The 144,179-nt window shown below is 41.6% G+C and overlaps 4 protein-coding genes across 4 annotated transcripts; 2 read left to right on the top strand and 2 right to left on the bottom strand.

The window, feature by feature from the left end:
• The first annotated feature begins 45,227 nt into the window (after nucleotides 1-45,227).
• Nucleotides 45,228-59,564, top strand: pop5 (POP5 homolog, ribonuclease P/MRP subunit). Its single transcript, XM_063034419.1, has 5 exons — nucleotides 45,228-45,317; nucleotides 48,476-48,618; nucleotides 52,828-52,977; nucleotides 53,899-53,982; nucleotides 55,463-59,564. The coding sequence occupies exons 1-5, from the start codon at nucleotides 45,298-45,300 to the stop codon at nucleotides 55,570-55,572; spliced, it is 507 nt and encodes a 168-aa protein (XP_062890489.1). The 5' UTR covers nucleotides 45,228-45,297; the 3' UTR covers nucleotides 55,573-59,564.
• Nucleotides 59,565-59,735: 171 nt separating this feature from the next.
• Nucleotides 59,736-99,891, bottom strand: rnf10 (ring finger protein 10). Its single transcript, XM_063034418.1, has 17 exons — nucleotides 99,434-99,891; nucleotides 92,931-93,121; nucleotides 92,154-92,362; nucleotides 87,797-87,887; nucleotides 85,046-85,230; nucleotides 80,535-80,668; nucleotides 78,711-78,874; nucleotides 75,207-75,341; nucleotides 74,172-74,406; nucleotides 70,499-70,632; nucleotides 68,942-69,059; nucleotides 68,752-68,853; nucleotides 68,512-68,679; nucleotides 65,760-65,860; nucleotides 61,015-61,072; nucleotides 60,751-60,903; nucleotides 59,736-59,989 (listed from the first exon to the last, which is right to left on the bottom strand). Exons 1-17 carry the CDS (start codon nucleotides 99,525-99,527, stop codon nucleotides 59,916-59,918), a joined length of 2,346 nt encoding a protein of 781 aa, XP_062890488.1. The 5' UTR covers nucleotides 99,528-99,891; the 3' UTR covers nucleotides 59,736-59,915.
• Nucleotides 99,892-107,672: 7,781 nt separating this feature from the next.
• On the top strand, nucleotides 107,673-125,012 carry coq5 (coenzyme Q5, methyltransferase). The gene is made up of 7 exons (XM_063034125.1): nucleotides 107,673-107,888; nucleotides 110,402-110,551; nucleotides 115,680-115,907; nucleotides 118,097-118,203; nucleotides 118,493-118,581; nucleotides 120,286-120,397; nucleotides 121,638-125,012. Exons 1-7 carry the CDS (start codon nucleotides 107,708-107,710, stop codon nucleotides 121,737-121,739), a joined length of 969 nt encoding a protein of 322 aa, XP_062890195.1. The 5' UTR covers nucleotides 107,673-107,707; the 3' UTR covers nucleotides 121,740-125,012.
• Nucleotides 125,013-130,892: 5,880 nt separating this feature from the next.
• LOC134338481 (dynein light chain LC6, flagellar outer arm) lies at nucleotides 130,893-137,638 on the bottom strand. The gene is made up of 3 exons (XM_063034321.1): nucleotides 137,501-137,638; nucleotides 134,668-134,807; nucleotides 130,893-131,295 (listed from the first exon to the last, which is right to left on the bottom strand). Exons 2-3 carry the CDS (start codon nucleotides 134,797-134,799, stop codon nucleotides 131,158-131,160), a joined length of 270 nt encoding a protein of 89 aa, XP_062890391.1. The 5' UTR covers nucleotides 134,800-134,807; nucleotides 137,501-137,638; the 3' UTR covers nucleotides 130,893-131,157.
• Between the last annotated feature and the right edge of the window lie 6,541 nt (nucleotides 137,639-144,179).

Raw genomic sequence — 144,179 nt, 5'->3', positions numbered from 1 at the left:
CTGCCTCCAGCGTGTCCAATCCCTTAATAATCTTATATGTTTCAATAAGATCCCCTCTCAGCCTTCTAAATTCCAGAGTATACAAGCCCAGTCGCTCCAATCTTTTGACATATGACAGTCCCGCCATCCCGAGAATTAACCTTGTGAACCTATGCTGCACTCCCTTCATAGCAAGAATGTCCTTCCTCAAATTTGGAAACCAAAACTGCACACAGTACTCCAGGTGTGGTCTCACCAGGGCTCTGTATAGCTGCAGAAGGATCTCTTTGCCCTTATACCCAATTCCCCTTGTTATGAAGGCCAGCGTGCCATTAGCTTTCTTCACTGCCTGCTGTATTTGCATGCTTGCTTTCAGTGACTGATGTACAAGAACACCTAGATCTCATTGTGCTTCCCCTTTTCCAAACTTCACTCCGTTTAGATACTAATCTGCCTTCCTGTTCTTCCCACCAAAGTGGATAACCTCACATTTATCCACATTAAACTGCATCTGCCCACTCACCCAGCCTGTCCAAGTCACCCTGCATTCTTATAACATCCTCCTCACATTTCACACTGCCACCCAGCTTTGTGTCATCAGCAGATTTGCTAATGTTACTTTTAATTCCCTCATCTAAATCATTAATATATATAATATATTCCACCTACCACCTCCTCACTTCATCCTATTCCCCGACTCACCCATCTACCTTCCCCCTCACCTGGCTTCACCTATCACCTGCCAACCTACACTCCATCCCCTCCTTCCTATCCTGGCTTCTTCCACCTTCCTTTCCAGACCTGAAGGATCTCAGCCTGTTTATTCCCCTCCATAGATGCTGCCTGACCTGCTGAGTTCCTCCAGAATTTGGTCTGGATTTGCAGTATCTGCAGAATATCTTGTGGGCACTGTCTCCATTTACCTTTCCTTCTCTATTCTGCTGCCCTCCTCTTTCCCAAAAGTGGAATTTTCCACACATCGGGAACCAGCCTTTCAGCCATCAACTGTGTTAGCATTCCTCTCCCTCTCTTCTGCTCCCAACATTACCTCTTTGTGTGTCAGCTACCTCACCCTCAGCTCTACTTTGCAACTCTCTGCCTGTTTAATTACGCCCCTCATTTCCACAATTGTATTTCCAGAGAAGAAATGTCAGCCAAAAAGTTCATTGCTATAATTACTGCAGAGTACTCTTGAAGATAATGATTCGTTTGTTGGATATACTTATTTACAGGGCTCCTCAGAAATGCATTTGGATGTGGAGAGAACATCAATCGAATCACCATCACTCCTCAAAATTCACCAACCTATTTCAGTGCAAACCGCTAGATTGTTGTTCTATGTTTACTGCCATTCCCAGAACAAGCATAAAGGAGAACAAAATAATTGTTACTCTGCATTCAATGCAGCACAAAAATAACAACAAGATAAAGATCGTAAGCTATAGGAGCAGAATGAGGTCATTAGGCTGACCTGCTGAGTTCCTCCAGCATTTGGTCTGGATTTCATCACAGCTGATCCAATTCCCCTCTCGGCCCCAATCTCCTTCCTTCCCCCCCATATCCCTTCATGCCCTGACTAATCAAGAACCTAACAACCTCTACCTGAAATATACCCAATCACTTGGCTCTACGGCTGCCCGTGGCAACAAATTCCACAGATTCACCTCTCCACCGAAAGAAATTCCTCATCTCCATTCTAAAAGGAAGCCCATCTATCCAAGACCAGAAGAAGCCACAGAAGATAGTGTACACGGCCCAGCACATCACACAAACCAATCTCCCATCCGTGGACTCACTTTACACGGCACGCTGTCGGAGCAGTGCTGCCAGGATAATCAAGAACACGAACCACCCAGCCAACACACTTTTCGTCCCTTTTCCCTCCGGGAGAAGGCTCAGGAGCTTGAAGACTCATAGGGCCAGATTTGGGAACAGCTTCTTTCCAACTGTGTTAAGACTGCTGAACGGATCCTGACCTGGATCTGGGCCGTACCCTCCAAATATCCGGACCTGTCTCTCAGTTTTTTTTGCACTACCTTACTTTCCCTTTTCTATTTTATATTTATGATTTATAATTTAAATTTTTACTATATTTACTATCGATTTGTACTCCAGGGAGCATGAAGTGCAGAATCAAATATCGCTGTGATGATTGTACACTCTAGTATCAATTGTTTGGTGACAATAAAGTATTAATAATAATATTCTGAGCCTGTGTCCTCTGATCTTAGACTCCCCATTATAGAGAACATCCTCTCCACATCCACTCCATTGATGCCTTTCAAATTGTCATAGATTTCAATTAGGTCCGCCCCCCCCCCCCCATTCTTCTGTATTCCAGTGAGTAAAGGCCTAGAGCCATCAGATGCTCCACATATTACAAGCCCTTCAATCCTGGAATCTTTTTTGTAAACCTCCTTTGAACCTTCTCCAATATCAGCACATCCTTTCTTAGATAAGGGGTCTAAAGCTGCTCACATCACACCAAGTGAGGCCTCGCTAGTGATTTATTAAACCTCATTCCATTTTTCCTTTTATATTCTTGAATTCTTGAAATGAATGCTAACATCGCATTTGCTTTCCTTACCAACTCAACCTGCAAATTAACCTTTAGGGAATCCTGCATGAGTACCTCAGATTTTTGAATTTTTTTCTCAATTTAGAAAATAGTCCATCCTTTTATTTCTCCTACCGAAGAGCATGACTGTACATTTCCCAACACTCTATTCCAGCTGTCACTTCTTTGCCTATTCTTCTAATCTGTGTAAGTCCTTCTGTAGCCTCTCTACATCCTCAAAACTACCTGCTCCTCCACTGATCTTTGTTCGTCCACAAACTTGACCACAAAGCCATCAATTCCATCATCCAAAGCATTGATATATAACACAAAAAGAAATGTTCCCAACTCACACCACTAGTCACTGGCAGCCAACCAAAAAAATGCTCCCTTTATTCCCACTCTTTGCCTCCTGCCAATCAGCCAATGCTCTATCTGTGCTGGTATCTTTCCTGTAATACCATGTGATCTTAACTTATTAAGCAGCTTCATGTGTGGCACCTTGTCAAAGACCTTCTGAAAATCCAAGTAAACAACATTCACCGATTTCCTTTTGTCTGTCCTGCTTGTTATTTCTTCAAAGAATTCCGAAAGATTTGTCAGTCAAGATTTTCCTGTAAGGAAGCCATGCTGACTACGGCCGATTTTATCATGTGCCTCCAAGTACCCCAAAACCACATCCTTAACAAATGATTCCAATATCTAATCTAATCTAGCCTGTACTTTCCTTTCTTCTGCCTCTCTCTCTCTCTCTCTCTCTCTCCTTGAAGAGTGGAGTGACATTTGTAATTTTCCATTCCTTTGAAACAATGCCAGAATCAATTGATTCTTGAAAGATCATTACTCATGCCTCCACAATCTCTTTAGCCACCTCCTTCAGAACCCTGGCGTGTAGACCATCTGGTCCAGGTGAGTTATCTACCTTCAGACCTTTTGATTTCTCAAGCACCTTCTCCCTAGTAATGGCAACTTCACTCACTTCTGTCCCCCCGACACCCTTGAACCTCCGGTACACTGCTAGTATCTTCAACAGTCAAGGCAGATGCAAAATACTTATTCAGTTCATCCGCTATTTCCTTGTCCCTCATTACTACCTTTCCAGCATCATTTTCCAGTGGTCCAATATCTATCCTTGCCTCTCTTTTACTCTTTATATACCTGAAGAAACTTTTGATATCCTGTTTGATACTTTTTCATCTTTACTCTCATATTTTTAGTTGCCTTCTGTTGGTTTTTAAAAGCTTCCCAATCCTGTAATTTCCCACTTTTTTGCTGTATTATATGCCCTCTCTTTGGCCTTTATGTTGGCTTTTGACTCCTCTTGTCAGCCACGGTTGTGTCATCCTTTCTTTAAAATACTTCTTCCTCTTTGGGATGTAGGTGTCATGCACATTCCAAATTGCTCCCAGAAATTCCAGCCATTGCTGCTCTACCATCATCCCTGCCAGTGTTCCTTTCCAATCAGCTTTGTCCATAAAGAACTATAATAATAATAAAAATCAGATATAAATATGTAAAATAGCTCATATACTGAACGTAGATTGAATTGATGTCCATAAAGTGACGCTAGGCACAGGAGCATCTACACATAAGGGTGACTGACAGAAAATGATAAAGTCGTGGTTGTTGGGGGTGTGGAGTGGTGGGTTAGCAAAGTTGTTGATCAGCCTTACTGTTTGGGGAAAGTAACTGGTTTTGAGTCTGGTGGTTCTGACGTGGATGCTACATAGCCTCCACCCTGATGGGAGTGGGACAAACGGTCCATGAAATGGGTGGGTGGGATCCTTCATGATACTGGATCTTTTCTGGCAGTTTTGGCAAATGGTTTTTAGGCAATTGCAGCTTTAAATTTTTCAGATACTACTCCTCCCCCCCCCCTTCCCTCCCCCGCCGATGCAGGATTTTGGCTCGAGATGTTGGCAAAGATTGGAAGAGAAGTCTTGATCTGGAAATCTGGCTGAGAAGCAGTTTTTAATTTCTCTCACTAACCGATTAACATTGGTGGGACAGTTTCCATAGGGATGTTACTTACTGCCTGTGGGCTGCTTAATTGTACCAATAAGTGGAAGGTTTACCACTGAGATCTTGTTTCCTTGCAGCTGAAATTCCATGTAAGACAAAACTTCAGAGTGTAACCGTAGTGACAACAGTCCAAGGTGAAAACTTTATCTACCACAGTTTCAGAGATAAGAATAGCTTTCCATTGGCCTTATCTTCACCACCAGACAGGCCATTCATAATTGATAAAAAGACACAGATAAACAAAATAGTTTTCAAAATCTATTGGTAATTGTTAACCTACAGAAAGGTGTTGTGATGGAGAGGTCTACGGACTTATTCAGGATACTCTTTCCGTGTGTCAAGTGTAGAGACATTTAATTCCAAAGTTCAAAAGGACATTTATTATCAAATTTATAATAGAGGTCACCCTGAGATTTATTTTCTTGTGGGCGTGCGCTGTAAATACCATGAAGCACAATAGGCTCAGGGAAGGCCGTGTGCAGACAGTTCTGAGAAATATCCTTATATAAGTTGTTGGCGTGTGGCCAAGTGGTTAAGGCGTTCATCTAGCGATCTGAAGGTCGCTAGTTCGAGCCTCAGCTGAGGCAGCATGTGTGTCCTTGAGCAAGGCACTTAATCACACATTGCTCTGCGACGACACCAGTGCCAAGCTGTATGGGTCCCTTGGACAACATCGGTGTCGTGGAGAGGGGAGACTTGCAGCATGGGCAACTGCTGGTCTTCCATACAACCTTGCCCAGGCCTACGCCCTGGAAACCTTCCAAGGCACAAATCCATGGTCTCATGAAACTAACAGATGCCTATTAAGTTATGAACAGAAATAATGGAAAAACACTGCATGAAGTGAAAAATGAAGATCTCGATCAGGTATTGAAAGAAAGTCAGCGTCAGAGTGAACATATTCCACTTAACGGTACGCTGATCATGAAACAAGCAAAGGTCTATCACGATGAACTGAAAATTGAAGGCAATTGTGCATACGTATTCAGCAGGCTGGTTGCAGAAGTTTAAGAAAAGGCAAGGCATTAATTTTTTTAAAGATTTGTGGTGATAAAGCGTCTGCTGATCAGGAAACAGCAGAGAAACTCATTGATGAGTTTGCCATGATCGTTGCGGATGAAAATCTAACACGCTGAATGGCTGCATCGGTACAAGTTTGTGATGAGCAAGACTGCTTATCAGTAGCACATAAATTCAGAGTTGGAAATGATGACAATCCTGAGCTATCTCATTATATATTCCAAAATCCAAAATTAAATTGAAATCTGAAACATTCCCGGCCCCAAGCATTTCAGATAAGGAGTACCCAACTTCTACTACCCTGAGATTCATTTTCTTGCAGTCTTTATAAAAAAAAATACAACAGAATTTCTTTGGTATGGAAGTCATCCTGTCCAAGAAAGAAACTGCAGAAGATCGTGAACACAGCCCAGCACATCACACAAACCAATCTTCCGTCCTTGGACTCACTTTACACCGCACGCTGTCAGAGCAGTGCTGCCAGGATAATCAAGGGCATGACCCACCCAGCCAACAGACTTTTCATCCCTCTTCCCTCCGGGAGAAGGCTCAGGAGCTTGAAGACTCGTACGGCCAGATTTGGGAACAGCTTCTTTCCAACTGTGATAAGACTGCTGAATGGATCCTGACCCGGATCTGGGCCGTACCCTCCAAATATCCGGACCTGCCTCTCGGTTTTTTTGGCACTACCTTACTGTCCCTTTTTTTATTTTCTATTTATGATTTATAATTTAAATTTTTAATATTTAATATCGATTTGTAATCCAGGGAGCGGGAAGCACAGAATCAAATATCGCTGTGATGATTGTACGTTCTAGCATCAATTGTTTGGCGACAATAAACTATAAGTATAATTTTATGAAAAACTGTACTTAAACAAAGACTGACAAGCACCAATGTGCTAAAAAAGACAAACAGTGCAGGTAAAAATAATACTGAGAGCATGCGTTGTGAAGGATCCTTTAGACTGCATTCGGACTCTGTGCGGAGTAGTGGTGTATGATGTTACCCACAGCAGCCTCATGGTTATAGAGTGATAGCTTTTCCCGAGTCTGAGTGGGACCTATCTCCTGCTGGATGGGAGTAGCAAGAAGATCGCGTGGCCATGGCCTGGGTGGATACTGCTTTCCTGTCGAGGCCCTCCATGTGATTAAGCTCAGTGGAGGAAGGGCTTTGTCTGTGATTAACTGGGCTGTACCCAGCACCACCTGTAGTCCTTTCTGTTCCCGGGCATTGTTGTTTCCATACCAGGCCACACACCGTCATGGCACAGAAATAATTCTCTGCTCCTTCCTTATTGTTGGATCTAAATACTGGAAGTCCTTCCTTAACAGCATACGCTGCAACTCAAGAAGAAAGCTGACAGCTGCCTTCACAAGGGCTTTACCAGTGATAACCACAGCCTGATCATGGGTGTTTATAAAGAACTCTTAAACCTCCATCGATAATTTACATTCTTGTCCAAACCAGATATTTTCCAAGTTCAAGTAGTGGCTCACGAGGATTGGTTGTGGAGGGTGGGGGGGAGGGGGTTATGGAAAGAGTGAAGAGGAAGACCTAGAATTTATATGAAGAAAATAGAAAATGGGGGCCGACATAAGAGGACAAGAGAGAGGAGAGCATTCGAAGATAGTGATGATGATTAGAGGAGTGAAGAGCCATCCCTGCACAGTGGATGCTGCAAACCAGAAGCATCTTCTTTTATATGTCTCCCTGGTGAGGCCTCACCTGGAGTATTGTGAGCAGTTTTGGGCTCCTTATTTAAGAAACGATTTCTGACATTGGAAGCTCATGAGAATGATTCCAGGAATGAAAGACTTATTGTATGAGCAGTGATTGATGGCTCTGGAACTGTACTCACAGAAATATAGAAGAATGAGGGGGGAATCTTATTGAAACCTATCAAATGTTGAAAGGCCTAGATAGAGTGGATGTGGAGAGGATGCTTCCTCTTGTGGAGAAGTCCAGGACCAGAGGACACGGTATCAAAATAGAGAGATATCCATTGAGAACGGTGATGAGGAGGAATTTTTTTAGCCAGTGAGTAGTGAATCTGTGGAATTCATTGTCAGAGGCGGCTGTGGAGGCCAAGTCATTGGGCATATTGAAGGTGAAGCTTGATCAATTCTTGATTTGCAGTATGGGGAGAAGGCAGGAGAATGGGGTTGATCAGTCATGATAAAAAGGTGCAGCAGATTCAATGGGCCAAATGGCCTAATTCTGCTGCTAGATCTTATGGTCTTGTGGTGAAGCAGAGCTTTGTTCAAACAACTCATTTCTTCCTGGGGCTGCTGGAAGATAAAATTTCCTGTGAGCTCATCTTCCTCCAGTTGCTTCTGTCCCCCCAGCCGACTGTTGGAAAGATGCTTGTTACAATTGCTGACCTTGGCAACTCATTAAATATTTCATTCATCTAATAGGGACACCTGCCATTGGAAAGGACAGGAAACAGGATTTGTGTGGAAGATCTTTGTTTTTTCTAAATTGAGTGAACCTGGCCGTTGCTGTGAACGAGCATTGTTTTCGCCGTGCGTCACGACAGGAAGCCAGCTAAAGGTTAGCCAATGGAAGAGGAGGGGCTTTGTGTGTTAATGATCAGTGGGCTTCAATCTCAAGGTTCCCAGCCACCAGCCAAGCTCGTGGCCAGGCTGCAGTCACATGAGTCACCTGTCTATTTTTCCATAACCTGCAGAGTGGAAAAGGACAAAATCTGGGCTAAAGCCTGAGGATAAATATTCATTCAATTTTCAGAAAAGGAATTGCTGTTTATTAACCAAACTTTAAATAGCATTCTATTCTTAAGGCAGGTTTATAAATAGATAGACGGATGGATATGGATGGATGGACAGATGGATATAGATGGATGGATAGATGGATGGATAGTTGGATGGACGGACGGATGGATGGATAGATATTCCCACTGTGGATCACAAACTGTCAATAAAACTTCCACCAGGAAGACTCTGAATCTGAAGAATCAGGGGAGACCTCACTGAAACCTATCTAGTGCTGAAAGGCCTCGCTAGAGAGGATGTGGGAGCAGGAGTTTCCTCTGGTGGGGAGTTTTGGACCAGAGGACACAGTCTCAGAATAGAGGGGCTTCCTTTTAGAAAGATGAGGAATTTCTTTAGCCAGAGCGTGGTGAATCTGTGGAATTTGTTGCCATAGACATCTGTGGAGGCCGTCATGGGTATACTTAAGGCATTCTTGATTAGTCAGGGCCTGAAGGGATACAGGGAGCAAGCAGGAGATTGGGACTCAGAGGAATAATGGATCCGGCATGATGAAATGGTGGAGCAGAATCAATGGGCCGGATTGCCTAATCCTGCTCCCACATCTTATGGTCTTATGGAATCATATTTCCACTCATTCAACAGCTGTTGTGGTCAGCTGTTTCAGAATCAGAATCGGGTTTAACATCACCAGGTTTAATATTGTCTAGGTGATCTATAGCCATGTTTCCCTGTGGTTTTGCTGATTGAGAATCATGTTAAGACCAACCCAGATTCGCATGGCCATTTTCTATTGCCAGACACCAAATTTCTGAACCCACAATAGAACTTGAATTGACCAGGCCGGTATTCCAGCAGATCCTTTCACCTGAAGCTGTTTGTCATTGCTGCGGGCAGCTCCCTCCACTTTCCAGTGCTCTCTGTACGACGGCTTCGTTTTCACCCATGTCCAGTAAGGGTCACCAGACATAGAATCCCTGTCCAATTTCTCCCTAACCATCCCGCCGCCATCATCTCCTCCGGCCTACTGAACTGCAGTTCTGTTGATGAAGCCGTCTTTTTAATGAGAGAGGCCAGAGGAGAATGGCCAGGCAGCTTCAAGCAGACAGGGAGGCGACAGTAACTCAAATAACCCCACATTTCAACAGCGGTGTGCAGCAGAGCATCTCTGAACACACAATGCGTCGAACCGTGACGTGGGCAGAAGACCACGCCAGGTTCCACTCCTGTACCTAATAAAGTGGCTACTGAGTGCATTTCAACACCGGCTCGGAACAGGAGCGTTAACGTGCTGAAGTGATGAAATTATTTACTAGCCAGTGGCACGCAAATGAAGCATGGGAAGATGAACAGTGCTGAAGCAACAAGTCAGCACAGTTTATAATCGTGACCTAAACTGGCAAGTTATCCAATTCCATTATGATTTAGGTTAATCTTTTGAAAGCTATGGCCTCTGCAGCGTCCTTCAGTTTCAAATAATATGCCTCATAATCGAGCCTCTCTGCTATCTGGCATAATGCTTTGTCGATTAGTGCTTGCTCTAAAATGCAGCAGTTCAGTCCATAAGCTGCCAATATATTTAATAACATCGAAAATTGCAAATGTCAAACCAGGCCAGGGCTTTGGGCCAGGATCAATAATTTTCTCTTGTTTAGCATCAACAATTACTTGCATTTTTATTTCACCTTTAACGCTGTGACATGCCTTCTCAAACAAAAATCACATAAGAAGATAAATTGGCAGGTGACCAAAAGCTTAATCAAAAAAAAAACAGACTGCACTCAAGGAGCTAAATAGTCTAACATGTTTGCTGTTTCATTAGTCGACAATCTGACACTGAAGGTAAGTATAGTGTTACAATACCCAGATGCAGAGACATCAGGTACTGGCAGTTGTTGCTTTAACACAATTAACACAATTTAGTTTTATAATTCAAGTCTATTCTGCTATAATACAATTCCACGGCTCCTTATGGTCAGGTGTCTCGAAGCTTATCATGGAGTGGGTGACCAGAGTAGTTAATTACAATTAAGAGGGTTGCCATCAGCAGAAGTCGATCCCAGAGGACCGTGGGTTTGTGCCTCTGGTGGACTGTGGCCTCTCCAGGATGCAAGCCTGGGCAGGAAGATTTGAAGAACCGGCTGTTGCCCGTGCAGTGGGCTCCCCCTCTCCACGTCACTGATGTAGTCCAAGGGAAGGGCAAGCGCCGATACAGTTTGGCACCAGTGTCGTCACAGAGGTTGCCAGAGTGAAGTTGTAAACATCAAACTGCCTTAGGGACCCCAGCTCTAGATTTCTTCCTCAAGGTTTACTCCCGAAGCCTTTCCCATGGGTGGGTATGGCCGCAAGGCAGCGGAGGTGTAAAATCAGAGTTTTTCTTCCCCTTGGTGGGCTGCCGTCCAAGGCTGACGAGCCCCACCCGCCCGAAAGAAGGTGGTACTCCAAAATTAAGCATTTCCTAATCTGTGCAATAGGAAAGGTGTGATAAGTTTGTTTCAGAGACCCTGCTCCCCAAACAAGGGAAGAGCATGAATACTGACACTTTGAGGATGTTAATGCAGACCAGAGAAGATTTACTAGACTAATTTGTGGAATGACAATTGACCAATGAAGAGAAGTTGAATAGTTGAGGCTTGTATCTACAGAAGTCAGATGACTGGGAGACAATATAATTGGAAAATACAAGATCCTGAAGAAGTCTCAACAGGGTAGAGGTGAAGAGGATGTTTTCTCTTGTTTTTCCACACGCAAACCCATTGTGGTTTGTTGGCTGTCGTATCTCACTGTTACGAATGCCATTCCAACAGGAGTTATCTTATTTCTCCACTATGCTCTCAGTTGGATTCAGTTAGGTATCTTTGAAATGCTGTTCAAACTCATTTTGTGGAATGACAGAAACAGCCGAGCCTGTGTCCAATTCCATTTTAATTAATCTGCCATTCACCTCTAGTGTAAGCCGTATTGCTTGGCTATTGTTAATTTTCACATTGTAAATCTTAAGGCTACCTAGTCCTGTGTCACTCTTGATCAGATTTTACATCAACAGCAATGCAGATTGGAGCTCTTTTTGAAACTGCTGCTCGACTCTTTTTTATCTTTCTTTCTTCTCTGTACAGTCCGTTTAGTTTTGTCTGCCTGATATGCTGTTAGTGTGTGTACTACTTTATTGTACTTTCTGCAAGTTTTGCCTTTAAATCTGCACTGGTCTGGTGTATGTGAGCCCCTGCCACAAAGACAACACAATTTGTTTGGCCAGGCTGGTTTCTGTTTAGACATTGCAGTTTTGTTCCAAGTTCATTCTCATTTCTGACTGCATCTGTGACAATTGTTTCCATTGATTTAGCGATTAAATGCCAATTGTCTTCAGTTACAAGCCATTTTTGAATGCTTTCTTATAAGATTCTACAAACTAAATGATCTCTCAGTGCATCATTAAGCCCATTACCGAAATGACAATGCTCAGAGAATCTCCTCAATGCAACCATGTACACTGAAATGGACTCTCCTTCCATTTGATTCCACTTAGGAAACCTAAAGCATTCTGCAGTCAACAACGATTCCAGTTTAAATATTCCTGCATTGCTTTCACAATACCAGCAGAGCTCATTTCAGCTGATTTGGTTGGAGCAGTCAAACTTCTAAGTGAACTGCATCCCTTTTCAAAAGGTCTCGGGTTCGCTTAAAACTTCCTCGTCACCACTCTTATGTTTTGTAACTCCAAAACATAAAATTAATCGAAAGAAAAAGCACGGAGCTGGGAATATTGTATACATTTTTACTTTCAATGAGGCACGCATTTCTGACATTGTGGTGTAATGATGTATTCCATTCACATACTTCACACACATAACACATAATGAATTATGTAAGCTACAAAGAATGCTTAATCAAACAATCTATTTACAATATTACTGAAATATTAAATACACAACAGGGACCCTTGATGATGGACGCTGCTTTCCTGTGACAATGCTCCTTGGAAATGTGCTCAGTGGTGATGGGAGCTTCACCTGCGATGGACTGGTTTACCAGTACATTTTGTAGGGCTTTCTGTTCAAAGGCATTGGTGTTCCCATAACGGGCCATGATACAACCAGTCAGGATACTCTCCACTGTGCATCTATAGAAGGCCGTCAAAGTTGTAGGTGACCTGCTGAATCAACACAAACTTCTAAGAAAGTATTAACCTATGATAGTAAGATAGGAAGTGAGGTAACCACTGTGTGTGTGTAGCAAGATCCTGCAAACATCAAATAGGATGAATGCTTAAATAATCTGTTTCTGATTAAGTTGGTTTAGAGAAAATATTAGTGAGTATACCAGGGAAAACTTCTATCAACCTCTTCAAGTTCCACCAGGGCAGCTTATGGTGTAATGTCTGATCTGAGACATGCCCCCTGCAATGCAACGCAGTTATTCGGGAACTACAGCACCACAGTCCTGAAGAGGCCTTCGAACCCACCACCTTCAGATTCATATGACCCATGACCTAACGAAGTGAGCCACATCTCAACAAAACAAAACATCCGTAGGAGAGGTGAGTAAGTTGAAAGAAGAGTAGCAGTTGCTGTTCCTGAAGGGGAGGTTTATAACAGGCAGTCAAGAATGACATTAAGGCTGCATTAGTTAATTAACATTGTTCACCATCAGCAGCCAATTACAATGTGAATATTTCTAATTGCATGGCATATAACTTCCCCTGTTAATTACAAAATTAAATTGCTTTTTGCACTAAGGCAAACAAGAGGGAAATACTATCATAATTACCAACCATTTCAGCGCCATCATTGCAATATCCTCCTGTTATTACCTATAAATTTCAAAAATAAAGCAGCACAATTATGATGGCGTGGGTTTTACTGCAATGATCGCAGAGAGGCCGTCAGTATTCTCTATTATTACAGAGTTAATCGGCTGGTCACTTCTGGTGTCCACGTGCCAAGGGCTAAATGCCGGAATCGGGACATTTCTGTCGGTGGCAGCCAGCTCTGCGGAAGGTCTCCAGTGCAGTCCTTCCAGTGGAATCATCACCCAAATGAGTTAGTCAGGTCAGATCTGTTACTCTCTCACTGGGGGTGAATGTATCTGGACACAATGGATCTTTTTTTTTCATCTTTGGGAGACAGATTTCATCAGTGATGATCATTCACAAGCTTTAAGGAGCATTTATCGGGTATGTCATCCCTGTGAATGATAGACCACAGTTCACAATGAGCAACTTTGTGAGGTTCTCAGAGGACTGGCAGTCTGATTAGTGGACATCATCACATCACTTTGCACAGAGCAGTGGGTGGGTGGAGAACACCATGGAGCTGGCGAAGGATTTGCTGAAGATGCATAACTTATCACAGTCTGAGCGTCCTATCTTTCTGCCATACTCCAAATCAAGGAAAAGCCAGCAGCCTCGTACACAGACCAAGTGTAACTAGAACATTAAGGTGCGTAATTCCCCAGGGGATTGATGGGATATTGAGAGAGGAAAAAGATGAGATGCTGTGTGCTTAGTCCCCTGCTCTACTCACTTTAAACCCACGATTGTGTGGCTAAGTACAGCTCAATGCCATAATTAAATTTGCTGATGACACCACCGTCGTTGGCCAAATCAAAGATGATGATGAGTCAGCATGTAGGAGGGAGATTGAAAATCTGGCTGAGTGGTGTCACAACGACAACCTCCAACCACCTCTGACTCAGCTTCAGAGCAGCCAAAGGACTGCAGGACGAAGAACCTGGAGGGCCATGAGCCAGTCCTCATCGGGCGAACAGAGGTGAAGAGGGTCCGCAGCTTTAAATTCCTTGGTGTCAATATATCAAAGGGTCTATCCTGGGACCAACACTTTAGTGTCATCCCACAGAAGGCACGACAGTGTATCTAATTTAAGTATCTGTTAAATAGGGGCTGTGGACAATTCTGATTTGATGAAGACAGACGTGAGAAGCACAGAGGAACATCTGGAGAAATTTCTGAAATGCCCGGTTCACTGCCGCTGCTACTGTGCAATCGAGAATCTCCGAAGGGAAGGCGCCAAAATCCCCGGCTTTGCCTGCTGCTGGCGACTGAGGCTGAGGTCGAAGCGTCCGGATAGAGATGGTGCTTGGTACTCAGTGTTGGAGGGCTGATCGGAGCTCGAAGTTTTCGGACGACTCAGAGTTGGACTGTGGTCGGGCATGGCAGGGAGAGTTTTCTTCCTTCTCCTTTCTGCGTGAGATGTGGGACTTACGAGAGACTTTGAACTTTTTTACTGTGACCATGGCCTGTTCTTCATCAAGTTATGGTATTGTTGCAAAGTTGTAACTATATGTTATAATTATGCGGTTTTTGTCAGTTTTAGTCTTGGTCTGTCCTGTGTTTCTGTGATATCACACCAGAGGAATATTGTATCATTTCTTAATGCATGCATTACTAAATGACAATGAAAGAGGACTGCGTGTCCTCATAATCTAATCTAATAATCTAAACTTTAACAAACTTCTATAGATGCACAGTGGTGAGTATCCTGACTGGTTGCATCACAGCCTGGTGTGGAAGCACTAATGCCCAGGAATGGAAAACCACAGAACGTAGTGGATGCAGCCCAGTCCAATGTAGCAAACACCTGCCCACCACCCCACCCCCACCACCATTGAGCACATTTACATGGAACGCTACCACAAGAACAGGCATCCATCATCTAAGTCCCAATCACCTAGGCCATGTCCTCTTCTCACCACTGCTATCAGGCAGGAGGTCCAGGAGCCTTAGGTCCCACACCACCAGCTTCAGGAATACTCACTTTCAGGGACTCGTGCTCTCAATATTAGTTTTATTTGCACAGTTTGTCGTCTCTCGCAATTGTTGTGTATTAGTCTTTGTCTGTTTGTGTATAGTTGTTGATTAAATTCTACTATGTTCCTTTTTTGCTGTAAATGCCTGCAAGAAAATGAATCTCTAGGTAGTATAAGGTAACTTCAATACAAACTTGTTTTCATCTTTGAACATGGAGATTGCTGGGGTCATGACCAATATCTCTGTGTCCTCTTTAGTCTGGGAGAACAGAAAGCTGACGACACACACCAAAGTTGCAGTCTACAGGGCCTGCGTCCTCAGTACACTGCCTTACCGCAGCGAGACCTGGAGCCTCTACTACAGACAAGAGTGGCGTCTCAACGCCTTCCACTTCCGTAGCCTGAGACGCATCCTGGGCATCACGTGGACTGACCAAGTCACCAACAATGAGGTCCTGGCCCGTGCCCAGATACCCAGCCTCTTCACCCTGCTCCAACAACGCCGTCTCCGCTGGCTGGGCCACGTACACCGCATGTCAGATGGGAGGATCCCAAAAGACCTGCTGTACGGGGAACAGGCCTTCGGCAAGAGAGCACAAGGGCGGCCCCATCTTCGTTTCAAAGACGATTGCAAGAGAGACATAAGGTCACTGAAAACGAACGTCGAGAGGTGGGAGGACATTGCAAGCGATCGCTCTCACTGGAGGCTGGAACTACGCAGAGGTCTAAAAAGAGGAGAAGAGAAGCTGAGGCTTGCTGCTGAGGAAAAGCGCACTCGTCGGGAAAACAGCACCAAGACAACACTGGAGGACAGCGCCTTCAAGTGCAGTCGCTGCAGCCGAGACTGTCACTCCCATGTGGGACTCTACAGCCACAACAGATGCTGCTCTAACACAGACTGAAGCAAGACTTTCCAGGCGCAGATCCATGGTCTCGCGAGACTAACGGATGCCACCACCATCTTTAGCCACAGGTGACGTCCCAGAGGGCTGGCGAGTATGTTGTTCCATTACTCAAGGTGGGAAATCCTGGAAACTATAGACTAGTAAATCTCATGTCAGTGGTAGGAAAGGTACCGGAAAGGACTTGGAAAATCATGTCCTAATTAGGGACAGCCAGCATGGCAGGTTGTGTTTTACAAACTTGATTGAGTTTTTCAAGGAAGAGACTAGAAGTGATTGATAAATGTAAAGTTATGGATAAAATCTACATGGAATTCAGAAAGGCCTTTGTCAAGATCCCTCATGTAAGGCTCATTCAGAAGATTAAGATACATGGGACCCACTGTGAATTGGCCATTTGAATTCAGAACTGACTTGTTCATAGAAGACAGAGAATAGTGGTCAATGGCGCGTGTTCTGGCTGAGGTCTCTGACTTACACTGTTCCACAGGAGTCTGTACTGGGGCCTCTGCTGTTTATTATATATATAAATGTCCTGGATGAAAACATAGATGAGTGAGTTAATAGGATTACAGATGATAGGAAGAATGGTGGTGTTGTGGATAGAGCAGATGACTGACAAAGGATACAGCATAAAAGTGACATTTTCCGGTCAAGGTGGCGCTGTATATCGCTCCCACATTTGACATCTTCTGGATAGGTCATGAAACTATTTTTTCACTTCTTTTATGTTATTTATGTCTTTTTTTTTGTCTTGAATGTGGTTCTGGGACTGTTGGAGCCTGTGATTTTGGAGATCGTCTGGGTAATCCAACGCTTCGCTATCTCCGAGAGAATCCGGGAGGCAGAGGCAGAGTGCGCAAACCTCGTGGTGAGGAGGCTGTGGGATGATGTTCGACTCCATTTCACTGATTAAAGCGACGAGGGAGATTGCGGTGAATGCAGAAGGTAAGCACCAGCTGCCTGACTTTTCACTGCTGGTGAGATGGCTCTGCTGCCAGAGAGGGGAGACTGTGTGGTCTGCCGCTGTGCCCAGAGAGATTTACCCAGGTTTTCAGCATTTTGGATATAGATATTTTTTCAGACATTTTTTTAATATTCTATGTGTTTTGCCGGATCTTTCTCATTTACGCGGCGGAGGGATGATTTGGGGGTTGATGAACATGCTGCCGTTCTTTTCTTTCTTGGTTTCATGGATATCTGGAAAAGAAGAATTTCAGAGTTGTATACCTTGAGAATGAATGAACCGTTGATACAGATCTGTTCCAGATATGGGCAGAGAAATGGCAGATGGAGTTTAACCCAGCCAAGTGTGAAGTGTTGTACCTTGGGAGTTATTTTGTAAATAACACTATTCCTTGCAGTTCTGGTCAGATGCTAACTGCATTTCATTGGTTTCGTATCTGTACTCGGCACAATGACAATACAGTTGAATCTAATCTAAAATCTAATCTAAAATATAAATGAGGAATTGCTTGAGAGAAAAGAATACGAGTGCAATAAAATATTACTCAGCGAGCATGAGGCAAAACAACAAAGAAAAAATGTGTGATTATGCATGCTGTATCTCAATGTTAAAGACTACAAAGGGTTAAAATTACCCTATAAAAGTTCACCTCTCACCTCAGACGTTTCCTGTCTGCTGGCTATTACCACATTGGATGTGGTCATATGAAAGACTGGTCTTTGGAAAGTCAGTGTTATTATATAGACAGGTATTAAGGCAGGTGGGGCTAAGTTTTACGGGTAGGAGGAGAGTGTCTGAGACGCAAAGACAGAGATAGGTTTAAGCAGGAAAATTAAAACCTCAGGACAACAAATGGCACGATTATTAGCGGTGAAACAATTAAACTCAGAGGTATCTTAAGGAATCGTATCGGTTGGATATCTCTGTTTAGAGATGAAGCACAGTAACAGCCCTTCCTGCCCAATGAGGTCACGCCACTCAATTATACCCACGTGACCAACTAACCTACTAGCCTGTACATCTGTGGAATGCAGGAGGAAACCAGAGCACCAGGAGGAAACCCACATGGTTACGGGAAGAACAGACAAAGGCAGGATTTGAACCAATGTCACTGTATTGCTGACCACTCTGCTACCATGTCACCCCATCTTCTTAAAATTTTCATAAATTTGTGGAATTAGTTCCATATCCCCAGCAGTTTGCACATACAGCAGGCCACCCAAGAGATCTGGACATTTTAATTTACCAAACTGTAAGCAAAATTTTCAAACAGAACAAACCAGTGATTAAAAAGAATTCTGAAGAATTAACTAGAATTTCAGGCATAGTTTGAAAATACTTGTTTTAATTCATCAAACATTCAGTTATCGGAAGAGTAAGCATTAAATGAGTATGTCTAATATATTTTAACATGGGGTATATAGGTAGTCGGTTGGTAAACAATGAAAAGTTTGCATCTTTTTATTGAAATATTAATTATATCAGCATTCCTATTTTTACCAAATTGATACTTGTAATATATTGCCTATGCACATTTTTATGAGTTGCTCTAAATAGAACTCAGTGCTGCAATCTGCATATGTATGCTTTGTAAATTGAAACAAAAGTTAATTTTAATGATACCCTTTGGCTAAGCTGAATGCTTCATATATATCCCAGCATTATTAAAGCCTTCAGCGCTATCATCTACAGAAGTATGCTTGCAAAGACCTTGCATTAACATGAATCTTTATAAAATAGAACATGTATTCTAGACAAAAATACATAAAGTGTAAGACTGAAGGTAAAAGAAATCCCTTAAATATTCCAATACAAGTTAAGTGAAAGATATATATGACAAAATCAAAAATTCTGAAACAGGTTTGGGGAAAGCAGATAAAGAAATGGAAAAGTTCAGAGTGAAATTATGAAGAATATTGAATCGCTAAATTTATTTAAAACTGAGATATAACTGACTTCTGGTCTCTGTGAATTATGCATTCTAAGGAACCTGCTGAAAAATTTTAAGGATCAACTATATTCACCATATGCATTTACATATATTAGGAATTTGCTGTGATGTGTTGGCACAGCATGCAACAGAAAACAACAATATTTAACAGTTATCGAGAATAAATAACAAGATAAAAATAAATTAGAAGTACAGATAGGGAATCAAATGTGCATAAATAATAAATACCAATATGTATTGACAATGTAAGCAGCTTTATAAAAAGTGGTTTAAAGTGTTTACAGTGCAGTGACTGGAGTAATAGATAGAGGGGATGGGGGAGGCTAACAAGAATCATTGATCAGATTAACTTTGAAGAAGGCATGAAGTTTACTTGCTATCTTATCTGCTCGTGTGCTTGTGCTGTGTGTGACTGTTGGTATTGTGTTTTGTAGCTTGGCCCTGGAGGAATGCTGTTGTGTTTGGCTGTATTCATGGGTATACATGTATGGTGGAATGAGAATTGACCATTAACTGGAAACTTAATAATCCTGTGTGTGGGCACATGGCCAAGTGGTTAAGGCATTGGACTAGCGATCTGAAGGTCGTGAGTTCGAGCCCCAGCCAAGGCAGCGTGTTGTGTCCTTGAGCAAGGCACTTAGTCACACAGTGCTCTGCAACGACACTGGTGCCAAGCTGTATGGGTCCTAATGCCCTTCCCTTGGACAACATTGGTGTCGTGGAGATGGGAGACTTGCAGCATGGGCAACTGCTGGTCTTCCATACAACCTTGCCCAGGCCTGCGCCCTGGAGAGTGAAGACTTTCCAGGCACAGATCCATGGTCTCACAAGACTAACAGATGCCTTATTAATAATCCTGTAGCACTTTTCAAAAGGGAGCTTTTGGAAAAAGGTGTTTTATGGGTGGGTAGTGTCCGCAATGATTTTCCCTGTCTGTCTCTTTGTCCTGGACACATGCAACTCCAGCAATGATGGTAGACTGCAGCCAATGGCGTTTCCAACAAGCTGCATAAACTGGAGATTTGAAATAAAAACACAAACAAAAAATTCTGGAGAAACTCACTGGGTATGTGTTGTGTCAAAAGTTAAGGACTGTTTGCAGATCCGATCGGAATAAGTCTTGCACATGCAATGCTGCACACAACACACTTTATTGCAAAGTTACAACAAGTGGTACTTATCCTGGAAGTGCAGCTGAACCCGTTTAACTGCAGCACCCCGTTCCAATCCGTCTACAGCATCAGTCATGACCTAACGTGTGATGAGCCCAAATCCAAGAGGCCTCACCACCGGTGTACTGATTCCTTTAAACCCTGGTCACTTCTCTCCACCCCTACCTGGGTCAACCCTTTGTCCAGTTTGACCCATCATGTGACCATTACCCCGGGCACATAGGCTCAGGCCTGCAGAGACAAAACCTTGGTCACTTAGCACCCTTCACCCCGCACATCACACATCTGAGCCCTGCAATTGTTCCTTGCGCTCTCTGGCCGACATTTTAGGATTCTTACGACAATGTGGGCAGAGAGAAATGGCTAACATTTCAGGTTGAAGGCCCTTCATGCAGGAAGGTGACAGTGATGCCAAAGTGATGTCAGCTTGTCAAACGGCAGTGCAGGCTTAAGGAACCTCATCTTCTATTTCCACACTCTTCTCTTAGAAATCCGGATAGATGATTATACCCTAAAGAGGCCATCATGACTCTGTAAGGGCCTCAAGTCCAACATGTCACCTAATTCCCAGACCTCGGATTCTTTAATGCCCAGGTAGAAATACAAAGCAAGAATAAAGGTCAGTGAGATATGAAAGAGGAATCGGGAAGAAAAAGAAGAGGAACAAAAGTATGAAACAATTCAGTGCAACTTGCAAGCAAATAATATCTGTCATTCTCTCCTGGATGTGGTAGTTGTTGCAGAAGCACAAGAGCCGATGTTCAGCAAACTCGTTAATACGAGTCTGCTCAAAATTGACTTCTCTCACTCCTCTCTGAAACTGCTGGAGGAACTCCACAGGCTGGGCAGCGTCTATGGAAAAGAGTAAACACTCGGCGTTTGGGGCCGAAACCCTTCAGCAGGACTTCCATCCTGGAACATCGACTATACTCTTTTCCATCGATGCTGCCCGGCCTGCTGAGTTCCTCCAGCACTTTGTCTTGCTTGGATTTCTCTCGTCTCAAACTACTCTATTACATCACTAATCAGCTGACGGCTGAAAACCATTAGACAGCCCCTGCCACCTCACGGCGAATCATCCCACAAACCTAATGGGTGGTTTCTTGTCAAGAACCTCCCAACTTCAAGTAACTCAATCGTAATCACTCATGCTCACCAGGGTCATGGCCAGAAAGTAAGATTGCCAGGAAACGCTACTGTACCTTTGATTAGTACATTATGAAATAGATCAAGACAGCTAATTCCTCTGAAATTGCTCTGGAGACGGAAATGTGGGTAGAAATGCAATATTAAAGTTACCAGAATAGTAATCCACAGCAGCGAGTGAGGATACTTAAAATCAAGTGATTATATAAATCCTGCAATAAAAGTTAGCGTCAGTAATAATGTTCATGAGTCTTATGGGTCCTCGTAAAGACTCCTCCAGCTCACTCTTCTATTTGGTGAAGCAATTCTTCTGTCCGTGTGTGGTTCTTGACTACAATGTGATTAACTCATAATATAGCTAACCACTCAGAGCAATCATTAACTGTGGACTGTAGTCTATTGTGGATTCTCCTGAGCATTCCCTTCACCTATTGACACCGAGCAGTAAGTAAACCACAAATTTCCTGTTATAGAACTGGAACTGGAAGCGGACATCTGCTTCAGCATGTTTCAGTAATTAACTGCAAACAAGAGAAAATCTACAGGTGCTGGAAATCAAAGTAACGCACACAAAATGCTGGAGGAACTCAGCAGGCCAGACAGCATCTATGGAGAATAGTAAGCAGTCGATGTTTCGGGCCGAGACCCTTCATCAGGCTGGGAAAATGAGATGAGAAGTCAGAATAAGAAGGTGGGGGGAGGGGAGGAAGAAGTACAAGGTGGTAGGTGACAGGTGACCGGTGACACCGGGAGAGGTGGGGGTGGTGAAGTAAAGGGCTGGGAAAAAGAGATGAAGGGCTGGAGAAGGGAGAAACTGATAGGAGAGGACAGAAGGTCATGGAAGGAAGGGGAGGGGGAGGAGAACCAGAGGGAGGTGTTGGGCAGGCAAGGAGATGAGGTGAGAGAGGGGAATGGGAATGAGGAATGGTGAAAGAGAGTGCCAATTACCAGCAGTTCGAGAAATCGATGTTCATGCCATCAGGTTGGAGGCTACCCAGATGGAATATAAGGTGTTGTTCCTCCAACCTGAGTGTGGTCTCTTCATGACAGTAGAGGAGGCCGTGGATAGACATGTCAGAATGGGAACGGGAAGTAGTATTGAAATAGGTGACCACCAGGAGATCCTGCATTTTCTGGTGGACAGAGCACAGGTACTAGGCAAAATGGTCTCCCAATCTACGTCAGTTCTCACCAAAATACAGCAGTTCACATCGGGAGCACTGGACACAGCATATGACCCCAACAGACTCACAGGTGAAGTGTGGCCTCACCTGCAAGGACTATTTGGGGCCCTGAATGGTAGTGAGGGAGGAGGTGTAGGGGCAGGTGTGACACTTGTTCCACTTGCAAGGAGAAGTATCAGGAGGGAGATCAGTGGGGAGGGACAGATGGACAAGAGAGCTGTGCAGAGAGCAGTCCCTGTGGAATGAGGGGGAGGGAACGATATGCTTGATGGTGGGATCCTGCTGGAGATAGCAGAAGTTACGGAGAATTACGTGCTAGACACGGAGGCTGGCAGGTGATAGGTGAGGACGAGAGGAACCCTATCCCTGGTGGGGTGGCGGTTGGAGGGATTGAGGGCAAACCTATGCGAAATGGAAGAGATGCGGTTGAGGGTCGCATTGGCGGATAATTGACTGTTGCTATAACTCTTAAAATAATCGCAGCCTCAGCGACCTTAAAGCAACCATTCCACTTGCCATTAGCACAGTAACTTCATCGATGATGCCCGCATCCTGCGAAGAAATAAACCACAGCTAAATTCTGCAAAAGAAATACTTCCTAAATACTTTCTGAAGTTATCTTCCTGTTTCTCAAAGGGTCAGGATCTGCTTTCAGCTGTAGGAACCACTCTGTAATGTGCAGTTCCGAGATGACCAAGCTCACGCCCACAAATCAATATGCCAGATGCTCACTGAGACTTGGGGCAGTTTTCAATCCCATCTTTCCATCTGGTCTGGCCAGGAACAGAGGATGGATAAGGATAATGTAATTCACCTCATCATTTACCTAGTACCCAATTCTCATACGCAAATGAGTATTTAGGTGGTGCATTTTCAGAAACTTGATTAAGACTCCGTGTGTATAATGACGGTGCGCATGGACATCACTAGGCCTGCAGAGAAACGTTGCATCACATGCGGTGCATGTTTTGATGGCAACCGTGATTTATTTTTCACATTGGAAGCCTGTGAAGAGCATGGCTATGCATACCCAAGCTGGTCCTAATTGGACAGTTGAGACCTGTTGTTATGGAGGTTAATGTTTACCCAGAGTTCAAGATTTCCTCTAACCTACAGGTGGAATCTCGTTCAGTTAGTTTTCTTGGTGTTCAGGTATTCTTCGGGATAACATGGTATGGAGCCTAATTCACGGAATGAGCACCTTGGGTCGGAGACCTGAGCTCAAATCCTCACATGGCAACGGAGAAGTTCACATTTACATAGTTAGGCAACTTTTGAATGAAACATGCAAGTCTCAAAAATGAGATTTTACTGGATCACCAATGGGAGTTGAAAAACTAAAAATCCCTCATAAAAATCTACCTGGATCACACTGGGGGGGTGGGGGGAATCCAGCATCCTTACCTGGTCATAAAAATACACCTGGATCACATTAGGGAAGGAAATCTGCCATTGTTACCTGGTCTAGCATTTAGAAACCCATGGCCTAATTCGGGGAGTCAGCATGGCTTTCTGCAGGGCAGGTCGTGTCTCACCAACTTGATTGAGTTTTTTGACAAGGTGTTGAGAGAGATTGATGAGGGTAGGGCAGCGGATGTTGTCTATATGGATTTTAGCAAGGCTTTAGTAAGGCAAGCGTGCATGCGCCAGTCGTGCATGCAGCCTGTTACAGCCATTCCGATCAGTATTCTTACTTTTTAACTTATGTTATTTGTTGTATTTTTTTTCACGGTAACACGTCAAAGCTGCACCCTCTCTAGCATGCTGGTAGAGAGAGTTTTATTTGGGTTTTTAGCGCTGGAAATAGTTACATTCCGACACGTCTCATTAGCGAGGCAGCAGTATGGTCGCATTGTTTATTCCAGGGACCAGCTGCTTGCGCTTTTGCCGGCCGGTTTAGCGAGCAGAGCGGCGGACACCCCTGCTGAAATCTGGAGGAAAACACACAGAGGATGCAGAGGGGGATCACAAAGTCGAGGAAAGAGGACCAGGTCGAGACAACAGAGACTTATGGAGAAGAGGAGTTCGGTGGGTAATAAAATGGATGAGTTGACGGTGCTAGCCAGGCGTCAGAGAACATTTCGGGAGTGCAGTGTTATGTGTTTCACTGGAACGGGGCTGCATGAGGACATACCCGACCAAAACTTTTCCATGGAGGGCTTCCAGACCATTCAGGCTGACCGGAAGTGCACTGAGAGCAGTAAGCGTAAAGGAGTTGGGTGCTTACTGTTCTGGTTAACAACGGATGGTGCGATCCTGGTCATATTACCATTGAGGAACGTGTTTGTAGACCAGATATTGAACTTTTACTGTTGGACTTCAGCCATATTCCACCGAGATACAACACTGGGCGGCACGGGAGGTCGTTCCTGCCTGTGGCCATCGAACTTGCAGCTCCTCCCGTGGAGGGTCAGACACCCTGAGCCAATAGACTGGTCCTGGACTCATTTTCCATCTGGCATAGTTTGCATTTTGTTGTTTGATTGTTTGTGGTTTTTGTATTGCTATATTTATGCTCTATTCTTGGTTGGTGCGGCTGTAACGGAACCCAATTTCCCTCGGGATCAATAAAGTATATCTATCTATCTATCTTTCGACAAAAGTGCCTCATAGGAGGCTAATCTAGGAGATTAAGATAGTGAACTGGCTGTTTGGATTCCCATAGAAGACAGAGGATAGAGATCAAAAGGACTTATTCGAGCTGGGGGTCTGTAATTAGTGGTGTTCAGCAGGGATCTGTGCTGGGTCCTATGGTGTTTGTGATATATATAAATGGATGGAATTGTAGACCGGTAGGTTAGTAAGTTTGTGGATGATACAAAGATAGGTGGACTTGTGGATGGTACGGAAGACTGGCAAAGAATACAGCACAATGTAGATCAGTTGCAGTTATGGGCAGAGAAATGGCAGGTGGAGTTTAACCCAGATAAATGTGAGGTGTTGCACCTTGGAAGGGCAAATACAAGGAGACAGTACACTGCTGAAATTAGAATCCTTAACGGTGTCGCTGAACGGAGAGATCTTAGGATCCAACTTCGTAGCTCCTTAAGAGTGGCTACACAGGTCGATAAGGTGGTTAAGAAAGCTTGTGGAATGCTTGCTTTTATTAGCCGAGGCACTGAGTTCAAAGGTCATGAGGTTATGTTGCAACTTTATAAACCTCTGGTTAGGCCACATCTGGAGTATTACATACAGTTCTGGTCACCCCACTATAGGACGGATGTTGAGGCTTTGGAGAGGGTGCAGAAGAGGTTTACTAGGATGCTGCCTGGTTTAGAGAGCATGTGCTATCACAAAAGGCTGGATAAACTTGGGTTGTTTCCTCTGGAGCATTGGGGGCTGAGTGTAGATCTGATAGAGGTTTACAAGATTATGAGAGGCATAGAGAGAGTAGACAGAGAATGTCTGTTTCCCAGGGTTCAAATATCTAATACCAGAGGGCATGCTTTGAAGGTGAGAGGGGATAGGTTCAAAGGGGACGTGAGGGGTAAGTTTTTTTTTAACTCAGAGAGTGGTGGATGCCTGGAATGTGCTGCCTGGTGTGGTGGTAGAGGGAAATATTTTGGAGACTTTTAAGAGATGTTTAGATAGGCAGATGGATGTAAGGAAGATGGAGGGATATGGACATGGTGTAGATAAGACGGATTAGTGTTTGGGTGTTTTTGATTTGCTTTTCAGCTGGTTCAGCACAACATTGTGGGCCGAATGGCCTGTTCTGAGCTGTACTCTTCTATGTTCTATTTTCTATGTTCAGGAGGTAGTCACACTGCAGGTTCATCTAAAGGTGGGTGGCCACCAGGGGAGCCAGCAGGCAGCGCAGGAGTGACCTGTGGCTACTCGTCTCTCTCTGGATGCTGTTCGGGAAGTCGACCTCTCAAGGGAAAGCGGCAGCAGTGAAATTGCAACATTACGACTGATTCTACATTCCCTCCCACATTGTAAAGATGTGTGCATTAGTAGCTTAATTGGTGTAACGCCCTGGGAAAGGTCTCACTGCTAACATAATGGTCTTTCTGTAGGAGCAGTGTTTGGATTATGGTTCGAGATAACGGGTGATTTGGAATGTGGGCCATCCAACCCGGGGAGTGGTGTGAGCTGGGGTCATTGTTCGGTGGGAGAGGAAGGGAAAAGACATTGGAGAGAAACGGTCATAGGATTAAACCTGGTGAGGGACCGTGATTCGATGGAGCGAGGTGCTGGGGGCTACTGAGGATCAGAGAATATGTATTTTGGAAGAGTTAGGCACCAAGTTGTGCACATTTGACTGTTTAATTATAATGGGCCCTGTTTTTTTTCTTTCTTTACTAACCCGTTAGTTAAGTTAATATTCATACAGTATATATAATTCCTTTAATCGTATGTAGTGTGCTATCTGTTGTTTCTTGGCACTGAGTTATAACAGAGTTGCAAATTACACAGCATCCACACAAACCAGGGTTTGAGGTGGGAGAATCGTCTCAACTCACGGGTTCGGCAGGACCGGAGTGTGTATTCCCGAGACTTACGCAGCAAAGGAAGCCAGCGGGGGTTTCATTGGTCACGTGGTGTAATTGGGCAATGCAGATTTGTTGGGCTGGAAGATCCTGTTATCAGACTGTATCTTAAACAAAAACATTCGATTTCACTTGCCCCATCATTGAAATGTTCCCACCAGATATGGAGTCAAACTTATGGGCAACAATCACTGCAAAGACTGGAGAGGGAGTGAAGGTAAGGCTGAGTCAAGGTCAAGGTGAATGGGTACGAGGCGAAGTTCAGGCAAAATTGAGGCATATTCGAGGCAAAGATGGGGCAAACGGAGCAGAGGAGAGGCAGATTTGAGGCCGGTCCATCAGTGAAGTTTGATCAATCCTAGTGACAGGCTAATTTGGAAAGGTTGGGCTTGGGCCGAAACATGGTGGGGTCCAGGCCCAGAGCGTGTCGAAGTGACAGGGCCCAGGGCCCTGGTGCAAGGAATGACCCAGTGTTTGAATGTTTTAAACACTGGGCCAGATGGATTGGAAAGGCAGGACGCCGAGACCAGAAGCAAGGGTCGGGCTGGGCCGGTTCTGCTCGCTATTTTGCCACGTTTACTCGGCTCTGCGCTGAACTCAGGCTGTTCTGGAACTGTGGTATGCTCCAGCTGTTCCAGGCTCCACATCCGAGGACTCTCTCTTGTTCTCAATGCTACTTTCTTACTTCTACTGTTTGCACAATTTAATTTTTTTTCTGCACATTGGATGTTTGGTCTTTTTATGGGTTCGATTGCGTTGTTTTTGTTTAGCTGCCTGTAAGGAGACGAATCTCAAGGTTGTATAATGTTTACGTACTTTGACCATAAATGTACTTTGAACTTTGAACTTTTAAGGATTCTTCATCCAATTTTCTAGATACTTATTTATTTTTATTCTTTCTTTTTGTATTTGCACAGTTTCTTGTGTTTTGCATCAGAATCAGAATCAGGTTTATCATCATCGGCATGTGACATGAAATTTGTTAACTTAGCAGCAGCAGTTTAATGCAATACATAATCTAGCCGAGAGAGAAAAAAATAATAATAAATAAAATAAAACATAATAAATAAACAAGAAATCAATTACATATATTAAATAGATTTTTAAAAACATATAAAAACAGAAATATTGTATATTTTAAAAAAAGTGAGGTAGTGTCCAAAGCTTCAATGTCCATTTAGGAATCAGATGGCAGAAGGGAAGAAGCTGTTCCTGAATCGCTAAGTGTGTGCCTTCAGGCTTCTGTATCTCCTACCTGATGGTAACAGTGAGAAAAGGACATGCCCTGGGTGCTGGAGGTCCTTAATAATGAACACTGCCTTTCTGAGACACCACTACCTGAAGATGTCCTGGCTACTTTGTAGGCTGGTGCCCAAGATGGAGCTGATTAGATTTACAACCTTCTGCATACTGGTTGAATGCCCAGTTGGTGCAGTCTTTCATTGATTCTATTAATGTTATTATTTTACTATAGATTTATTGAATATGCCCACAAGAATCTCAGGGTTGTATATGGTGGCATATATATACTTCAATAATAAATTTACTTTGAACTTTGAAATAAGATACTGTACAGCAGAGATGGATGAAGTCTAGATGTGCAGTAGTGATTGGGGACTTGATGGGGGATAGGTGGGCATCTTTTGTGACTGTGAGTAAGAATTCTGGGTGTTTCAGAGTCTTTGGAAAGAGCAGGGTGAGCAACCAGAGGTGCTAGTCCATATTGGGACTAATAAGATGGTCAAGAACAGAGATGGGGTCCCGCAAAGGGAAGTTAGGTGGAAGTTTAAAAAGCAGCACGTCTAGGGATGTAATCTTCAAATAACTTCCTTTGTCACATGCTAGTGACTGTAGCAATAGGAAATTAAAACTGCTGAATGCACATCCAAAGTGCTGGTGCAGGGGTGAAGGCTTTTGGCTTTTAGATCATTGGGATCTCTTCTAGGGTAAGAGTGAGCTGTACAAGAAGGCAGATTGCATTTCAGCAGGGTCCAATATCTCTGCAGAGAGGGTTGTTAGTGCTGCTCGGGAGGATTTAAATCAGTGAGGAAGTCGGGCTGGACCCAGACAAGCAGTGCAGCAGATGGAGAGACTGACTCATACGTAAAAAAAAAATTAGAAGAGGTGAGTCCTTTGAGAAAATAGACCGAAACAGGAAGGGAATCAGGAGAAAGTCTGTCTGCTTACCTGCATTTACTTTAATGCAAAGAGCTTCACAGGTAAAACCGAGGAGCTGAGAGTGTGGATTCGCGCTGGGATTATGATACTGTCGCAATCACTGAAACATGGTTGAAGAAGAGGGAAGGACTGATTGCTCAGTACTTCAGGATATAAAAGTATCAGGTGTGAGAGAAGATGATGCAAGAGAAGAAGGGGTGTTACCAAACAATTCATTTGAGGTTCATAGGGGATATATAGGAGAAAACTTGAGAAAGAAATTAGGAGCGCAAAAAGGAGGCGTGAAGTAGGATTAAGGAGATTACTAAACTCTATAATCAGTATGTTTAAGTTCGAAATTCAAAGTGAAATTTATTATCAGAGCACATACATGTCACTACATACAACCCCGAGATTCTTTCTCTGCGGGAATACTTAGCAAGTCTGTGGAACAGTAACTGTAAGCTGTAAACATCAGGATCTGTTAACTGTAAATGAACTGTGCAAAAGCAGATATAAATAAATAGCAATAAATAATGAGCATGAAATAGCAATATAAAAGAGTCCTTAACAGAGTGTAGCTATTCCCTTTTGTTCAAGAGCCTGACGGTTGAGGGGTAGTAACTGTTCTTAAACCGGGTGGTGTGAGTCCTGAGGCTCCTGTACCTTCTACCTGATGGCAGCAGTGAGAAAAGAGCATGGCCTGGGTGAGGATCTTTGATAATGAATGCTGCTTTTCTACGGCAATGTTTCATGTAGATGTGCTCAATGGTTGGGAGGGGTTTTACTCATGATGTACTGGGCCAAATCCACTACCTTTAGTAGGATTTTCTGCTCAAAGGCATTGGTGTTTCCATACCAGGCCTTAATGCAGCCAGTCAGCTCACTTTCCACCACAATTTTATTGAAGTTTGCCAAGGTTTTCAATGACATGCCAAACTTAGCAGACTCCTGGGCAAGTAGAGTCTCTGTCGAGCTTTCTTCACAATAACATTTATATGATGGGTCCAGGACAGGGCCTCTGAGATAGTGCCACTCAGGAATTTAAAGTTACTGACCCTCTCCACCTTCAATCCTCTGATGATTACAGGCTCATGGACTCTGGTTTCTCTCTCCTGAAGTCTACAATCAGTTCCTTGGTCTTATCGACCTTGGGTGAGAGATTGTTGTTGTCACACCACTCAGCCAAGTTTTCAACCTCCGTTCTGTATGCTGATTCATAACCCCCTTTGATACAGCCCACACGGTGGTGTCGTCAGCAAACTTGTATAAGGTGTTGGAGCTGTACTTAGCCACACAATCATAGGTGTAGAGCAGGGGACTTAGCACACATCCCTGTGGTGCTCCTGTGCTGATGGAGACTGCAGGGGAGATGTTTTTGCCAATCTGAATTGACTGGGGTCTACAAGTGAGGAAATCCAGGATCCAATTGCACAAGGGGGTATTGAAGCCCAGGTCTTGGAGTTTACTGATTAGTTTTGAGGGGATGATGGTATTAAATGCTGAGCCGTAATTGATAAAGAGCACCTTGATGTATGCATCTTTGCTGTCCACATGTTCCAGGATTGTGTGAAGAGCCAATGAGATGGCCTCCGCTGTAGACCTGTTCCTTCAGTAAGCTAATTGGAGTGGATCCAAGTCACCATTCAGACAGGAGCTGATATGCTTCAACACCAGCCTCTCAAAACACTTCATCACTGTGGATGTAAGTGCCACTGGGTGATGGTAATTTAGACAGGTTACCATGCTCTTCTTGGGCACCAGTATGATTGAAGCCTGCTTTAGGCGGTGGGTACCACACACTGCTGGAGTGAGAGTGAGAGGCTGAAGATATCCGTGAATACACCAGCCAGTTGGTTGGCACAGGTCTTCAGCACTCGGCCAGGTACTCCATCCGGACCGGATGCTTTCCTTGGACTCACTCTCTGGAAGACATCTTCAGATACTGAGACCAAAGGATCACTGGGGGACATGGGGGTATGCGATGGTTCCTCACTGTTCTCATGGTCAAAGCGAGCAGAGAAGGCATTGAGTTCATCTGGATGCAAAGCTCTGCTGTCCCCTTTGTCACAAGACTTAGTTTTGTAGGAAGTTATGGCATTCAAATCCTGCCACAGCTGTCGAGTATCCCTTGTTGATTTCAGTCAAGTCTGGAATCTCCACTTCACCCGTGAGATGGCTTTCCAGAGATCATACCTGCACCTCTTGTAGCATTCTTCATCTCCAAACTTGAATGCCTCTGATCTGACTCTCAGCAGGTTCCAGATTTCTTTGTCCATCCAGGGCTTCTGATTGGGGAAAACCCTGAATTATTTTCTGGGGACACACTCGTCCACAGCTAGTTTAATAAAATCTGTAACCACCCTGGTGTAGTCACTCAGGTCCTCTGACGAGTTCTTAAACACGGCCCAGCTCACTGACTCAAGGCAATCCTGTAACCGTTCCTCTGCCTACTGCGTCCATCTCTTGATTGCCTGATCTCTGGAGCCTTGCTCTTTAGGGTCTGTCTCTATGCAGGTAGCAGGAGTACAGCCAAATAGTCCAACTTCCCAAAACATAGTCTCAGGAAGGAACGATAGGCATTCCTTGTCATAGCGTAGCAGTGGTCTGGTGTGTTGGGACCTCTGATGCAACAAGTTACATGCTGGTGATAAATGGGCAGGGTTTTCTTCAAACAGGCCTGGTTAAAGTCTCTGACTATAATTTTGAAATGCGTCGGGATGGGCCGTTTCTTGTTTACAGACAGCATCGTGCAGTTTTGCGAGTGCTCGCTTATAATCGGCCGCTGGGGGTATGTAAACCACGGTTAGGATCACGGATGAGAACCCCAAGGAAAATAGAATGGCCTACATTTAATCATTAGTTGTTCTAAGTCAGGGGAACAAGAGGTCGACGTAACCCCAAAGTCCTTGCACCAATGAGAATTGGCCAAAAAGCATACGCCACCCCTTCTTTCCTCACCAGAATTCGAGGTTTGATGCATTCTGAAAATCGTAAAACCTTCTGGTTGGATCGCTGCATCCGGCGTGTTTGCTGTTAACCAAGTCTCAATGCACAACCATCTGCCCCTCTCTGATACAGCAGCCTTGCCCTAAGATCGTCAATCTTATTTTCAAGCGACTGTACATTCGCTAACGAGATGCGGGGCAGAGGAGGCCTCGGCCCGGTTTGAATCCCACCTGTCCTGCCACATGTTCGGCCTTGGTCAGAGTGCATCCAGCAGATTGTTTGTCGCTCTAATCCCTTTTCTGTCTTCCCCAGCCCCAGATATAAATACCAGCTTTTCCTCAACTGAGTTCAGAAAGGCAGAAAAACAGGAAGTAGTTCTTAAAAATCTTCTTTGAATATCATAATGTTTCTATTCCATGGACCTTCAAGAGTTATTTGACTTAATAGCACATAATCAATATGTCAGCAAAATTGGAGCTTCTGGGATTAAATGAACAGCAGAGTCATGATGAGTGGCTGCTTTTCAGAAGTAATACTTTTGTGTCATTATAGTAAATTTTGAGACATCCTACTTAGATCTGGAGCATAGATCCTGACCCTTGCCATTGCACCAGATGAAAAGTGGATCTGGCACTACGGTGCAGACTTTAAATGCTCCAGAAGGGAAAGGTAATAACTGGCACCTCAGGGGAGTGTCTTTGATCAGCGGGATATGAAGCAGGGTAGCACAGCCATATACAGTATGTTGTATGTTGGCACATATACTGACCAGCACACGTACGCAGGTAAAGTGAATGCGTGTGCCAATCAGTACATGAGTGCCTTTGCCCATGTATGTGTGGCCTGTGTATGCTTTTGCCTGTGTAAATCTGCCCTTCGATACGAGCATGTGTTTTTGCCCGTGCGTGCTTGCCTCTTAGATCTGCACAGGAGAAAGGCTTCCTTGTACTGCACTGCCATCTTTTGGTTGTCACCATCTCATGCAAGTTTAAACAGGCTACTGACTAACATTGCTGGATATAAAGTGAGGAAATATTTGTTATTCAGACACACCCACAAGCTCACCCTCTATATTTTCTGCTTGAAAAGAAATTTCCTAGTTCCTGATACAATCTGTTATTATAAACTATTAGGGTATTTCAATTTAGGAATCCTTTGTCAGAAATCACAACACAGGAGATCCTCTCTGCCTGTCTTGTCCAGTCAGCCAAAATAGGGCTAATTCCATACAATTTCTCAGTAGAGGAGTAGTAAGTGGTCATCCAACTACTTCTTAAACTGATAAACGATACCCCTGTTATGTTTTGTAACTTCAAAACATAAAACTAATTGAAAGAAAAACAAGGGATCTTGAGAGATGCATGTCCTAGTTCCATTTTTTTTTACTTTTAGCAAGGCACGTGCACGTGACATGGTGGTGTGATGACGCATGCTATTTACGTACCTTTACATTTAACCAATCATGAATTATTTAAGCAAACTATGAATGCTTTATGAAACAATATATTTACATATTACTCAAATATTAAAGACACAGCTCTGCTCAGCTAGAAACTCAAATTCAAAAGTCATAGATTCAAAGTGCATTTATTATCAATGAATGTATAAATTATACAGCCTGAGATTTGTTTGCTTACCAACAGTCACAAAGCAAGGAACCTGAAAGAACCCAATTTTAAAAAGGGCCAACCCTCAGTGCCAACAGCAAAAGAGAAAAAAAAACAAAACAAATCACGCAAGCAATAGTTGCGATTAACAACAACAGCATTCCGAACCAAATTGAGGCCTTAGATCCATATCACTGGAGCAGCCCAAAGCCTCAGTACTCAGTTCATCATATTAGCGGGGCAAATCACCACAAAGTTTGCAGACACGAAACACAGCAGCCGTCACATCCTTAACGTCATGGAGAGAGGAGCCCCCAGACCACCTGGGCCTGCGTTTAAATTGTCCGAACCTCGCACTAGGAACCGGCTCCCGCCGTGGCGAATCACTCCAGGCCTAGATTTTGCTGCCAGAGAAGTTGTTCTCGACCTCTCCAAATCAGCTCGGCGCCTCACCTGGCACTCGAAACCCTGCCTTTCCAGTCTGTCTGGGCTGGCATTTAGAGTGGCCAAACAGCAGATCGTGCCTCGCATTAGGAGCCGGGCCTTGCTCCAGGCCTAGAACATGCCACCCAGCAATTCGCTTCAGACCTGGAATTCATTGCTGAAGAAGCTGTTCTCAACCTTATCAAATCGGTTTGGCACTTAGAGTGATCCACCCTTGCATGCAGGTAAGTTGGACAGGTGTCAAAACTCCTCCATCCCATCTTTTCCTCTTCCAGTTGTTCACTCCAACCAGCAGGGCTCCAACTCAATACAGAATGCAACTGAACTCAAATATGTATTGTATTGCTTATATAGTCATCTATATCTAGTGTATACTATATAATACAACTACTATATAGACATGCACAGAATAGTCAATTTTAAATTGTTCCGTTCAAGCTGAAAGATTTGATCACTGTGGAGGATTTCTTACTCTTGTGGGACAATGTCCTTGCTGACATTGGAGATCACTGTGCTTGGCAGGTGAGACTTGTGGCTGTGAAACGATCTCGGGTTCGGGGGTTTCCTCTGTGGTGGTTGCAGCAGTTGACTCTGAGACTGCAGGAGGTGGTTCCAGCAGGTCTGGACATCTTTCTTCTCCAAGATGCTCTTGGTGTCTTCTGGATGTGTTGGCATCCTGAACAGTGCATGGCAAGCTGCTATTGATCTGTTCATCTCTCTCAGGCCACCAGACAAAGCTTCAAGCCAACGGTTTCATTTTGACCGTGCCTTGATGACTGGCATGTAGCCCCGCCAACACTCTAGCCCTTAGCTTGGATGATACAACAACTCTCTACCTCCACGTAAGGGAACCTCCATCAAGGGTAGGTCACCCCGGCGCTGGGAAAAATGAGGGAGCTGGAGTGTGTGCTGAACATTCCAGCCATTTTGGATGGTCATGTAGAACTTAGACAGCGTGAGGTCCTTTCTGATTTCCTTTTGGACTATCCTTGCCATAACAGGGAGATTTTTGATTTGTGTCAGGGGGAATACACCAAGAGAAGAGTCATTTTATGGTAAATTTTTGGGTACTTCCTTTGCTGAGAGTAAACCTGATAATCCACCAGCATTTCCGCGAGTGGTTGTCCCCTTGAATTCGATTTTGTAATTGTTCCTTCCAAGAAACAGAGCTCATCTCTGCGTTCCTGTCGCTGTTGTTAGTTTAACACTCTTCTGTGGATTGAAAATGGACACCAGTGGTTAATGGTCAGTAATGAGGGTAAACGCCCTCCCGTACTAGTACTGGTTGAAATGTTTTACACCCCAAACCAGACTCGGAGCCTCTCTGTCAATCTGTGTATGGTTTTTCTCTGCAGCGGTAAGGGAGTGTGATGCAAAGCCTATGGGGTGTTCACTTTCATCATTCATAACATGTGACATGACTGCACCTAAACCATAAGGCGAGGCTTCACTGGATGATGTGGATCATAATGTGGGAGTACAGTGCCTGACATCACCATTTCCTTTCACACTACTTTGAACATTGCCATTTCTTCCTGATCTGTGGTGATGAGTTCCAAGGGTGGAGTCCACTAGCCAGGTTTGGTAGGAACCTGTTATAGCAATTGATAAATCCTAAAAAGGACCTCAACTGTGACAAGTCCTTTGGCCTTGGGGAGGGATGGTGAGGTGGGGGGGACATCCGGCACTGCATGGATTTTCTCAGCACGCTTGTGTAATTCTTGTGCGTCAATGGGGTGACCACAGTAGGTGATGCTTGGTTTGAAGAATTCGTAATCTTCTAATCTTTTTAACACGGTCTTGAGATGTTTGAGATGTTGTCACCCATATCAGTAACAATGATGTCATCCAGGTAACACAGGGCCTGGACAGCCTCACAGCACCTGGTCCATAGCTTTCTGCCCCAGTGCAGGTGCAGATGATACTCTGAAAATAAGCCTATTATAACATAAAGCTCTTTGTGAGTGTTTATAGTCAGAAACACTTTGGACCCCTTTTCCATCTCCATCTGTAGGTAGGTGTCAGTTAATTCCACTTTGATGAAGTGTTTCCCTCCAGACAGGTTTGCAAAGATATCCTCTATCCTGGACACAGGGTATTGATCTACTTTCAGTACAGAGTTGATGGTAACCTTAAAATCTCCACAGACATTGACAGACCCATCCTTCTTGACTACTGGGACAACTGGTGTTTCCCATGGGCTCCACTCAGCCTTGGAAAGAACTCCTTCAGCCTCCATGCGATCGAGCTCATGGGCTACTTTGTCATGGATGGTATAAGGAACCACAAGAATTATCTTTTTTCTAGTATAAGTTCTTAGCTGGATAGCTGCAGTCTTCAGTTCAATATCTTTGAAATGATGTTCAAATTCATTTGTGGAATGACAGAAATGGCTGAACCAGTGTCTAATTCCATTTTAATTAATTTGCCATTCACTTCTCGTGTAAGCCATGTTGCTTGTCTATTGTTAGCTTTCACACATAAATCTCAAGGCTACACAGCCCTGCGTCATCATTATCAGATATTTCATCAACAGTGCACAGATTTTTGAAACTGCAACTTGACTTTTTATCTTTTTTCCCTTCCCCGTGCTGTCCATTTATTTTTGTCTGCCCATATTTTTGTGTGTCCTACTTTGTTGCATTCTCTGCAAGTTTCACCTTTATACCTGTATTGGCCTGGTGTATGTGAGCCCCTGCCACAACGGTAACAAAATTTGTTTGGCCAGGCTGATTTCAGTTGAGACATTGCAATTTTGTTCACGCTCACTTTCATTCCCAATTGCAACTCAATTGTTATTCCAAAACATAAAGCTAATTGAAGGAGAAACAAGGAAGCCTGAAAGATATTTGTCTTCGTTTCATTTTTTTCACTTTAAGCATATGCTGTGGAGGTGTGATGACGTATGCCATTCACATACCTTTATACTTAACCCCTTAATGAATTATTTAAACAAAGAATGCTTAATCAAGCAATATATTTACAATATTTCTCAACTATTACTGAAATATTAAATACACAACAAGCCCCACAACATTTCAATGTAACAATTCCCACTCAGCTCCCCTTTAATCTTTTTACCATTACTTTCAGTTAAAAGATGCATGGATTCTGGACAAAAAGGAAATGAAGGGATGGTGAAAAGAACCAAAGCTGAGGTAAATATTTATCATAAACTTATTGGAGGCGGAAGACTCATGAGGGGCTAAATGATCTATCTCTTATGTTATCTCCCATAATTACCATCTGAACTCAATTCCGAAAACAACAGTAAAGTAAAAATAAATAACTTTGACTAACTTAAATCTGCAAAAATGTCATATGCACAAGTGCAATAAGAACCTTATTTGCAGGTATCACAAGCACATAACATCATATACGCAGCATTCACAAGAAAAATATCAATTAAACATAATTAAAACAAAGTCCATTTTGGTGCAAAGTGATCAAGAGTTCATCATTTGCTGTGTTCCCTATCTGTACTTTTAACATAATAACATTGATATATAATGTAACTAAATTGCCACCTCTTACATTATAATTAGTTGTCAAGTGATATAAAGATAATCAAAATCAGTTGTGCTATTTATGTTGATTATGGCACCAGTATGTTTAAACAGTGCAAAAGGAATATTTTGTGTGTGTGTGTGTGTGTGTGTGTGTGTGAGAGAGAGAGAGAGAGAGAGAGAGACAGACAGAGAGAGAGACAGAGAGAGAGACAGAGACAGAGAGAGAGACAGAGACATGAGCCAATAAGCAGAGCTGCAACAAATCAAACTAAACAATCGCATTAAATCAAAGGAGCCAAGTCCAGACTCCAGAGGTATGTGACATTGGTTTTGCTCTGTGTCTCCCTCTGTGCCTTTCCCTCCCTTTCTATCTTTTATCCACCACCCTGCCAAGCCATCTCCTGATACATACACACACATGCATGCATGAACCCCCATCTCTCTCACTCCTCCATTAATGGGTAGGTTATACAGGAATCCTCCAGTTTCTTCACAGATCCTGTATAAACTTTCTGCCGACTGTCCCCACAGCCAAAGACTCTCAGACTGCTCACTAGAACTGTCAGGCCCTGGGAGCATCCTTGTGTAAATTTCTTTTGCACCCTCTCCAGTTCTCTCACATCGTTCCTGGAGTCACAGAGCATGAAGCAAGCTCTTCAGCTGAACTCAAACGTAATACAGTGACCAGAACTGGCTTGGTTGGTTGCTTGTGATAGCTAATGAAGAGAGGAAACCTGTGCGGGGCAGTTTTTAAAGTGGAAAAGCCATTTCACTGGGACAGTTCCATATTCTTGACCTTGGAAGTCTGGGTCCAGTGGTACGAGTAGTTATCACAAACTGGGGTCTTCCTTGGTTGTAGTGGATGACCATGACTGCATCTGTACCTTGACATGCCCTTCACTCCCCACAAAGCATTGCAGAGTCTGGCTATTGGACTCACCTTTCATCTCATCTGCTCAGTCTGCCTGAGCTGACTTCCCATGCTAGGACAGGCATGTGCCTACCTCACTGGGACCGGCTACCCTCACCTGGTTGAGCCTGCCTGTCGAAGCGATGTAGCAGGGTGTGGCTGCCGTCGCACACAAACAGCTACTTGAGTGTCTGGTGGGGCCCAAAGGTGAGGGAGCTGCCCCGAAATAGACAAAACAAGCATTAAAGTAATGCAGATAAGCCTACAGAGTTACTCCTGATTCTCTTTCTGTGTCTGTCTCACCTGTTCTAATTTTTTTTTTTTTACATATGAGTCAGCCTTTCCATAAGAGATTGTTTAGTTTGTGGAATCTTAGAAGAAAGCATTCAAAAATGGCTCCTAACTGAAGCACAACTTACATTCAATAGAGCAATTGAAATTGCTTTTTCAATGGAAACCGCGGATAGAAATGCAATTGAGTTGCAGTCAGGAATGAAAGTGAGCGTAAATAAAATTACAGCTTCTCAACAGAAAGCAGCCTGGCCAAACACATTGTGTTTGCACCTGTCCTACTGTGGAAGTGGTATGCTGGACATTCGAGAGTGTCAGGGGGCAGAAGTGAGTGCAATTGCTATTACTTTGGGTAGCTGAAAGGATTGAAGGTAGATATGTCACCTGGATTGGAAGGAGATACTAGCAGTGGATTAGGAAGGCAACTAAAAACCCATGAGGAAGGAAAAGATTAAATATGAAGGTAAACTAACCAATTATCAAAGAGGAAATCAAAAGTTTTTTTCAGATATATAAAGGGTAAAAGGGAAGTGAGAGTAGGTATTGGTTCACTGGAAAATGATGCTGGAGAGGTAGTAATGGCGGGGGGGGGGGGCAAGGAAATGGTAGATGAACTAAATAGCTAGTTCGCATCTGTCCTACTGTGGAAGTGGTATGCTGGACATTCAAGAGTGTCAGGGGGCAGAAGTGAGTGCAATTGCTATTACTTTGGGAAACTGAAAGGATTGAAGGTAGATATGTCACCTGGACCAGATGGACTATACATCAGGGTTCTGAAAGAGGTAGCTGAATAGATTGTGGAGGAATTAGTAATGATCTTTCAAGGATCACTAGATTCTGACATGATTCCAGACGACTGGAATGTTGCAAATGTCACTGCATTTTTCAAGGGAGGGGGCAAAAGAATGTAAACGATAGGCCAGTTAGCCTGACCTCAGTGGTTGGGAAGATGTTGGAGCTGATTGTTAAGGATGAGGTCTCAGGCTGCTTGGAGGCCCATGATAAAATAGGCCAAAGTCAGTGTGGTTTCCTTAGAGGAAAATCTTGCCTCACAAATCTGTTGGAACTCTGAGGAAATAACAAGCAGGACAGAGAAAGGAGAATCAGTGGATGTTGTGTACTTAGATTTTCAGAAGGACTTTGACAAGGTGCCACACATGAGGCTTCTTAATAAGAAAAGGTCCCATGGTACTAGCATGGATAGAACACTAGCTGACTGGCAGGAGGCAAACTGTGGGAATAAAGGGGTCCTTTTCTGGTTAGCTGCTAGTGACTAGTGTTGTTCCACAGGGGTCTGTGTTGGGAACACTCTTTTCACGTTATGTGTTAATGATTTGGATGATGGAATTGATGGCTTTGTGGCCAAGTTTGCAGACGATACAAAGATAAGTGGAGGGACAGGTATTTTTGAGGAAGCCGCAGAAGGAAAAAGATTGATTGGGAGAATGGGAAAAAAATGGAATACAGTGTCAGGAAGTGTATGGTCATGAACTTCGGCAGAAGAAATAAAAGAGTAGACTATTTTCTAAACAGGCAGAAAATTCAGATAACTGGGATACAAAGGCACTGGGGAACCCTGGTGCAGGATTCCCTGAAGGTTAACTTGCAGATTGAGTCAGTGGTGAGGAAGGCAAATGCAATGTTAGCATTCATTTCAGGAGGACTAGAATATAAAAGTAAGGATGTAATGTTGAGGCTTTATAAGGCACTGGTGAAGCCTCACGGAGTATTGTGAGCACTTTTGTGCCCCTTATCTAGGAAAGGCTGTGCTGACATTGAAGAGGGTTCAGAGGAGGTTCATAAGAACATAAGAACATAAAAAATAGGAGCAGGAGTAGGCCACCTGGCCCATCGAGCCTGCTCCATCATTCAATAAGATCTTGGCTGATCTGACCATGGACTCATCTCCACCTACCTGCCTTTTCCCCATAACCCTTAATTCCCCTACTATCCAAATTCTATTCATGAGATTGATTCTGCAAATGAAAGGAGTATTGTAAGATGGCTCTGGGCCTGCACTTGCTGGAATTTAGAAAAATGAGGGAACATCTCGTTGAAACCTATCTAATGTTGAATGGCGTAGATAGAGTGAATACAGAGAGGATGCGTGCTATAGTGAGGAGTCTAGGACCAGAGAACACAGCCTCAGAATAGAGGGATGTCCATTTAGAATAGAGATGGAAAGGAACTTCTTTAGCCAGAGCATGGTGAACCTGTGGAATTTGTTGCTTCAGGCAGCTGTAGAGGCCAGGTTATTGAGTGTACTTAAGGTAGGGATTAATTGGTTCATGATTAGTCAGAGAGTGAAGGATTACAGGCCATAGGCAGGAAAATGGGGTTGAGAGGGAAATGGATCAGCCATGATGAAATGGCAGAGCAAACTCGATGGGCTGAATGACCTAATTCTACTATCTCTTATGGTCCTATGGTTATTGTCTTATCTTATTCAATTTCAACGCATTGTGTAATGATTTGATATGTTCGAGCAGTACACAAGACAAGCTTTTGCTGTATCTTGGTACCTGTGACAATAATAATAATCCAATCTCCAGCATCATTAACAATTGGGATACTCATGCAATCTCGCCTCCCATTAATGTTCATAACTCAGTGTAGTACAACTGCAGAGCTTTGGGCTGTAGCATTGCCCAGCTCTGTTTTTCGCAATCTGCATACGTGCAATCTTTTGAGGGAACATTGCCAGGTTTGCACTTCATGTTAAGGCACACCTGGTGCTGCCCTGCATTGACCCCCCCCCCCACTAATTTAATGGTAAATTGTGGGATTGGCCAAGCTGTGAGATCACAGATTGTGGTATTTTTGAGGTTGCCCACAATGTTCACGGATGCTCATTTCTGAGCTGTGAATTCTGTTCTGAATCTACTTCACGGAGTGTGAGACATGTGCCACACACATTACAGAACACAGAACACCACAGTACAATATAGTACAGTACAGGCCCTTCGGTCCACGGTGTTGCCCCGACCTCTCAACCTGCTCTAAGATCAGTCCAACCCTAACCTCCCACACAGCCCTCCATTTTTCTATCATCCATGTGGCTATCTAAGTGTTTCTTAAATACCCCTAATGTACCTGCCTCTCCCACCACCCCTGGAAGGGCGTTCCACGCTCCGGCCCAAGAATGCACCTCTGTCATTCCCCTATACCTTCCTCCAATCGCCTGAAAATTATGCCCCCTCATCTTAGCCATTTCCTCCCAGGGAAAAAAATCACTAGTTTTCCACTCAATCTATGCTCCTTATTCTCCACAGACCTGGGCACTGTCACTCCTGCAGATAACTAATGGAGAGATGAACCTGACATGGATAGATTGGTAAGGATGTTGGTTCTTTCGTTACCTGCCACTGGCCCTCTTCAAGACTCTTTAGCTCAGTCAGGTAGGGATGTTTCTGGATCAATTTTTGTGATGTATATTGCCGTGACTGAAAGGGAAGAGATGTCGGGCCAAAGGAACAGAATGGGAGAGTAGCATTAGCTGGATTGGTTTTTCCAGAGTTGACTGGCCAAGTGCCTTCCTTCCTGCCGTAAACATTCTGTGACATTCCCTCTGTTTGGTGCACTACATAATGTCCTTGCTGCTTCTTTGTTCAATGTGTGGGAGCACTAATTCGTCAGTTAAATAAAAATAGTAGCCTGTGATCCGTGGGAGGTTTCCTTCCCTGTTGTGATCAGACTTCATAATAGTCCAGAATCATTATTCAGGACTCCCAGGACATTTATCTTGATGGGTATCATCGCATATCACAAGTGTCAATCCTGTCCTGAAATGGGACAGGGTGTACGCAGGAAATGGGATGGAATAGGCTGAGATATTGACTGAAAAGTTTAATTCTATGAAAACGTAATAAGCTACTGCTTGATTAGTCTGTGGGATAGCTCTCCAAATGCATGCTTGGCCTAATTGCTCATCTGAATTCCTCAGAGCTTCGATTAATCCTGGGTTGTCTAGGGACTTATATTCATATTCATTTCATATAAATATTAAAACAACTATAAAGCATATTATTTCATTTGAAAGTTAATTGCTGTGTTGAGAAAGAAGGTAGGGATTTGAGTACCAAACTCCTCAGCAACAACACTGACTCTTGCTCAGTTGGTTGCTGTTAGAAGAGGGTGTTAGTTCAAGTGCTAGTGACCAGAATTCTGTACAGCCTCTTAGAAAATGCAACCTTTACAAAATTCACAGTCTGTGACAAACAAAGGCTGAATTGGCACTAATCCCTCTGCCTCCCTAGATACAATGTAACACAAGAAATATTAACATCTAGAGCAGGGATCCTCACCTTTAACCAGGGGGTCTGTGGACCCCAGATTGGGAACCCCTGATCTACATCATCATTGGCAAAAGCCTTCAGCTATTGCGATGGCATTTTCAATAGCAGCCTGCTTTCCCATTGTAGAGTTTTCATCAGGTATAAAATTCACCTGGCAAACATACAGTATCTGCAAGAAAGTCACATGCCAATGATAATAAACCTGATTCGGATTATGGCAGATCCTCTTTTCTTTCAAAGAAAACAAAATGGTTCGTTTTGATGGCATCTTTTGGTAGAACTGTAATTTTACACAGTTTAACATACTGTTGTAAAGATTATTCTGCCTTAACTGGATCATCAGCTAGAAACTCAAATGAACTTGAAAGTAATCTACTATTTATGAAAAAGAGGGGTTGGCCATTTGCCCCTCCATATCCTCTGCCTTTCAATACATTGGCTGATCTTTTAACGCATCATCACTTTTACTTATTTTTATGTAGACAGAGCGTGTGGAATAGACCCCTCCCGCCCGCTGTGCTGTGCTGCTTAACCACCCAACCAATGTAACCCTAGCCTAACCATAGGCCAATTTACAATGACCAATTAACCTACTATCTATCTTTGGGCCGTGGAAAGAAACCAGAGCACCCGGAGGAAACCAGCAGAGTCACGGGGAGAACGTACAACTCCTTACAGACAGCACCGAGACTGAACTTTGATGCCCTACGCTTATAGTCACTTCACTGAACCTATAGTCCTTTGTGGGCACGTGGCCAAGTGGTTAAGGCATTGGACCAGCAACCTGAAGGTCGTGAGTTCGAGCCCCAGCCGAGGGAATGTGTTGTGTCCTTGAGCAAGGCACTTAACCACACATTGCTCTGCGACGACACCGGTGCCAAGCTGTATGGGTCTTAATGCCCTTCCCTTGGACAACATCGGTGTCGTGGAGAGGGGATGCTTGCAGCATGGGCAACTGCCAGTCTTCCATACAACCTTGCCCAGGCCTGCACACTCTCCAGGGGAAGATTTTCCAGGCGCAGATCCATGCTCTTGCAAGACTAACGATGCCTTATCATGGAGATATCCTAGAATCTTTTGATTTTTCCTTGCATCTACTCAGTGACTGAGCTTCCATAGCCTTCTTCCAGAAATGCAAAAACATTTAATCACAATTTCTTCTCTGTTCATCCTAGATGCCCTTGCCTGAGGAAACCTCACACTTAGAATTGGCTGCCACACACAAAATGCTGGAGAAACTCAGCAGGTCAGGCAGCATCTATGGAAGGAAATGACAGTCGACATTTCGGCTGAGACCCTTCATCAGTTCCTCCAGTATTGTGTGTGTGTGTGTGTGTGTGTGTGTTTGCTCAACATCTCAATCTCTTCTTGTGCCTCTGGAATTGGCTTTGGAGAACTCCCACTCCTGTGCATGGCCAGGAATACACCAGCGTGGTTTTAAAAAAAACAATTAGCCACACTAGGAGAACTCTGTTCCCGTGTCTGAACATTTCTAAGTAACCTTTGACTGAACTTATGCCCACCCAACAGTAACAAGGCACTCACCACAGTGCGCTCTCTCTCTCTCTATCTATCTATCTATCTTGTTTTACGGCAGTTGGCACCCAGCTTAATGGTGCATTACCACCACCTTCTGCTCCGGAGTGTGCAATAGACTTATATTTTAAATCCCTTCACCCAATATCTCACACACACACACACACACACACACACACACGCGCGCGCTAATCTACACTTTACCCTTCCCTCTTTGGCCATCCTAGTATCCTATTCCTGTTTATCCATCATATCCTATAAACAACCCCTGTACCCCTTAAGAAAGCTAAAAATACCCTGACCTGTGCTCTCTTACCCATGCCCAGCAACCCTTTTAATGTGAATTCCTGCATCCCCAACTCCCTTAGATTAATTCTCATCATCTCTCCCTGTATCCCATACTTCCTGCAGCTCAGAACTACATGTTGTACTGACTCCTCTTCCTGACATTCCTCACACAGTCCTGTCTGGCGTTTCCCTGTCATTTTCAATGTTTTGTTTAATGCACAGTGTCCCAGCCTTAACCTAGTCCACACCACAAGCGCACTGAACTCAATGTCCCATCACACCCGGAAAGACGTCACAAACCCCGCCTGTACATTATACCCATTGGCGCAGATATCGGAGCGCCCATCACCTTCGCGGTCGTGATTCGTCCGCTGCGTTGTCACTCGGCGAGGCCGCCCTCGTTTCCTGTGCGCGGGCAGTGATGGTGCGCTTCAAGTCCAGGTAAGGGAGGTTCGGGTGCCTCAGCTTGGAGACGGGCGGAATGTCTTCATTACCGTTAAATTAACTCCTTCTTCCGCCCCGGGTTAAATTCTCCCAAAACGGACGGAAACTTCCAGTGAACTTGGAGTCGCGGTCATAGTTACACGGCAGAGAAACAGGCCCTTCGGCTCGTCCCATCCATGCCGACTAAGATTCCCACCTGAACTAGTTCCATGTGCCCGTGTTTGGCTCTAATCTTTTTATTTAATTAATGTACCTACATCAACCATTCCCTCTGGCAGCCGGTTCCAAACACTGACCAGAGACCAGTCCGAGGGTGAAAAAAATGCCCCTCAGGTTCTTAATAAATCTATCACCTTAAACCTAAAGTCTCTGTCTTGACTTCCCCAACATGGGGTGAAAAAGACTCTGGTTTCACCCTGTCTGTCTCCCTCATGATGTTACACATCTCTGTCATATCACCCCATACTCGTTCTGCTCACCAGTAAAGTCCCAGGCTGCTCACTCTCTCCCCATAACTCTGTTCCTGGTGTCTCAGCAATCATGAACCTTCGCTGTCACCATCACTGTAAAGTCCTGGACATTTTAGTTGTCCAGCAGTATGGTAAATACGTAGTTTTCATTTAGTCCCTTTAATTATTTCCACCTCTCTGCCCAAAATTTTAGAAAAAGTCATAAACAAAACCTGCAGATGTTGGAAATCTGGGAGAAGAATACAGGAGCTCGGAGAACCAGACTCAAGAACAGCTCCTTCCCCGTGGTTATTAGACTTCCGAAGCAATCACCTCTTTCACATCCCCTTCCCAGGAGTGCTGTCATGTTCTTGGATCTTAATACTACCTTTTGCATGATCTCTTTTTTTGTGCTATTTCATTTTGCACTGCTTGTCACTATTGTATTTATTATTGCTGTGTATACTATTTATTCTATGATGGAGGTTCCCCACCTGGGATCTATGGATCCCTCAATTATGGCAGGGGTCACTGGTATTAAAAAAAAAGGGTTGCAAACCCCTAATCTGGAAGTTTCATGCAAATAAGGAATTTCATTGCACCCTGGGTGTATATGACTACGTTAATCTGAATTTCCGTGGACGCTATCTGACCTGACTGTTTCCAGCATGCTCCTTTTGTGTGTGTGTTGCATTTCCAACACCCATCACTGTTTCCGTTTTCACCTTGTGTGAAATCCCACCCCATCAGGATGACATCCTCCTGCATTGAGTTTTAAATGGTTCCTCTCCATCTAGTATATACTTGTCCTTTAATTAAAAATTTTCTCTTTGATATTGTTTACTTCCTAAAAGGAGCATTCACATTCAATATTTTAATCTTTCTTTCTAATACATTGTATAGATGCCTATTCCTGTTTTTGCCCCAAATTAGAAAATTTCTTGATCAATTCCACCCTACTTTTGCCTCCACATGGTCTATCCCTTCAGTGAAGCCTCTATCTCAATTTCAGAGGCTAGGCTGGTCACCAGTATTCATGATTAAGTTGCTACTCATGATTCCCACAACCACATTGATGACTCTTTTTCCCATTTGTCCCAGATGATTTCCAGTGCCTCCTCAGTCAGCGAACTCCAGGTTGTAACCGCCCTCTGGATTAAAACAAAAATGCAGAAGTCTACAGATACAGGAGTTATGGGGGGTGGGGGGGAGGAATGAAACTGCTGAAGGAAGACAGCGGCTAAGGCAGTATCTGTTGGAGCAAGAGGATAGTGTTTCGGGCCATAGGTCAAAATATTCTTCAAATCTCATTTTGCTCATGTTAAACGTGCCTCTGGCTTCTGGTTGTGGACAGATTCTCTAAGGGGAAAAAGTTTCTCATCGTGCAAGGTGAATGCCCTCAAAATAACGTATAATAAGAGGTTTAAAATTTAAAGAGAAATTCAAGTTATTCCAAAATTGAGCTGGAATTGAAAATCATCCTCAAAATTGGGAAATTTGAAACTTGCTTCTGGTCATTTTGAAATAACAAAATTAATTTGCTACTCTGTCCACAGTGTTGTAAAGTTTTCTTGAACAGATTGCTGAGCTGGTAGTAATTGCCTCTTAAACCTTTAGATAAATTTAAATAGTTTCAGCATCTGCAAAATCTCCTGTGTTTAGATAAAGCTATTGTCTTTGCTGCTGTGCTGGATGCCTTCCTCTGTGCAAATGAACAATGGCTGTCATACCACAGTCAGAGAGTTGTGCATTAAATTTACTTTGAACTTTGTTCATTTCCCTCTGTAAATGCTGCCTGACCTGCTGAGTTTTTCCAGCACTTTGTATGTTACTCCAAATTTCAGTATCTGCAGTCACTTGCATCTCTTTGATTGTCTTCCTTATCTTTCATAAATCAGTCATGTATTTCTTATTAATAGTTGGGAGTTCCATTAAAGGATTTCTCCGACCATCTACAAGTTCCAGGCCTAAGTTGTAACACAGCACTGTAGCCTACATTTTAATGACTTGCTGCAGCAGGTTAAATCTGCCCCAAGCCATCAGACATATTTGAGCACCTGGATGAAGCGGTTATTTTCTGGAAAGTCTGATATATGTTTTTCAAGTCAGAGTGTTCATTTCAATGAAAATGTTAAGCAATTTTTAACATCTTGCTTACTTACAATTCAGGGGATAAGACTTGTTCTTGATTAACAAATTATTGTAAGTAATTATGATTACATGGGTTCAACATCTCAAAATATTTGTAGTTGGACAGTCAATGATTAGCTTAATTTGTCACATCTACATCAAAACATAGTGTGAATTGCTTCTTTTACGTCAAATCAAATCAGTGAGGATTGTGCTGGGGGCAGCTACCAAGAATCATCACACTTTCATCACCAACATGGCGTGCCTTCAATTCACTAATTCTAACCCGTACATCGTTGAGATGTGGGAGGAAACCGGGGCACCCAGGCAAAACCCACAAGGCCACTGGGAGAACATATAAACTCCTTTTGGGCAGCAGCGGGAATCGAACTCCCCATCTTACAGATTGGCATTTGCATTAACCACAACGCTATAGTGCCAACCCTATATGAACATGACCTTTCAGTAGCAGTGGTGAGGTGAAGGCACAGTTTGAACTGGTTTACCTGCCATGGAAAGTTTTCTCATTATGGTACAGAGAAAATACTAATCAATTCTGTTGCATTTCTCATTCAGGTACCTTCTGTGTGAGATAGTGTTTGAGAAACCACACTATCGCCAGCAATTAGATATCCGAAGCATCATTCGAAATGTAAGAAACACCATCAATCAAATACATGGTGACTTTGGCATTGGCTGTTGTAGCTTACGTCTGGAAGGTTGGTAACAAAAGGTCCACATTAATTAAAGCGGTTAAATGCAATCCGTTGGTCTAATTTGTTAATGTTAAATTTACTGAACAAGTCGTATCTCTCTCTGCTCACAAATGATTTTGTCACCATAATCGTGGCTTAGCCTTGCTGTTTTTATTCCTGATGCAGTATTTGGCTTGTGTTTTGATCCTGTGTGGAATACTGGGATACTTTCCCTTAACTGGTTTTACAGCAGTACCATTGCAGTTTGCCTCTGCTCTTGGGGAAAAGAGAAAAATTTAGCCAGTTCTCAGTCCTGATCACTCCAAGACAAGGATATTACAGATCAAAGGTATTGGGTTTCACTATAGATTTCAATGCGACTAGTGTCCTGAGCTGTGTATACTGTATTTCAATGCAAGAAGTATTGTAGATGATAGTACTGAAGATGACGTAGCTGGATTACAAACAGAGGCAATGTGTAGTGAGGAGAGGCTATTGATAGGGCAAAATTGCAGTCAACAGGATGTGTTGCAACTTAAAAGCGAGAGGATTCGAGTACAGGAGCAGGGAGGTACTACTGCAGTTGTACAAGGCCTTGGTGAGACCACACCTGGAGTATTGTGTGCAGTTTTGATCCCCTAATCTGAGGAAAGACATCTTTGCCATAGAGGGAGTACAAAGAAGGTTCACCAGATTGATTCCTGGGATGGCAGGACTTGCATATGAAGAAAGACTGGATGAACTGGGCTTGTACTCGTTGGAATTTAGAAGATTGAGGGGGGATCTGATTGAAACGTATAAGATCCTAAAGGGATTGGACAGGCTAGATGCAGGAAGATTGTTCCCGATGTTGGGGAAGTCCAGAACGAGGGGTCACAGTTTGAGGATAGAGGGGAAGCCTTTTAGGACAGAGATTAGGAAAAACTTCTTCACACAGAGAGTGGTGAATCTGTGGAATTCTCTGCCACAGGAAACTGTTGAGGCCAGTTCATTGGCTATGTTTAAGAGGGAATTAGATATGGCCCTTGTGGCTACGGGGATCAGGGGGTATGGAGGGAAGGCTGGGGCGGGGTTCTGAGTTGGATGATCAGCCATGATCATAATAAATGGCGGTGCAGGCTCGAAGGGCCGAATGGCCTACTCCTGCACCTATTTTCTATGTTTCTAAAACCCAGACAAAATCGAAAAGGGTGAATACTGTATGGGACTGAATGTGTTATATTTGAATGTACGCAGTATACAGAATAAGGTAGAAAAAATATGCAGCACAGTTGCAGATTGGCATGTATGATGTTGTAGGCATTGCTGAATTATGGCTGAAAGAAGATTTTAGCTGGGAGCTTAGTGTCCAAGGATCGAAAGGACAGGCAGGAAGGCTGAGGGGGTGGCGTTGCACTATTGGTTAAAAAGTGAAATCAAATCATTAGAAAGAGGTGACAGGTTTGGAAGGTGTTGAGTCATTGTGGATAGAACTAAGGAACTGCAAGGGTGAAAAGACCCTTGTATACAGTAGTAAGGATGCGGTCTACAAATTACAATGGGAGATGGAAAATGCATGCCAAAAGGGCAATGTTACAATGGTCATGGGGGATTTCATTATGTGGATAGGTTGGGAAAATCGGTTGGTGCTGGATTCCGGGAGGGAGAATTTCTAGAATGCCTACAAGATGGCTTTTTAGAGCAGCTCATGGTTAAGCCCACTAGGGGATCAGCTATTCTGAGTGTTGTGCAATGAATCAGAACTGATGAGAGAACTTAACGTAAAAGAACCCTTAGGGGTAAGTGATCATATGATCGAATTCACCCTGAAATATGAGGAGAATCTAAAGTCTGATGTATCAGTATTACAGTGGAGTAAAGGGAATTACAGAGGCATGAGAGAGGAGTTGGCCAGAACTGATTGGAAAAGAACTCTGGCAGGGATGACGGCAGAGCAGCAATGGCTGGAATTTCTGGAAACAATTCGGAAGGCACAGGATATATACATCTCAAAGAGGAGGAAATATTCTAAAGGAAAGGTGGCACAACAGTGGCTAACGATTGAAGTCAAAGCCAACATAAAAGCCAAAAAGAGGGCATATAATTGAGCAAAAATTAGTGGGAAGTTGGAGGATTAGGAAGCTTTTAAAAATCAACAGAGGCAACTAAAAAAGTTATTACGATAGACTATGAAGGTAAGCTAGCCAATAACATGAAAGAGGATACCAAAAGTTTCTTCAGATACATAAAGTGCAAAAGAGAGGAGAGAGTGGATATCGAACTGCTGGAAAATGATGTTGGAGAGGTAGTAATGGGGGATGAGAAAATGGCACATGAACTAAATAAGTATTCTGCATCAGTCTTCTTTATTAGAAGACACTAGCAGTATGGTGAAGTTCTAGGTGTCAGGGTTCATGAAGTGTGTGAAGTTACCATTACTAGAGAAAAGATTCTTGGGGAAACTGAAAGGTCTGAAGGTAGTTAAGTCATCTGGACCAGTTGGTGTACACCCCAGGGTTCTGAAAGAGGTGGCTGAGGAGATTGTGGAGGCATTAGTAATGATCTTTCAAGAATCACTAGATTCTAGAATGGTTCTGGAAGACTGAAAAACTGCAAAATTTATTCCACTCTTCAAGAGGAAGAGATGCAGAAGCAAGAAAACTATGGGCCAGCTAGTATGACCTCAGTGGTTGGGAAGATGCTGGAGTCAATTATTAAGGACGAGGTCTCGGGGTACTTGGAGGGACATGATAAAATAGGCTACAGGCAGCAACACACATAAAAATCACTGGTGAACGCAGCAGGCCAGGCAGCATCTCTAGGAAGAGGTACAGTTGACGTTTTGGGTCGAGACCCTTCATCAGGGAGTTGTGAGGTAATGATGCAGCTATATAAAACTCTGGTTAGGCCACACTTGGAGTACTGTGTCCAGTTCTGGTCGCCTCACTATAGGAAGGATGTGGAAGCATTGGAAAGGGTACAGTGGAGATTTACCAGTATGCATTATGATCAGAGATTAAGGGAGCTAGGGCTTTACTCTTTGGAGAGGAGGAGGTTAAGGGGAGACATGATAGAGGTGTACAAGATAATAAGAGGAATAGACAGAGTGGATAGCCAGCGCCTCTTCCCCAGGGCACCACTGCTCAATACAAGAGGACATGGCTTTAAGGTAAGGGGTGGGAAGTTCAAGGGGGATATTAGAGGAAGGTTTTTTACTCAGAGAGTGGTTGGTGCGTGGAATGCACTGCCTGAGTCAGTGGTGGAGGAGATACACTAGTGAAGTTTAAGAGACTACTAGACAGGTATATGGAGGAATTTAAGGTGGGGGGGTTATATGGGAGGCAGGGCTTAAGGGTCAGCACAACATTGTGGGCCGAAGAGCCTGTACTGTGCTGTACTATTCTATGTTCTGTGTTAAAAAGCAAGGAGTTAATCAAAGAGTTAACAGATTGATGAATGTGTTTACAGTTATTCAGTTTTGTACTTAACTCTTGTCAAATGCAGGCTGGTGAAACGGGAGTGGAGCTCATTCTTGGTTATTATGTCATTGCCATTAGTTTCAGGTTGTCGTTTGGCCAAGTTCCATCCTCATACTTTTGCAAACTTATTCTTAATGTGTCCAGTTGGACATTTTGTTTTTCTAGGGGTAGATATTTCACTCATATGGAGAGACTAATAGAGCTGAGATTGTTTTCTTGGAGCAAAGGTTGAGCCGAAGATTAATTGGGAGGCTCTAAATTTTGAAGTATTAAGACAAAAATCAATGATGAGTAAGTTTCCACCAGTCAGAAGGCTGTAATTGAAGGACACTTAAAGGAGGTGATAACATTTTATCACAGCAAATTATTGTAATCTCAAATGCATTTTTCAATGTAAAGCAATTTTCAAAATGGGAATTCTATATATTTTGAAAGTAGAATAAAAATTGCAAGGCTATAAAGACAGGGCAAGGCTGTGGGACAAATAAGCTTTTTCCAGAGTGCCATCTGGGCTAAATAGCTTCCTCCATGAGCTCTAATACTATTTACCAATTAAAAATCACAACCTTATAGATTTGTTTTTCAGCCTTTTTGAGAACAATGTTCCAGCTAGATTTTCACATGCAAATTTAATGTGTAATTAGTTGTATATATTTTGCAGATTATTCCTTCTAATTGTTCTTCCTTGAACCTTGGAGGGAGAAAATATCTAAAAGATAAACTTACATCATTGCTGTACTTTGACAATTTAATTTTTTTGTTTCACTTCTCCCAGTCACATACCTAAATGCCTACACAGGGATAGTCTTACTAAGGTGTCAAAAAGACTTCTACAGAATGCTGTCGACAGCGCTGATGTTTATCACCTTTCTGGAGAACAAGAACCAAAAGTTCCATTGTTTTTTTAACACGTTACACGTGGCAGGTAAAACGTTGTAAATTCTGATGTCGATTTTGTCATTGAAGCCTGTGGAGATATACACGTTGCCAACTTCTCCAACTTGTTTACCTACTCTAATCCCGATTTACTCTCAATTGTCAGTTAGTTTCAACAGCCTTTTGTGACCAGGTGCTTGTGTATCCTAACATGCAATTTGTTTTGGGGAAAAATGAAGAAAACAGTCTTTTCGACTCCACTTTAGTCTTGGTTACACCTACCTCCCTGCATGAGAAAGTTGTCGGTTTAAACTCGTGATCTGAATAGGCCCCATCACTCAGGAAGAACTAGACTGTTTGAACTTTGAAGGGAGGTGAGGGGAAAGAAGAATGCAGAGTTAAAACAAGTTAATACGTCCCTTTGGGTAGAAAATGAAATTGTGTTTTCATGGTTTTTTTTCTTAAAAGGGAGACTAAGAGTTCGGATTCTGGCTAATATTTATCCTTCCACCAATACTTAAAATAGATGGTCTATTTATTTATTTAATTCCCATTTTTAGTTGTTGCTGGTCTGAGTTCTGACGGAGTTATTGTTGTAATTATAGTTGTATATATTTGATTTTAAGATATTTAAGGGATCCATAACTCTTGTGCTCCATAATTGCGGGTGTTTCTGGCTGCATCATGGAAATTTAAGCCCCCATCACTTTCATGCCGACTATCTGAATATAAAGCAGGCATATTTAGAACCCAGCTTCAACCCCTTGAGATTATAATCATTTATAGATTCCATGCATTGAATACAATATTGTGCCCTAACCAACCTAGAAAGTTTATCAAACATTGAACTTTCAACAATTAATCAAAGACAAATGTACTTGTATATATGTATGTAATCAATTCCACCCTTGAGTTTCACACATTAACTTTTACACAACAGTAATAACAATGATTTTTTTTTAAATTCAAGGTACAATTCGAAGCTGCCAGAAGTTCCTGATCCAGTATAATCGCAGGCAGTTGCTGCTGCTCCTCAGAGACTGTAAAACCAAAAGTAAGTAAAAATTTGAGATGTCTGGAATGTTCTTTGTAGGTTATATTCTAGCATCAGTTATACTAGACCAGCACAAAGAGAAAGCAAATCTCCAATAATTTGAATATGAGCATCAGTGTTAAGAAATTGGTCAGGGTTCCTGAAGCATTGAGGGTAAGGTTAGACTTTCCTCTAATTAAACAGATCAAAATCATAGTCATAGTCATACTTTATTGATCCTGGGGGAAATTGGTTTTCGTTACAGTTGCACCATAAATAATTAAATAATAATAAAACCATAAAGAGTTAAATAGTAATATGTAAATTATGCCAGGAAATAAGTCCAGGACCAGCCTATTGGCTCAGGGTGTCTGACCCTCCAAGGGAGGAGTTGTAAAGTTTGATGGCCACAGGCAGGAATGACTTCCTATGACGCTCCGTGTTGTATCTAGGTGGAATGAGTCTCTGGCTGAATGTACTCCTGTGCCCAACCAGTACATTCTGGGAGACATTGTCCAAGATGGCATGCAACTTGGACAGCATCCTCTTTTCAGACACCACCGTCAGAGAGTCCAGTTCCATCCCCACATCACTGACCTTACGAATGAGTTTGTTTATTCTGTTGGTGTCTGCTACCCTCAGCCTGCTGCCCCAGCACACAACAGCAAACATGATCGCACTGGCCACCACAGACTCGTAGAACATCCTCAGCATCGTCTGGCAGATGTTAAAGGATCTCAGTCTCCTCAGGAAATAGAGACGGCTCTGTCCCTTCTTGTAGACAGCCTCAGTGTTCTTTGACCAGTCCAGTTTATTGTCAATTCGTATCCCTAGGTATTTGTAATTCTCCACCATGTCCACACTGACCCCCTGGATGGAAACAGGAGTCACCGGTACCTTAGCTCTCCTCAGGTCTACCACCAGCTCCTTAGTCACATTAAGCTGCAGATAATTCTGCTCACACCATGTGACAAAGTTTCCTACCGTAGCTCTGTACTCAGCCTCATCTCCCTTGCTGATGCATCCAACTATGGCAGAGTCATCAGAAAACTTCTGAAGATGACAAGACTCTGTGCAGTAGTTGAAGTCTGAGGTGTAAATGGTGAAGAGAAAGGGAGACAAGACAGTCCCCTGTGGAGCCCCAGTGCTGCTGATCACTCTGTCAGACACACAGTGTTGCAAGCACACGTACTGTGGTCTGCCAGTCAGGTAATCAATAATCCATGACACCAGGAGAGCATCCACCTGCATCACTGTCAGCTTCTCCCCCAGCAGAGCACTACCTGGATTCAGTTTTTGTGCTTCTAGACTCAATTGTACTGCCCTGGGCACGTTAGGGAAACCTGTACTCCAGTACAGGAATATCTTTAGGTGGAAACATACAAGACTAGGCTGTAAGATTTTATCATACTTTTGGAACAAATGGATGATGATACAAAGGTTTAAGCTAATGTATTTTTGGGCCTTTCAGACAGGCACTAATTATTTTTCTTCATTTTAGAGGAGAGAGAATCTGTTCGAAGATCTCTTCTGCATTGTTCACTAAAAGTATCGGATGAAGATCAGTCATACGATGTAGGTGAGGAAGTGGAAGAAACAGATACTGATTAAGTTATTTTCAAATCTGAATAATAGTGAAGACCTGCATTGTGGACCGCTTCCCTACAGATGTCTGGCAGTATCAAGGTTTTTAGCATCTTGCAAACCAAACCCATGAAGATTACATCTGTACAGCTAGTACACGGATACTTTGTGAACAGACTGAAAGACAGCTTACCAACTTTACTACCATGCATTGTCAAAGTACATCTAATCACTTAAAATTGTACTGGCTGATGTTTAAAAAGGGCAAATTCAAAATTCTCAAGCCAGTTCAGCAGTTACTAGCATTTAATGGGTGATGCAAGGTGACATAAAGTATTCAAATTTTTATATTAGCCTTTGGTTGCTATGGCTATGGCTAATGCATTGCCTTACTGTTGTCACACATTACTTAGCCCACCTCCACTCAGGAACATGAAAACCTAGTTGTGGTCAACTGTTGCTGATGGAATGAATGCAGATCATTGGCTTCTTGAACTTCCTGATGATGACAAAACAGAAATGGAAAGTTTTACCGTGGTATGTCAAAGTTATTTATTTGCTGGGGTTATAGCAAGAAACCCACGTTGTGGGATTCTGTGGAGCAGAGAATGAGTTTACTATCATTGATTCTTAAAGTTGATATTGCTGCTAATGGAATGCACCTAGAGTATACTGGCTTTTCCTGAATTTGCTAATCCCTTAGTTACTAGTAACTAGTGGGATTTAAATTATTGTGCAATTAAAGTCTTGGTGATATACTACTTTCTTCCTTTGTCTCTTCAATCCCTTACTTAACCACTCTTAATCTGTGTTTTAGTTCTGAGTCATTTTCTTCCTGTACAGTAGTGAATCTTATTTTCCCCCCAGTGTTGCAGAACAACATGTAGTATCTGGTGATTCTTATTAGGAATTGTGGTAGAGTCTTGGGATGGTACTGAAAGGTATGAAATCAGTACAGCTTAGCCTGTTGCACAACTCCACTGTGAGACTGCTCCTTTAACAGAAGCGCCAGCTGTATAAAATAATGAGTGGACAAAATGGGCAGGATTACAAGTTTTGCTGCATCAGACTGCATCCGCTTTTTGTTCCTTAATCAAGTTCTTCAGGTCTCCTGTAGCAGCTTGATTGAACTGGAAGGATGATTGAGCAATTTAATCAGTTGGTTAAGAATCAACTGTGTTGCTATTGAACTGTAGACATAGTTCAACTAAAGATTTTAAGTTTTCTTTCCTTAAAGTGAACTAGATGGGTTTTATAACAGGCCCATAATATTATTATCACTTAGACTAAATATTTAATTCCCCAGCTGCCAAGATAAGATTTCAACTCTTATCTTTGCATTTAGTTCAGAAACTTTAATCATTAAGCCACCATCCCCATTTTCTTTAATCTTTCGACCTCAGACCAGGAATGGAATCATGCTCCTGTTTATCACCTTAAAAACCCTTTCAGGGTAACAAGCTTCCTTCTCTAATTGCATCACCTTCAGCTTGACATCATTTTAGGGCTACAGCTTCTCCACAACTCTTCAGTCTCAATGCCATCGTTTGCTACTTAAAGCCAAACTTTTCCTTTTACTTCCCATGTACTCCTCCCAGTATCAGCTGTGGAATAACAGTCTACTTGTGTATTTTCCTCTAATGTAATTTTATTTGTGAACAGGGAATTGGCATCCATATGCTGTAGGAAAGATTGTTTATATAATGACATTACCCCTTTAAGGTCTTCTCACCTCCTCTGGTATCTTTGCCTAACTATTTCACCAGTGTCAAAAGTGCTAGAACAACCTCAATGTCCATATATACTGCGGGGTGGGGTGGCAGTTAGCACAATTGTTTTACAGTGCCGGCAGTAAGATCTGTTAAATACCTGCTAGTCTAAGGAGTTTGCATGTTCACCCTATGACTGCATGGCTCGCCTCCGGGTGCTGTGGTTTCCTCCCACATTCTAAAGCTGTACAGTAAAATTAGTGAATTGAAGGCATCAGCAAAAATTGCATCGAAAATAATCTGGTGGATGCTACATAAATGAGTGTTCGTACAAAATAATAACAGGCAGAAATAGCTAATACAAGGGAGCATAATTTTAAAGTGATTGGAGGAAAGTATAGAGGGTATCAGAGGTAATATTCCAACCCCCCTCGGGAGGTGTGTGGAGCATCCTGGCAGGGATGGTGGTAAAGACAGATACATCAGGGGCATTTAAGAAGCTCTTAGATGAGCTGATGGATGACAGAAAAATAGAGGGCTATGTAAGAGAGGTCAGATTGATCTTAAGGTAGGTCAAAAGATCAGCACAACATCGGGCACTGAAGGGCCTTCACTGTGCTGTAATATTCTATGTTCTAAAATGTAATGCTTGTGTTTACTGAACCGTAATGTGCAAATTTCTGTTTGCATACACTTCTGCACTGTGCTGTAAATGGGGGAGGGGTGAGAAAATAAATCTCTTCACGCCCAGTGCCAAGAAGCAGATCTAATGACACCAAAATGCAGTACTACCTTTAGAATGCCCCATTGAGTCTCTGCCAGTTCAGAGTACCACTATTCTCCACCAATTTTCCCCTGCAATGCCATCAATGCCACCCACCCCATCAACCACATTCTAATACTCAACTAAACATTAGAAGCAATTTATAGTGCCCAGTTAAATCATCTACATGCATGTCTCACATGGTGGGAGGGTACTGGGAATAAACCCACATGGCCACATACAGTATAAACTCTACACAAGTCAGGATTAAACCCAGATCACCGTAACTGTGAGGCAGCAGCTTTACTGAGCCACTCTTTAGGGTATTTTTCAATCCATTTTTTCTATTTGCATTGTATAAGCTCACTGTACACAATATTCAGGCAACTGGACTTGGACTTATATCAGCTGCAACCGTTCTGTTTTTAAAAACACACTCCCAATAATCTGGCGCACTCAGGGTTTTGTTGCTGCTTGGCAGATTTCCTGAATTATTTGACATCACTTCTACTAGCACACCGACAAACGTGGTACAATTTTCCTGTGAAAAGGAAGCATGGAATCAGCCCCAATGTCTCACAGTCAGGTGCTAACAGGATTTCCAAACAATTAAGATCGCAGTTTTTACTATATTCATCTTTGGTAGTAACACTGTATATATCTATTTAAACCTGGAAGTTCTTAATTCATGGGATAATTTTCACTAAACCTGAGTTGGTTGTTCATGGACAAGATGAAGTGTAGAGAAATTTTGTTGATGTATTAAACAAGTCTAAGATTGACCTACTGTTGCAATTTTGCATAGCTTACCAATGATCCACTATGGTAGAAGCACATCTAGTTTAAAAAGTCAAAGCAAACATTTGGCCTTAATTTACTAGTGATGTTGTTGGTCTTACTGCTCAGGTGTTGAAGAATAGCACTAAATCCAAGTAATTTTCATTTCTATTGCACAGTACATTAGAATTCCATTACCCAATCATGCTGGGGAGAAACTTTCTGACAATTGGTGGTAGTAAATTTTAATCCCATCTCCTTGTAGGAGCACCATGTACAGCCATTTAACCAAAGTTTCCCTTTTATAGTTTAAGACAAATCAACAACATTGTGAACAATATTTTTTTATTGTTTCAGTTACTTTGCTGTTGCATTAAAGGAAAGTGAAAGTAGTAATAAATCCAACCACAACACTTCATTAGACGCCTTGCATCCACTTTCTTAAAACAATACACCGCTTTTCAAATTAAAATCTTCAAAAGCAAAAGGGAAATTCCAGCCTTTACATTTTACCACCGCAACAGAATAAGGTGGGATGAGGAATTCATTACTCCTAATTCAATACCTGAATACTAATGAGTAGGTGTACTTTGAAAAGAATGGAGGAATACTTTATAAAACTGCAGTACTGTCGCTTATGGGCAAAAGGGGCTTCAACACCACTGACTAATTTTGTAAAATGTTAAAAGAGCACATGCCAAATATTTATAGAATGGCTACTTCTTGGAAAGGGTAACAATGCCATGAAATAGTTTCATTCTCTAGTGAAACTTCACACATTATAGAAGATTAAAGTTGGGTTTTAATTTTCTTAAGTTTACAAAACTTTCCCCAGACAATTTGACTGTATGAATTGGAAATGGCATTCATTCCACAACTGTAATAAATTTGTGTACATTATAAACAGGATAATTTTTCATTTTACAAACCACTCAAACAAATGCTTTCACTAATCTGTTACAGATTTGAAGTACAACCAAAAAAAAAACAACCAAGGTTGGGTGTCTGAAACTACAGCAGCAAATTAAAAACAAAAACTCTCACCCAGGCAGTGGCTGATGTAAATATAGGTAGTGGCTGTCTGTGGCACTGGGATGGGTAAAATGGGGCAGGTGTCTACATTACTTTGTATGAACTACTGAAGTGCTGAAAAGAAGCTTCTGCTTTTTCTTCTTCTTCTTCCCATTCTTCTCATCTGCAAAAATAGAGAGCACAAATTTAGAAAAAAATTAAAATTAAAATTTTCATTGAATCAGTGGCACCACTGTTTCTACTGCATTTTGCAAAATACTAGATTTGTAGATGAAACACTCAAAGTGCTATTCAGGATGTTGACTATTAGAAACAGAAATTACAAGTTGTTTCAGTACCTCACCAAAAAAAATTGACAAAGTACACAGAGGTCAGAATCCTGTGAAACTACACGATCACAGAAGAGTTACAGCAGGAAAGGAGGTCATTGACAGTGCCATGTCCAAAATCAGTTCCTAGACCAACGCAACTGGTCTTACTCCCGTCCTTTCTCCGCAACTCTGACAACTCTTTTCAACTATTCATCCTATTGCTACTTGAATTTTACAACTCAATTTACCACCATGGCAGGGTGTTCTACACCCTAACCTCTTGGTTGTGTAGTAAAATTCTTTCACATCATTGATCTTTGTGTTGTCACTAACATTTGATGTTGCCTTGTTCTGCAAACCTCTCCACCAATAAGAATGACTGTGTTAGACATAATGCAACACTTGTGGCAGCTTAAGGCATAGAAAACCCGCTTGAATCAAATGCGCAGAACACAACTAGGGGAAAAACTATTCCACCGAAAGCTTTAGCACAATCTTAACGTTAGCATTAAATAGCATGTGTAACAATCAAATTAGACTCAATATTATGTTTAGCGTCAGACTTCCATTTTCCTTTCCTTTCAAATGATGGTTTTGCAATTTACTCCCCTACCTGCACAAGCCTCTAGAACTGGAACTTTATCAAGCTTGAGGAAGGCTGCCTCCATGGCCTGGCTGAAAGTATTCTGAAAACTGGGTACAGGTACACGGTCAGAGATATCACTTTCTCCATCACTATCTGCTGGGGGCATCAAACTTGTTTCTGCTGTCAGACAAAAGAAAAATCCACATTCACTGTTAACATCCACACTAAGATGAAGCAGAAACTAATAACCACAAATTAATTGGAAAATTTTGTTAAATGTTAAAAAGAAACCTTTTCTTGGAGTTACTTTGGGCCACACTTCAGCTTTTGCCTTCCCATCCTTCAGCATCTACAATAAGAAATACAACTAGCATTTAAGATCTTTAATATATCGAAATCAACAAAATCAAAGCAAGTCAACAGTAGAGATGCTAATCCAGAGCACGTGGAAGAGACAATGGGAAAATACAGTTTTAGAGAAAAAAATTATAGCTGCAAATGGAAATTTCTAAAGAGCACATATACAGCAGGTCAAGGGAAATTTTAAGAGTAAGGTACAAGTGAAGACATGAAGGACTTTAGAAAGGATTGGAACATCACAAGCCAAATGCAGTTTGGCCAAAGTTTACATGGAAATGGGTAGCAGGCTAGTAGAGCAAGAAGTCTGGAGGTGATAAGGGCATAAAAATTTGATAACAAACAACCAAAGTAGAGCTGAACTGCTAAAATGGCAGAATTCCCTAAGTCTAAGTCACGAAGGTGACTAATGAAGGAAATGAAATCTGGGAGAGTAGTATTCTGTGCCAGAGACCTTCTGAAGAGAGAGCATTGTGGTTCAGCAAAGGGTGGGTGATGGACAAACCCAAGAGCAGATACCAAATAACATAAGAAAGCATACTCCATGTATTTTGAAGGATCCTCTGTCAATAGTCAAATAAAAGGGCCAGAAAACTAGAACTACTCTAGCTGCAAAGAAATATCACCGCGATGAATAATGGAGGTAAAAGGAAGAGGTTAATAACTTGCAATTATATAGCACCTATTAAAATGTTCCAAGTTCTTCATAGATGCAAAAACTGAACATGATTTAACATTGTGCTATACAAGTAATAAAATAAGTTTCCCAGGGGTTAGATTTAAAAATCGTCTGAACGTGCTGAAGGGGTTTGAGGAAATTCCAAACCTTAGGCCAATGATGCTGAAAGAAGGGTCTTCATAAGCGGAAGAAAGAAAACTTGGCACAAGCAAAAGAGCAGAAATGGAGTACACAGACAAGCTGAAAGAAGTTACAGAGAGAGAGAGGCCAGGCCATGGAAGCAGAATACCAAAATTCAGAAATTATCCAGTGGGAGCCAACAGTCAGGAAGTTAGTTAAACTATACAAAATGTGCGCTGCACACACTTGAATTAAATTAAATTAGCTTTAGGTCAATGAAAGATTAACCAGGAAAAGACAACTCTGAAGTAACAAAGATATGGATGGGGTTTGCAGAGATCAAAGGATAAGAAATTGGCAAGGATCTTAACACAGACAAAGACCATGACAGAGACTACCAGAATATCTTAGACCCAACAATGCATTTGTAATTGAGGGAAGCATGAATGAAACAGTTTTAGTAAAATGTGGTTAACAGTGGCAATTTCTAAAGGGGAAAGAGATTGCAGAGGAAATTTCAAGACAGCTAACAAAGGGTGTTGGGTGGAGGAATTGGTCACGGGACTATGGAGGTTGGGTTCATGACCAAAAGCAACTTAAAGAGAAAACATAGGTACGTGTGGTGGGGGGGAGGAGGGAGGAGAGAGAGTGGGTGAAAAGGAAGAGCTAAAATAGATTTATTTTACTGAATCTATCCACAAGAACCTCACATCTGAAAGCTGAAGGTAACAGAGGGTAACAAAGGTTTATTAAAATATGGTAATGTACTAAAATATGTATGATGTTTTAAGCTGCATGAAGGTAGATAAAATCTCCATGGCCTGATCAGGTATATCATTAGCGACAGCTGAAGGGTCAGAAGGCAGGAACGTGGCTAATGTTATGCCTTTAAGGGCGGCAAAGAAAAACCTGGGAACTATAACTAGCAATCCTAACAGTGGTAAGTTTTAGAGGGGGTTCCAAGTGATAAGGTATATGAGCACTTGGAAGGACATGAGTTGATTAGGGATAGTCAGTGTGGCTTTTTGCATGGGAGATAATGTCTCACAAATTTAATTTTTTTTTAAAGTAACCAGGGTAGTTGCTGATGAGGGAAGGACAGTAGGCACAAACTATATGGACTTAACTAAGGTTAAGCCTTTGCTAAGGTTCCACACAGAAACTGAATCACCATTTCTACCAAATGGAATCCAGAGAGAGCTAGCTCATTGGATACAAAATTGGCTGATGATTAGAAGTTGCTGGTGAAAGCTGGTTTACAGCCTGGAGGCCTGTGACAATGGTGTCCCACCATTTGTCATCTATATTTTTAAAGATTTGGTAGCAATGTACAAGGCAGGATGGTAAGTTTGCAGATGACACTAAAATTGGTAGGTTCATTGACAGTAAAGACACTTATCAGGATTTAATGAGGAATGTTAATTAGCTGGGTAAATGAGCTGAGGAATGAAAAACAGTTTTAATTTTAATAGATGCAAGAGGTTGCACGTGGGAAGACAAATGAAGGTAGCACTTTCATAGCAAACCACGGTGCCCTGGGAAATGGTAACCATATATGGTACATGAGGGCGAGTCAGCACACTAGCCTTCAACCAGGACATTGAGTACAAGAATTGGGATGTTAAATACAAGACGTTGGTGAGACTGCATTTGGAATACTGCCATCAGGTTTGGTCATCCTGCTAAAGGAAAGATGCTATTAAGCTGGAGTGGGAAGAGATAAGATTTGAGGATGTTACTGGGACTCAAAGGACTGAGTTATACAAAGATCGAACAGTTTGCAACTGCTTGTTACACTGTTGCACAAGAGAATAAGGGGTAATCTCACAGCAGTGTATGACCCTATCTTTGTGCCTCAGTCTTTTTCCCAGGTTGGAGAATCAAAAACGAATGGATGGGAGTTATAGAGAAGATTTAATAGGAGTTTGAGGGGAAACCTTTTTACCAGAGAGTGGTCAGTATATGGAATGAGTTACGAGGGGAAGTTGCTGAGGTAAATAACAGTTAGAGGTACTTGGTCAGGTTCATGAATAGGGAAGGAGTGGGACATGGCCAAATGTAGACAAATGGGACTAACTAACTGGGCTGAAGGTTCTATTTCTGTGCCATCTTACTGTGAAAATCACAAATACAAAACAGTTCAGACTCTGAATTAACGATCACATTATGACAAATCATTGCAGATATTTGTCAGCCAATAGGGGTAACAGTTTGCTATGCCTCATCAATATTAGATTAGATTCAATTTTATTGTCATTGTGCCGAGTACAGATACAAAGCCAATGAAATGCAGTTAGCATCTGACCAGAAATGCAAAGAAGTGTTATTTACAATATCACTGAATAAAAAGTGCTACCGCACACAAATATAAAAGTACTGAGACAGTACAATACGGATGCAATACTGCTTGGCGCTGTGATGAGAGGTTCAGCAGGGTCACAGCCTCAGGGAAGAAGCTCTTCCTGTGCCTGCTGGTGCGGGAGCGGAGGCTCCTGTAGCGCCTACCGGATAGGAGGAGAGTAAAAAAGTTCACGGTTAGGGTGAGATGCATCCCTGATAATGCTTTTCATCCTGCCCAGGCAGCGTTTAGGGCAGATGTTCTCAATGGTGGGCAATTGGGTGCCGATAATCTGCTGGGCAGTTTTCACCACACGCTGGAGTGCTTTGTGGTCCGATATGGGACAATTGACATACCACACTGAGATGCAGTTGGTGAGTATGCTCTCAATGGTAAAAGTCCATCAGTATCCTGGGACAGAGGTGAGTTTTCTTGATGCTCCACAGGAAATAAAGGCGCTGTTCTGCCTTTTTGACCAGGTGAGATCCTTGGAAATGTGGACACCAAGGAATTTGAAGCTTGATACACACTCCACTACAGCTCCGTTGATGTTGATGGGGACGTGAGTGTGGCTCCTAGCGTGCCTGAAGTCCACAATGATCTCCTTGGTCTTCTGGGTGTTAAAGGCCACATTGTTGTCAGCACACCACGCGGCCAGGTGCTGGACCTCGTCCCTGTAGGCCGTCTTGTCATCCCCTCTGATCAGGCCAACCACCGTGGTGTCGTCTGCGAACTTGATTATGGAGTTAGAACCATGTACAGGAACTTACTGAATAAATTGTAGATTCACAGCAACTTCTTCCAGTGAAAGCAAGGCAATTTTCCTAAAGATGCAGTGACTCAAGAGTAATTATGCAATTCAGTAATTCTCCCCAGCTGGCAAGTCAATTTGTCATGAATAATGTATTTCAAAATTAGCTACAGAGGCTATTGCCATTAAACCAATCTCACACTTGCAGCAGTGTGGACAGCAAGTTTTAATTTGAGGTGAGACTGCTGAAACCACCTTTACTGTAGCCAGCCAAGTGTTGGCATCAGACCAGTCACAAAATACTTCTCTGTACTGTACTGATGCTAGTTTAAGTTTTAAGAATCAACTGAAAATGTACATATCTCTTTTCTCCAGAGACAGTGAGATGGCCTTTAGAACATATCCACAGTTGCTTACTGGCTTTCCACTATTTACATAAATTTTACTAATTATAAATATAGCTGTCATTAACTCTATCAAAAATCAATTTATGCTTATAACCTTATTTTCACTGGATGCACTATTTTATAAGCCCTATAAAGGTTGAATAAATGAATCAAAGAATTAAGAGGGTGGCAGTTTGAAACAATTCAATTATCTATAACATTCTATTTTTCCTCTAAGAATTTGAGAAATACATGTTCTAGGAAGGGATGAACAGTCCTTGCAGATTATTATTTTTATATATTGTAAAAAAGGTAAACATTATCATAAATTCAGTACTTCTCCCCAGTTGTTAAACCTGCTTATCCTAAATATTTAAAATTAAAAATTGAATTAATTCTTGTTACCTGAGCAAATGAAGGGAAGTGTACATCCTCCTCCATGCTACCAACACACAGAGAAGGACTCCCTGGACTAAACACAGGAGCTGATGGGTTCAATGTTGATTCTACAGGGAAAAGTTGAACTCAAATGTTAAAACATTAACTAGAATATTAAGCTCTGTAACAAAAACAGCAGCAAAACAGGCCCTTTCAGATTATCTCCAACAAGACGTTCGCAATGGCTGTTGGGGAAAGAATACACTGTAGGTGCTCTGTGAGATGGTCATCTAGAGGCCACATTGTGAACTTCAAATTCAGTAGACCAGCTTGGAAGATGCACAACTGAATGTCTGCCTCACCTGAAAGAGCTGGTTAGGTCCCTGAATGGAAGTGAGGCAGGAAAGTTGTCCCTGTGGTTCCAGGGAGGGGCAGTGGGGTAGAGAGGAGGAAGATGTAACTGGTGATGGAATGGGACAGATGCATTTATCTTTATCTCTGATCCCACCCATCAGCCTCTGTCCCACCCCAGACTCTCCCCTGTTGGTTCCATGTGCCCAACATCTGCTCCCCATCTGGCTTCACCTATTATCTACCAGCATTAAGTCACTCTCCACTCCCACTACATTCCACCCATCCTTCACCTTCCCTATGTACTGGCAACCTTTCGTATTCTCTCATTCCTGATTCCGGGCCTCGTCGTGGAACATCTACCTACGTTGTCTCCACAAACGCTGCCCAACCCAAGAGATCTTGCAGCATTGTTTTGTTATAGATTCCAGTACCTCATGTCTTCAAAACTAGGTAAAGTACTCCTGCAACATTTTTCTCACAAGTAAAGGAGTAAGGTAAGTAAGGCCTCTTAATCACCCTATCCATCTGTCCTATTACCTTCAGGAAACTGTGGCTATCAACTGTTGTACCCTATGACTTACTGCACACACCCTTCACTTGTTAGCAAAAATTACTCATATGCTTCACACTAAAATCAAATCTTATTTGCCACTTTTCTTTTAAATATATATAGCTGATCCACTGACACCTTCTGACAGTTCACACCTCCATTAAACTAGTGAAAATGCTGGTACCGTGTGTAAATTGCTTTAATATAGTCTCCACATAGGTATGTATGTATGCGTGCACATAAGGAACCTAGCACCATGCCAGAACCACCCCAACTTACACTTCTTCCTGGATATTCAAACTCCCCCACACAACCACACTTAGTTTTCTATATCAATTTCAAACCTTGCCTGAAAGCTTCCCTTGGACATTGCAGACATTTATGTGCCAATATTATTACTAGTTACTCGCATTAAGTAATCAGCACACATCATGGGAAGTGTGTCAGTTCCATTTTATACAAGAAACAGAATCATTATATCAAAGTATCTTTCACTAAACTAGCCCCAAGGCTGAAAGAACATAGACCAGTACAGGGACAGGCCCAGGCCCTCCAGTCTAGTGTCGTGCTGAACCAATTAAACTAAACTATCTCTTCTGCCTACACAATGTCTATTTCCTTCACATCCATGTGCAATTTAAACAAGTCCCTATCCTTCATCATTCCCCATCCCCTTTTCCCCCTCTCATCTCATCTCCCTGCCCATCGCCTCCCTCCTCCTTCTCTTCCATGGCCTTTGTCCTTTCCTGATAGATTCCCCCTTTTCTAGCCTTGTATCTCTTCCATCAATCAATTTCCCAGCTCTTTACTTCATCCCTCTCCCAGTTTCACCTATCACCTTGTGTTTTTCTGTCTCTCTCTCCTCCCCCCCCCCACTTTAACTCTACTCCACACCTTTTTCCCTCCAGTCCTGCTGAATGGTCTCAGCCCAAAATGTCAACTGTACTCTTTTCTATTGATGCTGCCCAGCCTGCTGAGTTCCTCCAGCATTTTGTGTGTTTCTTAAAAGTCCCCAATGTTTCTGCCTCAGGCAGCACATTTCAAGCACGCACCTCACTGTAAAAAAAATTTGCCCTTTATCTTTGAAATCACCCCCTCTCATTTTAAATTTATCCTGTCTGACATTAGACATTTCAACCCTTTCTCTAGCCCATTCCCAGCTCTGATAAGGATTAAGAGAGACAAAAACTCAGTTAAGGACAATATCAAATTTGGAAGAATACCCCAATATTAGTAAAGTTTCAGAATCTACAATGACCATTAGAGAGAGTAACAAAACATTAACTACTCAATGCTTGTTACCAGAACACTAAAGATAACTCCAAGTACAAAAACAATGAAGTATATTGCTTAAAGAATCCAGACTTGGTGTTGAAACTTTTAAATTTCAGATTCGAAAGCTTTTGAGATCTTCCTCAAAAGTTTAAACCATAATTACATGCAAGCATCTCCATGTGATTCAATTACTCTCATTATGGCTATCAAATTCAACATAACATTTACCAGACTATGGTGTAGAGGGGAAACAAAAAGGCTACTTGATTTGCAAGCCAATAGAATATTGGTGCATATCTGAATTCACAGGAGTTCTGGTTCTCCTGGAAGAGACTTTCAGGTAAAACTAACTAAATCAGGCAACTGTGAAACATAGTAGTGTCAACGCACACGAGTGATTGAAATTTGTATATTTTATGCCTCATTGACAAAAATCAACTTTTGAACAGTTGTAAAAAAGAACCTGTTCATAATCCAGGAGCAACCTTTATAGGGACCATTTTTATCATCTAACATCACTCATGTAGTGCAGTTTGAGATGATACATTTTAAACAAGTGAAAGTTTATAAAGAATTTTTTTTCAATATAGATTTTCATACCTGGCAAAGAATTTGGACTGCTGCTTAGGGTTGTGCTGGCTGAAAGACTGACTCTAGGCAGAGGATCATCGTCAGGGCAAGTAAAGGAAGGGATAAATTGTGCACTCTCTGTAGAGCCAAAAGCTGGGAATTGCTGGTAGTTTTCCAGTCCAATATGTATTTCTGGATCTAAATAAAGATTAAGTTGCAGATGTCACTCACTTTCAATTATATTGGAATTCAAGACAAGTTAACACTCACATTTGCCTTGCTTTTCATTTTCTTCCATTTCAATCCTACGTTCCCTTCGACGTTCATCCCGAGCTTTTTTCAGGCGAAGACATCTCCTTCTGTCCAAGTCAACTGTCAAAGAATGATAAAGTTAAAATTATCAAGGCACTAAATGTAAGACACACAATTCAAGTCACTGATACAAACTGCAGAAACAAACCTGAAAAAGCATCCAATGTTTCTTTAGAAATCAAGGGAGGTTTCAAAGCCAGCTCACAAATGCCAAACTCACAGGTCAGCGGCAAGTGACATAAATAGCGGTGTCTGTGTCGTACATCCTATGGAAAACAATCCGTGTTGATACATCAAATGTGCAAATTCAAATTATTTAAGGTAGCCTCTTAAAAAAAAAATCAAGTAAGCCTTCCACTCTCCAAACAACAGACAAGTGTTCGACATAGAAGAGTTCAATCCTTACTTTTTATAAATTAGTGCAAGTCTAAGCAAACCATTTCATTTCTATGGTCTAGCCGTACCATTTGGCAACGGTGAAAGCTAATTTCAGTCTCACATGGATGGGGATGATCCCAACTCATGACTGCTTTGGAGTAACCTTAAGAAAGTGTACAGTACTGTGCAAGTCTTGGGCACCAATAATTAACGAGGGAGTCTACGGCCTTTGCACAGTACAGCAGTAATTTTATGTATTGCACTCTAGAACACATTTCATGATATATGTGAGTGATGATGAACCCGAGCCTGATACAAGTCTCTATTGTGAGAAGGGGGCAGGGAGAGGGGAAGGAATGGGAAGCACCAGAGAGACATTCTGTAATGATCAATAAACCAACTGTTTGGAATTAAATGAGCTTGCCTGGTGTCTCAGGGCTGGGTGTGTCTGCAACTATGCCACCCGTCCCAAATCCCTCCCGCGGCGCTCCATCCTCGCCACTCCCAACTCCTTTGCTCCCACCAGATTTACAAACTCACTCGCTGCTCCACGTTGACAAATACACGAATGCACAAAGTATTAAGCACCCTACCTATATGTGTGTCTAAAACTTTTGCACAGTACTGTACAAGGTATAGGAGAAACTAGTTTGTCAAAACTGCCTCACCAAGTATGCATTTTGCCCAAGCTTAGTCAACATTAATTAACATTAAATTGGATTACAGCGACCATACTTGATAAAACATTTGTTCATTTCTCCACAAGTTCAATTCTAACATCTGGATGAATAACTGGCAAGTTGAGAGCATGCAACCCGATTTAATTTCATCTAATATCCAATGGAAACTCGCACAATGGAGAAGTTTATTTTAATGGAATGGTTAATTTACTTCAACAAATTTACTTGTAACCAAAAAATGAATTGCTTGTGATCTGCATGATTTTTTTTAGGCAAGACAAATTACCAAAATAGTAATTTTTTTTTTTTTTTTTTTAAAGTTACAATGCTTCATTGTCACTTAAAATTCTGGTTAGGATTATAGTTCCCAAGTGTAGTTTGTAGGTGCGAGCTGCTTTACATCACACATTCAAAAATTCTAAGGTGAATAAGAATTGGAAAACTGAGAAAACAGGAGGAATTAGTGCTGGAAATGCACTGTTCACCCAGCTGGGTCTCAAGGTACACAGGAGGGTCCTCTGGCGACCCATGCTTGACCTCACCCAATACTACCAGATGACAAAAATAGGTTCCAAAACTAAAGGCATTTCAATTTTTAAAAAAATCAAGCTCACAAGTAAACAGGTCATTATTAAAAGTTACTCTACCTCAGTCATTGAATGCCCAACAATCTCTACCACTTGAGCAGTGATCTTCTCAGGGCAGTTCTCCAGACTACCATACTCCCTCACCAGACATCGCACATTAACTGGACTCAGAAACAAATACTGCCCGTCCTCCGCTGAAGAAAGAAATTAGTGTTACAGAAATCCTTCAAAGCCAAAATTAACTCTTACTCCAGAATTTTCATTTTGTCTTTGTCTACACATGACAAAGTTGACTCTGGCTAAAGTTCACCTTTTGAGTGAAAAGATCCCTCAATAATATCAATACAATCACCTCAAAAACCAAGCATGTTATCAGTTTTTCCTCAACATTTGAGGACTATGGCTTACATTCTACAGGTTTGAATTTTATGAAAACGTACAATATTTGTATACCTACTCAATTCTCCCTCTCTCAGTATCCCATCATGGCCTGCCCAATCAATAATCTATCAACCTCTGCCTTAATATACATAAAGACTTTGCCACAGGCAGCTATGGAGGCCAAGGATTCCAGACTCACCACACTCTGGCTAAAGAAATTCCTCCTCACCTCCATTCTAAAAGGATGCCCCTCTATTCTAAGTCTATGTCCCCTGGTCTTTGACTCTCCCACCACAGGAAACATCCCCTCCATATCCATTCTATCAAGGCCTTTCACCATCTAATACGTTTCAATTAGGTCACCCCTCATTCTTCTGAACTCTAGTGAATACAGGCTCAGAGCCAAATGCTCTTCATATGACAATCCTGGAATCATTTTCCTGAACTTCCTTTGAAGCTTCTAGTTTCAGCACGTCCTTTCTAAAGGCCCCAAACCTGCTCACAATACTCCAAGTGAGGCCTCACCAGTGCTTTATAAAGTGTCAGCATTACATCCTTGCTTTTATATTCTAGCCTTCTTCAAATTAATGCTAACATTGCATTTACCTTCCTCTCCATAGACTCAACCTACAAATTAACCTTTAGGGAATCCTAAAGCCTTCCAAGTCCCTTTGCATCCTAGTTTTTTGAATTTTCTCTCCATTTAGAAAACAGTCAATCCTTCCATTTCTTCGACCAAAGTGCATGACCATACACTTCCCGACACTGTATCCCATCTATTTCTTTGCCCATTCTCCTAATCTATCCAAGCCCTTCTGTAGACTGCTTCCACAAAACTACCTGCCCAACCACCCATCTTCATATCATCTGCAAACTTTGCAACAAAGCCATCTATTCCCTCATCCAAATCATTGGCATATAACATTTAAAAAAAAACACGATCCCAACAAACCCCTGCAGAACACCACTAGTCACCGACAGCCAACCAGAAAAGGCTCCTTTTATTCCCACTCTTTGCCACTTTGCCTATCAGACAATGCTTTATCTATGCTGGAATCTTTCATGTAATACCATGGTATTGTAGCCTGTTCAACAGCCTCACGTGTGGCATTTTGTCAAAAGGCTTCTTAAAATCCAAGTATGCAAGATCAAACAATTCTCCTTTGTCTATCCTACTTGCTATTTCTTCAAAGAAGTCCAACAGGTTTGTCAGGCAAGATTTTCCATTGAGGAAACCATGCTGATTACAGCCTATTTTATCATGCGCCCCCAAGAACCCTGAGAACTCACCCTTATTTATCAACTCCAATGATTCCCAACAACTGAGGTCAGATTAACTGGCCTATAGTTTACATTATTCTGTTCCTCTCCCTTTTGAAGAGTAAAATGACATTTGCAATTTTCCAGTCTTCGAGAACCATTCCAGAATCTAGTGATTCTTGAAAGATCATTACTAATACCTCCACAATCTCTCCAGCCATCTCTTTCAGTAACTTGAATTGTATATCATCTGATCCAGGTGACTTATCTACCTTCAGACCTTTCAGTTTTCCAAGAACCCTCTCTCTAATAATGGTAACTTCACACACTTCATGACCCCTGACACTTAGAATTTCCACCATACTGCTAGTGTCTTCCACAGTGATGACTGATGCAAAATTCTTATTCAGTTCGTCCACCATTTCCTTATCCATTTCTACATGTCCAGCATTGGATATTGAACTGCTAGAAAACAATCTTGCCTCTTTTACACTTACGTATCTGAAGAAACTTTTGGTATCCTCTAATAGTTTGTTTGTATTCCACATTTACCTTTTTAATGACATTTCTAATTGCCTTCTGTTGTCTTTTAAAAATTTCTGAATCCTATTATATGCCCTCTCTTTGGCTTTGACTCTCTTGTTAGCCACAGTTGTGTCTTGTTTCCTTTAGAATACTTGTTCCTCTTTGGGATGTGTATAACCTGTGCCTTCCGAATTGCTTTCAGAAATTCCAGCCACTGTTACTCTGCTGACATCCCTACCAGTGTTCCTTTCCAATCAATTTTGGCCAACTCCTCTCATGCCTCTAATTCCCTTTACTCCACTGTAACACTGGTACATCTGAATTTAACTTGTCCTTCTCAAATTTCAGGGTGAATTCAATCACTTGCCCCCAAGGGCTCGCTCATCAATTCTGATTCATTGCACAACATCCAATGCCAAATAGCTGATCCCCTTGTGGGCACAATCACGAGCTGCTCTAAAAAGCCATTATCTAGTCATTCTAGAAATTCTCCCTCCTGGAATCCAGTACCAACCTGATTGTCCCAATGTACATGCAAATTGAAATCCCCATGACTATTGCAACATTGCCCTTTTGGCATACATTTTCTATCTCCCATTGTAATTCGTAGACCACATACTTACTACTATTCTGAGACCTGTATACAACTCCTATCAGAGTCTTTTTACCCTTGTAGTTCCTTAGCTCTATCCACAATGAGTTAATATCTTCTGACCCTATGTCACCTCTTTCTAATGATTTTATTTCACTTTTTACCATCACAGCAATGCCGCCCCCTCTACCTTCCTACCTGTCCATTCAATACAAAGTGTATTCTTGGACTCTTCACTATAACCTTCTTCCAGCCATGATTCAGCGGTGCCTACAACATCAATCTGTAACTGTGCTACAAGTTCATCTACTTTATTCCATATACTGTGCACATTCAAATATAACACCTTCAGTTCTTTTATCAATTTTGTCCATCTTTTACATTGGAACTCATCCCGTTGACTGCAATTTTGTTCTATCAACAGCCTCTCCTCACTACATTGCCTTTGTTTATAAACCAGCTACCTCATCTTCAGCACTATCATCTGCCTTTCCTACCATACTTCTTGCATTGAAATATAGGCAGCTCAGGATACCAGTTGCACCATGCTCAGGCTTTTGATTCCTAACTTTGTCAGACATCTTACCAACATCTGCCTCCATAGCCTCTCTACCAACTGCTCTGGCGCTCTGGTTCCCATTCCCCTGCAACTCTAGACTGAACCCCACCGTGCAGCATTGACAAACCTTCCCATTAGGATATTAGTCCCTCTCCAGTTCATGTGCAAACCATCCCTTCTGCACAGGTGCCACCTTCCCTGGAAGAGAGACCAATGATTCAAAAACCTTATGCCCTCCCTCTACACCAACTCCTTAGCCACGTATTAGACTGCATCATCTTTCAGTTCTGGCCTCACTAGCATGTGACATGATTCAAGGAGATCAGCACATTCCAAATGAATACTATTTATTCATAAAAATTAACTACTTAAATGACAAAAAAAATACTAACTCCATGATCAAGTGAAAGGCTTACCCTGGTAGAAATAATAGTAGTAGTTTGCAGAAGAACCTCTAACATCATCAGCTGAAAGTTCTAGTTCTGCCTGTCCACATTCAGTCTCACCACAAGCTCCTTCTTCCATTTCACAATCATTGACTGCTTCCGGAAGAGTGACCAACTCATTCAAGGTAGCACAGCATGTAGCAGGGGCCTCTTCTTGTGGTTCTTCAATAATTTCATCAAATGCAGATGCATAGGCCAATACATGCTATCAGAAAACATTCAGACCAGGTCAGATTAGAACTTAAAACAGCTTCCCTCTGTAGCTTCAGTATCATTTTAAAAATTAATTAAAAACATTGAAATTTTATTTTGTTATGCCCATTATATTGACCATCATATATCACTTGGATGATTTAGTATGTTTATCATTTGATACCCAAACTGGTTAGCAACATTGCTGACATGGGTGCCTGTTCCAATTTCACCAACATGCTGTAGAAAACAAAAATAAATGTAGCAATGGAAATATGTTTTCAGGGTTGAGAGGAGAATTCAAGGGATAATGCACTGGCTTAGTGAGTTCAGAAAGACTAGTACAATTAATCAAAATTATACAGAATTAGCACTCTCAGCTACAATTACATACCAATGCACAAGGACTTGGAAGTCTAATCATCTGACAACGTACTAATCTGTGAATGCAGATCCTTGTTGATGGCAGAATATAGTTTTATGCAGAAATACAGTCCTGCCAACCTACACAAAAACGTTCAGCAAAATAACATGTTTGATTAAATAAAACCTAACTGCTTCATTTATTATGTGTAAAATATCTTTACTGAAAGCAAGAAATACTCCAAGAAAAAAATCCGTCAGTGTTCCAATTAGTTTTTTCTTGGGATGAATAGAATGCTAGAAGACTCAAGTTTGGGTACAATATGATGAAACATCCCAATTTATGTAAATAGTTAACTAACAGCAGCAAATACACATTTAAAAACTTCAGCATTAATGGGTTAAAAGATGATGCAAAAATTAAAATTAGTCTGTAACACTGGTACTAACTTGGTTCTTGTCACCTATGGACGTTTCACCCTCGTTTTCTACAACAGCAGCTGAATCAATGCTCAATTCCTCAAGTTTGAACATTGTGTCAAGAACTTCCTTCTCTGGAGGTCCCAGCAACTCCTGCTCACGATTCTGCAATTTTAAAAAAGCTTCATTGAAAAGACTACTAAACTGCTATTCTGAGATTTAGGCTACAATATTGCACTTTTAGTCTTGATAGTAGAATTAATATTTTATCAAATACTGCATTTAACAAAGTTCCTGCTATGTTGCTGTAGAAGCTAGGTGAAAAACTGGTGACAATAACAGTACTTTTTCCAGAATAGCATTGCAATTTCTGGCTCATATTCCTTACTGACCAGTTTTCATATAGGCAAGAGATAAAGCTACAGCAGACTCAAGAACCTGCCACCATTACCTATACCATACTGCATTGATTCCTCTCCACCTACTCAAACAGCAATACTGTTAAAAATGATATACGATCTTTCCAAGTGCTCAATGCATTTGTGTTATAATTAATGGTAAACTAGTGCAACAATTTTATAAAAAGAAAAATGAGGACATAAAAAAGCATAACCAATGCATTTGATTTTTTGGAAACAATTACCTACTGGTTTTGATTTAGCATAGCAAACTTTACACCTGCAATACATCATTCACAACTTCTCCTACCTTGATCACCAGCAATATTCCTACCCATAAGAACTCTTAATCTTCTTAGACATTTAGTTTGTTTTTCCTGCTTCAGTCCCACTTCTCTCTCATGGGTGAAAGTTCTCACTTACTCTTCCTTTCTAAGTCCCAATGCAGGCAAATTCTGGAATCATCATGATTACACTACATAGTTCTTCCCTGCTGTCTGTCTGACACCTCACTTCACTTTGCAATCTGTATTTATAACTACTTCTTTGACTTGGCTGTACATGACCTTGCCATCTCCATTACAAACTTTTGTCACCGAGACATCTGATCATTTGTCTCAACCACTATCTAACATTTTCTTAATTAACATAATCAAATTTCTCATCTCCTCCCTTCATCCCCCACTCCCACATGCCTATTCCCCTAACTTGCAACATTTTCTATATTCCATTCACGGCCAATTCCCAGCAAACTACTGACCATCTAACTTGCCAGTTAGCCCAGATGAGCTGACGTTGTTAATGTGGCTTTTTGTCCTCTTCCAGTACGATCACTGTCATTCCTCTGCAACGCACTAATTACTTCAGAGCCTGTTCACCAGAAAGTTAGAGCATAAAGTACACCTGGATAGATAGAATCCACCACAAAAACTCCAGGACCACGTAGGTGAAAGCAGCCTGCTTAATAATGCTTTCATCACCCTAAACCCCTCCCTTAGAATCACGAAAGGCATCCTATGTGATATCAAACATTCTCTCTCTCTGCTGCCCATATCCTCCTCCTCCTCTGAAGCCACTCTCCGGTCACACAGCTGCAAGGAACAGCAGCTAGCAGGTTCCTCTCTTATCTATCCAGTAATTGAAGAAATAATTAGTGGCTGCTCAACCCACTTCTCAGCAAGTTCTCCATCGTGGACACAAGTCTTCCCGCTATTCGGGACATCTTCAAAAAGCTGTACCTCAAAAAGGCAGCATCTATCATTAAGGGCTCTCACCATCTAGGCCACGCCCACACTTCTCCTTACACCATCGGAGAAGTGGTACAGGAGCCTGAAGACCTACACAATGTGAGGAACAACTTCCCCTCTGCCTCCCACTTCTGAACACTTACTCACCATCTTCCTTTGTAACTTGCAATGATTTTTATGTCTTGCATTGTACTGCTGCCGCAAAACAACAAATTTCACAACAGTGATAATAAACCTGACTGCTTACCATAAGTGACCACAAGTACACCAACTACTCCCCACAACCCAAAAATCCACCTTGGGCTTTGCTCAGCTTTCACCTAAAAAAATCACCTCCAGCAAAATATACGCTCACCTTCACCTGTGTGTTGATGCCATGCTGTTCTACCGTTATCAGGTCTTTTGTTCCACCTCTTCCAAATTGATCACATTAATCAGATATTTGATGCACCTAAACATTCAGAAAGCCAGAGCCATTTTCCTGAGCATCCTTGATCAACCTTTCCCTTATTACCATTCCACCCCTTTAGATGCCAACAATGAATCAGACTTGGAACTCCAGCACAATTCAGACTACCAAGCCCACAACTTCATTAAACTGTCCACATCCACCCACATTCCATACTTACAATCAACCATCTTCATTCTACCTCCTAAATTTTGAATCGTTGAAAGCACTGCTGTCTATGTTTATGTCCTTGGTCTCAAATCTAGTCAAGCCACATAATCCCTTGAGATAGCTATATTCTTCTTGTTTTAGTCATATTCAGAACAATACAGCATGATACAGGACCTCTGGCCCAGCAGGTCCATGCTGACCACGGTGTCCACCCAACTAGCCCCAATTTCCTGGGTTCTGCAAATATCCCTCTAAGCCCACCTCTCCAGGTACCTATCCAAGTGCTTCTTAAAGGAAATGACTGTACCCGCCTCAGCTACTTCTTCTGACAATTTGCTCCATGTACTCACCACACTGGGGACAAATGCCCTCAGGTCCCTTCACATCTTGCACCTTGCACCCCAAATCTATGTCCCCCAGTTGTGGACTCCACTACCCTGGGGAGAAGACAGTTCCAGTACCTCTCATTATTTTAAATATTTCTACAAGGTCGCTTTTCACTTGCCTACATTGCAAGTAACAAAAAAATTGGCCAACCTTTCCCTATAAAGCCAGCCCTCTGGTCCTGGTAACATCCTTGTAAGTCTTGTTTTCTCCAGTTGAAACACATCTTTCCTTAGAAGGAATAGAGTGACCAAAACCATATACAGTACTCAAGTGCAGCCTTGACTTATACAACTGCAATGTAACTTCTCAACTCCTATACCTAGTGCCCTGACAGATGAAGGCCAACATGCCTAACCTCTTTCTCACCATCCTATCTCTGATGACACCTTCTATGAACTATGCATTTGTTCTCTGTTCCATTACACTCCCTAATGTCCTACCATTCACAGTACAAGCCCTACCCTGTTTTGACTTTCCAAAATGTATCAACTGACATGTACCGAAATCCATTTGACACTACTCAGCCCACTTCCCAATTGAACCTCTTATAACCTACGACAGCCCTTTTCACTGTCAACACCTCCCAATTCCAAATAAGAAGCGGCCAACCAGCACATCAAGTACACTTTCAGCCACCAAGGCTCCAAGTTCTGAAGCTCTTTACCCAAAGATCTCTGTACATCTGTCTTCTAAAATGCTTGACAGAACTCAATCTTAAGCAAAGCTCTCCGATATATAAACGGGCCAATAAAGAGAGAGTTAATTATCTTGAGACTCAGTATCAACTTGTTCTAATCTCTTGGGATAATTGCCATATATATTAGAAATACAAATTACTCCACGCACACACAGCAGTACAACTTGCAGAAAGTAGTTTTGGCACCTTTAATTCTTGCAACGCCAGTTCAATGAAGCAAGATTCGGGTGTACTTTTCTCCTCTTCATACTGTCTCAGTAAAGCTGCTCTCTCTTTTTCTATCACATGCTGCATAACTTGCTGCTTTGTTGCTAGAAGGAGTTTTGAGTACTGGCCGTGTTCGTCATCTACTACAGTGTTTACAGGGAAGGAAGAATACATAAAAAAGCAGATTCAGTTGAGAATAAAAATCAATCGAATTACTGCAAAAAAAGTTCGAAGTTCAATGAACTACTATGGGTTGATAAAGAATGAATTAATTTTATTCATCTTATGATGAGAGCTTACTTAATTTGAAAATCTTTAGGAACTATGAACGGGATTTTTACATATCACATTATTGAGTAGGTAGCAATTCATCAACATCCTTTAGTATTTCAGCCTTAATCACAAGTAGTGGCATGGGGAGACCAGGGAGCCAATCCAATTCCAGGTCAGCAGCCTACTTACTGATAGCAGTTCATCAGTAAGGGTCACAGTGGTGAAGTAGCATTTTATTTCAATCTATTCATTCTAGTCACACAAGAATGCGAATCATACAGAAACTGGGCAAAATTGCCAAGTATTTAGCAAGATTTACTGGAGCAAAATAGTCCCATTGCATTTTGGTGGCAATTAGATCCATATTGTCATACAGCATGGATGTAGGCCCTGCAGTCCCGTGAGTCCATGTTGACCACTGTCCACCCAGCAGGCTCCAATTTCCTGTGTTCAGCCCATATCCTTATGAAGCCCTACTCCTCCACGTCTCTATCCAAAAAAACGATACTATTGTACCTGCCTCAAATAATTCTGGCAGCTCACTTCATATCCTCACTGCACTCGGTGTAAAAAAAAAGTTGCCCCTCAAGTTCCTTTTGAATGTTTCCCCTCTCACATTAAACCTATGCCCTGTAGTTTTGCCTCCCTTACCCTGGGAAAAGACCGTTACCATCCATCTTATCTATTTCTCTCAGAATTTTAAACATGTCCACAAGTTTGTCCTTCATTATCTTGATGCAAGCAGTAAAAATCTAGTATGGCCAATTTCTCCCTGTAATTCAGGCCCCCTAACCCTAGCAACATCATGTTAAACCTGTTCTGCAATTTTTCAATGAAAACTGTACTACTTTATCAGTAGAGCAAATGGCAATGCAAAAATACCAAGCTACCTCGTACAGTAATATCACATGACACTAGAAATGGAGCAAGCAGTCCCAGTCCCCTTCTGGTTTCTAATTATCAGCAAAAAATGTAGATAAATTTAATTCCACTATAGGTCATCTGCAAATTTAAACCTGTAGATATATATTAGTGAAATACATCTGTCCCCAAACAAACCTGTCTACATGCAATTTAAGAATTTCCTCTTATAGAAAAAGGCCTTATAAAGTACTTTGAAATAGAATTCAAATATTGTGTTTTCAAATACAGATTCCCCAAATTGGCCATCAATATTTGGCCAACAGCATACAATTGACTGAGTTCCAGATACTATATCTAATATGAAGCCTAAATTATTCTTTTAAGAGATTTCGAATTATTTTTACAGACAAATAACTTTCAAATAATGTGTTCACATTTAATTCTACCCATTTTATCTAATCTTTATGCAACAATTAGAGCACTTTGATGCAAATATAATTACTGTCAGCTAATGCTTTGATAATTTAGTTTCTGCAGTTCTAGATCAATACTAGTTTGGGACAGCTGAACCTGAACCCTACGATACTTCTTCAACCAGCCAGAATTTTAAATGCATTTTGCCCTACATTTCCAGCATGGACCTGAAATAATAATGTTTCCACTAACCTCCCAAATGAAATGATTCGGGTTTCATCCACAGAGATTTGGGTAAAGCCATCAGAGTGCCTTTCTCCCTGCGCATCAACTGCATGGTTATCATATCATCCACATTATACTGGTGAGTCTCCATGGCAATCACACTGAAACAAAGCAACACACATTAACTCGATATGAATCACTAAGGGTTACAATGCATAATACACTGTCCAAAATAATTAAATCTTTACACCTTTACCCCTGTTACACCAGCAAACAGAGCTAGATCAGAAATAAAATGAGAAAAGGTGGCACAAGAGGAGTACAGCCACTCAATGAACATACCAATTTCAGCTCTGTGGGTGTAAAGGAATAGAAAAGAAGGCACATACCATTCTTTCACGTGCCATAGCAATACCAAACACTGATGAATGATTATAAACAGCACTAACTGAAATCAGGCTACCCAAATCAGCTGGTGACTTGTCATCTGATTTGGGATTACCATAGAGTCCTGACGAAAGTCTCGACCTGAAACATGAACTGTTTATTCCTTTCCACTGATGCTGCCTGATCTGCTGAATTTCTCCAGCAGTGTGTACGTTACTCTAATGACTGATCTGTGAACTAAAATATCAGAGGTTAAAGAGAATTCCTATCCTGCAGAACAAGGCAGAGAAATGCTAAAGGCAGTTACTTGTTCTAACACATGCTAAAATTGTGTTACAAATTGTTATTATTAAAAAAACTGAAGGCTGCCAAAAAACCCAGGATAAATACACTTCAAATGTAATCAGTGTTCCCTCACTGAAGTACACACTAAATTTCTACGTCCCAGTCTCTTGCAATTTTAATGGCTATTAGACTGTGTCAAGCCAATAGAGTTCTCCTACAGAACCTGACCAAACAACAGCAAGATTTAAATGAACTCTTTAAATGACAGTCACTATTAATCTAGTAGAGTTCATATCAAACCTATGCTTTTTTTTTCTTGACACAGAATGCTGTTGCATAGGAATACCTTCAAAATTACTATTCCAATTAAACTTCATCTCCATTTAAACAATACTACCTGAAAATATGGTCCTTTGCTACAGACAGAAAAAAAAATCCAAAGTTCAGAGATTGGAGAGTTTCAATGCCCCAGTATTTAAACAGTATTTTTATAGCTGTGCACACATCAGCAGCTTTAAGATCAGATATAACAAGTGAATAATTTCTTCTCAATTCTGGCTGCTTTGTATCAAGTGTCATATTTCTCAGCAGCTGTGATTTGACCACATCTTCCTAGGCTTTAGGAGGAATAGTAACAAAAATCTTATTAAAAAAAGTCAACTTAAGAGTTACATACATGAAAGCTTACACAAATGTACACTCAGTGGCCACTTGTGTGGTCTGTACCTGGTGTGGTCATTTGTTCCTGTAGCCCATCCATTTTGAGGTTCAATGTGTGCATTCAGAACTGCTCTTCTGCACACCACCTGTTGCTAAGCTTTGTCAGTTGAATTACTGTCACCTTCCTGGCCATACCCCTCTGCCCTCACTTATTAATGTTTTCACCCACAGAACTGCCACACACTGGATGCTTTGTTTTTTTGAACCATTCTCTGTAAATTTTAGAGACCGTTGTGTTTGAAAATACCAGGAGATCAAGATTTCTAAGATACCCAAGACCACCCTGTCTAGCACCAATCATTCCACAGTCAATGAAGTCACTTACCCATTCAGATGTTTGGTCTATACAAATGAATGCGCTGAACAACTGAACCTCTTGCCCATGTCTGCATGCTTTTATGCATTGAGTTACTACCACATGATGGCTGATGAGAGATGTGTGTTAATGAGTAGGCACACAGGTGTACCTAATAAAGTGGCTACTGTACTTTTTCCAAAGCTGCATCATTAACCTTAAGTAGAGCCTACAGTCCATTCCATCTCATTTGGAGAAGGAGAAAGAGGGTGAGTGAGTGGGGAATGCTTCATCAGCTTAGTATTGCACTATTCACTACAACACAAGTCAAACCAGAAGTCAGAGATTCAGTGCAATCTCTTCAACTCAAGATTGGACTGAGGGCGGCCCACTTTCTCCCGTAAACCCTTTGACATCTTAAAACATTGTAACCTTCAGCAATGACCTGGGTCTCTCTTCCAAAGTATACTGCATGTTAGACTTCTGTATCCCAAGCATACAATTAAAGTTCAAAGTAATTTATTATCAAAGCATATACATCACCATATACAACCCTGAGATTCATTTTCTTGCGGACGTACCCAATAAATACAATAACCACAATAGCCATGAATGACTGCACCCAACAGTGCAAAAGACAACAAACTGAAAACACAAAAAAACAAAACAGTAATTATCAGGAACACATGATTAAGAGGCCTTGAAAGTGAGTCCATAGGTTGTGGTCACAGATCAGACATGGGGCAGGTGAAATTACCCCCTTTGGCTCAAGAGCCTGATGGCCGAGGGGCAATGACTGTTCCTGAAATTCTGTGCAAGTCCCGAGGTTCCTGATGGCCATAGTGAGAAGACAGCATGATCTGGGTGGTAGGGGGTCCCTAATGATGGATGGTGTTTTCCTGCGACACAGATCCGTGTAGATATGCTCAGTGTTGGGGAGATCTTTACGGGTGATGGACTGGGCCATACCCTTTTTTAAAAAAAAAATTAAGCACTTTCTATTCAAGGGCATTGGTGTTTCCATACCGGGCTGTAATACAGTCAGTCAATATACTCTCCACCACACCAGTCTGTCAAAGTTTTAGATGTCATGCCAAATCTCTGCAAACGTCTAAGTAGAGGTGCTGCTGTGTTTCCTTCAAAATTGCACGTAGATGCTGAGCCAAGGACAAGTAACACTGATGAGTTTAGAGTTGCTGAGCCTCTTCACCTCTGATCCCCTGATGAGGACTGGCTTTTGGACCTCTGGTTTCCTCCTGCCAGGGTTAATAATCAGCTCCCTGGTCTTGCTGACATACCAGTGAGAGTGTTGTTGTGGTATCACTAAGCCCCCCTCTGATTTACCACCAGCTTTGATTCAGCCTACAAGTGGTGTCGGCCGCAAACTTAAATATGGCATTGGAGCTGTGCTTAGCCACACAATCATTCGTGCAACGCGAGTAGAGCAGGGGTCTAAGCACAAAGCCTTGTCGTGCTCCTGCACTGAAGGAGATTGTGAAGGAGATGATGTTGCCAATCTGAACTAACTGGGGTCTGTAAGTGAGGAAATTGAGAATTCAATTGCACAAGGAGGTATTGAAGCCAAGCTCTTGAAGGCTATTGATTAGTTTTGAGGGGATGATAGCAGACATCCCGCCCTGCAAGAACTCATTTCAGGGAGGTAGCACCACCCCCCCCCACCCCTCCCCCCGCTCGGCCTCCAAGGGTGTATGTAATACTTTGCTTAGTGATTACGTCTAATCTGTAAACCAAGTTGGGTATATGCAGAAAATGTGACATTAAAATATGTAACCATATTATCATGTTTATTCTATTACAACTTTAAGCAAGACTACAGGGAGTTTGGCCTCATCACGTAGGACATTAATAGAGTAGCTCCTTAGCAGCTAGCCAGCTAGTTTAAATAACGTTAGCTATGCTAATGAACGAATGACACCTGTTAAACTCACCTCAACATCGTCTTTTACAGTCATCTGGGCAATAGAAAAGTCACTGTTGCAAACAGTGCAGCGAGCAACACTGTCATTATTTCTTGACCCCTGTCAGGCAGGGGTACACTTTAGTGTAGTCTGGGGTGAAGTACGTTTTATATATTTTTTTGAAACACTCTGCCATGGCGGTGCAGGACACGAAACTGAACTGATGGAGAGACAGAGGTCGACTGTAAAGCCCGCCCACAGAGAAAACTGATAGGTCGACTGAGAACAAAGAGAGACCAATCAGGATTCTCGCTCTCGCTCTCAAAAAAATCAATTTCCGGGATATTGTATATAATTTGCAGGTGTCAGGGAGCTTCCATCAATATGCGGGAGACTCCAAGAACTTCCGAGAGAGGTGGGATGCCTGTGATAGTACTGAATGCTGAGCTGTAGTTGATAAAAAGCATCCTGATGTATGCATCTTTGCTGTCCAGACTACCCAGGGTCGAGTGAAGAGCCGATGGAGATGGCATCTGCTGTGGACCTGTAATGCTGGTAGGCAAATTGGAGCAGATCCAATTAGCCTTTTAAAACTGTATCATGCACTTCTAAAATTTTCTAATATATGCAATATCCATGAAGCATATTCACAACTGGTCTTAAAATTTTTTCCAAATAGCATTTTAACATGTCATTTCCTCCAGCAAGGGGAAGGGGAAAAAGCAGTATCCATAGCCGAAGAAGCTAAGAGATTATAAACATTCCAGTTCAACATTAAATATTATTCAAAACGTAAAATGCATATCCCTGCTGTCTCTCTCTTATCATTGTAACCAACTGACAACAGTGGCACAGGACTTCATTCATTTCCTAAAGTAGTACTGTAGTTGTTCTACTAGTAGATATATAATCATTAAAGAACCAACTCTCACCTCTTTAGATCCTTTTTATGGACAGCTTCATAACAGATAGGGCATTTGCCCCAGGTCTTCTCACTCAAGGACAGATAGTGAAGAATGCATGCCCAACAGTAGATGTGTCCACAGCGAGTTATCTTTGCAGCAGAGGGCGGATACAAACAAATTGGGCACGAGGGGACTTCATGACTACAGATACGCTGAAAGTAAAAGGTCTGTATTAATAACCAATACACCATTACAGAGCACAGGATCAAAACTGATCAAGTACTCCGGACTCAGCTAGGTAATTAATAATGGAACTCTGGAACTCCTCCCTCATCCCTAAAAGACTGAGACAAAGTCAACTGAATACCTCAGAATATATACTAAACTATTTCATTATCACACCAGGGACAGGCACACAGATACAACTAAACCATACTCCAAAAGCATGGCAACAGGTCCACTCAGTCCTCCCAGAGCCTGTATCCCTCCCAAAAGTCATGAAGGGACTAAAAGTCCTAAAGGGACGTCCTTCTATCCTGAGGTCATTTCCTCATCCACTATAGGAATCATCCTCCACATCCACCCTATCTAGGCCTTTCAATGTTCGATGCATTTCAATGAGATTACCCTTCATTCTTCTGAATTCCAGCGGGTACAGGCCCAAAACCATCAAATACACCTCGTATGTTAAACACTTCATTCCCGGGATCATTCTTGTAAACCTCCTCTGGATCCTCAACAATTCTGGAGTATTCCTTCTTAGATAAGGAGGCCAAATCTGCTCACAATACTTGAAGTGCACTCTGCCCAATGCCTAACAAAGTCTCAGTATTAAATCCTTGCTTTTATATTCTATTCCCAACTCAACCTGCAAGTTAACCTTTAGGGAATCCTACACGTGGACTCCCAAGTCCCTTTGCACTGCTGATTTCTGAATTTTCTCCATTTAGAAAATAGTCTATGGCTTTACTCCTTCTACCAAAGTGCACAATAATACACTTCCCTCGCTGTATTCCATCTGCCACTTCTTTGCCCGTTCTCCTAATCCGTCCAAATCCTTCTGCAGACTCCCTGCTTCCTCCACCTACGTTCGTATCATCTAAAAAACTTGGCTACACAGCCATCAATTCCATCATCTAAATCACTGACATACAACATAAAAAGAACACCACTAGTCACCAACATCCAACCAGAAAAGGCCCCCTTTATTCCCACACTTTGCCTTTTACCAGTCAGCCAATCTTCTGTCCATACTAGTATCTTTTGTTAATACCACTGGCTCTTGTTAAGCAGCTTCATGTGTGGCACCTTGTCAATGGCCTTCTGAAAATCCAAGTAAATTTGGAGAAGAGGACGTAGTAGATGTCTTATTGGGCAAAAATATTGTACAAATCCCCAAGGCCTTGTGAGATGTAGCCCAGCCCGACACTCCCCTTCCTTGCTTTCCATAGCTGCTTGAGATACATCTTATAAAGCCATAAAATAAAAGTATTTTGCTGGCCAGCAGCTGAAAGGCCAAATGATAGCGAATGTGTACTTTTGTTCCCAGAAGTGCATCTGGAATAAGCCAAGCAACGACAGGCCATTTAGTCTAATGTTAGTGGTAGGGAAATTACTGGGAAAAAGAATTAAGAGATTCTAGGGAGCAAAAGAAAAAAAAAAGCGCTACACCTGGAAAAACTAGGATTGATCAGCATGGATTTGTTAAGATATCTTGTGCCAGTAATTTCATTTAGTGTTTTTTTTAAATTATTGAAAGAGATACCTAAATAAAATGGAGACAGCAGTGTGGTAGTTCTACAGGGACTTTATTGAGGTTGTTGACAAGGTTGCATGTGGAAGGCTAATTCATATCCATTAGAGCCAAGGCAAAATGGCTAACTGGGTTCAAAATTGGCTTGTTAGTAGATGGCAGAGGGAGATGATAGGTGATTGTAAGCCTGTGACCAGCAATGTACCACGGGATCCTTGCTGTTTGATAACTTGGATGTGAATATAGGAAATATCATGTTCTGCGTCATGAAGAGGGGAGTATGAGGTTATGAAATGATATTAATACAAACGTTTGTAAATTGGGAGGGACAACAGCAAACGGAATTTAATTCTAATAAGTGTGAGCTGATGCTTTTTATTTGGGGAAGGGAGCTCTAATAAGGTTTTTGCATATGGCATGAATTTTAGAACCCCAAGAAGCACTGGGGACCTTGGTGTACAAGTGCAAATAACACTGTACATATCCGCCCTGGTAGATAGGGTGATAAAGGCAGCACGTGGGTACTCACTTTCATTAGCTGGGGCATTGAGTATAGAGAGGTGAGATCTTGGTCTCCACCTGATCATGGTACGACTTTTTTTTTTTAAACTTTGGTTCGGCCACAGCTGGAGCTAGACATAGTACTGTGTACAGTGCTGGTCACTACAAAGGATGTAATTGCACTGGAGAGAGTAAAGATTTATCAGTTGTTACAAGGAGACTGGATAGATTGGCTTTATTTCCTTCAGCAGAAGAAACCAAGGGTGAACAGGACAGAAAAAATACAAACTTATGAGAGCATAGATAAGGTGGATTGCAAAAACCTTTGCTTTCTGGCATTAGATGGTCTCGTTATAGGGAAACATCTCAAACAAACATCCTAAATATCTAAAGCATCCTAAAGTTTCAAAAGATTTTGACTGAAATTAGATGTTTTCTGGGGTAGATCCAATATTTGTTTTGCAATCCTTCAAGGAATGAACAGAACAAATCATCTTTATCATCCCAGATACAAAAATACTTACCACCTGTTGTACAAAGTCCCAGTTCACCAACGTATCTGGGTCAGCTAAGTGAATACTGTAGTCCTGCTCTTCAGAAACCACAAACTGACAGCTTCAATAGAAAAGATGGGCAGTTAGCCAACAAAACTTAAATTAAACTTTAGAACAGATATTTAACATTTGCAATCCTTTTACTGTTCTTTAGTCCCTGCTGTCTTCTGTGCCAAATACAAACACCCTATCAGATCAAAAATACAAGTAACAATAATTTGAGCAGTACAGATATTCATCTAATTTGCCTTAATTAATTCTGCACCAGATACTTACCAAAAAAAACTCTTAACAAATATCCAGCAAACATTCATTGAATGAGAATTCTGCAGCACAAACGAGCCCTTTCTGCCATCATCCATGCCAATGCTGATACCAATCAACATTAATCACACTGCCCACATTAGCCCCGTTTCCCTCTATGCCTTTCCTATCCAAATATCTGTAATTCCATCCCCTTCTACCATCCCTTCTGACAGCTTGTTCTAGATATTAACCACCATCTGTGTGGAGGAAAATAAAACCTACTTAAAAAGGAGATCTGAGGGATATTTCTCCTCTCACCCGAAACTTGTTCCAGCTAGCTGTAGACTCTCCTCCCCAGTAAAAATTCTGGCCATCTAGCATATCTCAACCTTTCAATGTTAGAAACCTCTAAAAACCTCACCTTGTGGCTACAGACCACCACCACCACCACCCCCACTAATTCCAGGGAAGAGCCTGGTGAGCCTATTCTGCACTCTAATACTACCACATCCTTCCTGGAGTGAGGCAACCCAAATTGTACATAATACGACAAAGGTAGTCCAGCCATTGCTTTGCCCAAATGCCATGTTATAGTCTAATCCTATGAAGGCAAGCAGACCACCCTCTCCACTTGTGTTGTTATTTTCATGGAGCTGTGGACTTGTACCTCAAGATCTCTCAGTACATTGACACTCCTAAAAGATCCCTGCCATTGAATCTATATCACCTACAAGAATGGCTTTCCAAAGTGCATTACCTCACATATGATAGATTAAATTCCACCTAATCTTTGAGCTGACCTACATCCCACTGTATCCCTGGCAACCTTCTTCACTGTCTACAGCCCACTAACTTTTGCAGTATCTGCAAACTTACTAATCAGGTTCCAACCCTTCTCATCCAAGTGATTTACATTTATTTCAGAGGTTTCAGACCCAATCAAAGAAATACCCATCCACATAAACCTCTACCTCCCATCACCAATCCAATCCTGGATCCAGTTTTTCCAACACACCTGATCCCTTGTGTCTTGATCATCTGCCATATGAAACTTTGTCAAAAGCCTTTAACAAGGTCATGTAACCAAATCCACTACTCTGCCTTTATAAATTCTCTTAGTTACCTTCTCAAAAAAAAATTTGAAGATGTTATCTCCTGCCTGAAATCATACTGATGATAATCAGTTCCCACATTCTCAAATTGATAATCTTGTCCCTCAATCTGCTCCCAAAACTACCCCAACCACTAATACAAAGTTTACTGGGCTGTAATTTAATTGGGACAATACTACCTGTACTCCAATCTCCTGATACATCAACTGTGGTTACAACAATACAAAAACTTGTCAAGAGTCCCAGCAATCTCCACCCTTGCTCCCCACTTTAAGGTGAAATAAATTCTCTGAGCCTGGGGATTTATCCAACCTAATGCACTCCAGTATTTCCAGTACTTCCTCCTGCCTGATAGAGATATGCACCCAAATATAAGCAAAACCTTCCCTCAACTTTCTCGTCTTCACATTCTTCTCCCTGCTGGATACGGATGAGAAGTATTCATTTAGGATCTTGCTCATAGCCCCTGGTTTCATGAGTATATTACCCCTCTGGTCTTGGAGGGAAACTGTTCTTTCCTTAGTTATCCCCTTGCTTCTAATATACTTAAAAGATTTTAGGATTCTCTTTAATCCTACGTGTCAAGGTCATTTCATGGTCCATTTTGTTCTCCAATTTCTTTCTCAAGATTTCATCTACAGTGCCTTGAAAAAGTACTCAGCCCCACAACTATTTTCACATTTTACTGTGTCATTTTCTAAATTTAAAATATTGAAGTAGGATTTTTGAGCAAATCTAAACATTGTGCATCATAAGAAATTTTCCAAAACCTGTCAACAATTTACTAAAAATTAAAAAACAAAAGTTGTGAGGCTGAAAGAGCATTCATCCACTTTGTAATTACTACACTAACTTTCCTCAGGTGCAATATACTTAACACCTTACCAACTCAGCCAATTTGTTGATTTAGAAAATTGGAGGATCACTTGTTTCCAATGAATTCATAATACCCCCCCTCTCTCTATACAAGGTCCAACAGTATAGTAGGCTTTCAACAGACTAAACCAAAATGAAGAGAAAAGAGCATTCAAGCCAAATAAGAGAAATTATAATAAAGAAGCACAAATCTGGGGAAGGATACAAGACCATCTCAAAAGGCATTGAATACGTCTCAGAGCTCTGTGCAGTCCATCATGAAAAAGTGGAAAAGATATGAAACTCGGCCCCTCTAGTCACTAAAGAATAGCACTTGTAAGAGAGGCTACTGTAATGCCAACAGTCACTCTGAGTGAGCTGCAGAGGTCAATGGCTATAACTGGAGATGAAGTTCATGGCTCCACAATTTCTAAGCCTTGCACAAAAGGAGTATTTATGTAACAGTGGTAAAGACAACCTAGATTTTTTTTAAAAAGCCTGTAAAGACTTTGCAAAGCATCACTTACAAAATTACGTAAAGATGTGGAAGAAGGATGGGACTAAAGTTGAACTATTTGGCCTCTACACTAAGTGGTGTAAGTCTAATACTGCTCAACCAGGTAGCACCATCCCTACTGTAAAGTACGATGGAGGTAGCATCATGCTATGGGATGCTTTCCAGAAGCAGGGACCGAATATCTGCTCAGGATTGATAGGAAGCTGAATGCTGCTAAATACAGAGAGATCCTGGATAAAACCCTGCTTGTCTCTACCAGTAAGCTTAAACTGGGGTTCATCCTTCAAAAGGAAACCCAAAGAACATTGCCAAAACAACCAGAGTGGCTTTAAATGAAGAAAATTGATGTCCTTGGGTAGCCCAGTCAAGGGTCCTGACCTTAACCAGATCAAAAATCTCCAGCAAGACCTCCACTGCCACTCCCCAACTAACCTGGCACAGCTTGAGCAATTTTACAAGGAGGAATGGGCAAATCCTGATCCATCACATTGTGCAAAGCTAATAAGAGACTTATCCAAAAAGACTACTGGCTTTAACAGCAGCAAGGAATGGTTCAACTAAGGAATGAATACTTTTGAAATACTAATATTTCCATTTTTCTATTTTTTAGTTTTCTAAGATTTTTAAAGAACTTTTCATGCATTATTTTACCTTGTTTTTTTGGGCTCTACCGTGAAAAAACAATGTGATTTCACAAATAAAAATTCTCAGTTAAATTGATCAAAACCCTGGTTGTAATACTCATTTATGTGAACAAAGGGTTGGGGACTGAATAGTTTTTCAAGGTACTGTCTATCTCCTATAACCTCAACTGACTTATTTCCTATACCTTACATAACTTCTTTTCCTTAGATAAAACCTGTGACATTCTTCATTAACCAAGGTTCACAATGACTCTGAACCCCTACTATCTCACACTTATCAACTTATTTTCCCTTCCATCATCTACTCCCAATCCAACACTCCCAGATCCTGTCTTACACCAAGATCCACATTTCCCTAGTTTAAGGGCCCTAACTTGAGGACCAACTCTTTTTATGACCACTGATCTGTTCCCAAGATGACAGGGGGAAAAGTACATCCTAGTGGGACACACAACATACTGAAAATCCTCTTGAATGCATTTTACACCTTCCTTCCTACCTGAACTATGGCAATCCCAATCCATAACAGTTAGCCACACAAAATGGTTAGAAAATAAGCATACTTTCCAATTCTACTTATCAGTACCCCTTAGAATAAGGTAGGCACCTTTGTAAACATCAGAAAAATTCAACGCTTCTTACCTTCAGTCAGAATAAGCCGGTAGGGAAAATGAAATGTTATTGCTTCAAAGTGTACCATGTCAGTCAATGAATATATGGAGCTTTAATATACTAAATTTAAATTAATAACTTTAGTGCCAACTATAAGAAATGGCTTTCAATTGTTGGCACAACTGAGGAACAAATTCCAGCATTTAAAACTGTTCAGAATAAAGAGCCATGTTCACATTTTGACTAAATAACATGAAAATTAATCAATCGGGTATCTGTACAATAATACTAAAATCAAAGTGAACAAACAGAAGTCACCGAATTAATGTTGCTCTACTTACTTGGCCTGGAGAAACTGCTCCTTGTTGAATGGCTTATGCTTCAGTCTCCATTTGTTTCTTTTACCCCAGCGTCCATAAGAACCACCATCACATAGTGAGCCCGACTGTCCACGAGGTTCAAAAGTAAAATTTAACAAGTGGTTTAGGCTTATCTTCTTGGGACCAGTAAACTGGGCAGGGCTGAACTCTGCCCTTCGCACCTCTGCTACCTGCAGATAGAAGGGGGGAAAGTCCATTCATTTCCAATAAATTGTTCTCTCCCCTCCACTTTTTAACGTATTGTGCACCCATTAACTGGAGTGGGCAAGAACCCTGAAGTGTTGTGTATAATTCACCAGTCGTGTACGGGGGCCACAGAACACACAATGACAATGCTGGTGATGAGTGTACTTGGCACTCTGGGCCAGCTCACAAGAGTCCACCCAAATCTTCATCTAAGAACTGTGCAAGTGAACAATATGTAATTAAAGAATACTGCATCAAATGTTTACAAACCCCAAGCACAAGTATAAATGATAACACCTCCATACAGCAGAATAAAAATTAAAAACCATTAGCCTATACAGATTGATAACCATACACCTGTTAAGGGGAAACACTGTCCGAGTGCAGTAGGTGCTCCAATGCATCCTGCACTCTGGGATTAGGGTAAAATGCCAACATAAAAGGCAGTTAAAATTTTGTTCTGCTAATAATCTCAGAAACAATAACTACTCTCTGCACTGCATCATGCATCATTACTATTAAAGAAATTTAAGTGAGAGCATTCAATCTCACCTCCTCCCGTCGACCACCATTACCAGAAGTGCTAAAGGATTTGTTGGCACCACGTGCAGGGGGTCTCTTGTCAAAAGCTTTGCTTTTCTGTGGAAAGGAGCGGCGGGTCTGGTTGGAAACATTTTCATTCTTGGGAAAAGATGGGTCTCGTTTTCTGTTGTAGCGTTTTGATCCATTTCCAGATTTACCATCTGAAAAAGTTTTTAAAAATTATTCATTTTTTTATCCTCATGGATAGAACCTACAACTTGAATAAGAAATCCAAGGATCTTGTAAGTCACTCAAGAGGCTTCTGGTGGCATTGAAAAATGATCATAAACCACCTAAATGTCCAAATCTTCCATATAATTACTGCATCAACTGTATTCCCATTAAGAATTCCCACAAAAAGTGATAAAACATGCCCATCCCGCAGCATCTTTCAAAGAGTAAAGTTCATTCATATGGCTGAACCATTTTCAAAAAACAATAAATCATCATGACCTGCAGCAAATATCAAGGCACTTGATGTTTCATTACAAAGCTAGCAAAGGGAACAGTTTCTAAAATCAGAACAAACAGTCAAAGAGCTGATATCACTATCAGGCCTACCTGCCAAGATGTACAGACATTTAAACAATTAAGAGTATTACAGGAATTGGATTTCTACAGTCAAAGAGGTTTCCAAATAGGTTTTGTGAAAAAGAGGAAATATGTACTTCGCATTTAATGTTATTTTAATATAGTGAGCTGAACAGCAGTTTCACTGAATTCGCATTGCCTGTGCATGGTTTCTTGCACACAGCGAGGAGTTGGGGTAGGCATGCAATCAGAACTGTAATATGCAAGTTACCATCAGTAACACTGGACCTCTTGTGGGACACAGGATGGAGAGTGTGTGGAAATGAGGGATATTTGTAGGTCTGAATTGGGAGAATTTTAGGAACCCCCCCCGCCCCCGCCAAAAGATAACTAAAAATTTAAATGATGGACAATATAGGAGAGCAAGAAATGGGAAATCAGTTTGAAGAATTTCCAAATATTTCAGAAAACACAGGGAACTTAAAACTTGAGGAAAAAGGAAATGATAAGCATTTTGACAGAAGATAAAAATTTACCAAGAGCGTGAAAGAGGAACTGCAGCAGAAAAAAGTCTGAAAAATCCATATCTGACTGCTATTCAAAGGAGCAGCTGTAAAAACAGTAGACACATTGTTCATTAATTTCACCATCGGGATTCCTGAAAAGTCCCAACTGATTAGGAAACAGCATATAGTACTTCATTTTGATCGGGCCAGTGAAAGGAGGGAGCCAACAATGCCTGGCTTAACAGAACCCTGAAAATGCTTAGTGTTCATTCTTGAAGAATCTTCTGGACAATGAGAACACAATAATAAATCAACTTCTGGTTTAAGATGCTCCTGGTGAAACACAACGATGCCTTGCAGGCAGCAAACAAAACCTCTAACCACTATTGATCACACATTTTCTGGGCAACGATCACTGCAATCAATAGCTTGCAACTTCCCTTTTGGAGTAGCAGTTTTTGAACCACCTGTACAATTTGGCATTTTTGCAGTGTGAACTTTTTAAAGACTTGAAGACAGTTGCAGCATGGTGTGTACAGGCCAAATCAAGGTGGCGAGGAACGAGCCAATGTTGGCCATTGCTGGAGAGGACTTGAAGCTGATTCAAAGTACCAGATCCGAGGCGAGGCAGAGCTGGGGCAACAGGGCCCAGGCCCAAGAGAGGGGATCGAGCCAATGTTTGGCAGATTTAAGCACCTGGGTAAGATTGGAAAGGGCAGGTATGGGCCGAATTGAGGTGGTGGGGCCTAGGTCCACAAGCAAGGATCGAGCCGATGTAACAGCACCGTGGTAGATACCATTTCCGTAGCTCTATACTCATCTCTGGAACATAAAGTAAAGACAATGACATCAGATTATTGTTCACTGATTACAGTTCCTCCTTCAATACAATATTTCCAAGTATACATCTCCAGACTGGCACTCAACTCCTCCCTCTTTAGCTTGATCCTTGAATTTCTGGCCAACAGACTACAATCAGCAAGAACAGACAGAAATACTTCCACTATAATTTTCCTCAGCACAGGAGGCCCACAATGTTGCACCCAGAGACCCCTGCTCTACTCCACATACACTCATGACTGTAAGCCAAACTCTGTTGTAGCTTCTAACTTTAGAAGTTTGCAGATGACACCACTGTAATGAACCAAATCTTAAATAATGATGAACAGGAGTACAGGAAGGAGAGAGAGCCGAGTGAGTACAAGCCCTGAGCCATCAAGCACTACTCATATGAAAATAGTCTCTGCCTTTATTCCTTCTACCAAAGGGCATCACCATACACTTCCTGGCACTGTATTTCATCTGTCCCCATCACTTTTTCTCCTAACCTGTTCAAGTCTTTCTGCAAACTCCCTATTTCCTGAACAATATCTGGCCCTGCCCACCCAGCAAACTGCCCTTTCCAAAAGCTCCCTTCTGGAACGTGCTATAGGGCTATTAAAAAAAACTTCATGCCATCTTAAAAGTTTTCCCCCACGTAGTTACTGTGATCAGCCGTTCCAACCCACCCCTCTATTACCTCTGTCATTACACTGCACTGTGAATACTTTAAACCACTTTTTATAATGCTGTTTACACTGTAAATACATACCGTTTTATGGACATTTCATTCCATTTCTGTGCTTCTTAAATGATTCTTTATCATTGTGGATTATTGTTTTTTATTGCATGTCATACCAACTCAAATTCCTAATAACGTAAATGTATATAGCGAATAAAGGTGATCCTTGATCTATCCTTGTATGCATCTACAAACTTAGCCACAAAACCAGTTTTTTTTTAGTTTAAATAAAGCTTCCCAATCTTCGAGCTTCCTGCTAATTTTTACGATGTTGTATGCCCTCTTTGACTTCCCTCATCAACCGCAGTTGCCTCACCCTTCCTCTACAAGGGGTGATTGATAAGTTTGTGGCCTAGGGTAGGAGGCATCAATTTTAGAAAACATGGCACATTTATTTTTCAACATAGTCCCCTCCTACATGTACACACTTAGTCCAGCGGTCGTGGAGCATATGGATCCCTTCTTTGTAGAAGTGGTCCACAGCAGGGGTGATTGATAAGTTCATGGCCTAAGGTAGAAGGAAAGGAGTTATACAGCTCTCATTAGATGCACGTGCAGTTCAACTCTGAGTGGAAATGCAGAAAGTTTGAAGTTTCTCCTCATCTCCTTCTACCTTAGGCCACGAACTTATCCCTGCTGTGGACCGCTTTCTGGAGGTCCAAGACGCCGACTTCTACAAAGAAGGGATCCGTATGCTCCATGACAGCTAGACTAGTGTGTAAATGTAGAAAAAATAAATGTGCTAGGTTTTCTAAAATTGACTGCTTCTACCTTAGGCCATGAACTTATCAATTACCCCTCGTAAAATGCGTGTTCTTTGGAATAAACCTACCCCACATCTTCCACATTACGCCCAGAAACTCCAACCACTGCTAGCTACTCTATCATCATCCCTACTAAGGTCCCCTTCCAATCAACTTTAGCCAGCTGCTCTCCATTCCTCTGCAGTTGCCTGATTATAGAATTAGCTGTTCCACTCAAGCTGCAGGGTTTGGGTTAGCACGCACATTGAGAGTTGAAGGGTCTGTTCCAGTGCTGAACTGTTCAACATCCTGTGTCAAAGTACAAGGCAGGATGTTACATGACCAAAGGGATGATGGCGCAAGACAAAAAGAGGACAAAAAGATGAACTAATGATTGTGTAAGTGGCAGTAAAATACTTTGAAGTCATTATTGAATTATCATTGTTGAATCCAAAAGGCTGCAAATTGCCTTGTCAAAAAATGGCTCATCATGTTTTTATTGATCATTATTAGTGTTGGAAGCATAAAAACTGTCAAAGTGGGGTAGAGAACCAGGTGACCAGAAGCTTCAGATCATACTTAGTCAGCGCAGCAATATTCCACAAAGCAGTCATGCATTCTGCACAAAGTATCTTTGCAAGCATACACTTTGAACATAGACATAATACATACACAGAATAAACCTCTATGTATTTTGCTGAAAATGCTCAGGAGATTAGGCTGCATCTGCAAAGACGAGGTTAACTTTGCAAGTCAATGATTTTTCATCAGTCTTGGGACAAGTTAGAAATTAAAATGAGCTTTAAAACACAGAGAGAAGAGGGGCGTTTGTGAAAAGGTGGACAAAAAGAAAATAGCAAATGGTGGTAGTACTAGGGTGGAGAAGGCTCCAGAATTATGACTACATGAGATTCAAACAAGAGATGACCAAAAATATTTTTCACATGAAAACATAGTGAAATGCGTTCTGTTTCAAATCAAATCAGTGAGGATCGTGCTGGGCAGCCCACAAACAAGGTCATGCTTCCAGCACCAACAGGACATGCCCACAACTTATTAAGTCTAACCGGTACACCTTTTGAACGTGGGAGGAAACCGAGGTACCCAGAGGAAACCCATGCAGTCAGAGAGAACACAGAAACTCCTTACAGACACCGGTGGGAATTGATCCCGATCTTACAGCTAGCATTACACTGCCATGCTGCCCCAAGAGGTTTAGGAAGTTAAATATGTAATAAATTAGAAAACACTGCAGTTGCGTGATATAATCAACAGGTTAGGCATTTACCTGCAAAGACAATCAAAAGCCATTAAAGGAAGGTAGGAAAAGCACAAGAACGTAAATGTAAAACACAGGGCTGCAGGACATGTCCATGTGTTAACTGAAAGATAGAGCCAGTAATACGCAATAACTCAGTCCTTATCTTCACAACTGATAGAAATTATGCGAAGTCATCAAACCGATTGTGAAAAGCTATAACATGTCCACTGAGATGAGACACTGTTCCTCAAGCATATGTTTATCCCTCGATTATAACAGTACAGGAGGACACAGACCAGAGTTATCAAAGTGTAGGACTGGGTCACTACTGCATACTGAACATAGGCATTCTGCACATCAATGACTTCTCCAATGCAGAGTAAACCATATAGTGAATTAACATTGACTGCAGTACGGATTAGAAAAAATGTAAGTAACTTATTCCTTCCCTTAGAAGGACAGAGATGAAAGTGATACTTCTCCAGAGGCTGCTCAGGAAGTGGTTCTCTCTTTGCCCCCATTAACTATTCACTGGATTATCTCTAACATTCCCATTAGAACACTAGTCTCACTCTAACCATCTCTCTCCCACTCAATCTGTGGTTTAAAATTAACTGGTTTCCTTCCCCCCCCCCCCAGTTGTGGCAAAAGGTATCCACCCTGAAACATTAACTGTCTCCAGAGATGTTGCTTAACTGTTGCATCTCTGCTGCATTTTCTGTTTTGTTCCTGTAGGTTTTTTTAAAAAAAAGCTTGGATAAGAATAGGGCATTTAAAAAATACTATGTTACACTGTTAATTTAATGTTGACTCGTGAGGAAGTACCAAGTCATAAGATGAGATGCAGTTTCTTGAGTTTACATTGGTCTTCAATGAAACACACAAGACCAAAGGCAGTGATCAAATGTGTAAGTGTTGCAGAGAATTAGTGACAGACTAGGGTAACATGCAAATACAGATGGTCTGCCAAGTAGTCATCTAATTCATGTTTACATGCTCCAATCTAGTTTCTCAATTTCCTAAAGGATTAATGACAACCTTATACTTAACATCCTGTGTATCTGCTTTACAAACCATCAATCCTTAAAACAAAGCTGGTCAAGACATAAAGACAGATTATAAACTTAACATCTAATCCTAAATTAAAATCAAATCACAAATTCAACCTAAACCATTTCATTCAAAACAAAATGAGATGCAACGATAAAAAAAATCATAAACAAAAGCTGCCACAACTTAAGAAACTAGCCATGTATTATATTCTAAATTATAAGAACCGTGGATGTAAAACTCATAAACCATCGAAGTAGATGAAAGGAGTGACTCTCTTCAAACACAGTTTGGTGTTTACTCAAGACGCTCAATCAACCTGACAGCGAGCAACACACACAAAATGCTGGAAGAACTCGGCAGGCCAGGCAACATCTATGGAAAGCAGTACAGTCGACGTTTCGGGCCGTGACCCCTCCTCAGGACTGCCTGGCCTGCTAAGTTCCTCCAGCATTTTGTGTGTGATGCTTGGATTTCCAGCATCTGCAGATTTTCCCTCGTTTCCGAGAGCGAGCCCTCTCTTTGTGCTACATCAGAGACTTAGGGAAGATCATACAGTGTCTGCAGTGTCCTTGGAAACTACAACTTTCTGTCTCCACAAACATTGAAGACACAGGAGACTGCAAGAACTCAGCCGGTCTCGCAACATTTGGGGGAGGAGAGGAATTGTCGCCGTTTGAGTCCTGATGCCAGGTCGATAATTCCTTTCTTCCGGGAGATTTTGTCGAAAATCAACCCTGGGAAGAGGTGGCGGCGTGGTCATTTACCACCGGCCAGCTTGTAAACATCGCCAGCGCTGGGAGGGGCCTCGGCCGTCCTACCTTGTTTGGTTTTACTGTCCGCGGGCGGCGCCTTGGTGGGCCCTGCCGAAGAGGATCGCGCAGACTTCTTTTCCATGTCTGGATTTTCCAGCATCAGCTTCCAGCAGCTCAATGGGAACGACGTGGCTGGTTGTGCCAACCGATTTTCCACAGGGCATCGCGTAAATGGGCCTAACTTTAATCTTCATCATGGCGACCTCTGCATCGTGACCAATCTGAAAATGGCGAAAGTAAACAGGAGCGGAGCCGAGGTATAAACGGAGCGGAGGGGGCGGGGGCGAGCTCGGCCCGACACAAGCCCTTTGGGGTGAGCGGAATGGATCCTGTCGTTTCACTTCGCCCCCACCCCGCGCTCCTGCAGCGGCTTTCTTGTGTCAGGCCGCACACCCTCCAACACACCGTCACCTCCCTCTCGGCACGGCGACGGCTCGCCACAGACACCGCCAACCCCCACGGACTCCCTTTATATAGGCGTCAAAAGTCCGCGCCTGCGCGCCGGGGCACGGTGGGAAATGTAGTCTTATCCATCCCTATCTCCAGCAAGCAGCTTTGTTTACTCACGGCTCTTGTCACAACCACCCTCTACTTACGTTGATTTAAACATACTGTCTTACCAATCAAATACTAGATGTAAATGGCGTAAACCAAGGAGCATTGTTTCCCTGGCTAACATAAAATTGTACACTTGGGGATCATGATTGTCATAATTAATTATATTTTTATTTCCATAGTAAGCAATACTGTACACAAAATGCATATCCAGTCTTAATCGTTGGAGGAGCACCATCTTATATTCCGTCTGGGTAGCCTCCAACCTGATGGCATGAATATTGACTTCTCTAAGCAACACACACAAAATGCTGGTGGAATGCAGCTGGCCAGGCAGCATCTATAGGAAGAGGTACAGTCGACGTTTCCGGTCGAGACCTTTCGTCAGACAGGATGAAGGGTCTCGGCCCGAAACGTCGACAGTACCTCTGCCTATAGATGCTGCCTGGCCTGCTGCATTCCACCAGCATTGTGTGTGTGTTGCTTGAATTTCCAGCATCTGCAGATTTCCTCGTTATTGATTTCTCTAACTTACATTAATGCCTCTCCTCCCCTTCTTACCCCATCCCTAATTTATTGTTTGTTTATTTCTCTCTCTCTCTCTCCCTCTCACAATAACTCCCCTGTTCTTCATCTTCCTCTGGTGCTCCCCTCCCCCTTTCTTTCTTCCAAGGCCTTCCATCCCATGATCCTCTCCCTTCTCCAGCCTTGTATCCCTTTTGCCAATCAACTTCCCAGCTCTTGGCTTCATCCCTCCCCCTCCTGGCTTCTCCTATCATTTTGGATCTCCTCCTCCCCCTTTCAAATCTCTTACTATCTCTTTTTTCCGTTAGTCCTGACGAAGGGTCTCGATCCGAAACGTTGACTGTACTTCTTCCTATAAATGCTGCCTGGCCTGCTGCATTCCACCAGCATTTTGTGTGTAACCAGTCTTAATGCTGAGTTTCCACTGAAAACACTGACTATCTTCACACACACACACACACACACACACACACACACACACACACACACATCCCCAGATGTTGTTTGACTAGATGAGTTCCAGTAGCAGGTTATTTGTTGATGATCAGCAATAGTCGGGCAGAAACATCCTACAAACAGATAGAAGAGAAGATTAGTGGAAACGTTAGCATCGTCAAGACCCTAAATTTAAATTGTTCTATGTTTCTTTTTACAGGTTGCTATTAAGTATTGCAAATTTAGTCTTTTGATGATTTTTGCATAAATGTGGGCAATTCCAGACATAATTTTTAAACAGAGCCTGTGATCTGCTAAATTGTTTCAACTTTTGATCAGTTTCCTTTCAAGCTGCATAAACATTTTTGTTTGTGTGAGGGAAGGGGATTTGGGGGGGGGAAATGACTCGATGGTCCTGTTCTGTTTTTGTTCGGGGGAGAGGGAGTTGGAGGTTGATGATCCTGTTGCCGTTCTTTTCTTTCTTGGTTCTGTGGCTATCTGGAGAAGAAGAATTTCAGAGTTGTAGATTTTGATAATAAAGGAACCTTTGGACATTAGTCAGCATGCATCAAATTTCCACGGATGCGAAAGTTGATGACTTATATATATATATACTGTATTTTTGCATCCAAAATGAATGTGCAATTTTTTATGATCTTCAAGTCAAGTTTGTTGTCATTTGCATAAATACAGTGTGGCACACAATGAAAAACATGCCGCATCATCACAGGCATGTATATTCAGATAAAACAGAAAGCATACACAAATCGTGCAGTGAAGAAAAAAGAATGGAATATCAGATAAAAATAATTAGAAACAAGTCCATGGTAGAGTTAGGGTTGTGCAGATCAGTTCAAAAACCCAATTTAAGACTTTCTTTATGAAATAATACATTGCTGAATGGATTTTGTCTTTTTTTTAAACCTCAATTTAATGATCATACTCAAACATCTCAAGTCACATTCCATGACGTAAGGACATTTATCCAGGATACCAGTGCAATGCAGACTCAGTGGTTCTTTTCCGTTGAGACATCTAATCAAAAATCCCCATATCCTATAAGGCCCTTTCAAGCAAATGTCAAAGATCCCATGGGACTATTTAAAAATAGCAATGCCGTTTACTTAGTATTCCAGCCAACAATTATCCCAAATCTAACATCATTAAATAAGATTATTCATTATTGTTGTATGTTGGAGTTTATGGCATTTTGGCACTAATTACATTATACATTATTATCCAGGGAAATACTGCATATCTAAAGCACATAATTGACTCTGAAGTCTGCTGGAAGTACTTGACAGCAAAAGCTGCAAAGGAAATATGGTTGTTTACTTTTCAATACCTAGAGTGCTTTGGGCCCTGTGTTCAATATATCACCCTGAGATTAGCTGCCTTATTTAACCAAGGTTATCAACCTGGATTTTCACATTTCAGCCTCCAGAACAGAATGTGAATTTAGATCCTTCTGACTGAGAAGGTATGAATGAGTCGTGGCTGAAATAAGGAGTCACACTACCATCTTCTCAGCGCCAATAGCTGCTACAGCTACATTCCATGAATAAAAAGAAAGCAGACACTGTATTGACCTTTGTAGTAGAATAATTCTGTTTAAAACATACTGTACCTAGAGAATTGTGTTCAGTTTTATAGAGTCCACTTATAGACAACATGGAAGTCGGCACTTCAACCTGCTGACCATCAAGCACTCACTTCTTACAATAATCTCATTTTCAACCACATTACTATCTTTCATTTCTATCAGACCCACCATGAAGGGCAATTTATAGTAAACCATACAAATTTCACACTGAAGTAGAGATCACGATTGAACTGGATCACTGGAATTGTGAGGTACGTCGCCACTAGTTGCACCACCGTGCCACATTTTTAATCTCCATAAGGCATAGCAGCATAATTAGGCCATTTGGCCCATCACATCTACTCTGCCATTCCTCATGGCTGATTTACTATCCCTCTGAACCTCTTTCTCCTGCCTTCTCCCCATAACTTTTGACATCCTTAGTAATCAAGACCCCTTCAACTTTTGCTCTAAATATACCCAATGACTGGGCCTCTACAGCTGAATGTGACAATGAATTCCACAGATTCACTAGCCTCTGGCTCAAGAAATTCCCCTGCATCTCTGTTCGAAAGGGACATCCTTGTATTCTGAGGCTGGGTCCTCTGGTCTTAGACTCCCTAGATAAAAGAAACATCCTCTCCATGTCCACTTTATCTAGGCCTTTCAATATTCGATAGGTGTCAATAAGATTTCCCCTCATTCTTCTGAACAGACCCAGGGCCGCCAAATGCTCCTCATATGTTAACACTTTCATCTCCTTGGCCAAAGAAGGATTTAAGTCCAATAAACAGTGCAGCAAATGATGGCCAGACTGCTGGGTCTGACATGGTGGAGAGACTGAACAGGCTAGAACTTAATTCTCAAAGGTTTAGAAAAAAAAGATTACCTCATTGATACCAACAAAAACATTGTACTTGAAAGAATGCTTACTGTACTTCCCCTAGCCAAAGAATCACAGACTCAAAATAAGGAGACCATTTAGGATTGGACTGAAGAGATGTCTTCTTTTTTCTCTCAAAGACTGCTGAATATTTGGAATACTCTACCATTGATTGTATTAAATAGATTTAAAAAAACAATAGATTTGTAGACTTGAGAGGAAGCAAGGGATACAGGGTAAAACCAAGAAATTGATCATCAAGTAAAAAGATTAACCATGAAGGGCAGAGTAGCTCAAGAGGGTGAATGGTAAACTCCTAGTCTTGTATCTCATCTTTTTATTAAGTGAAGTTAAAGGGAAATTCTTTACTCAGATTGTAATGGATCTTTGGAATATTTTGCCAAAGAGGATTCTGGAAGCTCAGAATATATTCAAGGCAGGGAATATAATTTTTTAAGCAATAAAAGAATCAAAGGTCACAGAGTTAGTTCAGGAAAGTGGTACTGAGACAAAAGATCTGCTCCTGCTTACACTTCCTAAATTATCTTGTTCTTGCGTTTATAGTTTAAGGTCAGTGGCTCTAAACTCTGATGAAAGATTATTTACCGGAAATGTTAATTATTCCTCATTAGATGTCTGAACTATTTTGAGCATTTTCTGCTTTTGTAAGCAATGAACTAATTACATGGTTTTTAAAAAATGATCAGTCTAATACTTTAGTAGGCATCTAGATACTCAGTTTTCTGCTGGCAAAGGCAAAGTTAGTTGTTGATTTTTGCAGACATTCCCACAATCTGGTACTCATCTGTTGTTAGAGATCCCCCTTCATGTTTGCAGAACACATGAGAAACTAAATAGTAGATCAAGAGCAAATTGGTCATTCCCCTTTAGCTGACCCCAAACAGCATGGCCAATTGAAGTCAACCATTTGGCGGAGTATTGCAAATTCATTTCCTTGTACAACAGGGGCTTAATGCCTTGTGTTTGACCAGAAAGTTGGGTTTTCTTGGCAGTTTGATTTGTTTATCGGTATGAAACATTTACTGTTTCTCTGCAAATAAACTATTGAATGTTTCCTACATCAAAGTTGCTGGTGAACGCAGCAGGCCAAGCAGCATCTATAGGAAGAGGTGCAGTCGACGTTTCAGGCCGAGACCCTTCGTCAGGACTAACTGAAGGAAGAGTGAGGAAGGGTCTTCCTTCAGTTAGTCCTGACGAAGGGTCTCGGCCTGAAACGTCGACTGCACCTCTTCCTACAGATGCTGCTTGGCCTGCTGCGTTCACCAGCAACTTTGATGTATGTTGCTTGAATTTCCAGCATCTGCAGAATTCCTGTTGTTTGTATTGAATGTTTCCAGTCTGTTCTGTTTTAATATCACATCACCATCATCTGCAGTACTTTAATTTGATTTCAATTCAGCATCTCGTAATCTTGCCCCAGAAAACGACGGAATGTAACACCATAAAGGGGAGGGGGAAGGGGGATGGTGGGAAGAGGAGGGAGGGGAGAAGGGGGGAGGAGAGAGGGGGGAGAGAGGGTGGGGGGTGAGAGGAGCGAGGGAAGGGGGGAGAGGGTAGGAACTTCTTTTAACCGGAAGGAAAATTCGATATTCATGCCATCAGGTTAAAGGATACACGTACTGAATATAAGGTGTTGCCCCTCCATCCTGAGGGTGGTTTCATCACAAAAGGAGCCCATGGACCGACATGTCGGAACACAGACTCCAATCTGCACAGGCACAGAAACCCGCCCCGCCCCTCCACTACCACTGTGAGCATCTACATAAGGCCTGAAGAAGTGTCTCGGCCCGAAACGTCCACTGTTTGTTCATTTCCGTGGATGCTGCCTGACCTGCTGAGCTCCTCCAGAGTTTTGTGTGTGTTGATGTACATGATCTTGAAGGAGGTGGCATCATCAAGATGTCCACTATCCCAGTCATGCTCCTTTCTCGCTGCAGGAGGTACAAAGGGCTCACGGCACCAGTTCAGGAACATTTACAACCATTATTGTTGAACCAACCTGCACAACATTCTTCTTCTTCTTGTGTTGTTTTATGGCGGTTGGCAAACCAGCTTTAAGGTGCATTACCGCCACCTGCTAGACTTGTGGTGTTCTGATTTCAACCAAATATGTCCTGGAGTACTCTACTTTAGACAACCGAGTTCAGCCTGCAGATCTCTATTTACATCACTCTGTAACTGCAATTCCTCTTGCGAATGCTGTATGCGCTCATCAGATAGCAGTGCCGCAAGCCGCTTTTCTTCCCTAATTCTTGTCACATGGTTTTCAAGTAATTGCACTACTTCAATTACATTGATTTCATCTGCATCATTTGTAAGACTAAAGTCTTCTTGTTTAAGAATATTAATTATCCCATGCTTAACTTTTAAAATTGCTGTTTTTTCAGTCTATCTGCTACTTCCAAGTTTTCCTTTTCTTGAATCATAGTTTATAGTTGTTTACTGAGATCTCGAAGTTCTTCTTCATTTGTTTCCATGTTTTCATTTTATAATCTGAATGTAGATAATTCACTTTGCAAAAATTCCTTTTCCTTTTGTAACTGTGTAATAAGTTCCTCCATTTTTCCAATCTCTTTTCCAACTCACAGTTGTTCTTATTGAGTACTTCTATTTGTTGTTGGAGTTCTGCACATTTACCCTGGGTTTCAACCATGTTTCTTGTATACATAAAATCTGAGGTTTTTCCTTAAGTTCTGATACATATTTCTTAAATTCTTGACCATATGCAATAAGACTCCTTGTATTCCATTGTAAAATATATACTGCCATTAATGTCCCATCTACCCTGCCCGTGATCTGTTTGATCCTCCATTCAGCGTTTCTTTGACTACTTCCCACCTAAGCCCTGTAATACCAAGATATTTTTCTGCAGACTTGACTATAATTTTAGTTTTTTCAGTTCTTTTGTTTGTTTGAACTGAACAGTTAATTGCATCTACCATAAACAGTACGAAATCCTTTCTACTCATTATTAGTGTATCCTTATTTGTATTATAGCCCTCACAATAAAACAGCTTATTATTCCCTGTACAGTATTTGTTTGCTTGATAGCCTTCTCCATTTCAGCAAATCCTTTCACTGCCTCTGCGTAACTGATCCCTTGAGTTACTTTTACGTATTGTATCTCTGCTGCCTTCTTGCTAACAATGCACCCTCGATAAGGTGCGCTGTGTTCCTCAACATAATTGCAGCATTTCAGCCTAGCTCCCACCTCACATTTCTTGTATTCGTGTTCTCTAATGCATCTCCCACATCTTTGTTTCCCTCTGCAGATCGCCGCAATATGCCCAAATTTCTGACATTTTAAGCATCTTAAAGGCGGTGGTATATATATTCTGACCTCATAACACATATACCCTAAATAAATTTCAGTCGGCAATCTCTCTTCATCAAAGTTAATCGTAACCGATAAACTATCACACTTTTTTCTGTTTCTTGCAGCTTTCAAAGGTTTGGCCTCAATAATTTTTGCTCCCTTTATGTTCTGTTTAATCTCATCCATAGTAACTTCTGTTGGTATCCCTGAAATAACTCCCCTAGTCCACTTTCTATTTAACATAAGAACATAAGAAATAGGAGCAGGAGTAGGCCAACCGGCCCGTCGAGCCTGCCCTGCCATTCAATTAGATCATGGCTGATCTGTCCGTAAACTCAGCTCCATCTACCTGCCTTTCCTCCATAACCCTTAATTCTCCTACTATGTAAAAACCTATCTAACTGTATCTTAAAAATATATTTAGTGAAGAAGCCTCCACTGCTTCCCTGGGCAGAGAATTCCACAGATTCACCACTCTCTGGGAAAAACAGTTTCTCCTCATCTCCGTCCTAAATCTTCTCCCCTGAATCTTGAGGCAATGTCCCCTAGTTCTAGTCCATTGTTTGGGTATTGAGCATTGTACTTTTTTCCCCTCTGTTTTATTTAATCTTATCACTTTGCCTTGATGACCACTATCCCGACAAATCACTAATAGCGATCCATTTCGTAAAATCTTTGATTATCCTTGTCAAATGAATCGGGTTCCAACCCCCGAAAGTCTTTCCATCGTTTCGCTGCCCTATTTTGACCGTCCCCTGACTCCTCCGAGTTTGCCTTTGTTTTCTTTTCTTACTCTTTCCACTCCAAGCCTCCTCCCCGCCAACCTCCACCACCCCTACCCGCACAAGTTAACGCTGCCATAGCAACCGGACAGGGGCGGGCGCGGGGAACCTCACGTGACTGCTGACGGTCGCCGCTTGCCCCGGAAGTGGAGCTCGGCTCCCGTACGGGGTCAATAGCAAAATGGCCGCCCGTAGGTCACTGCGGTTGCTGGCCGCTGACTCCCGGGGCCGGGTGGGTTGCCTCATTTACAGCTCCAGGTCTGCACCCTGTGTTTCTGTTAGAGCTCTCTCTGGCAGCGCCGAGCAAAAGCAAACTCATTTCGGATTTGAGACTGTGCCCGAGTCGGAGAAGGCACGGAGAGGTGCGAGTGCGAGTGCGGGCGGTTCGGGCTGCGCTGGGAAGGTTCCTGAGGCCGGGAGGTAACTTGAGTCTGTGCTGTCGTCTCCAGCCCTCCCATGTCATCATGGCTCTGGTAGTAACGAGTATTCTCTTAAGGAAACTGTGATAAGTATAAGAGCAGAATTGGGCTATTCTGCCCGTTGTCAAAACGAGCAGCAGCAATTGGACCATAGGATTATAGGAGCAGAATTGGCCCATTGAGTCTACCCTGCTACTCAATCACTTTTTTTCGATCCCATTCTCCTACTTTTGTCCTGTAACCCTTAACCAACTTGTCTTATCAATAATCTTTCTATCTCTACCTCACATACACCCAACGACTTAGCCTCCACAGCCCTCTGTGGCAAAGAATTACACAGATTCCCCACCCTCTGCTTGAAGAAATACTTTCTCACCTCAGTTTTAAAGGGACGTCCCTTTATTGTGTGGCTGTGCCCCCATCATAGACTTTGCTACTAATGGAAATGTTCTCTCCATGTCCAATTTCTCCTGGCCTTTCAGTATCCAGTAGTTTTCAAAGAGCTCTCCTTCTCAACCTTCTGAACACCATTGATTTATAGGCTCAGACAATTCAATCACTTCTGGTGACAAATACAGGTCTATTACAAGTTTCAGCTGATCGAAGTGGTGGAGGATCCAGGCTGCTTTAAGTGATGGTTTTGGGTTGGTGGTGGTCTAATTAAATAAGACCTGTCTATCTGATTATTGTACAGGCTTGCTTTGGATCGAGACACGTACCCAAATGTGGTGCCGCGTAGCTCAGCGACAGCCCTAAAGGATGATACAGGAAGAGAAATTAGTTTTATTCCAGATGAAATGGTAGCTTTAGTGTTTTAAATGTGATTATCATGGTGGTTTATCCTGACCAGATCACCTGATAAATAGATTTAAGCTGGGTGGGGGAGGAGGGGTGCGTGGAGAGACAGGACATTGTACGGCATACTGTGTTGGGATTATATTGTATTCACCATCAGTCTGTTACATTGGCCCTTATGAAATTCACTGCTCTACTTTCTTGGTCTTCACCTCCCCTTTTTTTTTGTAATTTTGCAGTGTCAATGTACAAATCATCAGTTCCAGAAGATGACTTAAGCTTTCTAAGAGTAGTCTATGAGCAGGTACCCTTGTGTGTAACCTTGGTAAAGTGGGGTGAATGTTTGCAGATGGTGGAATTTGAAAACAACTTTTAACACAAAGCTATGTATTTGGCAAGTAGCAGAGCAATTCTAATCATTTTTAAAAGTTATGTCCAGATGTCACTTATGATGTTAGCAAAGTCTTTGCTGTAACCAAAGTTTGATTAGCCTTTTTACTTAGTTGGAGAATCGTGTTAAATCAATGAATCCTTTCCTCTTCCCCTTCACACATCTCTGAAGAAAAGCATGAAGTTATAGAAATTAAAATAACTATTGAAAGGGTTGAATAACTAATTAAAAGTGTTTAATGTTAGTGAAAAGGCATCAGAACCAAGTGGATTTAAATTCTGTCAATAACCAGCAGCAAGAGTCCTTCAGAGTAGTGGTGGTTTGTGGTGGATTCCCGTTGATAAGGATGGGGATCCAAGGTTAAAGGCCCGAGATGACGGTAGTACAGGAATAAAATGGAAATTGATGATGAATATAAAGTTACAATCAAAGTAAACTTGAAACCTGGAAAAAATGAAGACAGAAGAAAATCTGAGTAAAGATGGTCAGATGATTAGAAAAAAAGAATGAAATCTGGTAGAATTTATAAAATAAGAACACTGAAAAGAAAGTGGGGGTCAGAGAAAAACCAGAAAATCAAATCAGCCGAGTGAGACAGGCGCCATGGCAACAATATGATTTGTGCAAAATTCTGCACTTTGCAGTAAAGAAATTAGATTGAACTATTACCATGCAGGTATCATTGGTTTCTAAGAATCGTGGGAAAATATTGACAACTTCACCAAAATCTTTCAATCTGTCAGGAATGTTGGAGTAGTGCCAGAAGGCTGGAAGAATGCAAATACACTTGTTTTTTTTAATGAAGGGAAAATTCAGACATTTGCCTGTCAGCCTAACATTCTAATCAAAAGCAAAGTTTATTGTTTGCACATACAAAGATTATTAAATGATATGTAAGACACAGATTTGTAAATGCAAATTATGTCTGACCAGCGTGATGGAGATACTAGTTTACCTTTACTGGAGATTTGTGAGGATGTTAAAATTGCCTCACAATGGACAAGGAATCTGGTGGCCTGTTTTCCATTCCTAACTTCATCGGTGAAATAATTTTTGACCAATTATGTAATTCATAGGTATACAGTATATGGATTAGTACATGTAAATGTAATGTTGTGTATAACAGCTCCCAATTTTGACAACACAACCACTGCGCCAAAGTAATGTGCCCACTCAGCATTTTGGATATAAATGCAAGTTTAATTTAACCTCAAAAGTACTTAAAACCAGTCTAATCCAGTTACAATTATAACATTTATTTTATTCACAGTTTACAAAGTGTTTAAAAATGTTGCTGAGAAATATGATGTAATGAACGACGCCATGAGCTTTGGCATCCACAGGTTGTGGAAAGATGCACTTCTTCATAAAATGAACCCTCTGCCTGGAACAAAATTACTCGATGTCGCTGGAGGGACAGGTAAATTACTCAGAACTTAGCAGAATTTTCCTGTACTGTTAATATAATCTGAATATTCTATGAGTCTTGAAGTGATTGCTTTCCTCCCAGCTCCTATCACCCTTTTGTCTCTTTAAAAAAATCTTGGACATTAAGTTATAAACAAGCAAGGAAAATATTGCCACCCTTTACTGTATGATGGTTATCTTGCTTTTAAAGGGTATCGAGTAGCCTAGTCAGTGAGAGAAAGTAATTTTCCATTATTTTACATTCAGAGAGGAACTGGTTATCAGTTGAATGTGATTTGTAATAAAATTTGAAATAAAGGGCTAAATGGGTACGGTTGAGAAATAACTACTTGACCAATTTTTTTTTAAGTGTCAACCCATATTATTTATACCAGTTATTCCCTAATTTTTTTATATATTACCAGCCCCTTGGTTCCCAGACTCCATTCCCAGTGTTCTATCCCCCTCCCATGACTTAAAATCTGCAAGGAATTTTGATTTACGAAGCACGGTGAAAGAGAAAAGGAAATGCAAATTCGAAGTGGTGACAAAAGTTATTCAAATCTATTTAATGCTAGAAATCAAATTATTTTTTATTTATTTACAGTAAAAGCAATTTTCATCAACAATTTTAGAGAGTACATTAGTAGTCCAATATTTACTACTGGTGTCTTCTTCCTTCATTTCCAGTCTTGAAGAAGGGTCTCAGCCTGAAACGTTGACTGTCAATTCATTTCCATAGAAGCTGCCTGACTTGCTGAGTTTCTTCAGCATTTTATGTGTGTTGCTTTGGGTTTCCAGCATCTGCAGACTTCCTCGTGTTTATTCACTACTTCATTGCCTTTTACCTTTCACTGAGATGGGCGGGCTTGGTGCAGTTTCTCAACATCAGACTGAATATCACTCAGAAGGAGTCTCAGATCCCCATGCTCAGTAATTTGCAGTCTGATTCGTTGCTTTGAAAGAACTTGGGTGACTCCACTGAAACCGTGCCCCACTAACTACGATGTTGGAAAGACAATGAAGAGCATCTTTTTCCACTCTGTAGGAGAGCATTCAGAGATTTCTTTCTGTAACCAAATGATATGAATTTTTGAACCTCTGCTTCAGCTCAAAGTCATTTTGTAGCGAGAGCAGTTCTTCCGCCATCCTTCCTATTAATTCCTCACTACAAGAGTTCTGGAATGGATTTATTACCCAATTTGGAATTTGGATCAGGAGAAGATCCTGAAGTCTCTCTGACATGTCCTGCAGCTCACCCAGCTGGGCACAGTGTACTTGATGACCATCATCTGGTATTCTTTCTTTCTCTTCCAATTCAGAGAAGCTCAGAAACTGGAAAAGGTCGCAACGGCCAATGTTGCATTTAAGTAGAAATAACTTGGACAAAAATGTCGAGACAACTGATTTGACTTTGAAAAGATTCACATAAATTCCTTGCAATTGAAGATTGATTTTTATTAAACTTTGCAAATAATCAATGTCATGCCTAATATTCTTGAGTTGATTACCAAATGAAGCATTTGAGTCTTCAAGGGATCTTATCATAGTTTCAAAATGTTCATAAAAGCATCTCAGGCGGTTTCCTTTTGAGAGCGATCTGACTTGTGTGTGTAACAGCAAGCATTCAAACTGTTTATCGCTCTCAGTACAAAGCTCTTGAAATAGTCAAAGATTGAGAGCATGGGACTTGATTTTACTTTTTTTAGATTATGAGAACACTCAGTCCTCTTTTATCGTCATTTAAAAATGCATACATGCATTAAGAAATGATACAATGTTTCTCCGGAGTGATATCACAGAAAACAGGACAAACCAAAGACTAACTCTGACAGAACCACATAATTATAACGTATAGTTACAGCAGTGCAAAGCAATACCATAATTTAATAAAGAACAAACCATGGGCACTGTAAAAAAAAAAGTCTCAAAAGTCCCCGAGTCGATTGACTCCTGAGTCCCCGATGGCAGGCAGCAAAAGGGAGAAACTCCCTGCCATAAACCTTCAGGCACCGTCAACTTGCCGATGTCTTGGAAGCAGCGGACACTGAGTACATCCATCCGAAAACTTCAAGCCTCCGACCAGCCCCTCCAATACAGCCTACTGAGCGCCTTCATCCTCTCCCCAGCTGCCGAAATACGCAAAGCCGAGGATTTTGGGGCTTTCTGCTCCAGAGATTCTGGTTACCACACAGTGGCAGCAGCAGTGAAGCGGGCATTTCAGAAGTTTTCCACAGATGTTCCTCCGTACTCTCACGTCTGTCTCCATCAAATCAGAATTGTGCACGGTCCCCTACTTGACAGATAACAGATATCATTCACCGGAGAGGCCGCACACACTGCTATCGCGCCGCTATCTTCTCATTTACTGCTGTGATAACAGTATTTAATGATTTTTGCAGCTGGTCACTTAGACTTCTTGTGACAAAATGTTGTCTGTGAATCACACAGTGAATGGTAAGTATATTAGGTACAGCTTTTTTCAAGAAAGTAAAATCCCTGAGGTGGTGTCCTGTCATTGATAGTGCCCTACCTGTTGTCCTGTCTGGTGTCCTGTCATTGATAGTGCCCTACCTGTTGTCCTGTCTGGTGTCCTGTCATTGATTGTGCCCTATCTGTTACACGAGGAAGAATGTTGGTGAAAGGAATGTCTCTGTTTGGAAAAATTTCTCAGCAACCTGAAATATTGACTCCCCCTTCGTATCTATTTCTATTTCCCTTGCAAATAACTACTCTTGAAACTTGCTTTCACCTTTTGTGAAGCAAACATAAACCACAAAGCAAAGATTTGTTTCCTGGCAGGTAGTGTGACACAGCTTGAGGTGTCAGAGTTCAATTCTCACATCATTTGTAAGGAGTCTGTACGTCCTCCCTGTTAAATGTGTGGGTTTTCTCCAGGTCCTCCCGCAGTCCAAGGACATACCACTTAGTAGGGTAATTGGTCATTGTAAATTGTCCCATAATTGTCAGTTTAACCTCAAGACAGGTTACACTGGGGCTGCTGGACTGTGCAGCTCGTGGGGCTGAAAGGGCCTAACCTGTGCTGTATCTCTAAACAAAACTGCAGAGCAAATTCTTCTGTCCTAAGTGTGTTACACAATTGTCTTCAACATTCTCAAACATTTCATCTATTCGACTTCGAACAGTTGTTGCTAAGTGGAATTGCTTTAATTATTAGGTCTGGTGACTTAGGCAAAATCATTCTTGAGACCTTTGTTACTGCCGGCAGAATCGGTTCTTCTCCCAGTGTATGGGACTTTCCAGATGTAGCAGTGAGCCATGTGATGTTGTATGAAGCAAGCAGGCAACACTGTTTAGTCGTGAAGTGCTGGCAAACATCTTTTGAAATGTTTTCTATTTGTGAAAGTTTTCACAAAGTGACTGAAAATAAGCCAGGTTCTTGTTTTCTTTATCGGAGTATGTTCTCTTCAAATGTTCAAGGAGCCTGGATGGTTTCATTGCCTCATTTGTAAAAAAAAACAAACAAACAAACAGACACATTGGCTGCTGTTGGTTGCTTGATGCTGGTATAAGTCTGTATTTCAGATACTCCACATTATACTTCTACGCTTTTTTGTTTAGTCTACTGCTGCCGTTTTCATTGATAAAATTACATTACATTGTGCCGTGTAACATGCCCACGTGTATTTTGTATTTATAGGAACAAAGAAGACAAATATTTGGCTTATCAGGTCCATGGCTGCTGACAGGGAAACAATCATTTGTCCCATAATCCTCTCATTTCCCTCTACCCTTACCCTGAATTATTCTTTTTCAGCTTTCGAACAACTCCCCATTTGTTTCTTTTCGCCCATAACCTACATTAAGCTTGATTAACTATCGAGTACATCCTCGAGATGTTGGAAGAAACAGCAACATGGGGAAATCCATGCTTTGTTAGAAAGTGCATGCAATGTAATGTATATCGTCAGCTTTTTGATTCCACTCATTCTAAAACTGCCGACAGTATTATTTTACTTCAGAGGGAATGCATGTTACTTCATTGCTTGAATGCTGGAAAGTATATTTCTTTTGATTCCTCCTCTTGCTGTTAATTTCATTTCTCTTGTATGATTTTGTAATTATTCTTCTCTCCAGGGTCTTGTTAAATTAGTAATATTTCCGTATATTTAAACTGTACAGTATAGCTTTCTGAGCTTTACCATGCTTTCTTCTGAGGTATACGTACACTTTTAGCGAGGATCTCTGATTAAGGCAAAGGGGTAAATTATTTTCCTCCTTTTACTCCCCCAGTACAGATACACAACTGTCAACTGAGAGCAGCAATGGCTCCTCTATAATTGTTCCAATTTTCTCCAGCGAACATCAGGGTAGATTTATTGAAGTTAGCACTGATGTTTTCCTGTAACAGTAACTTCATTCTTGTGCTTTATAGTCTACTTTGAAGCTGTTTGACCAGGCTTTCAGTTATTTTTATTGTTGAATGTCATCGAGGTAAGAAATTTCCTGGCATTCTCTAGGTCCTTGTGAAGGATTGTGAGGTATTGGGGAAAGCTGAGCTTCTGGACAAGAGCCAGCATAGTAGGAAGAGAAACTGTTATGTTACAATGTGAATATTGTTAGGTGAAAATATCATGCAAGTTTAGATTGGGTTTGATTAATACTTTATGTACTTATTATACTTTATATTCTTAAGGAGTTGACAGTTGTTTAACTGGTTGCCGGGTGATATTTGGCTTTAAATTGTACAGATGTAGGAAACTATCGCATTGTCGTCCTGAGTAAAATATATTGTGAATTTTAAAACTCTATTTGGGTAATTAGATTAACCTGATGGGCTGACTACCTTTAAAGTGGGTCAACCCCTTATGTTCAGCAAACATCACAGATGAACCCGTCAGTATTCTCTGCTGAAAGCACACTGACTCAGTAAGCAATGTTTGACAGCATTTAGGAATGGCTGATACTTAATGTATTATCTCACTTGTCACCGTGCTCCCAATCCAGTTACTTTCTTGTGCCCTTATCACTGTGATGCAGATTATTTAATGCTACATGATTGGAGGTTTATGTCTGGGATTTCCTTGGTTTGCAAGGCTCTCCCTCAGAGGAGAGTCTGCTTTACAGCTAAAACACTGGGAGGGTTACAAAAGAATGAAAAATGCTTTTTATTTCTTCAGGAGATATTGCCTTCAGGTTTATGGATTATGTAAAATCGCAGCAGGAAAGGCGAAGAAGGCAAGCAGTGAAACTTTATCAGAGTCCTTCATGGCAACAAATCAGTGATGCTTATCAACAGCAAGATGAAGCTGACTCAGATTTAGAATCCAAAGCAGTAATCTGTGATATTAATAAGGAAATGTTAAAGGTTGGAAAACAAAAGGCAGAACAGTTGAACTATTCTGAAGGTAATGTACATTTAAATCTAATTTATTTCCTCTCAATGGATGGGAAGGTAAAAGCAAATGGGAACATCAACAAATTGTTGATGAAAGGTCTCGGCCCAAAACATCAATTGTTTATTCATTTCCATAGATGCTGCCTGGGCTGCTGAGTTCCTCTAGCACCTTGTGGGTGTTGCTTTGGATTTCCAGCATCTGCAGATTTTCTCGTTCGTTGTTTGCACAAATTTTTTTCTCTGCACATTGCATGTTTGTCAGTCTTTTTTTTAATGGGTGTTTTTGGGTTTCTTTGTTTTGTGGCTGCCTGTGAGGAGACGAATCTCAAGGTTGTATAATGTTTACCTACTTTGATAATAAATGTACTTTAAACTTTGAATTATCCCAGCAACATACAGACCCTGGTGGACTCGATGTGTCAGGCACATCTATGGAAGTAAATGGGCAGTCAATGTTTCAGTTTGAGAGCTTTCATCAGGATTGGAAAGAAAGAGGGGGTTGGCCAGTATAAAAAAAGGTGGAGGGGTGGTGGAGCAAGACCTGGTGGGTGATAGATGGTAATTACCCCAATACTGGTGGGTGATAGATGGTAATTACCCCGATACTGGTGGGCGATAGATGGTAATTACCCCAATACTGGTGGGCAATAGATGGTAATTACCCCAATACTGGTGGGTGATAGATGGTAATTACCCCAATACTGGTGGGCAATAGATGGTAATTACCCCGATACTGGTGGTGATAGATGGTAATTACTCCGATACTGGTGGGCGATAGATGATAATTACCCCGATACTGGTGGGCGATAGATGGTAATTACCCCAATACTGGTGGGTGATAGACGGTAATTACCCCGATACTGTAGATTGAGAGAGATTGAAAGCTTGAATATTAATTCTGTTTGAGAATCCAGAAGGATCATGTAGTTCATTGTGCAAGTGCTCAGTTCCTGTTTTAGAGTATGAGCAAATACACCAATAATGGAGAAAGCTACATTAGGGAGTGGTTGGAGCTAAGAGAGGGATCGATTTCTGGGCCACAACTATATTTTTGTACTCTATCATCAGGTACTGCAGTACCTAACAAGTTGTATCTGATCAGGCTACTTCGTCAAAGGCCTGTTTGTTTTGTGATGATTGGATTTATTAAGCTTTCTGGAGATGAGCTTCCATTTGTCCCATCAGTAACATTGTTGTTTATGCTTCAGTTATGTTGCTGTTCTCTCCCCATTCCTCAGCTTCACTTCTTCTGAAACCCTCACATATGCCTTTACATCCTTCAGACCTGACCATTCCTATACAGTCCTGTACGGTCACTCACCTCCATGGACTTCAAATAATTTAAAATCCTGCTGCCCATATCCAGATATCCAGACTCTGTCCAAATTCCCCTGTGTTGCACCCAGTCCAGCAAAGACTTCATTTTAAAATTCGTGTCCTTGTTTCCAAGTCTTTCCACTGTCTCATAAAATTCTTATGCCAGGCAAGATCCACTTGTAAATCACTGCTCTCCTTGCTGACCTACATTGGTGCCATATATTACCTACAATTAAAAGTTCTGCCAATTGAATGCAGCCATGTCCTCACACTTCTGTAATCCCATATGGCCTTTTCCACTCTGCGTTCTGTTCCTCCGATTTCTGGTCTCTTTAATCATTAAAAGCATTAATATTTAGCTCCGACAAAGCCTCTTTCCATGTTGTCTATGTCTCATTTTCCTGCTCATTTCTAAGACATTCTCTAACCAGGCTTCTCACCATCCTTCATTGTATCTCCCCTTGTTTGGTAAGTCCTTGTCTGGTTACTTCATGAAATATGCATTAAAGGTGGATTCTTGTTGAGAAAGATCTTGGATTACAATTTATATTAGATTGTAAGTATGTACTTCAGTGGATGCTTGTGAAATTGATTGGAATGTTTTAAAGCTGCTTCACTAAAGATTCCTTGTATTGCATGCTGAATCAATTTTTACAATGTTTAGACGTTTCCCCGAAAAAGCTCAAGTTCTGACTGTTTTCCAGTATCTTTGTCCTGGTGATATAATTCTCCTGAGATAAACTTAGTCCAGCTGTTACTCTTTGCCCATACAAACATCATTGAGAGTTGGTTGTGAGGAAAATTAGTTGGAAGGAGTACTTTTTGAGTAAGAAGATTATAGGATACTGTATCTGAATGTTCGTACTGGTTTATTCCTGGCAGGTTTGTCCTGGGTGGTGGGAAACGCTGAAGAGTTACCATTTGATGATGACAAGTTTGATGTTTATACAATTGCCTTTGGAATTAGAAATTGTACACACATTGATCATGTAAGTACCTGGACAGAATCAACAGTAACTAAGCTGTGATCACTTCTGAGGGGAAGCTTCCCTTTGCCACTTTCATTTATTCTCCCAGCCCAGCCATTGAAAATGCTGAACTGTTTTGGAGTCAAGGTTTAAATGCAGTGCATTTTGCCAATATATCTATTTCCACCTCAAGAACAATGCCTCTGTTGCATATAAAGTTTCTGTTAAAGCACTTCCATCTTAACTTGATGGGTCAGGAGAGTATCCCAGGAGGAAATTCTTGTATTGAATGTTCTTTTTTCCTCATCAGGTACTGCAGGAGGCCTATCGGGTGTTGAAGCCGGGTGGAAGGTTCCTGTGTCTGGAATTCAGCAAAGTAGAGAATCCAATCATTTCCAGGTACTTGGAGTAAAGCAGAAATAACTGCAGGAAGCAAATAACACTGGGGGAAAATTGAAGAACAAACTGTCATTGTTGGAAAGCTGAAATGAAAAAAACACAGGAGCTACTGTGGAGTGATTAGTAAAATTAGTGTTTGAGATCAGAGATCCTTCCTGTTTGTGTCAGAACTGGCCATTTCTGACGTAACTAAATCTGGTTTCTTCTCTTCAGAGCTGCTGCCCATTCTACTGAGCATTGTTTGTCTCTATCACACAGTTCCAGCATTTTTCACTCGTTCAGCTCCCTCCAATTTATACATTTCCAGACAGATCAACTGAGATTTACAAGCATTCATCAGCTTTTTGTCAGGTGGTATCAGCAGCATTTGTGTCATCTGGAAAACCTTGGATTCTACCCTATCACAGATATTCCCTCTATCCTCTCTACATCTCTCCTTCCTTCCAATTTAAAACACACTTATTTTCACATCTTTCCAATTCTGATGAAAGATCCTTTACTGGAAAAGTTCAAATTGCTCCTCTCCCTACTTCAACTGCTGAGTATCCATCTATTTTAGAAAATTATTGCTAAGAAGGAAGCTGGCTTTCTCTATAGAAAAGCAAACACAGAATGAGCCAGCTGGCACTTTTCAGCAGCTCTCCACCTCAAAACTGACCTTCTAACTCAATAAGATTATTCTGCACTGTTCCAATGTCACTAATATTCCAAAATCTGTTGATTTTGTTTTAAATTAACTCAGTGCTCAAGCCTCCACAGCCCTCTGAGATAGATCATTTCAAAGTTTTACCACCCTCCAAAGTAAAGAAAATTTTCTTCACCTCATCCCTAAATGTCCTGCTGCTTATTTGGAGACTGTACCTCTGGTTCGACTCTTCAGCCAAATCAAATTCTCTTCATCCATCTCAATGAGATTTCCTCTCATCCTTCTAAGTTGTAATAACTAAAATCCTGGTCAAGTCAATCTCTCCACATACAGCAAACTTATCATCCCTGGAAGCAAGGTACCAAATTTTCACTGGTCTCCCATATGACAAGTGTGACCTACTCCTTCCTTGCAATTTTAGATTAGATTCAACTTTATTGTCATTGTGCCGAGTACAGATACAAAGCCAATGAAATGCATTTAGCATCTGACCAGAAATGCAAAGAATAGTGTTATTTGCAAAATAACTGCGAATAAAAAAAGTGCTACAGCACACAAATATAAAAGTACTGAGACAGTACAATACGGATACAATACTGCTTAGCAATTCCATCTGGTTATGTATTGTCAGCAAATCTAGAAATAAGCTGTTTGATTTCCCTCAGCCGAATGATTGCAATAAGTTGTAAATGGCTGAGGCCCTTGCACTGAGGGGATCAGCAAGGAAAAGTGATCAAAGCAAGTGTAAAGCTACGTAGCCCAGTGAGTTTATGTGGAGGAACACTGGATGTGTACTGAAGGTGGATAATTCAGTGCTCATGCTGTTGGGTAGTAAGTGGAATTTATGAAGGTGACATAGTGATGAATAACTTCATTAGCCAGGGCACAGAACATCAGCTCCTTAAAAGTCATGGTACAACTGTACAAAACATTTGTTAGGCCACAGTTGGAATATTGTATCCAGCAAACAGATGTTTTGTATAACATGTTTGAACATTGCACTTTATTGATTTTGAGGCTTATTAACTTTGTGCTTGTACTTTTTCTCTTTTGCCCAGTCTTTACAGTCTGTACAGTTTTCAAGTGATACCTGTACTGGGGGAGGTCATTGCTGGTGACTGGAAATCCTACCAGTACCTGGTGGAAAGTATCCAGCGATTTCCTCAGCAGGTAATATAACTACTTAGAATAATTTAAAGCCTTCAACTTATATACTCGCAAGACTTGCAATCAGTTTTGGAACTAATGTTTAGATGTGGCTCTAACTAAATTGTTACTTGATGTCTGACTACTTAAAGCTGGCTGTTACAGTTTCAATTATATTTTACACATTATAGGTTCCACTGTCCATAAACAATTTTCAATTGGAGGATTGAGGCTGACTGTGTTGTTGCCAATTAACTGGACTGAAAACTCACACTCATTCCTTATGCTTCATTGACTTGTGCACAGGGAGAACAGCATGGCCTCTGTCACTACACTGTTTGTCTTGAGTCTGAACAGAGGAATGCCACTTTTATGCAAAATCAACTAGCAGTTACAGATATTGACCAATTGGTAACTTCGTGTATGTTCAATTTCCTTATTTGCAAGATCAATCACTATTCATAATACAGGTGTTAAAAGTCAATAGAAATTACAAGCAAAAAAACAACTGATGATACTTTGATTTTAGTAATTGTCCCTCAGTTGGGGTGGGTGTGCCTTGCATCCTTCCATTTCATCCTTATCTTGTCTGCATAAGCCAAATGACTCCAGTCCCCTGCTGTGCAGCAGGAAGCTATGCTCTTCCAATACCTTTCTTGCGTGGACATTATCTTAACCTAAGCATTGCTGCAACTTCCACAACTGTTGTTATTTACTTCCTTTTCCTAAGCTACTTCACTACTTCTTATCAACATGAACTCATATTTGTGTTTTCCATTTCACCAGTGACATTCCAGGCCTCTACAGTCAATGAAATTATGGTAGGTAATGACAGAACTATGTCAGGCAGTTTGCCCAAAGCAGAGTCCTACACACAGGAGTGATGACTGGATAGTCTGTGCTGTAGGTTGCAGAATCTACTTTTTTAGATGCTGCTGTGATTTTATTTTTACACACTGTATAGAGCAAAATAGCCCTCTGTAAAAGATCTTATTTAAAATACAATAGCTTCCATGCAGTGGTTTCTGTCTAAAATCTATGGTGTAAAGCTCCAATTTTCTGAGATTGGAGTCCCACATCCTGAGATCAGCTGGCACTTACTTTTTCATTGTCCTTATTTATCAACTTCCTTGTAACTCTTCCAGCTAAGTTACAGTGTTATAAGGGAACATTCCTAACTAGGTGTGTTTTATTTTATTGCTGAGCCTCCACTTTCAAGCTCTCATGAATTGAGGTAGTCACTCATTTGTATCTTTATTTCCAGGAGGAGTTCAGAGAGATGATTGAGGACGCTGGGTTTTACAAAGTGGAATATAACAACTTGACCATGGGGATTGTGGCTATTCACTCAGGATTTAAGCTCTGAATTTGAAGTGACTGAAAGAAAATCAAGATGCTCAATCACAGAGAAACATTTGCATGCATTACTGTTTTGGTGCAGAAACAGCTACAGATATGGCAGTGAGTTAATTATTCACTCGGAACCACAGAGTTGGTTGGTAAAATCTAATGGTGCGGCATCATATAATTGTATTACACTTGTATTGTAACGGTGCAGGTACATCTTATCTGCTCCTGTTTTGTGGTGTTTTCCTCTGTGAGGATGTGCTTTCTGGTTTCACTGAAGAAGGACCACTGATTGGTTCAAAAAATGTCTAAGGCATAAATGAAAATTTGGCACAGATGACTCAACTTTGAAACAATCAGACTGTTACTAAAAATGACATAAGTTCTGAGATGTTTTATATCATGAATCCCAGCAGTAGAAAGTCATATATTGGCCACAAATTTATTTTACACAGGTACAAGATCGAGTTGTGTATTTTAAAACTTCCAAGGTTTTTCTAAGTGACTATCATTCATTGTCTCTCTCTGGTATAATAAAAATTATGGATATTCAATGAGACACCAAGGCTCCTCTTATTAACACAATTTTACTTGTATTAGTGATCTGAGGAGGTGGAGGCTAGTTAAAAGGAGATTCTCTTTGACTTAGCCCATCATTAAGTGCAGAACTAACGCTGTGGCCAAGGACAAGTACTAGTTCCACATTTCATGATGGAATAATTCATAACAATATGCATTAGAATTTCTTCACAAAACTAGTTCCATCATGAATTGTCTTATCTGTAGTGTTGGGTGAGTATGGGATCGAGCGTGCTATGGTTTCCTCACCACCAGATTGGAGTCCTGTTCAGCAGTCTGAGAATGGAACTCTTAGATTGGCTGGATGCATGTAGAAGCTGACGTTGTGTCTGCACAGGTTATCACCTTGAGGGAGCATTTAATCGAATCACCAAGGATGAATCCTTAAACAGGACTATACATTTCCTCTATAAATTTGCATTCATACTGACCTACCAAGCTCCTACTATATCATTCTCCACTTCAAGACACTACAACCATATCTGACATTTATTTTGTGAGAATACTATTGGTATTCTTAGTCATAGTCATACTTTATTGATCCCGGGGGAAATTGGTTTTCGTTACAGTTGCACCATGAATAATTAAATAGTAATAAAACCATAAATAGTTAAATAGTAATATGTAAATTATGCCAGCAAATTATGAAATAAGTCCAGGACCAGCCTATTGGCTCAGGGTGTCTGACCCTCCAAGGGAGGAGTTGTAAAGTTTGATGGCCACAGGCAGGAATGACTTCCTATGACGCTCTGTGTTGCATCTCGGTGGAGTGAGTCTCTGGCTGAATGTACTCCTGTGCCCAAACAGTACATTATGTAGTGGATGGGAGACATTGTCCAAGATGGCATGCAACTTAGACAGCATCCTCTTTTCAGACAGCACCATCAGACAGTCCAGTTCCATCCCCACAACATCACTGGCCTTACGAATGAGTTTGTTGATTCAGTTGGTGTCTGCTACCCTCAGCCTGCTGCCCCAGCACACAACAGCAAACATGATCGCACTGGCCACCACAGACTCGTAGAGCATCGTCCGGCAGATGTTAAAGGTCCTCAGTCTCCTCAGGATATAGAGACGGCTGACCCTTTTACCTGCTGAGATTATGCCCGACTACTTTAGGAGAAATGTGATTGCATTAATCACTTCTGGTTCTAAAGTTCAGGGAATTTCAGATTATTCTACTGCTACTTCCTCATTGGGGAAGTGCTCTCCTGGAGTCCATTTGTTGCTCCTCTAAATCTTCCTTATGGAATGAGTGCTGCTTTCTGTCTCTATCCACATAGACCTGAGAAGTTGTTGGTGGCCTGAGTAAACTAGTGGCTACAACATTTGAATAGGGACTTGGTATTTTAACATACAGTAGTGAACAGTTCTCAAATCTAATGAACCTTAACATTTCTTGTAGCAGTCCAGGAAAATGGACTCAATGGTTGATTTTTCTTCACCAATTTGTATTGCAATTAGTCAAACATTTCATTGTCATCCTTAAAATGATCAGACTGTAATGCTGCCAGTTTGACAAAAAATAAATAAATTGAGACAAAGATAATTGCAGCTCAACTGGAGCCTGTGGAATTATTTTAAAGCTTCAACATTCAGCCTTTAAGAGATATCTGTTCACATTCAATGGAAGTGGTTGTCCTGTAAGCTGATCTCTGGCCCCTTGCATGCCAGAGGTGACTCATTGTTCAATATACAATAGTGACCCAGGAGATAGAATTTCTGTTCTTTTCAACTGGATATTCTGTCTGTCACTTCCTTCGTATGTGCTTTATCAGTTTTGTACTGGTTTCAAATTTACACTTTAGTGAAACAAGGTCACTGAAAAAATTAAACAGCAATGGACTATATATAATAATGGATATATTTAATACCACACATCTTACCCTAATCAGAATAATCAAAATGCTACAATTTTCAATATTAATGTCTTATATAGATTAGAGCAAATGACTTGTAACTGATCTCCAGTAATTTTAGCTAAAATAGTCTACCTTACCAATAGCTTTCTGCTGTAAAACTTGACCTGTGTTTCTTCAGTTGGAAGGAACATGGGGGAAGGGGCAGCTGCAAAAGGATTACATATACCCACTAATAACTCATCAGCATTGCAGTTCTTATTCATGAGCTTCCAGCTATCAGACTTCCCTATGGAGTGAATTTTTTAAAATTACTAAGACTTGCTAAAATAAGTTTTAAAATATTTACAACTATTTGGCAGCTCAGGCAGCTTTTATCACTACAAGAAGACAACTCTGAATCATGAGTACTCTTATTTGTTCTGTATTTTGTAGGAATGTGAAAGAAGGAATAAAATTACATGAATGAATTTTAAAAGCTGTCTTGTAACGTCAAAAATAAATTGTTTCATTCAGTGGAGAAATATCAGACAGATGTGGTTAAACAATCACCCTATGTGATAACTATTTTATAGCCCATTGGAGAAACTATCATCCCTTACATGTATATTGATTATTAAATCTCAGAAACCTGATTATTACTTCACATCAGATGGAAACATCTAATTTTTGTGTATAACATCACAACGAATGAGGAATACTTCTGTTTCATCCATACATAAAATGGGACAGAAATGTTCAAGTTTTTAACTACTGCAGGACTGTAAGTGAATGGTTTGCCATTTGAATGATGTATTTAAATAATATGAACATTAAAAATCCTTTAAATGCAAGTTGCTGTAATCATAAGTCTTGCTTGCACTTTTCTCTTGCATTAATATTACTTCGTCTTCCTTTATGCTTCCCCTCACATTGTATCATGCTGAGATTGGTGATTCAAATAAGTGATTGAGAAACAAGAACTCTCTTTTTTACTCCAACCTCCCCCCCCCCCACAAACTATGGGGAATTTTAAAACATTTAATTTTATACTATTTCATTCATGATTACTCCTACCAGCAGATTTTGTGCATCCCCAACAATCTGCATTGTGGCTACAACTGGTTAATATCTAGTTAAATGATTTTAAAAAAATAGGGATTTGAGTGGAACTTCTGAAACATCTTGTTTCAAGTATTCCCCCTGCCCCCCCCAATCTGAAACAATCAGGATATAACTCAGTAATTTCATTAACACTAGAAAATAAAACTTAAGCTCAATTATAAATTTTTATTAATATAGATGTCTTGATTACTTAGAATCAAAAACTTTTTGAATATTACCTCATGTTTTTCACCTGCAATTGGCTTAAGTCCAACACGCTGCCAGTCCATTTCAAAAGACAGTAAAATGGCTATTACATTAATCAGTGTGTAGCTGAGGACAGTTGCACAGGAAAAGATAGCAGACTTAAGGATATGTGAATGAGTAGTTTTTAAAAACAAGCCCTATTTCATCATCCATTAGCAGTTTCATAATTGATACTTTTTATAAAAAATCAGATTTAATTTAACCACTGTTGGGATTCAACTATGTCTCTAGACCACTGATAGATCCCATGTAACTACCATTTCTCTGTGATGATCCATAAATGTCAATTATTTTTCTAAATTCCAAGGTGATTGCCATAGCTTCCCTACAATTATGGGTTAAGGAATAAATTGCCAACATGAGAGAATACTTTCCAGTAACTCTCCATCTCACTCCCACTCTGTGGCTTCTTGTGTTACCATGGGGTCCAACAGCACCTCATGTCAATGGCATATTTCAGTCTTCTGGACTTAGTATCAAAATGTACAACTCTCATGATGATTCAGCTGATTTGTTCTTTGTGTACAAACCCCCCCCAAACCTGCTGGTCACGTCTTCTTGCTTTGCATTGTCTTTCCTCCTCCAACTGCTTCCGTTCAATCGTTGACCACATAGCCTCATTTACAGCTTCTCCAGACAGACATCCTGGTTTTACCCTATCAGATTTGTCCCCCTCCCTTTATTTTAATGAGCTTTATTTGTCTCTTTCTCATTTCTGGCAAAGAGTCTGAAAGTTATTTTTTTCATTCTTTAGCTGTAGCCACAACTGATGAGAATTTTATTTTTTTTCTTCTTTAGCTGTAGCCACAACTGCTGAGAATTTAATCTTTTTCTGTTTTATGGGGAATGTTCAGCATTCTTTCTGAACAAGGTTGCTCACCATTATGGTACATGGCAAGTGGGGAAAAAACAGAGTCAATAACTGCTGGACTCAAAGTACTAATACAATGGAATTGGCAGACATTTATCTGCTGCTCAATGTAGTTGCCAAGTGGTTCCAGTAATGCTAACTATTGCTTTTCCCAAGTGCCGGAATACAAAGGAAATTCAAGTTACAAAACTACGTATAAATCACTGTGTTAAATACAATTATTCTAGGTTTTCTCCTGGGTCAGATCTTTCAGGCAATGTTTAGTAGACAACAGCTAAACTCCAAGATATATTTCTGGATATTTCGATTGTCACCCAGGATTCTTAAAGTCTAATCAGTTAGATTATCTGGTTAGGTCAAGTTAACAACCAATCCATATTTTAAAAAAAGTTGAGAAACTAACAGTTAGCCAAGAACATAAATGTACCTTGTTCTAAAGAGAAGGTTTTCTTTAACTATGATTTAAAGTAGAACACAACTGTACATTAAACTTGACTGACTTATAATGGAAAATGTATATTAAAGCTCCACTAGTGTGATCCATTACTTCTGGAAGCACTGTAGCTCTGCCTGGCTATTGGTTTTAACATTATTACTGTCCTCAATATATAATTTGGCTTCAAATTATTCAGGGATACTTTATAAATCAAATGCTATTTTTTAAATCTCTAAAAACATGATTTTTTCCTTTCAGTAATATGACCCACTCATATTGCCTGATTTACAAGACATTTCAGTCTTGACAATGTAATTTGTTCCACAATGGATGCAGTTTCCTCGTGATACACTGTTATGCACTTGAAAATAAAAGGCAGCTAAATACACTGCAGGTCAAGTTACACTGCAAATGGAATATGATTAGCTGTACTTTGTACCACCTTTACATTCTGAAGTATTCCACAGCAAATGTTACCTTATGAATAGGCAATGAGTGCACACAAATAGAATTATGCTTATTACAAAGGTTAGTGATGAAGATAAGTTATACCTGTATCATTTAATTACCAGATTTAAAATTTCACTAAAGGAAAGACAATATTATAAAGTGATTAATTACTTTATGCATGTCTTCACTGTTACCTTTCTGTTCATTTATGCAATTTCTTAAAACATTTAATATATGCCTTCAGCATTTCTTTCCTAAAAGAGGACCACAACCGTGTCACGGTTTGGAGGCTTGTGTGCCTCAATAACCCATTGAGCTACATCAGCTGAAGTTTGGGGTTTTATGCTTTGGCTCTTGGTAGGGTCACCTATGCCAAAGAGGTCAAAGGATAGAGGACAGACGAAGAGTGGTCCACCAGTCCTCCAGGTTCAGGGGTTCAGTTCAGGTCTACAACCCTGACTGGTAAAACAAAATTGTTATGGAAACAGCAAGGAAGAATCCGACATCTGAGTTCAACAGTATTCCCGAGTCTCCACCTGGACTTGCATGACTGACCGTAGTGAAAACCGAACTCCCGACACAATGAAGGAGGCCCTGAACACTGTCAGAGATGGAGGACCTACGCCTAAAAGTTAGTAGTGTAACAGACAGCAAGTTCAGCATAGCTTTGTTTAATCTTAAATTCAACTTCCTTTAACCTTTCAACTACACTCCACATTCCTAATAATTCATGAAAATGAGCTGTTTACCAACAGGTCACAAAATGGAAATATCAAAAGCAAGAGTAGTAGGCCTGCCTTTTATGTTCATGTGCAGTTTGAAAAGCTGGTGCTAATATGGGTGCAGAAAAGGAGAACATATGATGTTCTTACCCAGACTGATCCATTTAACTTGCATCGTAACTGCTTCGTAACCAAACTGTTCAGACCACCTAGCATCAAATTAATTTGTACAAAATCATATCCAACCCAGGTAAGACTAAAATCTTCCACATGAACATCTGAGGGCTGGTGTCGATAGTAAGAGTTGACAAACTAGTCCAGCAATATTCTGAAAGTGATGCTTCAGAGAATAGTATTACAAGCATGCTGAACTCTCCCAAATCCCTGGGTACATTCTGCCTGACAAGAAAGTGGTGGTCATTTAGTCAAATGTAGGCAGGAAGGTGAGGCAATGGAAGACTTTAATGTCGACTCCAAGCCTCATGAAGTCACAAATCAAGGTCAAATGAAACCCACTAATCATTAGCAGTGCTCCAATTGGAAGAAACTCCAAAAATTCCAAGGGAAAATTCAATGTCCGTCCCCCCCATTATATGCCATTGCATGTTCCAAATATGATAAACTAGCTAACAGCTCAAAACTAAGCAATTAATAAGTACTGTAGACCATTAGCACCAACATTTATCAAGTCCTGTATAATCTCTCGACTATTATAATCAATTCTGGGAATTAATTCTAGTTCCCCAAACTCAGACCAGTAACCTTCTAGTAACATCAGGTGTATCTAAAAATAAGATGCCAATCTGACAAAGTTACAACACAATCATGTGTTTGCTCAGCAGCATACAAGTTAAGTGAACTACATTAAGGCTTTGCCAAATCTAGTCATAAGAAGGGGCAACACCCCTGTTCACGGTGAGAGTGCAGCATAAATGCAAGAGACTTAAGTACATAGAACCACCTTCATCCAGAAGTACTGAGTGGATGATTCAACTTTATTTTGTCCTAAGATCTCATCACCATTGCCATACAAGCACCTACTTGCCTGTAAACTGGAAAGTTGTCCAGGCACATCCTGAAATGTTAGACAATTCAGACAATCTACTCGCAATCATAAATGATGAACGGTGTCATCAACATTACTATTAGGTAGGACTTACCAATCAATTTTCCAAGGCCAGGCTTGTGCTTTGCTCTATGCTAGATGTCATCACAGCCTTAAGTCCAACTGAGGCTCAAATTGTATACCGACAGGACATCAGCAGCATTTTACAGTGTGGCATCGAGGAGCTTTAACTGTGGTTACTGGAGATCAATCATGCAGGTTCCAAGACATCACTGCAGGCCTTTGTTTCAAACACTTTCCTTGCATCACAAGTTCAGAAGTGGGGATGCTTACTTATGACTGCATAATAATCTTTGATTCCATTTATCATAAATTACCTACAGGCATTGACTGCTGCAAGATTTAAACAACATTGAGTCATGGGCCAATTAAATGACAAGTAAGATATACAAGACAAAAATGGTCAAATATTTACATGCCTTGATGTTTAATAGTCACCATCAGAAACTCAACTGAAACACTTGCAGAAGGAGGTGTGTCAAAGATTCAAAGAGCATTTATTATCAAATATGTATACAGTATACAACCCTGAGAGCAATCGTCCTGCAGGCAGCCACAAGATAAAGAAACACCATGGAAGCCATTCAAAAAGAACATCAAACACCCAGCGTACGAAGAACAAATCATGCAAATAGCAAAAAGCGAACAAATGACAATATTAAACACCAAACCACAAGGGCCTGGGAGTGTTGTTTTGCACTGTGCCATTCATTGACTGCAGGCCACAGAGCCAGACCATGCCAAAGCACCCTGATCAAATCACGCAAAAATATAAATAAATGAATCAGAAAGCATGTAACGTGAACCGGAGTCCTCCAAAAAAAAAAAAATCCACAGCCAAAGCTGTGCTGATCAAATTTTGCAGTGTGAGGAAGACTCCTGCACCCTTCTCCAGCAGCAGTGAGCAAAGGAACGGGAGACCGGTCAAACAGTCACCACCTTCTCATCTTCATCAATTTCCATCTTGCTTGATGCTTTAATCGGTAAGGAGTAATGGACCTGATCATGGGTTCATGCTCTGCATTTAAGCCTCACACTCCACTCTCAACCACACGGAATTTCCCCAGGAGACAGCAAACATGCCAGATCACTCAGTCGGCCCATCAAAATGTCAATTACAGGCTTCAATCGCACACAGTTTAACATTAGAAGCATATTTAAAAGAATAAATTAAAGTAGTAGTTTTGTGAAATGTCTGCAGGACGTTGCCATGGGTCAATGGCACCACTGGTATTAACTCATTTCCTTACATAGCAAAGGCTTTTGCAGTCCACAAAAGGGGCAGAAGCCACAGAATCACAAGGCACACTCCTGCCTGGATGAGCAGAGCTCCGTCATTTCAGCTTGACAATTAATCTGCCTGATGTGTCCCCTATTCACCACTTTAAACAAACAAGCTCCTACCACCAGCAAACAAGGCTGCATTGTGTACCAAATGCACTGAAACAACTCAAAGAAGACCAAAACCCATAATTTCTAGCACCAAGGACAAGGGCAAACAGCACATGAGAACATCACCATCTGTAGATTCTGTTCCAATTGTGAAAAGTCATTTTTTGTCTTTTGTTGCTGCTGGCTGTCAATTGAAAAAGTGTCTAGCCAACACCTAGTCTTCGTCAGAAGATTGCTGTAGTTCAGGAAAAAATGCTCACCATTACCCTTCAAGAGCAGTAACTTCTGGTCTTGCTCGTGATATCCACATTCCTATAAACAAAAACAATCAATTAAACCAGCCAGCACAAGGCGGCCCTATATGCAAATTGACAACACATTCAAAAATGATATCAAAATTCATTTATTGAACTGGAAATGTTGGAAAAAAGACAAGAAAATACATACAAGTCATCAGAAAACAGTGACCCATTGTAGAATGACTCAGGGGGGAAAAAAAGGCAGCCTGAAAATTAAGATGCACCATGCTGGAAATTACATGGGACATATTCTTCCTTGTGTTTCCCTTTGTAGATTAATCAAAACAGAAGGTACAGTTCTCGTTAGTCTTATACTTGGATCAACTTCATTTGGAAGCCTCAGTTCAGCATCTTCAGCCAGATTTAAACAGGAGAATGGCTACCTGGCCCAGGTAGAAATAGATGAAGTGTTTTGTTTCATGAGTCACATAGCTGCCAAAGTTTCTGCCCACAATACAATGCCATGTGGGATTATACTTTTTGTCAAATTCCTGCAAGAGAAAAAAAAAACATGCTGAAAAATATTTCTGAGCAAACATTTATAATTTTATTAAGTATACATTGCAAATGTTTAAATATTGTATGTTGGAATGCTACAAGCATGTTGGCCCATAGGAAACAAGTCCAAAACACGTTTTCTCATGGGCACATAACCCAATTTCTAGGAATGAGTCAATAGCTCCTGCCAACATACATAAAATAGCAAACACTGAGTAAATTGGGAAATATATGGAAAAATTGCCTTCATGCAATCTTGCTCAGGAGAATAAAAGTTTCCAAAACAGAATGAAAAGTGTAGGTATCCTCACTTATTCATACTACAAAAAAAGCACAGAGCAAAGATTGACACCTCTAATTTATCCAAATTTCACAATATTAATACTTGAAATTCTACAAATTGGAGATTCCATTTGCAGAAGAAACTAATAATTATCCGGATGTATGAAGAGGTGAACAAAATTACTACGATACTAACAGGAGATACAACAAACCAGAGTGCAGCAAAATGACTCAACAGGTAGGATATACAGTTCCTACCTGAAGTTCCATTCAAAGCAATGTGTAATAATGTATTTGAAAGTAATAGGGAAAAAGGCAATAAAAAGAGTAAAGAAACAAATGATCGTGATATAAAAGCAGGAGTATGAAGGCAATGTAAAATACAGAACAAATGGAAAAGTTAGTAGAAGAATACTATGGTATGACCTCAAATACCAGTGACAAGATAACCGGAGATCATGATACTAAAATATAATAAAATCACAAAAGGGATTGAAAAGTATGTGAAATAGATAGGCAAAACCATAATAACCTTGGAATTGTACTTAGAGACACCTGAAATCAGCAAACAGTGGATGGTAAATCAATGTTGAAGGACATTTGGAAAATAGAAAGAGCACAATTAGCAAATCACCATGATTCAAGACACTGTCACAGATGTTATGGGTCAATTGGCTTATTTCTATCGCAATAAACAATTGAAAATAACAAATGATAACTAGAAAAAATTACACAGAATAGGTTTACAAAATGGCATTTAATCTACATAAGCAGGAGAAGATCTGCAGATGCTGGAAGTTCAAGCAACACACACAAAATGCTGGAGGAACTCAGCAGCCCAGGCAGTATCTATGGAAAAGCGTCCTGATAAATGGCCTTGGCCCAAAATTCAACCGTTTATCCTTGCCTTGCCTCCTGAGTTCCTCCAGCATTTTGTGTGCATTCTTGCAATTAAACTACCGTAGTTTACCCTGAACTATGAGCAGTTGGAAACATTAATACTGCATACTTAAAAAGATGGGAAATATAGAATGGAAAGTCTTTCATCAGTTGTAGGGAAATTGCTAGAGAAAATCCTCGAGGATAGGACATTCGAGCATTTGGAAACCCATGGACAGCCAGCATGGCTTTACGCAAGGCAGGTCATGCATTACCAACTTGATTTAAGTTTTTTTTGAAAGGTGACGAGAGAGATTGATGAGGGTAGGGCAGTGGATGTTGTCTACTTGGCAGTTGAAAAAGTCCCTCATGGGAGGCTAAACCAGAAGATTAAGATGCATGGGATCCACAAGATGGCTGTTTGGATTCAGACCTGGCTTGTGCATAGACAGCAGAGGGTGATGGTCAAAGGGACTTATTCGAGCTGGAGGTCTGTAACCAGTGGTGTTCCACCAGGACGTGCTGGGACCTCCACTGTTTGAGATGTATATTAATGACCTGGATGAAAATGTAGATAGGACGGTTAGTAAATTTACAGATGATAGGAAGATTGGTGGAGTTGTGGATAGTATAGAAGACTAGTTGCATATTATGGGCAGAGAAATGGCAGGTCAACCCAAATAAATGTGAGGTGTTGCACCTTGGTAGGGAAAGGCAAGGAGACAGTACACTGTTGGACCCTTAACAATATTGCTGAACAGAGAGATCTTGGGATCCAAGTTGATAGCTCCTTGAAAATAGCTACACAGGTCGATAAGGTGGTTCAGGCAGCTTATGGAAACTTGCTTTTATTAATCGAGACATTCAGTTCAGAAGTCAGGAGGTTATGTTGTAACTTTATAAAACTCTGGTTTGGCCACATCTGGAGTATTGCATACAGTTCTGGATCACCCCACTATAGTAAGGATGTTGAAGGGGTTTACCAGGATGCTGCCTGGTTCAGAGGGCACGTGCTATCAGGAGAGGCTGAATAAACTTGGGCTGTTTTCTCTGGAGCGATGGAAGCTGAGGGGAGCTCAATAGAGGCTTGCTTAGAGTGTACAGAGTATCTGTTTCCCAGGGTTGAAATATCTAATACCAGAGGGCAAGCATTGAAGATGAGAGGGGTAGGATCAAGGCGGATGTGAGGGGCAATTTTTTTTAAACTCAGAGTTCTGGATGCCTGGAATGTGCTGCCTGGTATGGTAGTAGAGGCAAATAGATTACAGCCTTTTAAGAAACATTTGGATTGGAACAGCAATATTAAAATCCCCTCTCACAAAGAGCAGGACATTACTTATAACGTCTCTGGAAATAAAAGATTGCATAAGATTTTCATCTGATCAGTTATTAAAGTTCTTATAAATTAAATGCTTTAAAAGCATTTCCCCCCCAAAAATTGTATGCACCCCACAAAATTAAAAAAATGTTAATGTATTTGGCTATAATGGAATTCAAATTCAATCTTAAACAACATTATTTCTCTTCAAAAGGCAAATACAATAAAGTTGAATTGACAAGGCACAATCTTTTAAATAAATATATTCTAATAATCAGTAGAGGGATTGCCACCAAAATAAACAATGGGTTTAAAAAGTAGTCCCACTAAAATGCACTGCAAATCAGAATTTATACTCTTTACTGGTTCTCTGAAATTCTGCTGTAAAGAATCACAAAGGTTACTTAATTCAGCAAAGTTATTACCTACATTTTTGAACATTGATATTATTACCCCACTTGGTTATAAGCCCAATGTTTAAGTTTTGTTTATAAATGTTCCAAAGCTACCAAAAAAAAGAGGTGGGAAGTCAGAGAGTAAAAAAGATCACCCATAATTAAGAAAACAATTAATAATCTTATTAAAAAAACTCAGGTATATACAATGCAGAATCTGGGATGTTTTTTGTAACCTCAGGTATTTCTTGCTTTAGGTTTTGTGCTATCTCAAACTCAGATGGAGTGCATAAAATCAGAGCCTCTGCCAACTGAGTCAGCAGTTCGAATTCCCCACAGTAACCTCCTGAGCTACTTTGTCAAATGGCACGCAAAGGGTTGTGAATGGATTTTGACTGACGGCATAAATGACATTTTCTTTTCAGGACAAAGCAGGCACTCCTCTCAGCATAGTTACAACTATAATTCAACTTCTGTTGCAGCAATCTGACCTTCTTGATGTAAGCTGCTATGTCTTTCTCAATGTTGTACTTCTCTAGTGCCTGAGTAGCACACTCCACAGCTTCCTGCTGCATGTCTTCAGGCATGTCAGCGTTCTTAATGACAGCTTTTCTTTCAGACATCTTTTGATCTGCCAGACAAATACAAAAGTATCAAAGACATTATGTAGAATCGAACTGTAAATTATGTAGAATTGAATAATAGTATTCAAAGTAGTTCACTGCAATTATTTCATATTGCCAAAAATTAGAAATCATTCAGAACAAAGCTATTAATCCACAATATCTTTACACAGCTCCACATGAAGTAAAGCAATTTCGAGAAGTATTATTATCTTTAAACTGAAACATCCACAATTCCTTTCCTACCACTGATACTGGAGTGGAGAGGTTCAAGTTGCCGGAATATAAACATCACCAATAGTTTGACTTAGTTCACCATGTAGACGCTATGGCTGAGGAAGCACAGCAGTACCTCGCCTTTTCAGGCCAGTGAAATTCAGCATGTCTGTGATGATCCTCACTGATTTTTTAATATATACAATATGTACCATACAGGGCATCCGCCTAGATGTACGGCAACTGCTCTGCCCTAGATCACTGGCCTGGCAATGCTGTGATCACAGCCCAGTCAAGACACCCCTCACATTCCACTGTCTCAGGAAAGCAGTCAACATAATCATCCCACTCTAGTCACTATGTCTTCCCCACACACCCAGATGCAAACATTTAAAACATGTAACATCAGTCTTAAGGGCAGTTTCTACCCTACTATTATCTCTTGAATAATAAAGATTGAATAAACTCTTATCTCTTGATCTCCCCTGTCATGACCCTTGCATTCTCTCAGCTTGCACTACACTTTTCTGTAAATGTACCAGTATATTCTGCATCATTATTGTTTTCCCTTTTGTAATAGCTCAATATACTTAGGGTTGGAATAACCTGCCCCTAAGGCATGCAAAACAAAGCTCTTCACTGTAAATCAGTACGTGACAATAATAATCCCATTTCCCTGCAGATGACGCACTGGGCTCCTCCAGTGGACTGTAGAATCTGACAACAGACAATCTGCAGTCTCTAGATTGTTTATTCGTTTGCACAACTCATATTCTTGGGCAAAGGTTAAAAAAGCTTTTGATTTTATTAAGAATTTTCCAGCTGATACTTATTAAGTTTTAGATAATTTTTTCTTCACCCCACCTGGGCTACATGCTCAGTCCACAGCTGTTCACTCTGCTGACCCACAACTGTGCTGCAACACAGCTCGAACCACGAGTCAGCATACAGAGAGGAGGTGCAGAGGCTAACGGACTGGTGCAGAGCTAACAACCTGTCTCTGAATGTGACTTCAGGAGGACACGGAGCGACCACTCCGTAGAGATCGTTAAGAGCACCAAATTTCTTGGTGTTCACCTGGCGGAGAATCTCACCTGGTCCCTCAAGACCAGCTCCATAGCAAAGAAAGCCCAGCAGCGTCTCTACTTTCTGTGAAGGCCGAGAAAAGTCCATCTCCCACCCCCCCATCCTCACCACATTCTACAGAGGTTGTATTGGGAGCATCCTGAGCAGCTGCATCACTGCCTGGTTCAGAAATTGCACCGTCTCGGATCGCAAGACCCTGCAGCGGATAGTGAGGTCAGCTGAGAAGATCATCGGGGTCTCTCTTCCCGCCATTACAGACACTTACACCACACACTGCATCCGCAAAGCAAACAGCATTATGAAGGATCCCACGCACCCCTCATACAAACTCTTCTCCCTCCTGCCATCTGGCAAAAGGCACCTAAGTATTCGGGCCTCACGACCAGACTATGTAACAGTTTCTACCCCCAAGCCATCAGACTCCTCAGTACCCAGAGCCTGGACTGACACCAACCTATTGCCCTCTACTGTGCCTGTTGTCTTGTTTATTATTTATTGTAATGCCCGCACTGTTTTGTGCACTTTATGCAGTCCTGGGTAGGTCTGTAGTCTAGTGTAGTTTTTTTGTGTCGTTTTACGTAGTTCAGTGTAGTTTTTGTATTGTTCATGTAGCACCATGGTCCTGAAAAACGTTGTCTCGTTTTTACTGTGAACTGCACCAGCAGTTATGGTCGAAATGATAACAAAAAGTGACTTGACTTGACTTGACTTGACTTGAAGTAGTTCACCGTTCAATGTATCCTGGAATCTCATGCATCACGACGTTTAAATACCTGCTCACAGAATTCCATTGCGACCCTGGTGCAAAGAGTTGAAAGTGATACAAGTTCGGGAATGGAGGGGGGGGGGAGGAAGGAGGAAGGCGAGCCTTCGAGGGAAGTAAGGACGAAAGAAACGAGGGATGTGCAAGGAAGCGGAAGGGGTAGGTTGGGGGAATTTGGATCGAGATCGCTGTCCTTGTTTCGGCTAGACACGGGCATACCACTCCAGACATTACCTCAATCCAACGCTGAAATGGAGAAGGATCCCGCCCGAAATCCCAAACCATCGAAATAATTTTGTTTTAAGATCTAGTGGAGTTGAAGTAAGGACAATGCTGGAGTGAATGCATCAAATGGAAAACCCTTGGCCAGATTCCACAGATAAACGCGGTTCCACAGACGTTGAGCGGTTTCTGCCTCGGAAACAGAACCGGGCGAGTGACAGCGGGAGAGAAAGGACAATGGAACGGGTCCACTCGGAACCGATTCCCACCCTCCGTCTCTCGGCTTCCCTCAGGCTTTCAAACAATAAGCGGCAACCGTCGCCCTCTCTCTCCACATGTCAGAACCGTTATATTTCCCTCACAAAGTTATCGATTCAACACTAACGTTTAACAGGACGGCGATTCGATACTCACTGGGTGATATCTCTGCAGGAGAGCGAAAACACTCTTGGTAAGCGAGCACTGATGGAGCAGACGCCGAGTACCCAGGTCCCCGACCCCGACTGCAGCCGGATTGTTCACCCGCGCCGTCACACAACGGTACCAACCCCCCGGGCGGCCGCGGCCGCGCCCCTGCCTCTTCCCCATTGGCTGCCTGCAGCCCGCGCGGTACCTTCATTGGCCTGCTCAATCAATAAGCCTGTCGCTATTTACCGCAGCATTTTATTCCGGACCGGCATGCAGCGGGGCAAAGCGTCGTCAACGGGGACGCGTCTTAGCAACCAGTGATGGTTTTCAGTCATTGAAGTCGAGTCCAGACGGAGAGCGAGTAGCCCAGCGGGCTCTGCTGGAAGTGGGCAGCACTCCCTGTTGTAGGTGACAGAAAATGACATTATGCCCCGTGCCCTCCCCGGGAAAAAAAGAAAAAAAAAGACTGTGTGCATTCACCATATTTATGTCCTTCATGATTTTATACAGCTCTGTAAGATCTCCCCTCATTCTCCTCTGCTGCAAGGAATGCAGTTCCTCAACTCCTCAAGTCCCAGGAACATTCTTGTAAATCTTTTCTGCAGCTTAATGGCATCTTTCCTATCACGGCATAACCACAACTGTACACAGTAGTCCAACATCTTGTACAACTGCAACGTAACATCACAACTCCTATAGTCAGTGGTCTGACTGGAGATGGCCAGAGTGCCAGACGCTTTCTTCATCACCTCGTATGATTATGATGTCACATTCGAGGAACAATGTACTCGTCCCTCTGTTCTATAACACTGTCTATGGTCCCATTGTGAAAGTCCTACTTTTGGTCTGACTTCCCCAAATGAAACAACTCAAACCTTAACTGAATTGAACCCTATGTTCCGTTTATTGGTCCGCTTATCCAGCTGATCAAGATCCCTTTGTAATTTTAGTAACTTCCTTTACTGTCTATGATACCTCTAATTTTAGTGTTGCTTGTGAGGTTACTAGCCATGCCTCGTACATTCTCATCTGTATCATTTGTATAAATGACAATGGGCCCAACAGCAATAACTGTTGCACCCACCACTGGACTCTAGTCTGTAAAACATCCTTCCACCATAACCCTCTGCTTCAAGCCAATTATGCAGCATTTAGCCACTTATCCCTGAATCCCACGTGAACTAACCATATAGACAGCATCCACTGCCCTACCCTCATATGTCCTCATGGTTACTTCTTTAGAATAACTCTAACGGATTTGTGAGACACAATTTCCCACACAAAAAGCCTTTCTGACTATCCCTAATCAGTCTTTGTCTATTGAAATGTTGGTGGATCCTGTCCCTCAGAATTCCCTCCAATAACCTATCTAATATTCATAAAGACAAGATATTCTGCAGAAACCAGAAATCTGGAGCAGCATATAAAGGTTCATTTAATTTATTGTCAAAGTATGCATCTATAATACAACTCTGATCTTTGACTACTCCAGATAGCTATTAAATACAGAAAGACCATGGGTTTTAATGAAAGAAAATACATTAACTTCCACCTCACTTCCCCCCACAACTGGCATGAAAAAGAAAAGAAACGAAACTCGTAGATCCCAAAATCCGCCCCCCCGCACAGCAAAAGAAAACAGCCACAGTAACAACTCCTGACCCCCTCAGTCACAGAAAAGAACAGTGACAGTAGCACCAACCCCCACCCCAACCTCTTACACACAAAAATATTAACAGATCACCCCCCCCACCACCAATCGTCCACCAGAAAGAAAACACTGAAGGAAACCAAAATAAATTACAGTCCAATAATCACATAAATCTCAGAATATGGGAAACATCTTTTCGTCTGCACCCAAGGAGAGCAAAATCCTGGAGAAACTCAGCAGGTCAGGCAGCATCTAGGGAAAAGAATAAACAATCAACTTTTCAGGCTGAAGTTAGCTGTTTTCTCCTTTCCACAGATGCTGCCTGACCTGCTGAGTTTCTCCAGCATTTTGAATGTGTTATCGATCCAGTACTGAATTCAGCTCACCAACCTGTGTTCCCTGGCTTGCCTTTGCTGCCCTTCTTAAATAACACACAACAATGGCCACTCTCCAGTCTGCCTGAAGTTTACCTGTGGCTAATTTAAATTATTATTTTGGTTTGTTCATAACATCCTAAGAAAAGTTATAATTCAGAAGGATTCTCTTTGGCCCATCATCACCATTCTGGCCAGTAAAGAACTACCTGGCCTAATCTCACCCTCCATCACCAGGTCTATAGCTCTGTAGGTGCATACCCAGACACTTTCTAAATATGATATAAAAACAGAAAATGCTGGCAACTGCAGAGAGCAAGAAGCAGAGATGATATATTATTTCAAGACTAAGATATTTATCAGAACTGGAAAATGTGAGAAAAAAAAATGTTTTAAGTTGAGAGCAGGGGGAGGTGCAAAGGTAACATACTAACTGATAGGATGGAGACTAAGAGAATCCCAGTGATGAAGATAGTGTTGGTGCCGCCTGAGAGAAGGAGGTGAAGGATGGTTCATCATAGCTGATCTGTCCGGAGGAGGTGTACATAAAGTGAAATAAATAACAACAAATAAAGAAGTATGTGTTATGTTGAACACAGCAGCTGCTCAAAATTTGAAATAAGAAATACTCAGCAGATCAGTTATCATCAGGAGAGCAAGACTGAGTTAATATTACTCAATAATCACCATGCATCAAACTATTCAGTTCAGACAAAATTTGAAAAGCTCATTGCAGTATGCAAAGTGCCAGCAGAAATCGATGAGTCAGTGTAGTTGGAAGATACTTTATATTTTATACTTTATTGTCACCAAACAATTGGTACTAGAACATACAATTATCACAGCGATATTTGATTCTGCGCTTCACACTCCCTGAATTACAAATATTAAATATTAAAGCTATTAAAAATAGTTAAAATTAGAAAATATTAAAAATTTAAATTATTAATCATAAATAGAAAATAGAAAAATGGGAAGTAAGGTAGTAAGGTGCAAAAAAAAACCGAGAGGCAGGTCCGGATAATTGGAGGGTACGGCCCAGATCCGGGTCAGGATCCATTCAGCAGTCTTATCATAGTTGGAAAGAAGCTGTTCCCAAATCTGGCTGTATGAGTCTTCAAGCTCCTGAACCTTCTTCCGGAGGGAAGAGGGACGAAAAGTCTGTTGGCTGGGTAGGTCGTGTCCTTGATTATCCTGGCAGCACTGCTCCGACAGTGTGTGGGTAAAGTGAGTCCAAGGATGGAAGATTGGTTTGTGTGATGTGCTGCGCCATTTGGAAAGCGGTGAAATGATCGGACAAAGTCAGCATGGATTTGTGAAAGGAAAATCATGTCTGACGAATCTCATAGAATTTTTTGAGGATGTAACTAGTAGAGTGGATAGGGGAGAACCAGTGGATGTGGTATATTTGGATTTTCAAAAGGCTTTTGACAAGGTCCCACATAGGAGATTAGTGTGCAAACTTAAAGCACACGGTATTGGGGGTAAGGTATTGGTGTGGGTGGAGAATTGGTTAGCAGACAGGAAGCAAAGAGTGGGAATAAACGGGACCTTTTCAGAATGGCAGGCGGTGACTAGTGGGGTACCGCAAGGCTCAGTGCTGGGACCCCAGTTGTTTACAATATATATTAATGACTTGGAAGAGGGAATTAAATGCAGCATCTCCAAGTTTGCGGATGACACGAAGCTGGGTGGCAGTGTTAGCAGTGAGGAGGATGCTAAGAGGATGCAGGGTGACTTGGATAGGTTGGGTGAGTGGGCAAACTCATGGCAGATGCAATTTAATGTGGATAAATGTGAAGTTATCCACTTTGGTGGCAAAAATAGGAAAACAGATTATTATCTGAATGGTGGCCGATTAGGAAAAGGGGAGGTGCAACGAGACCTGGGTGTCATTATACACCAGTCATTGAAAGTGGGCATGCAGGTACAGCAGGCGGTGAAAAAGGCGAACGGTATGCTGGCATTTATAGCGAGAGGATTCGAGTACAGGAGCAGGGAGGTACTACTGCAGTTGTACAAGGCCTTGGTGAGACCACACCTGGAGTATTGTGTGCAGTTTTGGTCCCCTAATCTGAGGAAAGACATCTTTGCCATAGAGGGAGTACAAAGAAGGTTCACCAGATTGATTCCTGGGATGGCAGGTCTTTCATATGAAGAAAGACTGGATGAACTGGGCTTGTACTCGTTGGAATTTAGAAGATTGAGGGGGGATCTGATTGAAACGTATAAGATCCTAAAGGGATTGGACAGGCTAGATGCAGGAAGATTGTTCCCGATGTTGGGGAGGTCTAGAACGAGGGGTCACAGTTTGAGGATAGAGGGGAAGCCTTTTAGGACCGAGGTTAGGAAAAACTTCTTCACACAGAGAGTGGTGAATCTGTGGAATTCTCTGCCACAGCAAACTGTTGAGGCCAGTTCATTAGCTATGTTTAAAAGGAAGTTAGATATGGCCCTTGTGGCTACAGGGGTCAGGGGGTATGGAGGGAAGGCTGGGTTCTGAGTTGGATGATCAGCCATGATCATAATAAATGGCGGTGCAGGCTCGAAGGGCCGAATGGCCTACTCCTGCACCTATTTTCTATGTTTCTATGTTTCTATGTTTCTATGTTCACGATCTTCTGCAGCTTCTTTTGGTCTTGGACAGGACAACTTCCATACCAGGTTGTGATGCACCCTAGAAGAATGCTTTCTACAGTACATCTATAAAAATTAGTGAGGGTTTTAGGGGACAGGCCAAATTTCTTTAATTTTCTCAGGAAGTAAAGGCGCTGGTGGGCCTTCCTGGCATTGAACTCTGCTTGGTTGGATCAAGTCAGGTCATTTGTGATATTGACCCCGAGGAACTTAAAGCTTTTGACCTGTTCCATTTGTGCACCACCGATGTAAATTGGGTCGTGCGGTCCGCTACTCCTTCTGAAGTCAACAACCAATTCCTTCGTCTTGCTGACGTTGAGGGATAGGTTATTGTCTTCGCACCATGCCACCAGGTTCTTAATTTCCTCTCTGTACTCAAACTCATCATTACCCGAAATACGGCCTACCCGAGATCAGAATGATGTTCCATTCTCCCAGGCGGAAGGAGTCACGATAGTTGTGGATAGCTGAGGGAGACTTAATTCAAGTGAATATAATTTGCGAAGCCTAAACAGAGCAAGGTGCATAGACACAAAGTACCTCTCACAGCCTCTCAGATCTCCAGACCAATGCAATCTTGAGCAAAAAAAGTTTTGCTCATCTTGTCTGTAATTAAATTACTTTAAATCTGTGATCCCAGATTTTTGACCCCTTAGTACCAACAACTCTACATGGCCTTTTCTGACTTTATAAAAACCTTTGAGTACAATAATTGGGAAGGACTGTGAACAGTCCCTCTCATTTTTTTCTGTGCACAGAAATTCCTCGTCATCTTGTATTTACTGCATCTTGGTATGAATGCTATGATCTTAATGGCAGTCCCAATTTCAGAACAGATAGGTGCCAATCACTGCTCCATTCCTACCCAAAGACATGCTTCTCGATCTCTCTTACTGTAGTGCTGCACTTATCCTCCATCTGGAGGGGATCTACAGCATCACTGGAAACTGTACCTGTCATGGTCCGGATCAGGGTCCCTTTAAATTTACGTTGTTTATGTTACGATCCGGACCGTTGACTCCCTGTTTCCCTTTGGGTCCCTGTCTTCCGTGTCCCTCGGCTTTGGTGATTAGAGGCAATTTACTCTCAGCTGAACCGGTAGTTTATAGTCTCCGGATGTCAGCTGTTCAGCGCGAGAGCATCTGCAAAGTCACCAAGGTACAGCGTGCCAATGTCATCTGGCCGGAGCAAGCCTAGTGTCCACCCGAAACGAGTGCCGGTAATTCACTTTTCCTCACTGGAGCACTCCTGTCAAGTTACCTCGCCAAACCAAGCCTGCAAAGTTTCCTCACCGAGGTGGATCCGTCAATTAACCTGCCGGAGGGAATCAAGAACCGCTGTCTACTGTTCCCGGGCCGAGTCGAGAACTCGCCACTACCCGGAGGCTCCAAGTCAAGTCCTGGCTCCGGGGGCATTCAAGTACCAAGTCAAGTCCTGTCCCTAGTGGTCTGTGATTCCTGTCCTACCCCTGCCCTGTCTGAATCCCCTCTCTGCCCCTCTCACCTCTAGCCCTCGTCTGCAGCCCTCGCCTGCACTTCGGTCTAGTTCTATCGCCAGAGCTAGATAGGTACTGTCTGGTGTCCTTTCGTGTTGGTCTTGTCTTGTCCTCGCCTCCGTGGGGCAAGTCAGGCTGTCTTGCTGTTGCCCTGCAGGGGGTCATGTCTTGTCGTGTCTTGTCCTCACCTCTGTGGGGTAAGTCAGGCCGTCTTGCCGTTGCCCACCGGGGGGGTCATGTCTTGTCGTGTCTTGTCCTCACCTCCGTGGGGTAAGTCAGGCCATCTTGCCGTTGCCCCGCGGGGGGGTCATGTCTTGTCGTGTCTTGTCCTCGCCTCCGTGGGGTAAGTCAGGCCGTCTTGCCGTTGCCCCGCGGAGGGTCATGAGTCCCGGCCCTATGTCCTGTACCCAAGGAGGGGTCCCGGCTCTCTGTTCTGTGTGTGAGTCCCGGCCCTATGTCCTGTACCCAAGGAGGGGTCCCGACTCTGTGTTCTGTGTATGTGTCCATGGTTCCATGTACCTGCTCTCC

The sequence above is a fragment of the Mobula hypostoma genome, chromosome 27 (assembly GCF_963921235.1).
Source record: "Mobula hypostoma chromosome 27, sMobHyp1.1, whole genome shotgun sequence".
NCBI classification, from domain to species: Eukaryota; Metazoa; Chordata; class Chondrichthyes; order Myliobatiformes; family Myliobatidae; genus Mobula; species Mobula hypostoma.
The sequence above is the reverse complement of the archived record's forward strand: the minus strand, read 5'-3'. Positions and strand labels throughout refer to the sequence as shown.

Bases quoted from the DNA above. Each gene is read 5' to 3' on its own strand.
- pop5 (XM_063034419.1), top strand. From the start codon at position 45,298: ATGGTGCGCTTCAAGTCCAG. The intron at 52,978-53,898 runs GTAAAACGTTGT...TTTAAATTCAAG, and splicing joins TAACACGTTACACGTGGCAG to GTACAATTCGAAGCTGCCAG. The intron at 53,983-55,462 runs GTAAGTAAAAAT...TCTTCATTTTAG, and splicing joins CAGAGACTGTAAAACCAAAA to AGGAGAGAGAATCTGTTCGA.
- rnf10 (XM_063034418.1), bottom strand. From the start codon at position 99,527: ATGCTGGAAAATCCAGACATGGAAAAGAAGTCTGCGCGATCCTCTTCG. The intron at 69,060-70,498 runs GTAGAGTAACTT...TGTTTTCCATAG, and splicing joins TTGGGCATTCAATGACTGAG to GATGTACGACACAGACACCG. The intron at 60,904-61,014 runs GTTTCTTTTTAA...TTTGTCTGACAG, and splicing joins CAAAGTAACTCCAAGAAAAG to CAGAAACAAGTTTGATGCCC.
- coq5 (XM_063034125.1), top strand. From the start codon at position 107,708: ATGGCCGCCCGTAGGTCACTGCGGTTGCTGGCCGCTGACTCCCGGGGC. The intron at 118,204-118,492 runs GTAAGTACCTGG...TTTCCTCATCAG, and splicing joins ATTGTACACACATTGATCAT to GTACTGCAGGAGGCCTATCG. The intron at 118,582-120,285 runs GTACTTGGAGTA...TCTTTTGCCCAG, and splicing joins GAGAATCCAATCATTTCCAG to TCTTTACAGTCTGTACAGTT.
- LOC134338481 (XM_063034321.1), bottom strand. From the start codon at position 134,799: ATGTCTGAAAGAAAAGCTGTCATTAAGAACGCTGACATGCCTGAAGAC. The intron at 131,296-134,667 runs GTCAGATTGCTG...TTTCTCTTGCAG, and splicing joins TAGCAGCTTACATCAAGAAG to GAATTTGACAAAAAGTATAA.